Below are 144,179 nucleotides of genomic sequence, written 5' to 3'. Positions count from 1 at the left end.
TAAACTGCATTGACCTATTTTCCTTTTTGAAATTTTTAAAATGTAAAGTATGAATATAATATATATATATATATATACTAGCTGAAGAGCCCGGCGTTGCCTGGGCATAGTAAATATCTGTGGTTAGTTATAGCACCTCACTACTCTTATTTTCCCATCACGCCTCTCATTTTCCCCCTCACTCCTCTTATTTTCCCCCTCACTCCTCTCATTCCCCCCTAACACTTGTCATTTCGACCTCACATCTGTCATTTTCCGATCACTCCACTATTTTCCCTCACTCCTCTCATTTTGCACTCACACCTCTCATTTTCACCTCAGTATATACATGTTTGTCATCTCCCTTATATATAGTATACACCTGTATGTCATCTCCTGTATATAGTATATACCTGTATGTCATCTCCCCTGTATATAGCATATACCTGCTGTGTGTCATCTCCCCTGTATATAGTATATACCTGTATGTCATCTCCTCCTATATATAGTATATACCTGTATGTAATCTCCTCCTGTATATAGTATATACCTGTGTGTCATCTCACCTATATATAGTATATATCTGTGTGTCATCTCCTCCTGTATATAGTATATACCTGTATGTCATCTCCTCCTATACATAGCATATACGTGTATGTCATCTCCTCCTGTATATACTATATACCTGTAGGTAATCTGCTCCTGTATATAGTATATACCTGTGTGTCATCTCCTCCTATATATAGTATATACCTGTATGTCATCTCCTCCTGTATGTAGTATGTACCTGTATGTCATCTCCTCCTCTATATAGTATATACCTGTGTGTCATCTCCTCCTGTATATAGTATATATCTGTATGTCATCTCCTCCTGTATTAGACCTCGTTCACACGTTATTTGGTCAGTATTTTTACCTCAGTATTTGTAAGCTAAATTGGCAGCCTGATAAATCCCCAGCCAACAGTAAGCCCACCCCCTGGCAGTATATATTAGCTCACACATAATAGACTGGTCATGTGACTGACAGCTGCCGGATTCCTATATGGTACATTTGTGGCTCTTGTAGTTTGTCTGCTTATTAATCAGATTTTTATTTTTGAAGGATAATACCAGACTTGTGTGTGTTTTAGGGCGAGTTTCAGGGCGAGTTTCGTGTGTCAAGTTGTGTGTGTTGAGTTGCGTGTGGCGACATGCATGTAGCGACTTTTGTGAGATGAGTTTTGTGTGGCGACATGCGTGTAGCAACTTTTTGTGTGTCGAGTTGCATGTGACAGGTTAGTGTAGCAAGTTGTGTGCAGCAAGTTTTGCGCATGGCGAGTTTTGCGCGTGGCGAGTTTTATGTGTGGTGCCTTTTGAGTATGTGCAAGTTTTGTGTGAGGCAACTTTTGCATGTGTTGCAACTTTTGTGCATGTGGCAATTTTTCCGCGTGTGCAAGTTTTGCGTGTGGCGAGTTTTCCATGAGGTGAGTTTTGCACGTGTGGCGAGTTTTGCATGTGGAGAGTTTTGCGCGTGGCGAGTTTTGAGCGGCGACTTTTGTGTTTCGACTTTTATGTGGCGAGGTTGGTGTATGTGTGGTGAAATGTGTGCTGAGGGTGGTATATGTGTTCAAGCACGTGGTAGTGTGTGGCGCATTTTGTGTGTGTGTTCATATCCCCGTGGTGGTGTGGTGATTATCCCATGTCGGGGCCCCACCTTAGCAACTGTACAGTATATACTCTTTGGCGCCATCGCTCTCATTCTTTAAGTCCCCCTTGTTCACATCTGGCAGCTGTTAAATTGCCTCCAACACTTTTCCTTTCATTTTTTCCCCATTATGTAGATAGGGGCAAAATTGTTTGGTGAATTGGAAAGCGCGGGGTTAAAATTTCACCTCACAACATAGCTTTGACGCTCTCGGGGTCCAGACGTGTGACTGTGCAAAATTTTGTGCCTGTAGCTGCGACGGTTCAGAGGCCAATCCCGGACATACACACATACACACATTCAGCTTTATATATTAGATTATATATACAGGTCCTTCTCAAAAAATTAGCATATAGTGTTAAATTTCATTATTTACCATAATGTAATGATTACAATTAAACTTTCCTATATTATAGATTCATTATCCACCAACTGAAATTTGTCAGGTCTTTTATTGTTTTAATACTGATGATTTTGGCCTACAACTCCTGATAACCCAAAAAACCTGTCTCAATAAATTAGCATATTTCACCCGTCCAATCAAATAAAAGTGTTTTTTAATAACAAACAAAAAAAACCATCAAATAATAATGTTCAGTTATGCACTCAATACTTGGTCGGGAATCCTTTGGCAGAAATGACTGCTTCAATGCGGCGTGGCATGGAGGCAATCAGCCTGTGACACTGCTGAGATGTTATGGAGGCCCAGGATGCTTCAATAGCGGCCTTAAGCTCATCCAGAGTGTTGGGTCTTGCGTCTCTCAACTTTCTCTTCACAATATCCCACAGATTCTCTATGGGGTTCAGGTCAGGAGAGTTGGCAGGCCAATTGAGCACAGTAATACCATGGTCAGTAAACCATTTACCAGTGGTTTTGGCACTGTGAGCAGGTGCCAGGTCGTGCTGAAAAATGAAATCTTCATCTCCATAAAGCATTTCAGCCGATGGAAGCATGAAGTGCTCCAAAATCTCCTGATAGCTAGCTGCATTGACCCTGCCCTTGATGAAACACAGTGGACCAACACCAGCAGCTGACATGGCACCCCACACCATCACTGACTGTGGGTACTTGACACTGGACTTCAGGCATCTTGGCATTTCCTTCTCCCCAGTCTTCCTCCAGACTCTGGCACCTTGATTTCCGAATGACATGCAAAATTTGCTTTCATCAGAAAAAAGTACTTGGGACCACTTAGCAACAGCTTTTGCCGCTGTTTATGGTTCAAAAGTGGCTTTACCTGGGGAATGCGGCACCTGTAGCCCATTTCCTGCACACGCCTGTGCACGGTGGCTCTGGATGATTCCACACCAGACTCAGTCCACTGCTTCCTCAGGTTCCCCAAGGTCTGGAATCGGTCCTTCTCCACAATCTTCCTCAGGGTCCGGTCACCTCTTCTCGTTGTACAGCGTTTTCTGCCACATTGTTTCCTTCCAACAGACTTACCATTGAGGTGCCTTGATACAGCACTCTGGGAACAGCCTATTTGTTGAGAAATTTCTTTCTGGGTCTTACCCTCTTGCTTGAGGGTGTCAATGATGGCCTTCTTGACATCTGTCAGGTCGCTAGTCTTACCCATGATGGGGGTTTTGAGTAATGAACCAGGCAGGGAGTTTTTAAAAGCCTCAGGTATCTTTTGCATGTGTTTAGAGTTAATTAGTTGATTCAGAAGATTAGGGAAATAGGTCGTTTAGAGAACCTTTTCTTGATATGCTAATTTATTGAGACAGGTTTTTTGGGTTATCAGGAGTTGTAGGCCAAAATCATCAGTATTAAAACAATAAAAGACCTGACAAATTTCAGTTGGTGGATAATGAATCTATAATATATGAAAGTTTAATTGTAATCATTACATTACGGTAAATAATGAAATTTAACACTATATGCTAATTTTTTGAGAAGGACCTGTATATATATATATATATATATATATATATATATATATATATATATATATATATATATATATATATATATATATATATATACATACATACATACATACATACAGACACACACATACACACACACATTTACATACATACACACACACACTGGTATATACTGTGAGATATCGCTTACTGCATGTGTTGGGGGACACTTGTTTAGCAACGGGATTCAGTCACACAGGCACGTTTTTCTCACAAAAACAGTCCATGCGGTTTATCATAGACCGTACCGTAGGCCATGTTGCACGTCACAGACCTAACACATAGTACATTATATACATTTTAACTCTGATACTTCATAGCACAACATTAGGTTGCAGGCACACATGCTGGACCTTACTCCGTCCAGTTACCATGGGTCACCGCACAGTTCAATAACTGACCCCGTCATTGCACACAGTTCCCCAACTCTGGGTTTCCTTCCTGGAGCTCCTGCTCCACACGCTGACTCCTTGTCACTTCTCTCTTTCCCAGGTAAGCTGCCGAACTGGGATCACCATCCAGGACAATGCCTTGCTCACCAGGCCACCTGACAGTCCAGATCCTCAGACAGGCTGTAGCTCCCCCAATGCAGTGCCGTTGCAGACTCTGCAACTCTACTCCCAGGATCTTCCAACACAGGATGTACTATTCAGGAAATCCTACTCCCAGAAACTTCCAACACAGGTCATCAGATCCAAGGCCTCACCATGTTCTCTTCAGGGACTAGATCCTACTCCCAGGATCTCCTAACACATAGACCTTCCAGGTCCACAGCCTCTCAGTGCGCAATTCAGGGATCTGGTCCACACACAGGACCTCCTAACACACAAGCCTTCAGAACCTACAAACTCTTTACTACCGAGCCCACGTGACCACACCATGGTCCCATTATGTACCTGTAACCACTCCCATAGGTGGGAGGTGTGTGTGGTTAGCCAGACCCACAAAGCTCTCCAACTAACTCTGCAAGCCTCCCTTTACAACTATACAAACACTTATGGGACTACAGGTCCCAGAACAACAACATTAATTCAGGCTTACAGCGCAGACTCCCTCTGCGACACATACCGGCCATTTATAATCCTGCCGGTCACTGTTTCACCATCATAATCACAGATACACCTCCATGCAAATCCTGAGGAGCACATACAGTGCCCCCTAGCTGTAACAGGGGTCACAGCATCACAATATATATATTTATATATGTGTCATCTTTAACTTTAGACCTTACAGAGAACAATTAATCTTCAATTTGCTTAACTGTTCACAATAACAGTAATTTTGACCAGGGGTGACCAAATTTTTACATGCCACTGTATATGATGAACATGTTGCAGTCACTTCAGATTGCACATATTCACAATTGCTTTATTCTGTAAGGAGGTACTGATCCATTCTGTTTCTGTGCATCATGTTTGGGGGTAATTACTGCATCCATTTTTAGTTGAGAATTCTTCCCATTACTGTAAAGCCATGATCTCACAAAACGTAAACACTTTTTTTCACTGTTTTATTTTGTGTGTGTGTGTGTGTGTGTGTATGTGTGTGTGTGTGTGTGGGGGGGGGTTATGTTTAAGAAAAGTGGAAGTGATCTCATGAAAACTCAAGCCCATTGTAACTTAATAAACCCTGTTGAATTGTGCTGTTTTAGGTGTATTTTTTTCTACATGCTTCTGTGGATTTTGAAAAAATGTAAGTAAAATATGCTAATGCGTTTTTAAAGGGCATGGGTCAGTAGGATCAACTCTTAAGTCAACTAGATGTTCTGATCCCTGAGAGAGCCAGTGCGACACCACTGGAATGATGCTGGCACCGGAGGGGAGTATAGGTGTTATTATTTTACTAGGGGTAAATAGGGATTCAGAAGAAGATGTCTCAGTAGTGGACAACCCCATTAATTCTACAATCTAATGTGAGAGCATCAGATGCGATATGCTAATGACTCTCGGCTCCTGCTCTGCTGCGAGCGGGAGCAGAGTGTCAGTGCTCCGTTCCTCTAGCATGACAGGATCGGAGCACAGCTGTGGAGGAGACAGAAAACGTAATTTGGTGGCAGTGGGTCTCGCACTGCACTCAGATGCAAGCGCAGCATGCTGCGATTGTTTTTGCATGCCGAAACGGCATGCGAAAATAATCACAGATGTGAGCTGCACCATAGAGAAACATTGGGATGAGTGCAAACCGATTTTTTATGAATGGATCGCAAGTGGGAATGAGCTCAAACTCTTACTGTTGCTCTGATTCATTCTAGTCTGGACTACTGCAACTCTCTACTAATCTGGCTCCCCTTTACTAAACGCTCTCCTCTCCAAGACTATCCTGAATGCAACATCCAGGGTCAAATATCTTTTTAGCCACTACATGAATGCTGTGACCTTGTGCCAGCCATTGCACGAATTGCTCATCTGCTACAGAGTACAATAGAAAACGTATCACTCTCACCATCAGAGCTCTCAATTCTGCATCCCTACATCTCCTACCTCATTGCTCTCTACCTGTGCTTTCTGTTCCGCTAATGACCTAAGACTAACACCATTATAATCCAAAATTCCCACTCCTGTCTCCAAGAATTCTTGTGCAGGGCTAGTAATCTGGAATGCACTAGCTCAGAGAATCCAGTTAATTCACAGTATCTAGAATTTTAGAAGCGCACATTGAGTATTTGCTTGCAGACATTTTTGTAAGGTTTCTGCATCTCCTGGCAGCAAAAATGAATATTTTGCCAAATTTTTGTGTGTGGGTCTTTTGCATGCATTTTTTTGTACAGCAATGGAGGCTTTTTTGAGTTAGGCTATGTACACACGATGCAGATTTAGTGCAGTTGCGCAGCGTTTTTTTCTGCTGCAGAAACGCTGCAGAACTGCACTGTGATTTACAGTACAATGTAAATCAATGTGAAAAAAAAAAAGCTGTGCACATGGTGCAGAAAAATCCGTGCAGAAAAGCTGCAGATTTCAAAGAAGTGCATGTCACTTCTTTTGTGCAGAACTGCAGCGTTTCTGCTCCCATTTTGTGGGTCAAATCCGCATAAAAACTGCAGATGTAAAAACCATCTGCAGATTTTATGCGGATTTGGGTGTCAAAACCGCAGCAGAAGGAAGTGACGTCAGTGATGTGGAGGAAGTGTGTGGGCGGAGTCGTACTGTCGGATGGGGATCGATGTGAGGCGTATGGTAGAAATGGTATGCATAGTGTCTGTGTGTGTGTGTGTGTGTGTCTGTCTGTCAGTAGTGACTCATTGTAGTCATTCGTCGGGTGGGACTACTTCTCCCATCGAAATGTGATGATGGGAGAGTTGTCCCATCGTCAGGCGACTGACTACAATGGGTTAAAAACACAAACACACATAACATGTAGTACATACTCACCACATACGTCCCCGAAGGCCACCATCCACGATCGTCCTTGTCCCAAAATAAAAAAAAACAACTTTTCCGTCGTAATCCATAATATAGGTTGTCCCACGACGTCCTCCGGTGATACACTGCAGGAGTTAATCGCTCCTGCAGTGTATCGGAGCTGCCCGTTCATTTCCTGGAGTTAAATGAACTCCGGGAGCTCACTTTACGGCAATTGAACTGCCGTGAAATTTCTCACGCGGCAGTGTCGTAAAGCGAGAGTCCTGGAGTTCATTGAACTCCGGTAAACTTGTGCGCATGCGCAGGCACACTGCAGGAGCTTTAGCTCCTGTCATTGTGTTTGGGAAGCCGTGGAGAGCAGTCACATCTCCTGGTGTGGCTGTTCTCCATGGCAGATAGTCGTGGGACACTCGATATTAATGGACTACGTCGGAAAAGACTAGATCATCAAGGGATTTGTAAGTATGGTAAAATTTAGAATATTAAAATACTTTTTCCTGTGTCTTTTTTTTGTGTTCAGTAATTTGGGGTTAATAATGGATAGGTCTCTCCATTATTAACTGGGGTTAACGTCACCTTACAATGTCAAGGTGACGTTAACCCCTTATTACCCCATATCCCACCGCTACACGGGAGTGGGAAGAGAGGCTAAGCGCCTTAGAGATGCGCCATTTCTGGGGCGGCTGCGGGCTGGTAGTTGTAGCCGGAGGGGGCCCAATATCCATGGCCCCTCTCTAGGCTATGAATATCAGCCCGCAGCTGTCTGCGTAGCCTTTTCTGGCTATAAAATATACGGGGACCCCCATGTCATTTTTTTTCTGGGGTCCTCCTATTTTAACCCCTTCCTGACATCAGACGTACTATCCCGTCGAGGTGGGGTGGGCCCGTATGACCACCGACGGGATAGTACGTCATACGCGATCGGCCGCGCTCACGGGGGGAGCGCGGCCGATCGCGGCCGGGTGTCAGCTGCATATCGCAGCTGACATCCGGCACTATGTGCCAGGAGCGGTCACGGACCGCCCCCGGCACATTAACCCCCGGCACACCGCGATCAAACATGATCGCAGTGTACCGGCGGTATAGGGAAGCATCGCGCAGGGAGGGGGCTCCCTGCGGGCTTCCCTGAGACCCCCGGAGCAACGCGATGTGATCGCGTTGCTGCGAGGGTCTCCTACCTCCTTCCTGGCTGCAGGTCCCGGATCCAAGATGGCCGCGGCATCTGGGTCCTGCAGGGAAGGAGGTGGCTTACCGAGTGTCTGCTCAGAGCAGACACTTGGTAAGCCTGCAGCCCTGCACAGCAGATCGTCGATCTGGCAGAGTGCTGTGCACACTGCCAGATCAATGATCTGTGATGTCCCCCCCTGGGACAAAGTAAAAAAGTAAAAAAAAATTTTTTCCACATGTGTAAAAAAAAAAAAAAAAAAAAATCCTAAATAAATAATAAAAAAATATATATATATTATTCCCATAAATACATTTCTTTATCTAAATAAAAAAAACAAAACAATAAAAGTACACATATTTAGTATCGCCGCGTCCGTAACGACCCAACCTATAAAACTGCCCCACTAGTTAACCCCTTCAGTAAACACCGTAAGAAAAAAGAAAAAAAAACGAGGCAAAAAACAACGCTTTATTACCATACCGCCGAACAAAAAGTGGAATAACACGCGATCAAAAAGACTGATATAAATATCCATGGTACCGCTGAAAACGTCATCTTGTCCCGCAAAAAACAAGCCGCCATACAGCATCATCAGCAAAAAAATAAAAAAGTTATAGTCCTGAGAATAAAGCGATACCAAAATAATTATTTTTTCTATATTTTAGTTTTTATCGTATAAAAGCGCCAAAACATAAAAAAATGATATAAATGAGATATCGCTGTAATCGTACTGACCCGACGAATAAAACTGCTTTATCAATTTTACCAAACGCGGAACGGTATAAACGCCTCTCCCAAAAGAAATTCATGAATAGCAGGTTTTTGGTCATTCTGCCTCACAAAAATCGGAATAAAAAGCGATCAAAAACGGTCACGTGTCCAAAAATGTTACCAATAAAAACGTCAACTCGTCCCGCAAAAAACAAGACCTCACATGACTCTGTGGAGCAAAATGTGGAAAAATTATAGGTCTCAAAATGTGGAGACGCAAAAACTTTTTTGCTATAAAAAGCGTCGCTGGTTTCACACTTGCGTTTTTGTCTGCAGCGTTTTTTGCACAAAAAAACGCATGCGTTTTTTCCCTATATTTAACATTGAAAACGCATGTGTTTTTTTTGTACGCGTTTGGTCGCGTTTTCAAACGCATGCGGTTTTTTTCTGCATGCGTTCATTTTCAGAAATACAACCTGCAGTATTTTCTTGCGTTTTTAAGCACATGCGTTTGTTTGCGTTAAAAACGCATGCATTTTTATCGAAAAAAAACAGAAAACACACTGAAAAGCCACCCACCACCATCAAGGTGATAAAGGGATCCAAACCCTAACCCTACCCCTAACCTCACCCCTAACCGTTTAATGAACATTTTCTGACAGTCATAGTGCCACGTATTTCAGTGCCACGTATTTCAGTGCCACGTATTTCAGTGCCATGTATTTCAGTGCCACGTATCACGTATTTCAGTGCCACGTGTTTCAGTGCCACGTATTTCAGTGCCACATATCACGTATTTCAGTGCCACGTATCACGTATTTCAGTGCCACATATTTTAGTACCACGTATTTCAGTTGCACGTATTTCAGTGCCACGTATTTCAGTGCCACGTATTTCAGTGCCACGTATTTCAGTGCCACGTATCATGTATTTCAGTGCCACGTGTTTCAGTGCCACGTATCACATATTTCAGTGCCACGTATTTAAGTGCCACTTATTTAAGTGCCACGTATTTAAGTGCCACGTATTTAAGTGCCACGTATTTCAGTGCCACGTATTTTAGTGCCACGTATTTAAGTGCCACGTATTTAAGTGCCACGTATTTCAGTGCCACGTATCACATATTTCAGTGCCACGTATTTAAGTGCCACGTATTTCAGTGCCACGTATTTCAGTGCCACGTATTTCAGTGCCACATATTCGTATTTCAGTGCCACGTGTTTCAGTGCCACGTATTTAAGTGCCACGTATCACGTATTTAAGTGCCACGTATTTCAGTGCCACGTATTTCAGTGCCACGTATTTCAGTGCCACGTATTTCAGTCACGTTTAGGGTTAGGGTTAGGGTTAGGGCTAGGGTTGGAGGTAAAGTTAGGGTTGGGGCTAAAGTTAGGGTTGGGGCTAAAGTTAGGGTTAGGGTTTGGATTACATTTACGTTTGGATTAGGGTTGGGATTAGAATTATGGGTGTGTCAGGGCTAGGGGTGTGGTTAGGGTTACCGTTGGGATTAGGGTTAGGGGTGTGTTTGGGTTAGGGTTTCAGGTAGAATTGGGGAGTTTCCACTGTCCAGGCACATCAGGGGCTCTCCAAGCGCGACACGACATGGCGTCCAATCTCAATTCCAGCCAATTCTGCGTTGAAAAAGTAAAACAGTGCTCCTTCCCTTCCGAGCTCTCCCGTGCGCCCAAAAAGGGGTTTACCCCAACATATGTGTTATCAGCGTACTCGGGACAAATTGAACAACAACTTCTGGGGTCCAAGTTCTCTTGTTATCCTTAGGAAAATAAAAATTTGGGGGGCTAAAAATCATTTTTGTGGGAAAAAAAAGATGTTTTATTTTCACGGCTCTGCGTTATAAACTGTAGTGAAACACTTGGGGGTTCAAAGTTCTCACAACACATCTAGATAAGTTCCTTGGGAGGTCTAGTTTCCAATATGGGGACACTTGTGGGGGGTTTGTACTGTTTGGGTACATCAGGGGCTCTGCAAATGCAATGTGACGCCTGCAGACCAATCCATTTAAGTCTGCATTCCAAATGGCGCTCCTTCCCTTCCGAGCTCTGTCATGCGCCCAAACAGTGGTTCCCCCCCACATATGGGGTATCAGCGTACTCAGGACAAATTGGAAAACAAATTTTGGGGTCCAATTTATTCTGTTACCCTTGTAAAAATACAAAGGTGGGTGCTAAAAAATCATTTTTGAGAAAAAAAATAAAACTTATTTTCACGGCTCTGCGTTATAATCTGTAGTGAAACACTTGGGGGTTCAAAGCTCTCAAAACACATCTAGATAAGTTCCTTAGGGGGTCTACTTTCCAAAATGGTGTCACTTGTAGGGAGTTTCAATGTTTAGGCACATCAGGGGCTCTCCAAACGCAACATGGCGTCCCATCTCAATTCCAGTCAATTTTGCATTGAAAAGTCAAATGGCGCTCCTTCCCTTCCAAGCTCTGCCATGCGCCCAAACAATGGTTTACACCCACATATGGGGTATCATCGTACTCAGGACAAATTGCACAACATTTTTTGGGGTCCAATTTCTTCTCTTACCCTTGGGAAAATAAAAAATTTGGGGCAAAAAGATCATTTTTGTGAAAAAATATGATTTTTTATTTTTACGGCTCTGCATTATAAACTTCTGTGAAGCACTTGGTGGGTCAAAGTGCTCACCACACATCTAGATAAGTTCCTTAGGGGGTCTACTTTCCAAAATGGTGTCACTTGTAGGGAGTTTCAATGTTTAGGCACATCAGGGGCTCTCCAAACGCAACATGGCGTCCCATCTCAATTCCAGTCAATTTTGCATTGAAAAGTCAAATGGCGCTCCTTCCCTTCCAAGCTCTGCCATGCGCCCAAACAATGGTTTACACCCACATATGGGGTATCAGCGTACTCAGGACAAATTGCACAACATTTTTTGGTGTCCAATTTCTTCTCTTACCCTTGGGAAAATAAAAAATTGGGGGCGAAAAGATCATTTTTGTGAAAAAATATGATTTTTTATTTTTACGGCTCTGCATTATAAACTTCTGTGAAGCACTTGGTGGGTCAAAGTGCTCACCACACATCAAGATAAGTTCCTTAGGGGGTCTACTTTCCAAAATGGTGTCACTTGTAGGGGGTTTCAGTGTTTAGGCACATCAGGGGCTCTCCAAACGCAACATGGCGTCCCATCTCAATTCCAGTCAATTTTGCATTGAAAAGTCAAATGGCGCTCCTTTCCTTCCGAGCTCTGCCATACGCCCAAACAGTGGTTTACCCCCACATATGGGGTATCAGCGTACTCAGGACAAATTGTACAACAACTTTGGGGGTCCATTTTCTCCTGTTACCCTTGGTAAAATAAAACAAATTGGAGCTGAAATAAATTTTGTGTGAAAAAAAGTTAAATGTTCATTTTTATTTAAACATTCCAAAAATTCCTGTGAAACACCTGAAGGGTTAATAAACTTCTTGAATGTGGTTTTGAGCACCTTGAGGGGTGCAGTTTTTAGAATGGTGTCACACTTGAGTATTTTCTATCATATAGACCCCTCAAAATGACTTCAAATGAGATGTGGTCCCTTAAAAAAAATGGTGTTGTAAAAATGAGAAATTGCTGGTCAACTTTTAACCCTTATAACTCCGTCACAAAAAAAAATTTTGGTTCCAAAATTGTACTGATGTAAAGTAGACATGTGGGAAATGTTACTTATTAAGTATTTTGCGTGACATATGTCTGTGATTTAAGGGCATAAAAATTCAAAGTTGGAAAATTGCAAAAGTTTCAAAATTTTCGCCAAATTTCCATTATTTTCACAAATAAACGCAAGTTATATTGAATAAATTTTACCACTAACATGAAGTACAATATGTCACGAGAAAACAATGTCAGAATCGCCAAGATCCGTCAAAGCGTTCCAGAGTTATAGCCTCATAAAGGGACAGTGGTCAGAATTGTAAAAATTGGCCCGGTCATTAACGTGCAAACCACCCTTGGGGGTGAAGGGGTTGGTTAATAGCCAGTAAGGCCACGCAGACAGCTGTGGGCTGATATTCATAGCCTGGGAATATTAACCCCTTCCCTGGCTACAAATTAGCAGCCTGCAGGAGCTGGCTTTCCCTTTCTGGACATGAAAATTGGGCGGGAGCCTACGCCAATTTTTTTTGAGGGGTTAATAATGGATAGGCGTCTTTATAGACGCCTCTCCATTATTAACTGGGGTTAACGTCACCTTAGGCTACGTTCACATTTGCGTTGTTGGGCGCAGCGTCAGCGACGCATACCGACGTATACGTCATGCGCCCCTATCTTTAACATGGGGGGCGCATGGACATGCGCCGGTATGCGTTGTACTGCGTTTTACGACGCATGCGTCATATAGAAACACAAGACAGGGCGCAGGGGACACTACTTGTAGCGTTTTCCCTGCGCCGAAATTCCCGATCTGTAGGATCTTATGACAACGCATGCGTCGCAAAACGCTGCGTTGTGTACATGCGTTGTTGGTTGCGTCGCCGACGCTGCGCCCAACAACGCATATGTGAACGTAGCCTTACAATGTCAAAGTGACGTTAACCCCTTATCATGTAAATATTTATTTATTTATTTTAAACTTTATCTCTTTATTTAGCTTTAAAAAAAAGCTGACAAATCAGCATAAAAAAACGCATAAAAAAACGCACTAAAAAACTGCACTGCAAAAAAAGCATAAAAAACGCAGGAATTGTCAGCTGCGTTTTCTGCCAGAAGATGCAGCTTTTGTGAAGAACATTCTGCACCAAATCTGCATCGTGTGCACATACCCTTAAAGATATTTTTTAAAAGCTTTTGTGATGTAATTTCTTGGTTCAACACCACATTTTTTATTGTGATGGAGTAGAATCAGGGTAATGGGATTAGGGCTTTGAGACCAAGCCCTAGGTTTAGTAATGAAAAAGTGTCAGCCCAACACCATTGTTACTAAGTCGGTAAGTAAAAACAAACACACACAGTAACCAGACTTTGTAGGAGCGTTAACAGAATGAACCTACACAGGCTGTAACCAAACAGCAACTGTTAATTTTTGTAAAAAAATAAAATAAAATTGCATGAGCTCCAGTGTTATTTTTATAACCAACAGAGGGAAAGCCGACGGCTGATGTTCATATTCTGGGAAATATTAATAGCCTACGAACCTTTATGGCTATTTGCTATCAGCTCACAGCTATTTGCTTATCCTTTACTGGCTAGTTTACAGGAGGGGGGGGGGGGGTGAGCCAGAAAAAATTGGCATAGGAACCCCTATAAAATTTAACCAACAAAGGTTAGGTAGACAGCTGCAGGCTGGTATTAATAGCCTAGGGAGGGGCTATGGATATTGTCCGCCTCCCAGAATAAAAACATGAGTTCTCAGCTGCATCTACACTGTGTTCCAAATTATTATGCACAAAGACTTTAGGAGTGATAAGGTTAGAATTTTTTTGTTTGTCATTTAAACTCATTGATGGTGATGTGTGTCAGGGCTCTTTATATCACTGAAAGCTACTGCAGATACCTGTGCAAATTAGTTTGGCAGGTGTGTCCAAATAAAGGCAAGACTACTTAAGAAGGCTGTTCCACATTATTAAGCAGCCTACATATTTTGCCAAAATGGGAAAGAAAAAGGATGTGTCGGCTGCTGAGAAGAAACAAATTGTGGAGTATTTAGGTCAAGGCATGACTACAATCAACATTGCCTAGACACTTCATCGTGATCATCGCACAATCAAGAAGTATGTAGCTGATTCACAGCACACACGTGTGCGTGCTGATAAGGAAAAATTGAGGACTCTTTCCAACAGGCAATTGTGTAAGATTAAAAGAGCAGCTGCAAAAATGCCTTGTCATAGCAGCAGATAAGTTTTTGAAGCTGCTGGTGCCTCCAACGTCCCCAGAACAACAAGATGCAGGGTCCTTCAGAGGTTTGCAGCTGTGCGTAAGCCATCCTGTCGACCACATCTATCCACTGCACACAAGCAGAAACGGCTCCAGTGGGCCAAACGATACATGAAGACTGACTTCCAAACTGTTTTGTTCAGCGATGAGTGCCGTGCAATGCTCAATGGTCCAGATGGATGGAGTGGAGGATGGCTGGTTGATGGACACCCCATGAAAACACGGCTAAGGCGCCAACAAGGAGGAGGTGGAGTAATGTTTTGGGCTGGAATCATGGGGAGAGAGATTGCCGGCCCCTTTATGATCCCTGAAGGGGTAAAGATGAATTCCATAATTTATGTGGAGTTTCTAAAACAACACTTCCTGCCATGGTTCAAGAGGAAGAACCGTGCTTTCCGCAGCAAGATCATTTTCATGCATGATAATGCACCGTCTCATTCTGCAAAAAACACATCTGCATCTCTGGCAGCTATGGGCATAAAAGAGGACAAACTTATGGTGTGGCCACCATCTTCCCCTGACCTCAACCCCATTGAGAACCTCTGGAGCATCATCAAAAAGAGTGTCTATGATGGCAGGAGGCAGTTCACATCTAAGCAACAGCTCTGGGAGGGTATTCTGTCCACATGTAAAACAACTGAAGCAGAAACCACCCAAAAACTAACAAATTCAATGGACGAGAGAGTTCAGAAGTTTCTTTCGAACAAGGGGTCCTATATTTATATTATTTTGTAATAAGCTGATAATGCTTAAAACTTCACAAGTGACCATTTTTTTTGTTCAAAATAAAAAAAAAGGTTGAAAACTCTGCTGTGCATAATAATTTGGAACATGCATTTTGAGTTTTTATTTTTTTTAAAAAGATACTGCTTTCATAGGCAGTTTGTTCCAAAACATTGCAATTCTACTAGAATAGTAGATCACTGGAAAATAACAATGACTGCAATTCAGATAGGTAATTTAGAGAAAATATAAGGAAATATTATTTGCATAATAATTTGGAACACAGTGTATAAGACACCCCCCATTACTAACCTCATGGTGATATTATAAAAAAACCACACAGAATAAAGTCCTTTATTTGTAATAATGACTGTCCTTTATTGAATCTAAATTAAACCATACTCACCGAACGCCTAATCATCTAAAGCCAACGTCTCCTGTAACAAAAATAAAATAATGAACCACAATAAACTGGTGTGACTGCTCTCAAGAACAGCCGGCTACAGACAGTCACAGGGGGTAATCACTCCCGCAGTGTATAACGTTGAGCTGCGGTGAGAGTTCACCGGAATTCATCAGCTGATCAGCTTCGGTGATCTCTCTTACGGCATCACAGATGCGAGAAAGTTCTCACACAGCAGTGGTGCTGTAAGTGAGATCAGTGGAGCTCATCAGCTGATGAACTCCGGTGAACTCTCTCACTGCAGCTCAGAACTATACACTATGGGAGCGATGATGCTCCTTTCAGTGTGTAGTCGGCAGCTAGTTAGAGCAGTCACATCTCCCGATGTAACTGTTCTGCACGTAATATCATCGTGGGACACTCTGGTTTACGTGGACTACAGCAGACAGGAGAGTATATGGTTGTTTATTATTTTTGATTGTTTACAGGAGACATGGGCATTGGGGATTGAGCATTAAGGTGAGTATATGTTGTTTTTTTAATTTGGTGTTAGGTGAGTATAACTTATTTCTCATTTTTATTTGAATATGTATTTAATTATTTTACATGATTTTTTTGTAAGTTTGCTCACAGGTGCCGGCTGACAAGAGAGCACTTCTACCAACAGCAGCTCCTGCTATCACTGTTATCGGTGACAGCAGACGTAGACTGATGGAAGGAGTAATCTCTCATCAGCCGACACCTGCGCTAAGCTTTTTCCCGCGGGTCATAGTATTTCTGTGGGGTCACAGTCACGCCATCTGACAGCATGACCCTGCAGCACTCTGACTACGGTAGCGTTACTGCCGATCAGTACTGCCACGTCGGTGTTTCCCACGCTGTCAAAAAGGATGACGGAGTGGGAAGCACCATAGGAAGCCTGTAAAAATGCAAACAAAAACTCAGCAAATCCGCAAACATTTTGATACCTGTGTTTTTGCTACTGACTTGACTGAATCAATTGAAGTCAAATGGGTGCAAAATGCTAAAAATCAGCACAAAGAAACTCACTGCAAATACTCAAGGAAAATTACTGATCATGTGCACAGCACTTGAGGATTCTCATTGAATTAGCTGGCATAAAGATTCCATAGTGTTTTTGGCCCATTTCCTTGCGGAAAAAACTCAGCGAAAACGCAACAAAAATGCACCGAGTGTACATAGCCTAAAGCTTGCCCTAAAAACACATTTTTTAGACTGGCCAATCACCTCCCCAATCTAACTGTTCCATGCTCTCCCTTCCATGCACTCAATATCACTTTGCATCTATACACATACTGCCTAGTGATCTTACACGACAAGAAGTTTTTTATCTTTTGTGTGTCACCCCTATTTCTTCTTAGATTGTAGGCATGTATTTCTATGCAGCCGCACACTCCGGTCCCTAGTGCCTGTGGCAGTGCCGGGTATTGATGCACGAGTTTCTCACATCACACTCGCAAGTGTGACCCCGGCCTTAAGGCCCCGTCTCACACAGCGACGCTGCAGCGATACAGACAATGATGCTGATCGCTGCAGCGTCGCTGTTTTGTCGCTGTGTGGTCGCTGGGGAGCTGTCACACAGACAGCTCTCTCCAGCGACCAACGATCAGGGGAACGACTTCGGCATCGTTGAAACTGTCTTCAACGATGCCGAAGTCCCCCTGCAGCACCCGGGTAACCAGGGTAAACATCGGGTTACTAAGCGCAGGACCGCGCTTAGTAACCCGATGTTTACCCTGGTTACCAAAAAAAACAAACAGTACATACTCACCATCTGATGTCCGTCAGGTCCCTTGCCGTCTGCTTCCTGCTCTGACTGAGCAGCCGTACAGTGAGAGCAGAGCGCAGCGGTGACGTCACTGCTGTGATCTGCTCTCACTTTACGGCGGCAGTCAGAGCAGGAAGCAGACGCCAAGGGACCTGACGGGCAACAGATGGTGAGTATGTACTGTTTTTTTTTTTTTACATTTACGCTGGTAACCAGGGTAAACATCGGGTTACTAAGCGCGGCCCTGCGCTTAGTAACCCGATGTTTACCCTGGTTACCAGTGAAGACATCGCTGGATCGGTGTCACACACACCGATTCAGCTATGTCAGCGGGACCTCAACGACCAAAAAAAGGTCCAGGCCATTCCGACACGACCAGCGATCTCGCAGCAGGGGCCTGATCGCTGGTACGTGTCACACATAGCGAGATCGCTACTGAGGTCGCTGTTGCGTCACAAAACTTGTGACTCAGCAGCGATCTCGCTAGCGATCTCGCTAGCGATCTCGCTATGTGAGACGGGGCCTTAACTCTGTAATCTCTTTTTTGTTCTCAAATACACTCTGAATTATAATCTAAAAACAATAATAAATAGTATTATATAATTAAAAAAAATACAAATTCTTATGATTATTACTATGCTCTGTGTGCTCCTCTCTGCTGAGATTTGCACCACTGGGAGACATGGAATTTAAGAAAGTGTGAGGGTCAGGACCAACACCCCCAAAGATCTGCTTGTAATTAAAAGGACAATTTGCCTTTCATGTCAAATAAGCTCTGGGGGGCAGAGTTATCTCCAGGCAGCGTGGTCCTCAGAGCCAGGAAGAGGTAATTTAAACTCTACTGAAACTGCCCTCACTAAAGTCTCTAATAATCTACAAACAGCTAAATCTAATGGTCACTACTCCATGCTAATTCTCTTGGATCTCTCTGCAGCATTCAAAACTGGGGATCATCAGCTCCCTCTCACTATGCTACACTCCATTGGCCTCAAGGACACTGTTCTCTCCTGGTTCTCCTCCTATCTCTCTGACCGCTCTTTCACTGTATCTTTTGCTGGTTCCTCTTCCTCTCACCTTCCCCTTACTGTTGGGGTTCCTCAAGGATCAGTCCAAAGTCCCCTCCTCTTCTCTTTGTATACTGCCCCTATTGGACAAACAATCAGTAGATTTGGTTTCCAGTACCATCTCTATGCTGATGACACCCAATTATACACTTCTCCTGATATCACACCTGCCTTTTTAGAAAACACCAGTGATTGTCTTATCGCTGTCTCTAGCATGTCCTCCCTCTATCTGAAACTGAACCTGTCAAAAACTGAACTCCTCGTGTTCTCTCCCTCTACTAACCTACCTTTGCCTGACATTGCCATCTCCGTGTATGGTTCCACCTTTACTCCCAAGCAACATACCATGGCCTTGGGGTCATCCTTGATTCCGAGCTCTCATTCACCCCCCACATCCGATCATTGGCTCGCTCTTCTTACCTGCATCTCAAAACCATTTCTAGAATTCGCCCTTTTCTTACTTTCGACTCTGCAAAAACTCTTACTGTTTCACTTATTCATTCTCGTCTGGACTATTGTAACTCTCTACCAATCAGCCTCCCTCTTACCAAACTCTCCCCTCTCCAATCTGTCCTGAATGCTGCAGCCAGGATCATATTCCTCACCAATCGTTATACCGATGCCTCTACCTTGTGCCAGTCATTACACTGGTTACCCATCCACTCCAGAATCCAGTACAAAACTATTACCCTCATCCACAAAGCACTCCATGGCTCAGCACCGCCCTACATCTCCTCCCTGGTTTCAGTCTACCACCCTACCCGTGCTCTCCGTTCTGCTAATGACCTGAGGTTAACATCCTCAACAGAACCTCCCACTCCCGTCTCCAAAACTTTTCACGTGCTGCGCCAATTCTTTGGAATGCACTACCTAGGTTAATACGATTAATCCCCAGTTTTAAGCGTGCCCTAAAAACGCATTTGTTCAGACTGGCCTACCGCCTCAACGCATTAAAGGGCCACTGTCACCCCCTCCAGCCGTTATAAACTAAAAGAGCCACCTTGTGCAGCAGTAATGCTGCAGTCTAACAAGGTGGCTCTTTTCGTTTTTGATTCAGTTATTCCCTCAATAAAGCGTTTTAAAATTTGTACAAAATAACCTGTCCTTAGACCTGGAGGCGGTCCGAAGCTTCCTCGGTGAATCTCCCAACGGCCGTCACTCTTCTCTTCTGGGGATGTGGTCGCCGCCCCCTGAGCGCTGTTTCTTCTTAAATCCGGCGCCTGCGCTGTGCGTGCCTGCCTGGGGCAGGCGCAGTCTTCATTGTCCGTCATAGGTCAGATGCAGGGTGCCTGACTGCGCCTGTGCGGGCAGTGCGGCCACCCTGTTGCTGAATCCCCGACCCGCACTGCGTTATTCATTATGCACAGTGCAGGGCTGGGGTTCCTGGGCATGCGCACTGCGCTGAGCAGACGCTCCCCCGGTCCCCCGCCTTCCAGCGTTGCCGTAATATACAGGTTTCCTTGCCAGCGTTTGGAATGAAGCAGCCGCAAATAACAACGCTGGAAGGCGGGGGAGCTGGGGGAGCGTATGAGCTGGGGGAGCGTCTGAACAGCGCAGTGCGCATGCCCAGGAACCCCAGCCCCGCACTGTGCATAATGAATAACACAGTGCGGGGCGGGGATTCAGCAACAGGGTGGCCGCACTGCCCGCACAGGCACAGTCAGGCACCCTGCATCTGACCTATGACGGACAATGAAGACTGCGCCTGCCCCAGGCAGGCACGCACAGCGCAGGCGCCGGATTTAAGAAGAAACAGCGCTCAGGGGGCGGCGACCACATCCCCAGAAGAGAAGAGTGACGGCCGTTGGGAGATTCACCGAGGAAGCTTCGGACCGCCTCCAGGTCTAAGGACAGGTTATTTTGTACAAATTTTAAAACGCTTTATTGAGGGAATAACTGAATCAAAAACTAAAAGAGCCACCTTGTTAGACTGCAGCATTACTGCTGCACAAGGTGGCTCTTTTAGTTTATAACGGCTGGAGGGGGTGACAGTGGCCCTTTAACCTAACTATCCCTGTGTGGCCCATTCAAAAAACTTAAACCATAATCAGGTTCCTCGCATCATGTTCTCATACGCTTTATGCAGTTAATCTGTGTCTGTACTGTTACATATTTAGGCTGTTAACTGGTTCATGCAGCTTTACATGAACACCCGATCCTTACACTATGTCTGGTCCGAACAACGAAAGCAATTGTTACCATACACCTCTCGTGTCTCCCCTTTTTCCTCATAGTTTGTAAGCTTGCGAGCAGGGCCCTCATTCCTCTTGGTATCTGTTTTGAACTGTGATTTCTGTTATGCTGTAATGTCTATTGTCTGTACAAATCCCTTCTATAAAGTAAAGAGCTGAAGAATATGTTGGCGCTATATAAATAAAATTATTATAATTATTATTATTTAAAGTGATAAAAGATGATTTCTGAACAACAAGGCATCTGATATGAGGCATACAGGGATGACTTTTTCAGATGTATAACCTGTATGCCCATATTAATAGTTTAGATATGTCAAATATGGTGACAGATTCCTTTTAGCTGAGACTTCAGGGGTTTTTTTTCCTATTGGGCTAAAAATTTATAGGCAAGTAATTTCAACTACTTGCCTATTCTGCAATGATCTATTCCAGTTTAGAGCGGTCACACACTGTTCATGCTGGCGATTCTCCTTCCTCTGGTGACATCACCTTGATGACAGGGCAGCTCCTTCTCTTCCAGTCGGCACTGTCGACTGTGCGTCTCTGCTGACGTCATGATGATGGACAGTCATCTCCACTTCCACACACGAGGCACCACTCTGTGTAGTCGCACCACGCTAGTGCCTGCAAGCTCTGCCCCAAGGGTGGACAGACCAGCATTGTGCTCCTGCGCGTGCATACTTCTGCGCCACCTTTCCCGATGCCTGCACACTGCGTAACTTTACGCTTCCCTCAACAGGGCAGAGAAGTACGCCTGCGCAGGAGAACGATACCGGGGAGACTGTGTCAATGACGCATCATCCACACACGGCAAGAAGGAGGATGGCATCTCAAGAAGAATAGAGGCACTGGTATGCTGTATTTCAGGCCTGAAAGGTGTTGACCTTACCTTATATCGGCCAGACCTAGTGATAGGTTTGCTTTAAAGGTCACTCCTGTATGCCTCAAGTGCTGCCTTGTTCTTCAGAAATCATCTTTTAATCCTTTATGTTAATGCATTCTTCCAGGCTCCGGGGCATGTGGTGCCAGCACCTGTGCAGAAGAAAACAAGAAGCCAATGCCCATAGAAGGGAGGACTATCACAATTGCAGGAAGCAGGCGCGGGACAAACACTAGGTGTCTCAGGACCATGTGCCGCTGATGGGAGGAGACAGGCATGTAAATGAACACCGGAGGCAGAGTTTCCTTCCAAGCACCGCATGCCCCGGAGCCTGGAAGAATGCATTAACAAAAAGGATTATTATTATTTTTTTTTATATAGCACCATTAATTCCATGGTGCTGTACATGAGAAGGGGTAACATACAGAATTATAGATATCATTTACAGTAAACAAATTTACAATGACTGGTACAGAGGGGAGAGGACCCTGTCCTTGCGGACTTATATTCTATGATTAAAAGATGACTTCTGAAGAATAAGATTGCAGATATGAGGCATACAGGTGTGACTAGTTTAACCCCTTCACCACCGGAGCTTTTTTTTGTTTTGCGTTTTTCGCTCCGCTCCTTCCCAGAGCCATAACTTTTTTATTTTTCCATCAATATGGCCATGTGAGGGCTCGTTTCTTGCGGGACTAGTTGTACTTTTGAACGACACCATTGGTTTTACAATGTCGTGTACCAGAAAACGGGAAAAAAAATTCCAAGTGAGGTGAAACTGCAAAAAAAAGTGCAATCCCACACTTGTTTGTTTGGCTTTTTTGCTAGGTTCATTAAATGCTAAAACTGACCTGCCCTTATGATTCTCCAGTTCATTACGAGTTCATAGACACCAAACATATCTAGGTTCTTTTTTATCTAAGCGGTGAAAAAAATTCCAAACTTTGCAAAAAAAAAAGTGCCATTTTCAGATACCCGTAACGTCTCCATTTTTCGGGATATCGGGTTTGGTGAGGGCTTATTTTTTGCATACCGAGCTGATATTTATAATGATACCATTTAGGTGCAGAAACATTCCTTTGATCGCCCGTTATTGCATTTTAATGCAATGTTGCGGCGACCAAAAAAACGTAACTGTTTTTAATTTTTTTTATCGCTACGCCGTTTAGTGATTAGGTTAATCTTATTTATTTTTTTTTTTTTTAATAGATCAGGCGTTTCTGAATATGTGTATATTTGAAATTTTAATTTTTTCAAAAATTTTTTTTTACACTTTTGCCATGCTTCAATAGCCTCCATGGGAGGCTAGAAGCTGGCACAACTTGATCGGCTCAGCTACATTGAGGCGATGTTCAGATCGCCTCTATGTAGTTGAATTGCTGAGTTGCTATGAGCGCCGATCACAGGGTGGCGCTCACAGCAATCCGGCATCAACAACCATAGAGGTCTCAAGGAGACCTCTGGTTGTCATGCCGACGACCCCTTATCATGTGACTGGGGTCATCGATGCGCGCATTTCTGGCCGGATGTGCTTGTTAAATGCCGCTGTCATAGCCATTAAAAGGTATCAACCACTGAGGACTCTCAATTCTAAATATTTTTCATAGTTTGACAGCGGCATTTACCTAGTTAATAGGTGTGGGTGGATCACGATTCCACCCGCGCGTATTGCGGGCACGTCAGCTGTTCAAAACAGCTGACATGTCCCGGCTTTGATGCGGGCTCACCGCCGGAGCCCGCATCAAAGCAGGGGTTCTGCCATCGGACATACTATTCCGTCTGAGGTCAGAAAGGGGTCAATAGCTGCGGGTCGATCGCAATTCCACCTGCGGCTATTGCGGGCACATGTCAGCTGTTCAAAACAGCTGACATGTCCCTGTAAAGATGTGGACTCACCGCCGGAGCCCACATAAAGGGAGGGATACGGACATCGGCGTACTATTACACCCGATGTCAGTAAGGGGTTAAGTATTCTAGAACCTATATGCCCATAAAAATAGCTTAAGTACGTTCAAGGGGGTGACAGATTCCCTTAAAAAAAAAAAAAAGCTGGATGATTTCCTCAGTACACATAACATTGTGGGCTATAATTTAGTGATTAGGAACAAAGAAAGGTTGAACTCGATAGACGTAGCTCTTTTTTCAACCTATGCATATATCAGATACTGGAGAATAAAATCGTAGTTACTTACCGATAACGGTATTTCTCTGATCCCATGACAGCACCACGGAGAGGGATCCGCCCTCAGGGACAGGAAACCTACAGGTGAAAAAGGTGGTACCTCTCTTCCACATCAGTTGGTTTACAGAGCCTTAACAGAACTTCAGCTGTAATTTAAACGGTTAAACTAACAAAAATATTTTAATTTTAAGCTTATAAGAGGCACCGCATGACTAAATATTAATAGATAAATCTAGTGTGCACACCCACACGTGAAGGGAGGGAATGTACAGGTGCCGTCATGGGATCAGAGAAATACCGTTATCGGTAAGTAACTACGATTTTCTCTTTCCCCCATGACGGCACCACGTAGAGAATTTCATAGAATGTACATTAGGGGGGGACCACTGCCTCCAGAACCCTTCTGCCAAAGGTAAGGTCTGAAGTAGAGGTTAAATCTAGCTGGTAATGATTAAAGAACGTAGAGGGAGACGACCAAGTGGCTGCTCTACATATCTGTTCAATAGAAGCTCCAGCTCTCTCTGCCCATGAGGTCTCCACCGATCAGGTCAAATGAGCTCTAATCCCCTCTGGAATGGCTTCATTACACGAGGAATACGAAATGAGGATGGCGTCTCTTATCCATCTCGCTAGAGTGGCTTTTGATGCTTTATGTCCCTTCTTTGGACCCTGAAAGCAGACAAACAGAGCCCTATCCTTCCTACACTCCCTCGTGGCTGACAGGTATTGAGTGCTTCACTGCCTCTCCCCTACACACGGAGCCCGCCGACCTCGGAATTGTGGCCTTCGGAGAGGAGGAAAAGACCAAGTCCTAGGCAGGGCCACCCGCTGCCTATATTGGCCTGATGGACCCCCGGCATCCCACGACGCCTTTCCAGGTATGCTGCAGGTTCCCCGTCAGGGACAGGAAACCGAACTGATGTGGAAGAGAGGTCCCGCCTTTTTCACCTGTAGGTTTCCTGTCCCTGATCCCTCTCTCTCCGTGGTGCCGTCATGAGGGAAAGAGAAAAGACGTATTTTTTTCTAAAAGGTGGTGAAACCACGACAACGGAGCCATGTGTGATGTATTGTAAAACTTTTTTTTAGCGTTTTTACAAATGAAAAAAAAAACACCATGAATTTTAAGCCTTTTTTTGTTACTCAGGTTTTGGATTCACACTGCACAGAAAGGTTATACATATAAAGTGGCATTCACACATCCTAGTTCGTGTTACTTCTCTGATACATTGCCCCACAGGCCACATCACAATAGGATTTTTCAGACCACGTACTAAGAAAAAAAAAAACCAGAACTCAGACCAATGAATGTTATTCAATATGACTGCTCTGAGGACCGTTTTTGTTGTTTTTTTTACATGGTATGCATGAAAAGAATGGCAGCATGCACTAGTCTGTTCCGTATTTTGGGTGAGACAAATCAATTCCACTACTTTTTTCTCAGGCCACATTCACACGATAAGTATTTTACCTCAGTATCTGTAAGCGAAAACCAGCAGTGGGTGAGAACTACAGAAGTGGTGACGAGTTTCTATTATACTTTTCCTCTGATTGTTCCACTTCTTGTTTTGGCTTACAAATACTGAGGTAAAATACTGAACGTGTGAGCTGTGGCCTTATATCTCCAGTAAATGGAGATCCAGCATGAAAACCAATATGGCTGCCATCACAGTACCACAGTAATTGTCACCCAACTTTCCAACACTCCCTAGTTATGCAAGGTGTGAGAGGTAACACAAGGAATAAGGGAAGGCTGAGTGACAATTCACAAGAAATGTTAATCCTTTAACCTTCTATCTCAAGATAAAATTACAATCATTAACTATTTCCAAAGCTGAAGTAATAAACCCCTCAGAATCCGTCGTGTGTCCGCAGCACCTCATTTCTTAACTTTAAAAAAAAAATGAAATTCGGCATCAGCCTCAAGAAGGCAGCCTTCTACTTTCCCGCCGCGACTCGGGAAAGAGAAACTACAGCTCCCAAGAACCTTTGCGGCCTGCGGTGACGTCATTCTTCGGCGACTGGGCCAAGCTGTTGCGCAGAGCTGTCATGGCGGCTGCTATTTCACAGGCTTGATTGTGTTGTGATCGCTGGTAAGAGGGGATACGGCTGTGGACAATGGTGGGACTCAGCTGTGGACAATGGTGGGACTCAGCTGTGGACAATGGTGGGACTCAGCTGTGGTTAATGGTGGGACTCAGCTGTGGTTAATGGTGGGACTCAGCTGTGGTTAATGGTGGGACTCGGGGAGTTCTTGCTTGAGCTGCCTTAGTGTAGACAGTAGAGCTCTGCTTTATGTGTGCAATGCTTCATCTTCTGCAGGCTGGTGATAGAGCAGATCACTGTGAGATCTCACACATGCATTCTTTGTATTTACCCATGTGACCAGTTTATGGCTTTAATGAATCTAAAGAAAAACTGAATTCTCATTGTGACTAGTCTCCATTTGCGTCTACAGCTCCACTGCAGACCTATGTGTTTCCATGGTTATAGACTATAAACAGACCCTGTGTAGTCTGCAGCCCTATTTCTTCTCCTCTGTCTCTACTGCTTGTGGATCGCTTACATCAGTGTTTCTCAACCCCGGTCCTCAAGACCCACCAACAGGTCATGTTTTCAGGATCTCTTAGTATTGCACAGGTGATAATTTCATCATCTGCTCCAGCATTAACTCCATCACCTATGGAAATCCCGAAGACATGGCCTGTTGGTGGGTCTTGAGGACTGGAGTTGAGAAACACTGGCTTACATGTACATTAGTCAGGCTGTGTTCACATCTGCATTAGCGGCTCAGTCGCAGATGCCGCCACGGTGACGGAAATCTGAGGGAACCCAAGTTATTAATGTCCAATAGGCTGGGCACTGTCATCATTATCCTTGTTCTGACTTTGGTTCTATTTCCTACGAAAGGAGGCAAATGGGAACAGAGCTTAAAAAGTATCTTGCCTGTTAACCCATCACTACATCTGTCCTTAAAGGGGTTATCAAGGACTATTGAATCTTTTGGATTACATGCATAAGAACCAACATTCAGTTCGTTGCTACCCACCTGCCTGGTGCCGATCTCTGCCTGCAAAAAGCTGTCACAGACCGCTCCTGCCAACAATTCTGCGGGTTGCACTGAGCGCTGACGTCACATTGAAAGATCAGTTGCATCTCCTCTGCTCTGCTCTGTTGACTGGTGACGTCATGATGATTAACAGACGACTCCCTGCAGCCGAACTGCGGGGAGCCAGCTGTCAATCAGCATGATGTCACCAGTCGCACCCCATCAACAAAGCAGCCAGAAAGGGGAAGAGCTGTTCTGTTGACATGGAATTACTGAGTTGCTGACAGGAGCTGGTCTATAGTACAACAGGCAGATATTTACTTCTGTTAGCAACTACCTGGTTGTTAGTTTTTCTGGCACATAGTGGGAAAAAAAGAAAAATTGTCCCGTACGGCCCCTTTTTAAGATTCAAGTAAAATTGGCCTCTAGATAACCACATCTTTATGTGTATTTACTCTTTCTGGTTATCGTGAAGCAGTGTTCTGGAGATTCCTGATAATCAACCAGTGTAAACAGGCTGCTGACCGCACAACGCCCGTTCATCGGGTGGAATGATTTTTATGCTTGGACACAGAATAGTTTTTAATAGTGATGAGCGAATATACTCGTTATTCGAGATTTCTCGAGCACGCTCGGGTGTCCTCCGAGTATTTTTTAGTGCTCTGAGTTTTAGTTTTCATCGCCGCAGCTGAATGATATACATCTGTTAGCCAGCCTGAGTACATGTGGAGGTTGCCTGTTTGCTAGGGAATCCCCACATGTAATCAAGCAGGCTAGTAGCTGTAAATCATTCAGCTGAGGAGATGAAAACTAAATCTCCGAGCACTAAAAAATACTCGGAGGTCACCCGAGCGTGCTCAGGAAATCTCGAGTAACGAGTATATTCGCTCATCACTAGTCTTTAACCAATAGTTCTATGCTCATGGGAAGTGCGGTGGGCTTGTCTAAACGGCTATCATCAGACAGTGTAAATAGACCCTTAGAAATCTGGTACCAGTAAGTTAAAGCTAAAAAAAATTGTGAAAAACCATTAGATTAATTAAAGAGTTAGCCCAGGCTTGTAATCATAAGTCTTTATTGGATTGACTTTTTTCATTTCACTGATGTCTTGAGTTCCCTCGTTCCTGTCCTGCAGACAATCTGAGGTCTCCTGATGGATCCCCTGGATAGTGGAGACTTTTGCTGAAATGCTGTCACAGCTAACGCATACAATTCCAGTAAAATCATTAATGAATTATTATTTTTTGTTTCTAGGTTCTTTAAAGTAACCCTTTAGTCTTAGTTATCATTCAACAGTGCATTCATAAGTGTCATATGGAGGTATGTGGCGGATATGGATTAAGTGAGGGGTCTGCTCAGAGCGCTATAGCAGAGGTAGTTCTGACCTCCCAAATGTGTGTGTTACATTGCAGTTCAGCCATGTAGCAACTTTACTTTTTACGTCATAGATTTGTTATTGGCCTGAGGAAGGTAGTTTCCCCACTGTACCCATGGCCTGTCTTTGTGCACGAGTCCACTATAGAGTGAGAAGTTGAGCACTACTCGTATAGCAGCTCCCTATATGTTGAAGTTATTGTTTGCTATGTCCATGTCATCATATTTTTAAGAAAAATAAACTTTTTTTTCTAAGCAGATTAGTAAAATGAAGCTGGTAAACTTGAAACAGGCCATTCTGCAAGCCTGGAAGGAAAGATGGAGCGACTACCAGTGGGCTATCAACATGAAGAGATTCTTCCCTAAAGGAGTTACCTGGGACATCTTGAATTTAGCAGGTTAGTTAGATTCCTAAATTTTCCGACTTGAAAAGTTTGACCCACAACAACATTTACCACATTTCTACTGGATAAGTGAAAAATGCATGATCTGTGCTACATGGACCCCATCAGTCATTAGAACAAGGGCCCGAGTCTTCTGTTCCAGAGGAGTTTACACGGACCAACTGGCGGCACGATACGACCGCTGATTGTAAACCTTTACCCATTGGCAGTCATTTAAATGCCTGATTGCATAAATTAACGATGCACACTGCGTGATCTTTATCGCTCAGTATGAATAGGTTGCATTGTTCTCAGCGGTGAGAGTCCTGTTTACAGTCCTGTTTACAGAGAACAATGCGCTGCCAAAAACTATGATCTTTTGTACTGCACAAGGTCATTTCACCAAATGAATGAGTATTTTTCTTGCTCATCAGGTGATCAGCATCCTGTTTACACGGCAAGAGAATTGTGACAAGCGTTTTTAACTACATTCGTTCACTATTATCTTGCAGTGTAAAGCAGTGATCACACTTTTTCATTGTCCATGGGATTGACTGATTTCTGATTTAGTGGTATCTCAGCTCGTTCACTAGACATTGAATCTACTGATTGGTGGAACATCCTGCGATCATATATAGTCACTTAATCCAGTGGACAGATGACCATCTGATGAATGGCATCTTGTGCCCTGATAGGATTTTTTTTTCCAAGGAAATGTATCACCTGCACAGAATAGGTGATAAAACTAGGTTTCTGGGAGAGCTAAGAGTTGTTAGAATGAGGTCCTCCTCCTGACCTGAGGGGCTTGAGTACAGCGGCGGAGGAAGCCCCTGGTTTCTGTAACAGGGCCTGGTCTGTAATCTAACAGCCGCACATACATTATTCATGGCGCTAAGTGTTACAAAATAGCAATATACATGTTTATAATTTTAATTTAAAGGTGTGTGTATGTATGTGTGTGTGTGTATGTATGTATGTGTATGTGTATATATATATATATATATATATATATATATATATATATATATATATATATATATATATACACACAGTACAGAGCAAAAGTTTGGAGACACGTTCTCATTTAAAGATTTTTCTGTATTTTCATGACTCTGAAAATTGTACATTCACACTGAAGGCATCCAAACTATGAATTAACACATGTGGAATTATATACTTAACAAAAAAGTGTGAAACAACTGAAATTATGTCTTGTATTCTAGGTTCTTCAAAGTAGCCACCTTTTGCTTTGATGACTGCTTTTTTAATTCATAGTTTTGATGCCTTCAGTGTGAATGTACAATTTTCATAGTCATGAAAATACAGAAAAATCTTTAAATGAGAAGGTGTGTCCAAACTTTTGCTCCGTACTGTATATATATGTAATTTATTTTTTCCAATATCCAAAATGAAACCAGGAGGCAGCCCTGTAAGAGCAGCTCATTTATTCATGCATGTGACGTTACAGCTAACAAGTCTTTTTCAGGCATATCATAACACTGAATAATGTGACTTATTTACAGCCGCATTATTGTACAATTCATAGCTATGTTTCGATAATTGGACATTTCCAAATCGTCATTAGTTGGTGTCACTCCATAGACGTGCCAACGTGCAGAATTATAACCCCAGACCAAGCGATATGTGTAATTATACTGAATACTTGCTGCTCAAAACTTTTAACTTATTTACAGTGTAAGTGATCGCTCTGCCCACAAAGGGTTTTCCAGTGACCGCCGGGAGCATTCACGTATATTAAATATAAGTTAATACCTTGCCCTGAAGCCTCTACCATGTACTGGGCTCTAACTAGGTGTCGGACAATCCTTTATCTTCTGTGCGCACATCACAGTAGTTGGTGGAAGTCATCTGTTCACACTGGTCTCCTGTTTAAAGATGGCTGCGGCCGACTATTATCACCTTCCTCACTTACACAAGATGTGACGCCCGCTCACTAGACAGATAATGTCATTGTATAACATACCACGCAGCTCTTCAGACATGAGCACTAAAATGTGTAAATATATAGATTAGAGCAATAAAAGTTTTGTGCAACATCTAGAAGTATTGACAAAAAAACTCCCAAACACATGCAAAATTTGAAAAATGTGGAGCCAAAACTACTATACTACCAATATTTAGGTGTAATAATATGTAATAATATTAGCAAATATCTCCAATTAGAAATGTAGTGTAGTTCTTCTGATTCGCTATGTCATTTACCCATGTGCAGGGCTTTCCTGTAGCTTTGGGTACCCATGGTTAAAACCACTATCAACTAGCTTTCACTATGTGATCGTAACCATGGATATCTAAGCTCCTGCAATGCTCTGGTCATGGGGTAAGCGATGTAGCGAATCAAAAGAACTCTACTCCATTTCTAATTGGAGGCGTTTGCTAATATTATTATTACACTTACTACATATTGGGATAGGGTCTTGGAGATGGGAATACCCCTTTAAGTTTTGACTAGAAACTATTTAGTATAATTACACAAATGCCTGTTTGTGATTAGAACTATCCACATTGTATGTACATGGAGTGGCACCCAGTTATGTTTCAGATTTCAGAAAAGCCCTATTCCCTTGTCCAGTTTCTTTAACCCCTTTCTGACATCTGACGTACTATCCCGTCAAGGTGGGGTGGGCCCGTATGACCACCGACGGGATAGTACATCATATGCGATCGGCCGCGCTCACGGGGGGAGCGTGGCCAATGCCGGCCGGGTGTCAGCTGACTATCGCAGCTGACATCCGGCACTATGTGCCAGGAGCGGTCACGGACCGCCCCCGGCACATTAACCCCCGGCACACTGCGATCAAACATGATCGCAGTGTTCCAGCGGTATAGGGAAGCATCGCACAGGGAGGGGGCTCCCTGCGTGCTTCCCTGAGACCCCCGGAGCAACGTGATGTGATCGCGTTGCTCCGAGGTCTCTTACCTCCTCCTCCCTGCAGCAGGCCCGGGTCCAAGATGGCCGCGGCATCCGGGTCCTGCAGGGAGGTGGCTTCACTGCGCCTGCTCAGAGCAGGCTCCGGGAAGCCTGGATCTGTGCACGTCAGATCGCCGATCTGACACAGTGCACAGCAAATTGTCAGATCGGCGATCTTACACTATAACATGATGCCCCCCCCCCCCCCGGGGCAATGTTATAGTGTAAAAAAAAAATATTCACATGTAAAAAAAATTAAAAAAAAAAAAAATATATATTGTTCCTATAAATACATTTCTTTATCTAAATTAAAAAAAAACAATAAAAGTACACATATTTAGTATCGCCTCGTCCGTAACAACCCGACCTATAAAACTGTCCCACTGGTTAACCCCTTCAGTGAGCACCGCAAAAAAAAAAAAAATGCAAAAAACAACTCTTTATTATCATACCGCCAAACAAAAAGTGGAATAACACGCGATCAAAAAGACGGATATAAATAACCATGGTACCGCTGAAAACGTCATCTTGTCCCGCAAAAAACGAGCCGCCATACAGCATCATCAAAGAAAAAAGTTATAGTCCTCAGAATAAAGCGATGCAAAAATGATTTTTTCTATAAAATAGTTTTTATCGTATAAAAGCGCCAAAACATAAAAAAATGATATAAATGAGGTATCGCTGTAATCGTACTGACCCGAAGAATAAAACTGTTTTATCAATTTTACCAAATGCAGAACGGTATAAACGCCTCCCCCAAAAGAAATTCATGAATAGCTGGTTTTTGGTCATTCTGCCTCACAAAAATCGGAATAAAAAGCAATCAAAAAATGTCACGCGCCCGAAAATGTTACCAATAAAAACGTCAACTCGTCCCGCAAAAAACAAGACCTCACATGACCCTGTGGACCAAAATATGGAAAAATTATAGCTCTCAAAATGTGGTAACGCAAAAAATATTTTTTGCAATAAAAAGCGTCTTTCAGTGTGTGACGGCTGCCAATCATAAAAATCCGCTAAAAAACCCGCTATAAAAGTAAATCAAACCCCCCTTCATCACCCCCTTAGTTAGCGAAATTAAAAAATTAAAAAAATGTATTTATTTCTATTTTCCGGCTAGGGTTAGGGTTAGGGCAAGCGTTAGGGTTAGGGCTAGGGTTAGGGTTGGGGCTAGGGTTAAGGCTACAGTTAGGGTTGGGGCTAAAGTTAGGGTTAGGGTTGGGGCTAAATTTAGGGTTAGGGTTTGGATTACATTTACGGTTGGGAATAGGGTTGGGATTAGGGTTAGGGGTGTGTCAGGGTTAGGGGTGTGGTTAGGGTTACCGTTGGGATTCGGGTTAGGGATGTGTTTGGATTAGGGTTTCAATTATAATTGGGGGGTTTCCACTGTTTAGGCACATCAGGGGCTCTCCAAACGCGACATGGCGTCCGATCTCAATTCCAGCCAATTCTGCGTTGAAAAAGTAAAACAGTGTTCCTTCTATTCCAAGCTCTCCCGTGCGCCCAAACAGGGGATTACCCCAACATATGGGGTATCACCGTACTCAGGACACATTGGACAACAACTTTTGGGGTCCAATTTCTCCTGTTACCCTTGGGAAAATACAAAACTGGGGGCTAAAAAATAATTTTTGTGGGAAAAAAAAAAATAATAATTTTTATTTTCACGGCTCTGCGTTATAAACTGTAGTGAAACACTTGAGGGTTAAAAGCTCTCACAACACATCTAGATGAGTTCCTTAGGGGGTCTACTTTCCAAAATGGTGTCACTTGTGGGGGGTTTCAATGTTTAGGCACATCAGTGGCTCTCCAAACGCAACATGGCGTCCCATCTCAATTCCTGTCAATTTTGCATTGAAAAGTCAAATGGCGCTACTTCCCTTCCGAGCTCTGCCATGCGCCCAAACAGTGGTTTACCCCCACATATGGAGTATCAGCGTACTCAGGACAAATTGTACAACAAGTTTTGGGATCCATTTTCTCCTGTTACCCTTGGTAAAATAAAACAAATTGGAGCTGAAGTAAATTTTTTGTGAAAAAAAGTTAAATGTTCATTTTTATTTAAACATTCCAAAAATTCCTGTGAAACACCTGAAGGGTTAATACATTTCTAGAATGTGATTTTGAGAACCTTGAGGGGTGCAGTTTTTAGAATGGTGTCACACTTGGTTATTTTCTATCATATAGACCCCTCAAAATGAGTTCAAATGAGATGTGGTCCCTAAAAAAAAAAATGGTGTTGTTAAAATGAGAAATTGCTGGTCAACTTTTAACCCTTATAACTCCCTAACAAAAATTGTGCTGATGTAAAGTAGACATGTGGGAAATGTTACTTATTAAGTATTTTGCGTGACATATCTCTGTGATTTAATTGCATAAAAATTCAAAGTTGGAAAATTGCGAAATTTTCGCCAAATTTTGTTTTTTTCACAAATAAACGCAAGTAATATCAAAGAAATTTTACCACTGTCATGAAGTACAATATGTCACGAGAAAACAATGTCAGAATCACCGGGATCCGTTGAAGCGTTCCAGAGTTATAACCTCATAAAGGGACAGTGGTCAGAATTGTAAAAATTGGCCTGGTCATTAACGTGCAAACCACCCTTGGGGGTAAAGGGGTTAAAGAAGCTCTCCTCCCCTCTAAGGTTTTATCCTCTCAATATATTGCAGTCATCATATTATATAGCACTGTGCACTTACAATTGCTCATTTTGCCTTTCTACCCAGTTAATTCTTCTCTTTTCCTTTAGGTCTATGGCATCATATGATTAAAATCGGACTAGCTGAATCCTTCTAAGCTCTATGTAGAGACAGGAGGTCAATTTTCCCTGCATGAGTCATCCCCCTCTTCAACTCCTGACCCAGCTGATCAGCTCTACCCTCCCCCCTCCAGCGACTTTGCAGTGAGGTAGAATTGTAGTTCTAATGATGATTTTTAATAAAAACTGGAAAGATAATCCAATAGTCCAATAGTGTCTTATCTGGGTTAAAATGAGAAACAGGCCGAGAAAATGCTCACCTGCAAAGGTTGGGAAAGTCACAACCCCTGTGTTAGCTTGAAGAAACTTGGCTGTTACAGATCCACATAACGGTATACCATGTGAAAACTGGAGAAAGGTGGAGGAAAATCCTTGCAGCCAAAGGTATAAGATGCAGTAGCAGATTTTATTTGTCAATGCGTTTCGAAGCACACCTGCTTGTTTCTCAGGAGAAACTATATTATTGAGGTTCGTCCTGAGGAAGAAGCAGGTGTGCATTGATAAATAAAAACCGCATTTACATCTCTTCGGTCTCCTACTGCATCATACCTTTGGCAGTGACGATTTACCTCCACCTTTCTCCAGTTTTCACATGGTAGTTCTAATGATGATTCATGCTTGGAAAAGTGACCTCCTGTTTCTACATAGAGCTTAGAAGGATTCAGCTAGCCAGGTATTAATCATATGATGTCACTGACCTAATGGAAAAGAGAAGAATTAGCTGGGTAGAAGGACAAAATGAGCAATTGTAAGTGCACCGTGCTATATAATATGATGACTGCAATATATTAAGAGGATAAAAATTTGGAGGGGGTGCTTCTTTAAAAAAAAATTCAAACAACCTATTCTTAACTCATCTTCCCCAAGACCAGCATTCCAGCCACTGCTCTCGATTTCTGTTATTGTCTGCAGAGCTGACGTCGCATCGTTAGCGCTCCAACTAATAACTGAGCTCAGTGGTACTGCCCGAGGTGACGGCACAAGCTGCTGAGCTCACTGATTATTTGCCTTGCTGTCGACATGACAAGACACCAGGACCAGGGGAGGAAGAGTAAAGCAGGTTTTTAAAAAAAATCTGCTTGTAGTTAGGGGTTTCCTTTTTTAATATCACATCATTATGAATCATACACTGATAACAATGTCCGTGTATACATTTGAATAAACTGGTCACATTGTTCTTGCAGTGCTGCCTCCGTCTTTCATATAATATTCTACATGTGGGACCTACAGACCAAGGTCTTTGCCTCTTTTCCTGTACATACATGTGCCTTCCAGTGCTGCTTTTTGCTTTTACTGGTTGTTTCCTTTTGTCCCTACAGAAGCCCTTTTAGATCAGGCCATGATAGGCCCTGCACCCAACCCCCTCATCCTCTCCTACCTGAAGTATGCGATCAACTCTCAGGTACGTCATTCCGGTCCATGAGCCATTTATTCCACTCAAACGATTTCCAATACAACCAATCGTATGGCGGCGCTCCAGGGAATTGTCTTCTTTTGGGCTCCCCGATAAGCAATGACTGCACGCTCTGTCTAATTGTTCATTTCTTGCCTTAATTGATGTCTGCTTTATTTTATCAGAGAATTGCCATCTCTTTTAATCAATGCAGTCAGTGCAGGAGTCACATTGTACATGTGTAATTATATTAAACAGTTTTCCCGCCCATTGTTCAGCTATATGAATAGATGCATTGTATTTCTGTTAGTGAATGTGACGGGGAAGGGATTTGGTATCTGTGAAGTTTTCCTAGATTTTTCACTCCTTATATTATGTGTGATGAAGCTATAGCGCTCATATTTGTGCCCTCAAAATGAATAAAATCACTTTATAGTTTCTATATAAAATGTATTGTAACTATAAATACTTTGTTACCCATGGAGTGCAGTTTTGTATAGAGCTCCGTTCAGACTCTGAAGAAATGTAATGGACAGAAAAGTACTACTACGTCACTGCTTTGGGACTGAATGTCAGGACTGGAGTATAGGCCTTCATGCAGGATGGGTAGAAGATAAATTATATTAGGAAGAATTGTGGCATTTATTTATTTTACTCACTTATACAGCGCAATTAATTCCACAGCACTTTACACACATTATCGGCACTGTCCCCGATGGGGCTCACAATCTAAATTCCCTATCAGTATGTCTTTGGAGTGTGGGAGGAAACGGGAGACCCCGGAGGAAACCCACACAGACACAGGGAGAACATACAAACTCCTTGCAGATGTTGTCCTTACATTTGAACCCAGGACCCAGCACCCCAAATGTTAACCACTGAGCCACCGTGCTGTTCCTGCTGTGTATCATTATATACACTGATCAGCCAATTACATGTAATGCATACTTGCCAGTAATATTCTTTCTAATTTGTTTTATACAAGCTCCGTTACTTCCATATATTCCACCTCCTTTAATATGGAAATCACATGACACAACAGACCAATCTGACCAGCAGTCCTGTGTGAACAGGTGCCCAATTTCAACCTTCCTGTGAACTGTAGGCTGTCATCACCCATCTTGTCTTTCCTGGCAGTTCCATTGTCCACAAATCTACACCATTCTTTTTTTACCATGTGTCCTACCTGCAGCCGCAGATATCATTTCTACTTTACATTAGAAAGCAGTGATATTGCATATTAGTATATACAGTAATTAGCTGCAGAATTAAAGCGTATGTGAATCAGGGTAATTTTTTTTACAACTATAAGTGATGTGTGTAGAGTCTAGTGTCTGAGATGATTTAGCCTGTCCCCGCTGCCTCTGGTTTGTAAGCGCTGACAGGGAGAAAGTCATCACAAGTAGGAGGCAGAGAAAGCAGACTGAAGGAAAGGATGTGCTGTGAATCTGCAATCAAGGGGCATTAGTTTTATGTTGCTGCCCTAGTACTTCTGCTCTTCGATAGTACTTTCCACCCTTGCAGAGTCTGAGATATCATGGCAAATGTAATCTGCTTTAAGTGAGACATATTAGAGGTAAAAAATGAATCAAGATGGTAGCCAATGGAGAAATGGCCCATCAGCTAAACCAGCATACACCAGGGCCTCTACTTTATTCATTCAGAATAGCTTATGCTATTATATAGTCATAATAAGTAGCATCCACATGAATGTCGGGTGTCCCGGCCGATCACTACCAGAGCACACTGTCCTCACTGACTTGCCTTTTTACCTTGGTGCGTCCTGGTGTCCTCTCTTTCTCAGGTAAGAAACGGCACACGCCCCGGCCATGCTTATGATGTTATTGAGCCTGTTGCAGACCTGAGTGACCCAGTAGTTATCCTTAATAGGAACTACTTGAGTAGAAATGCCCCACAATGCTCCGACCCAGTCTAGCTTATCTAGATATCATATTTGCTCCTCATAATGGTCATTCAAATCCTTGCATTTGCTCATTTTTCATGCTTCTAGTATATCAAGATCCGGAACTGACGGTTCACTTGCTTCCTCTGTATCCTGCCACTTGATAGGCGCCATTGTAACAAGATAATCAGCGTTAATCAGTCAATCTTTTTGTGGTTTTAATGTTATGGTTGAAAAGTGTATATGCTATGAAAGCTGGACATGCCTCTTTTAGAGAATTGTAGAAGGACATAAACGAACAATAAATTTGACTGTCTTTTCTTTAGATGGTGTCGTACTCTACAGTCCTGACAGCCATCAGTAAGGTATGTAATACAGGTTGGATATATAAACATATGTGGTGAAAGGTATTGAAACACCTACACTTTACACCTACAGGAGCTTTTATATCATCCCTCTCTAAATCCATGGGCATTAATAGATTCATATGGAGTTGGTTTCCCCTTTGCAGCTATAACAGCATCCACTCTTCTTGGATGGCTTTCTACAAGATTTCGGAGGGGTCTGTGGGGGCTTTTACCCATTCATCCCGGAAAGCATTTTTGAGGTCAGGCACTGATGTTGGATGAGGATGATGAGGGCCTTGGTCTAAATTTCTGTTCCCACTTATGTTCATTGGGGTTGAGGTTAGGGCTCTGTGCAGCCAGGAAAGTTGTTTCATCCCTAACTCGCCCAATCATGCCTTTATGGACCTTTCTGCACTGGGGCACAGCCATGCGGAACAGGAAAAGGCCTTCACCAAACTGTTCCCGCGAAGTTGGAAGCTACAATTGTCCAAATTGCCTTGTATTCTGAAGCGTTAAGCTTTCTCTTCACTGGACCTAAGGGACCTAGGCTGACCACTGAAAACCCCATAGCATTATCCCTCCTCCACCAAACATGACGGTTGGCACAAAGTATTCAGTCAGGCAACGCTCCCCTGGAATTCTCCAAACCCAGACTTATCCAGCAGCCTAGATAAAAAACGAAGGACAGCATCCAATCCAGGTGACAGTGTTCACAAACGAGTTCCTTTATTTGCCAAAGTGCAACGTTTCGACCCACATGGGTCTTTGTCAAGCATACAACACATGGATAATGGTGGATTCTTATAGAGGATGGATTACCATACACCAATCCCCACAAGGTAACCACCCATATCAAAAATATCTCTTAAAATCACACAACAATAAAAATACATATATTACATCTTAAATACATAACAGATTTCAAAGTAGAATACAGAAAATCGTCATATACTTGGCAATAGATCACACATAACAGCCTATTTATGGATCTGTCCCTGTATCCTTAGTAACCACAAACCAATGGCTACATGTATATCATCTAGTCCATGACGTAATACATGTAGCCATTGGTTTGTGGTTACTAAGGATACAGGGACAGATCCATAAATAGGCTGTTATGTGTGATCTATTGCCAAGTATATGACGATTTTCTGTATTCTACTTTGAAATCTGTTATGTATTTAAGATGTAATATATGTATTTTTATTGTTGTGTGATTTTAAGAGATATTTTTGATATGGGTGGTTACCTTGTGGGGATTGGTGTATGGTAATCCATCCCCTATAAGAATCCACCATTATCCATGTGTTGTATGCTTGACAAAGACCCATGTGGGTCGAAACGTTGCACTTTGGCAAATAAAGGAACTCGTTTGTGAACACTGTCACCTGGATTGGATGCTGTCCTTCGTTTTTTATCTGGTATGTACACCTTCCATGGGGGTCCAGTGGAATTAGGACGTGCATCCGTTTATCCATGTGCTGCTGGCCAGCTACTCCGTTTATCCAGCAGCCTGCCAGATAAAGTGATTCGTCACTCCACAGAACACATTTCCACAGCTTCAGTGTCCTGGAGTGGCTTTTCACCACTGCGTCTGACCCTTGACATTGTGCTTGGTGATGTAAGACTGGCATGCAGTTGTTCAGTCGTAAAATACAATGACATGAAGCTATTGGTGCCCTGTTTTTGTGCTTGTGTTAATGCCAGTGGAAATTTTGGTCTGCATTTATTGAGCTAGCAGAGCGTTGGCAACTTTTTTGCACTATGACTCTGTACTCGTCAAACACGCTCGGATACGTCATGTTGTCTTAATTTCCTGGATAAGTTGATAAGGCTCCTTCCACTTTTCAATAATACCACTCACAGTCGATAGTGGAATATTTAGGAAGAGAGAAATATCTTCTTATGATTAGTTACACTGGTGACATCCTAATTCAGGACTACGCTGGTATTGGTGAGCTCTATAGAAGGAGCCATTATTTCCCCATTGCTAGTAAAGGTAGATGGCAGGTTGAGGGGCTGGATTTTACATACCTGTGTAGAGAAGAAGGGGGGGGGGGGAAAGGACCAAAGGAAGTGTCAATTGCCAACAAAGTACTAAATGCCTGTCATTAGGCAATCACATTTGTTTTGTTTGAGAAAGTAAGCACTAAAATTGCTGCCATCTTGTTACACTGACATATCACAGCAGATGCTCAGCATTCAGACAGACATGGCAGACAGCAGTGTGAGCAGCCTCTTCTTACCTCAGCCCCCTGCTATCTCCAGTATTAGATCTGATAGATGGTGGACAGCAGTGTGAGCAGCCTCTTCTTACCTTGGCACTCCTCGTGTCTCCAGTATTAGATCAGATAGATAGGGTGGACAGCAGTGTGAGATGTGTCTTATCTTGGCACCCCTGCTATCTTTAGTATTAGATAGGATAGATGTGGACAGCAGTGTGAGCAGCCTCTTCTTACCTCAGCACCCCTGCTATTTACAGTATTAGATATTATAGATGATGGACCATAGGGTGAGCAGTCTCTTCTTACCTCAGCCTTCCTTGTGTCTCCAGTATTAGATCAGATAGATGGTGGACAGCAGTGTGAGCAGCCTCTTCTTACCTAAGCACCCCTGGTATCTCCAGTATTAGATCAGTTAGGCAGGGCACACATCATGTGAGCTGCGTCTTCTTATCTCACTACCTCTGGTATCTCCAGTATTAGATCAAATAGACATGGTGGACAGCAATGTGAGCAGCCTCTTCTTACCTCAGCATCCCTGGTATCTCCAGTATTAGATCAGATAGATGGTGGACAGCAGTGTGAGCAGCCTCTTCTTACCTCAGCACCCCTGCTATCTACAGTATTAGATCTTATAGATGATGGACCGTAGGGTGAGCAGTCTCTTCTTACCTCAGCCTTCCTTGTGTCTCCAGTATTAGATCAGATAGATGGTGGACAGCAGTGTGAGATGCGTCTCCTTACCTCAGCACCCCTGCTATCTTTAGTATTAGGATAGATGTGGACAGCAGTGTGAGCAGCCTCTTCTTACCTCAGCACCCCTGCTATCTACAGTATTAGATCTTATAGATGATGGACCGTAGGGTGAGCAGTCTCTTCTTACCTCAGCCTTCCTTGTGTCTCCAGTATTAGATCAGATAGATGGTGGACAGCAGTGTGAGATGCGTCTCCTTACCTCAGCACCCCTGCTATCTTTAGTATTAGGATAGATGTGGACAGCAGTGTGAGCAGCCTCTTCTTACCTCAGCACCCCTGCTATCTACAGTATTAGATCTTATAGATGATGGACCTTGGGGTGAGCAGTCTCTTCTTACCTCAGCCTTCCTTGTGTCTCCAGTATTAGATCAGATTGACAGAGAGGACAGCAGTGTGAGCAGCCTCTTCTTACCTCAGCACCCCTGGTATCTCCAGTATTAGATCAGTTAGGCAGGGCACACATCATGTGAGCTGCGTCTTTTTATCTCACTACCTCTGGTATCTCCAGTATTAGATCAAATAGACATGGTGGACAGCAATGTGAGCAGCCTCTTCTTACCTCAGCACCCCTGGTATCTCCAGTATTAGGTACAATAGATGGTGGACAGCAGTGTGAGCAGCCTCTTCTTACCTCAGCATCCTTGGTATCTTCAATATTAGATCAAATAGACATGGTGGACAGCAGTGTGAGCAGCCTCTCCTTACCTCAGCACCCCTGGTATCTCCAGTATTAGGTACAATAGATGGTGGACAGCAGTGTGAGCAGCCTCTTCTTACCTCAGCATCCTTGGTATCTTCAATATTAGATCAAATAGACATGGTGGACAGCAGTGTGAGCAGCCTCTCCTTACCTCAGCATCCCTGGTATCTCCAGTATTCTATCAGAATTTTCATGCATGTGAAGTAAGAGCGTGGACTTCCTTCTGATCATGCTCGCAAACTGCAAGTGTAACCAGATGTCTGCCATTTTTATTCTCTAAGGATTTGCCCCCTGTACAAAATGATTGTGTTTTGCTAAGTGAAGGTATTTCTGAATTTATTCTCGATGACCTTTTCTTTTTTCTATATCTCCTTATATTACGCAGTATATATGTATATATCATTTTTTTTATCCCGAGGACTCAGACCGTTTCCCAACAGCCCAATGTTTGGAGTGCTGACTATAAATAGCCTGCGAGCGGCTGTACTTGGATAAATACCGTCGCTGGTTTCTGTTTGGGGTCTTTATTTTTCCATCTCAAGTAGCGCAGACATATTGAAGATGAAATGAGCAGCCGCAGTGAGGATATATGTCATAGAGCCGGGGCTGCAGAACGGAGACTGTTTTTTTCCGTTCGGAGGCAAATGAGGACTGCGTGTTTACACGTCCATGTATACATCTATGTATACAGAATATCGCGCTCTGGTCACCTCGCCTCCAGAGCGGAAAAAAAAAATCAAGTCTCTAGCTGAGAAACGCAAATATTTACATTAGCGGAAGAAATATGGTCAGCGGCGAGGGAGACGTATGTACCAGGAATTTAACCCCCGAGGGTCTGTGGCTGCCAGCGAACAGAAGGTTAGGTGGGGTTTCTCATATTCAAACGATATATGGGGAAATATACATTTTTGTGGCCGGGAGCGCACAACAGAAATGACATAAATATGCGGTAAACAGTGAGGATTGTGAGAGGGAACTTCTGTCTATTAAGGAAATGAGGCCTGCTAACTAGGCAGCATGGAGGAGCAGAAGAAGCCAAAAAGCATGGTTTTATTTTTACCCAAGTAGTGCTCTTTTGGACATATGGGTGGGGTATTCTTCTCTTTTTATTGGATAGTGGGTGAGTTGGGGTTTAGGTATGTTTTTGATAGCTGGAAATTTTTTTTTCATTCAAAAATTAGTGTGGATATCTTTTTGTAAAACTTTTTAGAATTTTAGAATTCTCGGCGCTGGACCGTGTTGTTGATCCAGGTCCTGGGACCCCCACCGATAGGCCAAAACACCGCTCTGAAGTGCTGTGCTCTCGCAAAAAAGAGCAAAAGCAATCCCACACCAACAAGGTGTACCCATCAGGATGGTCCTATCCTGTCCCTAGTATTAAAACCTCACCTATTGTCAGCTAACCTCAATCTAGATAAAGGCAGAGCAGGGCCCGAGCCTGACTGTTCAGACATTTGCCCATGGGAAGCTATATAGACCAAATGCCTAGCTCAAAAATGGAGGGCCATGCCCCTGTTTGTGCAAAGTACAAAAAACTGCAGCAAAACCAAAGAAAAGAGCCGTGTATGGACCCATAGGTTTACTGTTGAGACTATACACAACATGCAGCTCATGCAGGAGGCGCTGACTTTAGAGCTGTGTTTTGACTGACTGGTGGGGTGTGAGGACATTGTGTAGTGCCTATAATATATAAAACGATTTGCAAAATGATAGTTTCACTATAATTAAAAATAATAGTGCTCTGCTGTTGGGAAACCACAAGTCCCAGCATGCTGTGACAGAAGAAGGTTGGCAAAGCATACTGGGATTTTTGAAACAACTGGAAGGTTGCAGGTAGCAGACCCCTGAGCTAATGAAATGATTTACCTAAAATTTATTAATGAGGACAAGTAACTGGGTAAAAAGTGGCCAGTTTTGTATCTTATTTTATTCCTGCTCCTTTCTGGAGTATTCCATTTTCCTATTTATTTTTATTTTTTTAATTTTCCATGGCCCTTTTTTTATGTGCTAATTTTTACAAGTGGGTGTTCGTCTTGGGATTCTCTGGGGGTTGGGGTGGGGGGTGCTGTGTCTTTAGGCGGCTCTGCATTATTACCTTATAAGCTTCACCCAGCCATCAAGACTGTAAAAATAGCACTGAATAAAAATGCCTAAGTCTTCAACCATATGATGGATTTAACCCCTTTCTGACATCTGACGTAATAACTTGTCAGAGTGCCCTGGACCTATTTGACCAGGGATGGATTATTACATCATTGCGATCACTCAGGCACGCGGACTGTGCGCTGGCAATCGCCGCCGGGTGTTAGCTAATTCTGATTCCCGCACCGCTACCTGAAACTTTAAGCCCCGAAATACTGCCATCGAATGCGATCGCAGCATTCCGGAAGCCATCAGAGGACCCCATGGCATCCCGATGTCGCCAAGACGACATCCAGGTCACCAGAGCTAGGATAGTTGCTTGATTATGCTCAGTGCATAATCAGCAACTTTCTCTGGCAGTGCAGAGCTGACAGTTTGCACAGCATAGGGATGCTGCTGCATCCCCATGCTTTACAAGTGATCAGCCTGCAAAAAGCGATAGTCCTATATTGGGACAAAGTAAAAAAGTAAAAACATTTTTTTTACAATAATTGTAAAAATATATAAAAAAAACAATCAAAAGATATTGTATCTATAAATAAATATTTGTATGACAAAAAAAACAAACAATAAAAGTACACATATTTGGTATTGCCACGTCCGCAATGTCCCGACCTATAAAACTGTCGCACTGGTTAACCCCTTTAGTGAACATAAAATAAATAAAACAAGGTAAAAAACAATGATTTATCATCATACTGCCAAGCAAAAAGTGGAATAAAACGCGATCAAAAAGACGGATATAAATAAACATGGTACCGCTGAAAACGTCATCTTGTCCCGCAAAAAACAAGCTGCTATATAGCTCCATGAGTGGAAAAATAAAAAAAAGTTATAGCTCTCAAAATGAAGCGATGTAAAAATATTTAGTCCATAAAATAGTTTTTATTGTGTAAAAGCACCAAAACATAAAAAAAAGATAAAAATTAGTTACCGCTGTAATCATACTTACCACATAAGGAACCACATAAACCGCCCCCCAAAGGAAATAACTCAATTGCTGTTTACTCTGTCGCCTCATTGGGGGACACAGGACCATGGGTGTTATGCTGCTGTCCACTAGGAGGCAACACTATGCATAATGTGAAAAAGATTAACCGTGGCTCCTCCTCTGCAGTATACACCCCTGGACGGCATCAGCCTTCTCCAGTTTTTGCTTAGTGTCGCATAGGAGGCACACCTAAAAAATTTTTACTCCGTTTTTTCCGACGGGATTACAGATGAAGAAAAGTGGGTCTCCTGCGAGACTCCCGGCATGGCTTCTTCCTCGGCCCACTATTACGGGGTGCCCGGTTAAAGTCGAGATGTCTATTCCCCATGTTGCTCCTTCCCCAGTCCCTCGGGTGCTGGTTCGAAGTCGAGACCCCCCCCCCCCTTCTTCCCCAATTCCTTTTGGTTTCTGGGTTGAGTGTTGTGAATTCCGTTCTTGGGCTCCATCCTGTGGTTGCGAATGGTGTTTTTGGGAGTTCTGCTCTTGGGCTCCCTCTGGTGGTTTCAAGTGGAACTTAGCAGCTGCTTTCACTAATCGGTTCTCTGGCCTTGTTATTTAACTGGGCTTTTGGCTGTAGTGGATGCCAGCTGTCAATGTTTCTCCTGTGGATTCAGTCCTTTCCTGGAAGTTCTCTGTTGGCCAGTCCATTTTCAGCTTAAGATAAGTTCTGCTAGTTTTTGGGTGTTTCCCTGCTTATGACCTTCTGTTCAGTTTAAGTCATGTCTCTTTTGTCCAGCTTGTCATTATGAAATATTCCGGCTAGTTGGAAGCTCTGGGGTCGCAGATTTGCCCCTTCACACCGTGAGTCGGTGTGGAGGTTATTTTTGTTAACTCTGCGTGGACATTTAGTTTTTATACTGACCGCACAGTAGCCTTTTCTATCTCTGTCTATTTAGATAGTATTGGCCTCCTTTGCTAAAATCTAGTTTCATTTCTGAGTTTGTCATTTCCCTCTCCACTCACCGTCAATATTTGTGGGGGGGGGCTATCTTCCTTTGGGGGTTTCTCTGAGGCGAGATAGTTTTCCGTTTCCATCTTCAGGGGTAGCTAGTTCTTAGGCTGTGAAGAGGCGTCTAGGCAGAGTTAGGTACGCTCCACGGCTATTTCTAGTGTTGGTGTTAGGAGTAGGGATTGCGGTCAGTAAAGCTACCACCTCCTCAGAGCTAGTACATTATTTGTTTTACCCACCAGGTCATTTCAGTGCTGCTCCGTATTCACTAGGTCATTTCAGTGATTACTGTCTGTGGAGCTGCTACCTCCTCTGAGCTTGTCCATGATTGGTTTTACCCACCAGGTCATCTCAGTACCGCTCCGTAACCACCAGGTCATAACAGTTGAGGTCGAGGCGAGGATAAAGCCCCCTGATGGTGATAGCAGCACCCTCCCTAATCCCCCTCTGGGGGCATTAGATTGAGACGCCTCAGGTAGGGCCTGTACAGGCAGCCCTCTGCAGCTCCCAGCATGAGCCAGCACACTGCGGCTGCATCCAGGGACCCAGCCCAGCTGCAGGCTCCTGTCGGGGCCGGGGGGAGTGCAGGCAGGCATGGCACATACAGACACAGAGCTCCCTGCGCCCCTGTCTCTTCAGCAGCACCAGCTCTATAGTGCCTCAGGGGGGACCCCTCACAGCCCCGCCCCCCCCATTCGCTTGTAGCCCCACCGCTATCCTGCCTTTAAATCCAGATGGGTCCGGTTCAGATCCGACCCCCTCCCGGATTTCTGCGCCGGCCTGGAGCCTTTCTGGGCATCAGGCATCTAATTAAAGCCACGGCTTCAGCCTAGCTGAAGCCGCCGCCTCCTCTCCGCCCCCCGGCCTGCCCCCCAGATGACAAATATGACACTCTACAGTGTCATAGAGGGGGCGGATTGAGACAGAAAGGGCGCGTTTTTTACACAGCTCTGCCGCCCTTCTCCCCCTTCCTCTTCTTCTCGGCGGCCATTTTTGCTGCAGGACAAGAATTAACCCTGCATCTCCCGGTCAGCAGGACCAGGCCAGCCAGTCTCCGGGGGCACAGGACTGTGGATCTTCGGCGCTGGACCTAGGGGCAAACTGGTGGGATAAGATCACAGCTGGGTTTTTTACTCGGCTATGAATCCATATTCCTATAAGACAGGGGGTCCTCTGCACACCTGTAGGGTCCTCTGCATAGCCAGCCCTTCGGCACTCTGTGCACTATGCTGGGCTCAAGGTCCAAGAGAACCAGGCAGGACTGCTATTATGCATTCTGCACAGCCTGCAGGACCGCTCTCCCCAGTGGCAGCACGTACCCACACTGCCAAGACTGCATCCAAACTACTGTGTCAGAGCCTCAAGGAGCCCCTGCCAATGCTTCGGTGCCTAATGCCACGCCGGAATGGGTCACTCAGATGTCGCAATCTATGACGCAGTCTTTAGATAACCTAACCTCCACATTGCTTCAGGCTCTGCAGAGTCATGCCTCGGCTATGACCGCTACCCAGCAAAGGGAGAGCTTGACTCAGGGACAGGACGACCCTGGCACATCCACGTCTAGGTCAGGATGCAAGTGGACCCATAGGTCAAGTCAATCTGCATCATCCCATAGCACACGGCCTCCCCTTCTAGGGAGAGACACCGTAGTTCCAGGTCATCCAGACCGTCCCCTTCCAGGGGCAGACAATGCAGATCTCTGCAATCCCCGACCAGAGAAGGCCTCCGCCCCAGCTCACCCAGCAGGGGACGCCTCAGTGATACACAGGATTCGGAAGGCATCTGTGACTCCGACTCAGACAAGGAAACGGAGGGGTCCCTGATCCCAATCCCCCCTTTCAATACAGCGCTAGTTGAGGACATAATCTCTTCCATCCATCGGGTGCTGGACATTTCTGATCCGCCACCAGAGGCCCCAGAACACAAGATTTCCTTTGAAGGAGCTCTGAAGCCGCTTAAGGTTTTCTCCAACCACCCAGAGTTTAAGGCGATCCTTAAAAAGCAGCTCTCACAGCCTGAGAAAAAATTCGCTAATCGCAAATATCTGGAGACAAGGTACCCCTTCCCACAGAAGGACACCAAGGAATGGACAGATCCACCCGAAGTGGACCCCCCAGTCTCTAGGCTAGCAGCACAGACCCTCCTTTCATTGCCAGATAGCTCAACCCTCAGGGAAGCAGCAGACCGGCAGGTAGAACGCATGGCTCGTTCAATATTCGAGGCTGCAGGGGCATCCCTGGCTCCCGCGTTCGCTTCAGTTTGGGCTGGCAAGGCCATTCTGGCCTGGGCCAAAAATTTACAAGCTGGCCTCCAAGCATCCGCTCCTGAGCTGTCGGACCAAGTGGTTCAAATAGTAGTTGTAGCAGATTACATGCTTCATGCAGCTCTGGATTCAGCAAGGGGTGTAGCGGGGATAGCATCAAAAGCCATCACAATTCGGCGTATCCCCTGGCTGCGGGAATGGAAAGCGGACGCAGCCTCAAAGAAGTCCCTCACGCACCTCCCCTACCTCAGTGGGCGACTTTTCGGTGAACAGTTGGACACGATGATATCCAACGCCACCGGGGGTAAGAGTACCTCTCTTCCCTAACTGAAACCTAAACGCACTTACAAGAAGCGTAAACAAACTCGATTCCGATCCTTTCGGAACTCCTCGGGCTGGTCCGTCTCGCGTCCAGCACAAGATCGTAACTATTCCCCACGCAGGGACAACTCACGTTCAACGCAAAGGTCGGACAAGACCTGGCAGTCAAAAGCAGGCCAGTCTAAGCCCAGAGGAGGAAAATCTCAGACTTTCTCCTCATCATGACTCACGGACCCCGGAAGACACCACACCCGTAGGCAGACGACTTTTGCTCTTTCATCAAGTCTGGCTGCCTATTACAGAAGACAGGTGGGTCAGGGAACTAGTGTCTTCTGGATACAAGATAGAGTTCACCTCCAACCCACCGGACCGATTCTTCCTCTCTGTCCCCCCAAAACCATCAGCCAAGACTCGTGCCTTCCACCAAGCGGTCTCCTCGCTTTTTCAAGCAGGAGTCATAGTACCGGTCCCCACGGCCGAGCGCTTCCGAGGGTTCTACTCCAATCTATTCGTAGTTCCCAAGAAAGGAGGCAGCGTACGGCCCATACTGGACCTAAAACAGCTTAACAAATATGTACGGGCCCGTCAATTCCGCATGGAGTCCCTTCGGTCCATCATTGCATCCATGGAGAAGGGAGAATATCTCTCCTCCATAGACATACAAGACGCATACCTGCATATACCTATTGCACCCGCCCATCAGAGATTTCTCAGGTTCGCAATCGACCAGGACCACTACCAGTTCGTGGCTCTCCCGTTCGGAGTCGCCACGGCTCCAAAAGCGTTCACCAAAGTCAGGGCAGCCACCATGGACATCCTGCACTCCAGAGGCATAGTAGTCGTTCCATACCTGGACGATCTACTCATCAAGGCTCCCACCTTCAAGGACTGCGAGCTCAGCGTCTCGGTCACAATCGACACTGTGAGTCGCATGGGCTGGTTAGTCAACCTACAAAAGCCATCACCAACCCCGAGCCAGTCTCTGACCTTCCTGGGAATGCAATTCAACACCTCCAGGGGTCTAGTGCTCCTTTCCAAGGACAAGCCACTGGCTCTCCGCCTAGAAGTTCGCACCCTCCTCCGCAAACCCCCTCGATCTCTCTGGTTTGCCATGAGAGTCCTCGGCAGGATGGGGGCAGCAATAGAAGCGGTCCCATTTGCCCAGTTTCACCTCAGGCCTCTCCAACTAGCCATCCTCAAGTCCTGGGACAAGAACCCTTTCTCTCTCGACAGGGAGTTCCCGCTAACGTCGTCAACCAGGAGTTCCCTGCAATGGTGGCTCAAGCCAACCTCGCTAGCAAAGGGGAAATCCTTTCTCACAGGTCAATGGAAGGTTCTGACCACCGATGTGAGCCTGACGGGTTGGGGTTCGGGGCACCTACACCACAGGGCACAGGGCAAGTGGTCACCAGTGGAAGCGACCATGCCCATCAACATCCTGGAAATTGGTGCCATCCTCCTGGCATTGAGGGCCTTCCATCACTTACTGGCAGCCTCTCACATCAGAATACAGTTGGACAATGCCACGGCTGTGGCATATGTGAATCACCAAGGGGGGACCCGCAGTACCCAGGCGATGCGAGAAGTGTCACACATCCTCCACTGGGCGGGAGGACACAGGGTCGGTTCTCTCGGCGGTCTACATTCCGGGTGTGGACAACTGGGAAGCAGACTTCCTCAGCCGACAAGGAATAGACTCGGGAGAGTGGTCTCTCCATCCTGAAATTTTTCGCCAGATCTGCCATCGCTGGGGGACCCCGGATGTGGACCTAATGGCATCCCACTTCAATGCCAAGGTCTCCAACTTCATGGGCAGAACACACGATCCGCGGTCGCTCGGAGCAGACGCTCTGGTTCAGGACTGGACCCAGTTCCAGCTTCTGTACATTTTTCCACCTCTCCCCCCTGATATCCAGAGTGGTGAGGAAGATCAAGCAAGAGGGAGTTCCAACCATCCTAATCTCACCGGACTGGCCCAGACGTACATGGTATGCCGACATCGTACAACTTACAGCAGACGCCCCCTGGCACCTCCCCGACCGCCCGGATCTTCTATCACAAGGCCTGTACTACCACCAGAACTCATGGGCCCTCAATTTGACGGCGTGGCCCTTGAAACCTGGGTTCTAACCCAGGCAGGGCTCTCGCCGGATGTCATTAGGACCATGATCAGGGCACGGAAGCCAGCCACTGCCAAGATTTATTACCGTACCTGGAAAGCTTTCTTTACCTACCTGGTGCGAATCTCGTGGCCAGACCCCATTCCCTTATTCCCTCCCCAAACTACTTGGTTTTCTCCAATCGGGTCTGGAGGCCAGGCTGTCCCTGGGCTCGCATAAGAGCCAGGTGTCTGCCCTCTCAGTGCTTTTTGAAAGGCGCATTGCTACCAAGCCGCAAGTAAGGACATTTCTTCAGGGGGTTTCCCGATTGGTTCCCCCCTACAGATAACCACTAGAAACGTGGGACCTCAAACTGGTCCTGACAGCATTGCAGGAACCACCCTTCGAACCCCTTAAGGAGATCCCGCTCCATCTTCTATCCCAGAAGGTGGTTTTCCTGGTGGCAATCACCTCGCTACGCAGGGTGTCTGAATTGACGGCACTCTCCTGCAAACGGCCCTTTCTGGCTTTTCACCAGGACAAGGTAGTCCTCCGTTTGGTCCCATCCTTCCTTCCGAAGGTTGTGTCCAACTTCCACCTCAGTGAGGAGATTTCTCTGTCTTCCCTTTGTCCGGTTTCAGTTCATAGAGTGGAGAAGGCTCTGCATACGTTTGACCTTGTCATGGCATTGCGTATATATGTGTCTAGGACTGCGTCCTTCCGGAAGTCTGATTCTCTTTTCCTTCTTCCGGAAGGCGGCCGCAAGGGTCTGCCAGCTTCCAAAGCTACCCTTGCCAGGTGGATCAAATCCACCATACAAGAGGCCTACCGCCTTAAGAATTCTCCTCTTCCAGACTGTATTACGGCACACTCTACACGGGCGGTAGGGGCCTCCTGGGCCATTCGGCACAACAAGTGTGTAAGGCGGCCACTTGGACTAGCCTACACACGTTTACTAAACATTACAGAGTTCATACCCAGTCCTCAGCGGACGCGAGCCTGGGTAGATGGGTTCTGCAGGCGGTGGTGCCCCAAGTTTAGGGGCCTGTCTGCACAATATTCATCCATTGCTTCCCACCCAGGGACTGCTTTGGGACGTCCCATGGTCCTGTGTCCCCCAATGAGGCGACAGAGTAAAGGAGATTTTTGTGTACTCACCGTAAAATCTCTTTCTCTTAGCCTCTAATTGGAGGACACAGCTCCCACCCTGTTGCCCTTTACGGGCCGTTGTTACTGTTGAGTTCGCATATTGCTTTCTTGAGCTCGTACATAGTTGCCTTCTTATAGGCATGGTTATGTTATTCATGTTACTTTCCTCCTAATGCTTTTGCACAAAACTGGAGAAGGCTGACGCCGTCCAGGGGTGTATACTGCAGAGGAGGAGCCACGGTTAATCTTTTTCAGATTATGCATAGTGTCGCCTCCTAGTGGACAGCAGCATAACACCCATGGTCCTGTGTCCCCCAATTAGAGGCTAAGAGAAAGAGATTTTACGGTGAGTACACAAAAATCTCCTTTTTCTGTCATATACAACCCTCAAAGTGAGTTCAAATCAGGGTGGATAAAAATCAATGTTTTTTTAAAAAAATCAAAAAAATCGGATTTTTTTGATTTAAATCGGATTTTTTTGATTTAAATCGGATTTTTTTCAATAAACTGCTTTTTGAGGAAAATATTTTACCATCCAAAGGTTCTTCCATCATGAGATAAAGCTGAGTTGTTTAACTCAGTAGAATAAAGGCTGTATATGTGTAACATTCACAATGCCATGCTCTTCCAGAGGTTTCTGTAGGATGCTGACTATCCAACAAGTTTGGGCATGTCAACTGAATGGAAAAAGAAACTAAACCAAAAGTGAAACCAAGCTAGAAGTGTGGAATTAAAGGGGCAGTATGAACAAAATGTGGAGGCTATTAATAGTTTATACAATTAAGACATGCTGCTTTTAAACACCTACCTATTGCCATATAGTAAAACAAAAAAGATTTTTACTTACTTTGGGGTCCCCCCCTCACCCTGGCGTTAGATCGTTGCCCCTAGTTTCGTCCGTGTAACTATGGGCGCACATGCGCACTGCTCTCACTTCTCATTTTAATCGTGATTTATATTAAAAAAAACCTTTTGATTTAAATCAGTGATTTAAATCATGATTAAAATCATGATTTAAATCGATCCGATTTAAATAGAAAAAAATCTTTTGATTTAAATCGTGATTTAAATCATGATTTAAATCGGCGTGATTTAAATCAATCCACCCTGGTTCAAATGTGATGTGGTCCCTAAAAAAACAACAACTGGTTTTGTAAATTTTGCTGTAAAAATGAAAAATCGCTGGTCTACTTCTATAACTTCCTAACAAAGAAAAAAATTTTCAAAAATTGTGGTGATATAAAGTAGACATGTGGAAAATGTTACTTATGAACTATTTTGTGTGACATATCTCTGATTTTAAGGGCATGAAAATTCAAAGTTGGAAAATTGCGAAATTTTAAAAAATTTTGCCAATTTTCCGTTTTTTTTTGACAAACGCAAATCATACTGACGGAATTTTACCACTATCATGAAGTATAATATGTCACAAAAAAGTTTCTCAGAATCAGTGGGATCCGTAGAAGCGTACCAGAGTTATTACCTCGTAAAGTGACACTGGTCAGAATTGTAAAAATTTGCCTGGTTGTTAACGTGCAAACCACCTTCGGGGGTAAATGGTTTAAAGGGAATCTGTTAGAAGGTTTTTGCTATGTAATCTGACGGCAGCATGACATTGAGACAGAGACCCTGATTCCAGTGATGTATCATTTAATTTACTGTTTGCAGCAGTTGTGTAAGAATTCTAGTTTTCTCTGCTGCAGAGCTTGGAATCCTGAGCTGTGTATAACCCCACCCACACTACAGCTTTCTGTGTACATTGTATAGTGATGGAGAGCTGCTTATCTGTTCTGGGAGTGTTGTTGTCCTGTAGTGATACTCTCCTGCTATTACACTAATTGTATTGCAACAGCAAAACACAACCTAATAAGTGACACATCTCTGTAATCATGGTCTCTGCTCCTACATTATGGTGCTCTCAGGTTCCATAGAAAAAATCTGCTGAGAGTCCCTTTAAAAACAAAAATGCCCAGAAACCTTAAATTCAGAAGAGCAGCGGGAATAAAATAAGAGCAATAACTAAAAACTTCTGACTTTGTTACAGGTCCTCATTGAAAGGCTTGATTTTTGGTGTGTTATCAATTGGACCACCAATATAGGCAATCAGCAATGGTCTGACCATTGGGGCCCCGATGATCATTAGAGCACCATGAATGCCCAAAACCACTTCTGTCAACAGCTCCATCTTCTTTTACCAGACGACCACATGTTCAGCCATTGACTTTAATAGACCAATCACATGGCCTTTTAAAAATGTGAAGCAGTGCCGACGGCAAAAGTTGGTGGTCCGGTTGTCATGATATTGATGTCTATCCTGAGACATTCCCTTTCCAGAATTTTTCCACAGGAAATGTACTTGAGTTGACCATATCTTTTACGTGTAAATGTGACACCAGAAAATGGCCACCATTACTGACCCACAGTGGTTGTCGCTCAGCTTCCAGAACGGCGGACCTGCCTAGTTGTGCGGTTGTACACCAGTCTTCCCATATTACTCAATAGAGCAGACTTTTGGGATTATGGGCTATCGGGTGAAGGTTTACCACCACAATAACATCTCCTCAGGTGGGCTTACCTGACATCAAAGCGACAAATAAGCCTAAAAGTGCAGTAATATGGGACTAGAAGATGTCTTACTGCCACCTAACAATATTTGATGTTTGTGGACCCTGGAAAACAGGACAACTGCCTTTAAAAACCAAAAGGGGGGTCTTTTCTAATAGGAGATACACAGATGTGATGACTATTGTTTGTTATAATGTGGTAATTATTTAATCTTTCTATTTTGTCCTTAGTTTGATGACTTCTCAAGAGATCTCTGCATCCAGTCTCTGTTGGAGATCATGGACATGTTCTGTGATAATCTGGGGTAATGCTACTTTGTATTTTGCCTTAGACCTGGAGTTAGGGTGACCACTTGACCTGACCGACAGAGATTCCTTCCCTATTACACTTGTGCTTTGCTCTCAACTGAGCAGACGTGATCTGTAAGAAGAGAGAAGAGTAAATCTTTGTCCTTACTCCCTACAGCCATGACATGTTGTCAGTGCTAGCATCGCTGCTATAGGATCTCATTTGCTGTACATGCATCTCTTTTAATGCCATTTTTTTTGCTGTATCATTCACATGGTTACTGACAGCATGTTATCGCTGCTTTAAGTAATCAGAGACTGGTGGGAATTACCAACGTGGCAGAGCTTGAGTGTACTAAAACAGTCAGCAAAGTGTACTCTATTTTCTTCTTGTGACTTGTTTTCTTAAAATTCTTGAAAACCCTTTTAAAGAGAACCTTTTAGCACATTTTTCACGTTGAAATGGGCACCGGATGCAATTGTGGCTGTACAGCCAAATAAATGTATTTATTTTTTTTTTGGTTCAATTCTGTCACTGCAGAGATATTAGCAATGAAAGTATTTAGCCCTTAATGAGTTAAATTTGGTTAGATCCAAGTGGGTGTTATCAGAGAGTTTTCACTGGGGCGTGTTATTCATTCTGTATGATGCTGACCAATTACAAGCAGGCAGCAAGACAGCAGAAAAAGAACACTCCCCCACCATAGCTTAGAGCAGGTTTCTCAGTGTGTGTGAGATGTAATGATACAGCTCAGATCTCCTGGCCTAGCTTCCTGCATGAGTCAGTATGGGGGGAGAAGCAGGGCAGCTGAGTTTAGCTGTGTTACATTACAAACTCTATCAGCTCTCTTCCTTTCATAGCACCTTCCTCTACAGTGCCTGTCTGGAGCTGTGTAAGTAATCACACTTCTGTCTGCTGTGGTTAGGCAACTTGTACTCGTTCCAGTGAGATCAGGGCTGTCATTATGTCTCATATAGGAGTAATCTGCCTGTTCTAGACTACTCCATGTATTGACACCCTACTCTGATTTCACTGCTGAGTGATTGAAAGTTGAGCACAATAGATATGTTTAATTAAAGACATATCTCCGGACAGGCAGAGTGGGGGAGGGGCAGTACAGCAGAGGTGACATTGCTATAAAAAGAGAGCTGATAAGTTTGTAATATGACACAGCTATACTCTCCTGTGCTACCACTTTCCCACAGTGACTCCTGCAGGAGGTTAGAGCAGGAGCTCCAAACTGTATCATTACATATCACACACTGAGAAATCTTCTCTAAGCTATGGTGGGGCATGTTCTTCCTTTTGAGTGTTGCTACCTGTTTATCATTGGTTAGCATCATACAGGGAGAACAAGTTCACTCCCCCAGTGAAAACTCCCTGATAACACCCACTTGAACTCTAAAATTAACTCAATGGTGGCCAAATTAAGCTAGTAAAAAATAAATAAAAAGCAAACATAAAAACATTTTATTCCATTCTATAGCCTCGATTACATCGTGTGTCCAGTTTGACATTAAAAGCTTGGTAACTGGTCCTCCTTAAAGGAATAATTTTCAGAGGTGATTATTTTATGATTAGATAACATCTTGTTTGCAGCTAAACTTTGTAGTGCGTTTTTCTTTGAGTATTTTTCTATATAAGTTTGTCCAGCATTAAGAGTTATAAAACTTAGAAAATCATTTTATTAGGGAATTTATTATTATAAAAATGCATACAAGTTGCTTCCATACCCGGCTTTGCCTCAGCTTGCCCTTCAGCTGCATTGATATCAGTCTGTAATCATTTGGAGTACAGGTGATGGCAGTGAAGGGGTCAGCACCTATATCTCAATAACTCTGGGTATAAGCTGCTACAGGAGCTTGTTCTGATAAGTACAACACACAGAGGAGGAGGCAAGAGCTGACCTTTCACTGCCATCATCTGTACTCCAAATGAGTGTGTGCTGCTATCAGTGCAGATAAAGGCAGGAAAATAGACTGGGGAAAGGCAGGGGGTTGGAAGCCGCTTACATGCTATTTATTTAAAGGGATGAAGATAAATCCGCAAATAAAATGATTTGCTAAGTTTCATAACTTTCCATGCTGGATAAAATCAATTAAATTAATTACAAGTTTATTACCTGTTTATTGCTATTTCTCACAGATGTGATGTTTCCTTTCCCAGCTGTCATGGTAAAGCAGAAGAATGTCTAAGCCTATGCCGGGCCTTAATGAATGTTGTAAACTGGCTTTTGCGAGGGTCAGCTTTCTATATGGACAAGTTGAAGGACGTTTTGGATCCTGTATCTGAAGAAAGTCACCTATCAATGTGTCTGAAGAGGCTCGAGGCCATACTTGGTAGCACCAAGAACAGGGCTCTCATCCATATCGCCAAGCTGGAGGAACCGGGTGCGTATGCCTGTTTTGATGCCATTGCTTAACAAAATTTTAAATAGTTTGTGAGGGTGTAGAGGGCTTTTTAGGCTTATTAATCGCTAGATCTAGTTTTAAATACAGTGGCGGTGGTGCTCCTGCAAATCTCTATGGGACTGCCAGAGATAGAGGAGTGTAGCACTGGGCTGGCTCTCGCATGAATGGATTGGTAGTATGCAGGCATGTCTGAGCTGCTTAATCAGGAGTGGGGGTCTTGGCAGCAAACGCCGGGGTGCAGCGACCGCGGTCGGGACCGTGCCCATGCTGGTGAAAAACCCACTGAAGCCAGCACAAACTTCATCTGGATGTGCGTCCTCAGATGCACATTTAGCTTAAGTGTATTGTGGCACAGAGACCCGTTGAGTCTGTGCATGGCAATACACACTGCTAACCAATCAGAGGCCCAGCAGGTGACGTCAGTGTGCACGTGACTAGGTGGGCATGGCAGTGACGTCAAGCGCTCCCGTCGCTTGCACGCTTAAGTCAGCTCTCTGCTACAGAAGAGAACGGTGAAAGGGTGGGGGGAAGATGAGTATAATTGTTTATTTTTCTCTATGCATTAAAGAACAGCGCTAGAATGGGTGATATATATACCAGAATAGGGGATATACAAACTTTGAGGGGGAAATGGGGTTGCGTCTTACACTCTGAATGTACCTTACCGACTGCGGTGGAGTGGAGTCACAGTGTTGTTGCTGCAGGAAGCTAGCGGAGGCGGCGCATGTGCAGATTGAGATCTCAAGAGACGAGATTTCAGTACCAAGTACTCATGTGCGCCGCCTCTGGCAGCCATTTTTCCGAAGTCCCACCGCATTGAAAACCATGGAAACTGTGGGAGCTTCGGGCTTTCACAAAATGGCGGCGTGGGGGCTCCTACCAGCCTGGGGCCCGGAGCATCGCCTCACTCCTGCCTCCATCGAACATCTCCTCCTACCAGCCTGGGCCCGCAGCATTGCCTCACTCCTGCCTCCGCCAGCTTCCTGCAACAGCGACCCTTCCTCCTGGGACCCCACTCTGCTGCCGCTGTTCCCCCTGTGTAAGCTACCTTAAAAGCAAACTATAAGACGCACTACTATTTTATTAAAATCATTTTTTTCTTCTAATCTGGTGCATCTTCTATCCGCAAAATACGGAATATACCAGAAAGGGGCCCAGGATAAGATAAGAGACATGTATTCCAGAATGGGGGATATATATATATATATCTATATATCTATCTATCATGAAGGGGTATAAGCAGGGGAACATATATACCAGGATGGGGCCCAGGATAAGGACATATACAAGGATGGGGGATATATATACCAAGAAGCGGCAATGCAGGGGAACATATACACCACGATAGAGGATGTGTGTGTATATAGGGCCCCCCATCCTGATATGTTTATATAGATCTGAATAGGGGACCCTGGTCCGAATCTTGCATCGGAGCCCATCGTACTCTAGTTGCGCCAAACGTCAACCAATTTAGTAGTTATCACCTGCCCTGGTGGTAAATCAAATGCACCCTACCCTTCTTTAATATAAGGCCTGACTTCCCCCAAAAGTTATAGCTTATCGCTGGGGGTCACAATAGGAGGACACTTTGCAATCAGCAAGTAAAGATTGTGGAGGCCCCCTTTAAAGAGTTTTAAAATGGTTGTAACAAGTTTAAAAGTTGTCTCCTATTGATAGGAGAGGGGAGATGCGTTGTCTAACTGCTGAGACCCCCGCCAGTTGTAGGAACGGGGCTCTGCACAGCCCTGTTCTTAGGATCGGTGGAGGTCACAGCATTTGGACCTCGGGCGAGTTGGTAAATTATCCCTTATTCTAATAACAGGGATGACTTGTATACTTGGTGCAACCCCTTTTAATGGTCTTCTTACTAATGTGATCCCCTGCACATAGGGGGACGCTTCTCATGCCACGTCATCTTAGCTGAAGCCTGATCCTTGCCGTCCCTCATCTCTGTATCCGATCGGGAATGTCTTCTAGATCACGGTACTTGCGGGGCTATCCACTCTAGCTGGCAGATATGTCAGACCTCGTTTTCATGTCTTCTTTTACATGTAGCCTCCTGGGCATCCGTGGAAGAATCGCTGCTTCAACTTGCCGAGTGCGTAAATCTCCTTCCCAGTGTTCAGCTGCGGAGCAATGCCGAAGATTGTATCTCGCTAATCAGGAGGTATGGCCTTGTCTGCCCTGATTATTGTGCTGGGTGGATGGTTGCTTCATATGGGGACTCTGTACATTAGTCCATTAAACCAGAAGCGGTGACCATCCCCTATATGTACTCTACTCTACTCCTATTATGTACGTTTTGCTGCCGACTGACATTTGTATAGAAATATTAAAAAATTTATTTTTTTCCTGTTTTCATTTCTCCCATTTTGGGCATGAGCAACTTTATAATCCGGTGAAGATGTCCGTCCGTGGGAATAAGATTTCTCATAGTTTTGTTAATGAATGAGCTTGTTACTCTTGTGTATTTATCAGGCAGAACATACCCCTATCTAAAAGCCTGCTTTTAAATAAGACACATTGCTTGGCGCTGCTTTGGCAGCCAGTGTCAGGGAAGAGCAGAGCCTCTGCTGTAGCACGGCAGTATACCTGGCAAGAATTTCAGCAGGGAAGTAAGAATAGATTGGCCTTGTTTGCTGCCAGAGGGGGAAGAAGTCTGATTTTGTCCAGAGCTGTTCCCTAGCAACTCCAAAGGGAGCACTAAGAAGGAAAAAATGATGAAAAATATCACAGCTCAGCCTGCTACCCCATACCCGTCAGATAATGCCTGTGACACAGGGAGAAACCGTGAATGAGGGATAGAATTAGCATGTGGCTGGATCCATGTGAATGAGGTTTGGAAAGGACACGTAAGGTGCCACCTCACATATTTGGATCCTTGGACCACAGCGCCTTTATGAAGCGACCTTCACTTTGGGTGAGATTGTTCTGATTACATACAGCAATCAAAATATTCCCCTTTTGATTTTTTTTTTATTTATTTATTTATTTTTTTTTTCTATGACGTGTATTAGTTAGGGGCTCTGTGAGAGAGGATGCCTCCTATACGGTGTCAGTTTGTATAATAAGATGGTGGTATATTTACACCGTGCTGGTTTTTTGGAGCATCATATGAAGCTCAGTGGTGTTAGTTGCCAGCATATACATATGTATGTTGTGTTTCATGTTGTCTTATGAGCCTTAGTGACTCTTTTTAGTAATATTTATTAAAAGTTATATTTTATTATTTAACTACAGTCCTACCTTGCTGTAAATATATATAGTTATTGATTGGGGGCATTGCATATTGAAATTTCCAGTCCAGTAATACCACATATAAGGAACAAACACTGCCACACCATGACCAGACCACATATTACCACCACATAGTGACCGAATAATACTACAGTAATGATCATGAATAAAAACCACAATACTAATAGCACTAATATTAACACTGATGACATTATAGACATGAGCTCAGTATATAGTGTCAGTGTAAGGATAATTCAAAGATTACCAGTGATATTATACACAGGAGCTCTGTATATGGTGTCCGTGTACAGGTAATATGGTGATCATCAGTGCCATTATACGCAGGAGCTCTGTATAAAGTGTCAGTGTACAGGTAATACAGTGATCACCAGTGACCTTGTATACAAGAGCTGTATATATAGTGTCAGTGTACAGGTAATACAGAGATCACCGGTGACATTATACACGAGCTCTGTAAATAGTGCCAGTGTACAGGTAATACAGTGATCATCAGTGACAATATACACAGGAGCTCTGTATATGGTATCAGTGTACAGATAATACCGTGATCACCAGTGCCATTATACACAAGAGCTCTATATATAGTGTCAGTGTACAGGTAATACAGAGATCACCAGTGACATTATACATGGGAGTTCTGTATATGATGTGTAGTGTACAGGTAATGCAATGAACACTATTGACATTACACTATGTAAAGAGCTCCTGTGTATATAGTATAGAGGTAATATAGTGATTACCAATGACATTAAATCGATAGTACTTGTGATCACCTGTGACGTTAAATAGATTGGACTTTTGTGGATGTGGAATGGAGCTTGTCTGCTGTTTTGTTAGGGGCTGAGCATGACTTGTAAGAATAACAAAGATAGTTTCATGCTCCGCCCCTCGGACTACTATTCATGCATGATACATTGTATCGTATTATCGTTTAATCAAGACATTTTACTTGTCAGCTCTAATGTAACCAGAGCTGAGAGCTGATAAAATAATCCATTTTCTACATAGCACTTAGTAATATGATTTTCCCACTGTGTATATGAAAATTAATATTAATAAATTACAAATTTGATGTTCAGTTTCAATTTAGTTTTAGGTCACCTGCAATCCCAGAACTAATTTGGTTTGATGCAACTTTTAAGTGTGTGAAATATATCTGTTAGAAAACAGTTTGACTTGTTTGTGTGCGCGATGTGACACTGTGCATGTGTTGCGTGTTGGCTGATCGCTGACCACGAATGTGTTTACTTGGTACTGTATATTTGTATAGAGGAAGTCTGCAGATCTGTATACATTCTATAGGATGCGCTGAAGAATTAAATACTGCTAGTGGCTGCCCCCTCATCCACATGACATTAAAGAACGCACATCTACAGTGGAGAAATAAATGGGAAAATAAGTACTTGATACACTGCCGATTTTGAAAGTTTTACAGAGGTCGATATTTTTTATTGTCGACAGTACACTTCAACTGTTAAAATACGAATTAATTATGTAAAAATGATTTTCTGGATTATTTTTATTGCATGAAATAAGTATTTGATACAATAGAAAAACCGCTTAATATTTGGTGCAGAGGTCAGACGTTTCCTGTAACTCTTGACCAAGTTTGCACACACTGCACAGGGATTTTGGCCCACTTCTTCAGATCTTTCAGATTTCGGGGCTGTTGCTGGGCAGCATTGAGTTTCAGCCTCCTCCAAAGATTTTCTATTGGGTTCAGGTCTGGAGACTGGCTAGGCCACTCCAGGACCCTAAAATGCTTCTCAGAGACACTCCTTAGTTGCCCTGGCTGTGTGTTTCGAGTCATTGTCATACTGGAAGACCCAGCCATCAACCATCTTCAATGCTCTTACTGAGTGAAGGAGGTTGTTGGCCAAAATCTCGCGATGCATGACCCTATCCATCCTCTCTTCAATATGGTGCAGCCGTTCTGTCCACAGTTATAAGTTGAAAGGCTCCATATTGCTATATTAAAGGGAATCCAATTATTTACCAAAACGGACAACAGGACAGGTAGTGGGTCCTCTTCACATACCACAAGGCTCTGTCCTGGCCCCAGTGTTCAACATTTTTATAAATGATATAGATATGGGAACTGAAGGAAAACTATTCAAGTTTGCAGACAATGCAATGCTTGGAGGGATAGCTAACACTAGAGAAGACAGAGAAAGGATCAAGATAAGCTTGAACAATAGGCAGGAATTAATAGAATGGTATATAACATGGAGAAATGCAAGATTCTACAGCTTGGCAAGAAAAACGAAACTGACATTTACAGAATGGGAGGAATAGAACTAAGCAACAGCACTTGTGAAAAAGACTTGGGTATACGGACAGATCAAAGACTGCACGTGAGTCAACAGTGTGATGCAGCAGCAAAAAAGGCAAACACAGTTCTAAGATGTATTAAGAGAAACATGATCACGTGATGTAATTATCCCCTCTACTCCTCCTTGGTCAAACCTCATCTTAAATACTGTGTGCAGTTTTGGTCACCACATTTAAAAAAAAAAGACCTAGATAGACTGGAGTAAGTTCAGAAAAGAGCCACCAGGATGGTGATCAGACTGCAACTCATGTCATATGAGGAACAATTTAAGGATCTGGGAATGTTTAGCTTGCAAAAAAGAAGGCTAAGAGGAGACCTTAATAGCTCTACAAATACCTGAAGGGATGTCAAAGTGTAGAGGGATCATCCTTATTCTCATTTGAACATGGAAACATGAGAAACAATGGAATGAAGCTGAACGGGAGGAGATAGATTACCATAGATATTAGAAAAAACTTTTTGACAGTGAGGGTGCTCTGAGTGGAACAGGCTGCCACGAGAGGTGGTGAGTTCTCCTTCAATGGAAGTCTTCAAACAGAGTCTGGACAGACATCTGTCTGAGTTGGTTTAGTGAATCCTGCATTGAGCAGGGGGTTGGACACGATGACCCTGGAGGTCCATTCCAACTCCAACATTCTATGATTCTACAAATTATAAGACAAAACTTTTTTTATTTTTTATTTTAATACTAGAAGCTTTGTGACCCTCCAGAGCCGTGGACCATTGTAGATTCCCGGTGCCTGGGATTTACGGTGGTGCTTGATTTTATAGATGAAGTACCAGTCTTGCATGTTCCTAAGGTTGCATCTTTCTTCTCTCCAGCATCCCGTCAATGCTGTGTGCACATTCTGACCAGCTGCACCGGACAGGATTCCCGACAGTCCATGCCGTGGTTATGTTAGAAGGCGCAATGAACCTGACAGGAGAGGCACAGCCATTGGTGGAGCAGCTGAACACGGTGAAGAGGATGCAGGTAAGAGTGGGCACAGATCTGCCCTGCAGGGCACTAACCATCACTGTGCACTGGCCACCTGTAAGAGGGAAAAGTATTCCAAATCTCCAGGGCAAAGATCTCCAACTTCTGCACCACCTGCTGTAAAACTACCACCCCTATTATCCACCCACTGGAGACTCCTGTCCTAGGTCATCTGTAGTGACTGATCATTATTGGGCACTCTTCTCTAACTGTAAGTGCAATGTCTGATCACTGACCTTGTCTTTCCATTCACAGAGGATCCCATCTCACCTCTTTCTCCTAGAAGTCTGGAAAGCTTGTATTGTTGGGTTAATAGAGTCTCCTGCGGGGACTGATGAGTTGAAATGGACTGCGTTCACCTTCCTTAAGGTAGGTTCTGGTGAGATGATGAATGGGGTTCTCCATTCATATTCTGAAGGCTTGTTCTCAGAAGCGTAGCACTCTCCTGTCTCCTTACTTGCTAGTTGCCGGTGGGCAGGGAGATGACTGCACTTTTGATTGATTGATAGTTCAGGCCAGGAACACGATTGCGCTGCTCGACTAAACTGTGCGCGCACTGATGGTGCAAGTATTGTATTGCTTTGCTTTCGCAGTATCCGAGGAGCAGTGTGGCACTAAATTTGTGGCTATCTGGCCAGCTTCAGAACAGAGCTTGCAAGCTCTATAGCAAAGATCTTGTAAGTGCTGCTCTCCTTGCTTAACATGCCACCTGCCTCTGAACACTGCAGTGGTGGTCGGTAACCAAGCAATGAGCAGTATGCCATAGATGGATTACAAAGGTGCTTGTTTTTACAGTTATGTGCAATTTTACTTGTTTCTGAACTTGAAACAGCCCCTTTAAATGTGAGCAAATATATTCTGAACTCTCTTACCAGACCAGCGCCGTTTCTTTGTACTGATGCCCCCCCTAGTTCTCTCCACTGCTAATCAGGCATGGGACATCTCATGACTTCTGGCTGCAGCAGTGACAAACGTGCCACATTGGTGGCCTATGATTGTCTTTCCTGGCTCGGTCAGTAGTGATGCGTTGGTCATGGCTGCAGATCATGGTCATTTTCCCTGAAAATGGAAATGAGGACACTGGTGGGGCACTACTGACTAACAGCACTACTGACTAACGGTGGGAGTTTGGTAGGTGAGTATATGTTTTTCTTTGTTTAAATCGCTTTTTTATGTAAAAACCTTGGTGGACAACCCTCTGACTCTCAGACAGGCTCTTAATGGCCCCCGGCTCTGAGAACAGGCTTGATCACCAATACACCAGCATTGTTACAGTTTGCACTGGATCTCTGTATTGTCAGCGGAATACTAACCTGAGAGGACAGTAGCTGCCACGATGGCGGTCCTTCACATGAAGGATGTTGGAATTCGTCACTTTTCCTTCCCTTTATACATCAATCCTCAGGGAAAAGCTGAGCATTCAGTTCTGCATGCTGCAGAAGACAAGATGTCGGCCCTTTATGGGCCAGTCTGGCCCTGATACCATCACCTTCTCACCTGATCTGAGATTGGGGAACTAAAGGAACATTAAACCTAAAGTGACTAGATTGTGAAAAAAAAACCTTGTAATGTTTCTCACATATCTTCTTCCGCAGATTCCACAGGTTCTCTCAAAACTGAAGAAATTCTGGCAAGTAGAGCAGGTAGGAATCCGTAAGAAGAATAGAAGTGATGCACACACGTATAATTGTCATTTGGCGATTGTGATCTGTATTGTTACCGTTCCGTCTCCTGTAGGATTTCAGTGAGGACATGAACACTGCTTTCGAGTATCTCCTCAATCTTACCCCGTTATTGGACAAAGCTGACCAGAGATGCAAGTAAGTGGTTCGATGCCCTTTTAAGCTTTTTATTACCTTTCATTATAAGATTATTTCATGCGACAACTAAACAAGGGTGCCCGTCCCTAAAATAATGTGTACAGGGAGCACAGAGCAGCCCTCCTGGTCCTTTCTTACAGAAAAGCTAATGTGGCCATGATGTGCATGTATGTATGAAAGCGAGTCAAGTAGTAGTGGAAAGCCCCTTTAAAGAATCTGCTGCTGGTGTCTTGGATCCGGGACACCTTCAGGGATCTTGTGGAGTCCTTGCCTGGGTGGGTCAGAACTGTTCTGCTGGTATGTGCAGGACCTAAATGATAGGGAAATAAGATGGTGAGCCGCTGTCTCACACATGGCCACATTTCCTGGGAAATCAGTTATTCTGGCAGTATGTTTTTGGAGTGTTTAGGAAAGTCACTTTATTAGGTTCATGGTCAATATTTGGGCCGCATGGTGGCTCAGTGGTTAGCATTGCAGCCTTGCAGCGCTGGGGTCCTGGGTTCAAACCCCACCAAGGACGACATCTGCAAATAGTTTGTATGTTCTCTCCGTGTTTGCGTGGGTTTCCTCTGGGGTCTCCGGTTTCCTCCCACATTCCAAAGACATACTGATAGGGAATTTAGATTGTGAGCCCCATCGGGGACAGCGATGATAATGTGTGCAAACTGTAAAGCGCTGCGGAATATGTTAGCGCTTTATAAAAATAAAGATTATTATTACTATTCATCCTGGTATTGTATTGTACCTGTCTCCTCAGCTGTGACTGCGTCAGTCTGTTACTCCAGGAGTGTAATAAGCTCGGCCTGCTCTCTAATGATCACCTGAATCACCTCGTGGCTAAAAGGTACTGTCCTCCTCGCACTCACAGCTTTATTTCCAGCCATTTTATCATGATGATCATCACATTTATTTTTCCTTAGATCTGCTGATCGAGAACAGGCTCCTCGCTCATCGGAAAGCTCTGCCATTCAACCCAATCCAGGCCTGATTCTCCGGGCAGAACCCACAGTCACCAACATTCTCAAGGTAGGTGCGGGATCGTTGCTATAGAGCGGTTCCTCTCGTCCCCTTGGCTTATGGTTACACACCATGGCTCCTGGTTATATGCTCTTTCTGTATTCCAGACAATGGACGCCGATCATTCCAAGTCTCCGGAAGGTCTTCTGGGCGTCTTGGGACATATGTTGACCGGGAAGAGTCTGGACCTCCTATTGGCTGCTGCAGCTGCCACCGGAAAACTGAAATCTTTTGCTCGTAAATTTATCCAGTGAGTAATAATACATGGTGGAGAAACGCTTCGCGGTAATGTGGCTCTAGACTGACTTATAGATAATATTTTTACTGTTCCTCCAGGCTGAATGAATTTACCCGGCATATAAGTGCTGAAAGCAGTAAGTTTTGAAGATTCATCAATGATTTGACTCTATGCAGTCAATGTTTTCAGTTTGGATTAGATTATTAGGTGACTCCAATGTGTATTTTTATTTCCTTTTTCAGCAAAAGCCGCTGCTACCCGTGCTCTTCTGTTTGATATCTCCTTTCTAATGCTGTGTCATGTGGCACAGACCTATGGCTCTGAGGTACTACATTCACCAGCAACTTCTATCCGCTATGGTTTCTAAATGTACATGGAATTGCAGTGAGGTTATAAAGAGTAATTTGATATTCTGGCCACCAGGGGGAGCTGTTGATCCATAAATTTCCTGCAGTCAGCCTGATGTTGGTGACAATGGGGATAATGGGTTTGCAGAGCGCCTACATCCTATTCGCTAAATGCACAGATAGAGCAAGTCATAAAAAGGTTTATAGGTTTATTGGGTGAGGAATGGGTCTGCACGCACTAAATGCACAGATGGGGAGAGTCATATATATATATATATATACTATACATACAGTGTAAATGTGTGTGTATGTGTATATATATATATATATAGATAGATAGATAGTGTGTGTATGTATGTATGTATGTATGTATGTATATATATATATATATATATATATATATATATATATATGTATATATATATATGTATATGTATATATATATATATGTATATGTATATATATATATTTATGTATATATGTATATATATGTATTTATATATAATATATATACTATCACCGTCTGTAACCTTATAGATATATTAAAAGAAAGCCTCTACCTAAACTGTTCCATTTTCTCAGTGAGAATGTAGGGCTGGGGGAAGAGAGATGGGGTTTTCATGCCTTACAAAAACAATCCTTGTATTACAGATGATCCTGTCGGATGGGAATGCTGGTGGAGAGACGCCATTCTTCGAAAGCTGGATGCAGACATGTATGCCCGGAGAGGGCAAAGTGCTAAACCCAGAGCACCCCTGCTTCCGCCATCCTGATATCCCCAAAGTGGAGGCCTTGGTAGCTCTGCTCAATACAGCTTCCGAGATGAAGTTGGTGTATGTATTGTTATGATTGTCAGTAAAGAAATTGAATGTCGAGTGTCGTCTAGCTTTACACGTACCAGTACATGCCAGGCTCTGTACAGATGGCCTTTATTTTCTGCCCACATAGGACAAGCAGACACTTTTACATTCTATCTGGATATTAACGTTTTTATTTTTTCTTGCAGTCAGACAAAGTGGCATGAGGTCTGTCTTAGTATTCCTGCAGCTATTCTGGAGGTGCATAATGCCTGGGAGAACGGAGTCCTGTCCTTTGAGGCCATACAGGTAGAAATCTGTTGGTAGATATCCGGGCATCTGCCATCTACTTATATTAACACATCAATGTTAGTCCTTGCTTTTATTTTTTTATAACATGCAAGCTTTGGAATGCATGTGTTTTTCCATAGTTTCCTTAAGTTTTTGGACTATAGGTTGCGCTTTATTATAAGACTCACCCCAGGTTTAGACATCAGAACATAGGAAAACTTCTCTGGTGGTGTAAATGCTCAATTTCACCAGGGGTCGATAAAGTGCTCCATAAGGAGGTAAGAGGTTAACAACCAGCTCCTGTTAGTGGATCCTTGCTGCAGTCATATTAGCACATAAGTTTTCAATGCACACAACCCTGCTGCATGGACGGTAGATGCACACAGCTCTGCCACATCAACCGTGTTTGTAATTTGTTTGTGTGCTGTATATACAGTACAGAGCAAAAGTTTGGACACACCTTCTTATTTAAAGATTTTTCTGTATTTTCATGACTATGAAAATTGTACATTCACACTGAAGGCATCAAAACTATGAATTAACACGTGGAATTATATACTTAACAAAGTGTGAAACAACTGAAATTATATTTTATATTTTAGGTTCTTCAAAGTAGCCACCTTTTGCTTTGATGACTGCTTTGCACACTCTTGGCATTCTCTTGATGAGCTTCAAGAGGTAGTCACCAGGAATGGTCTTCCAACAATCTTGAAGGAGTTCCCAGAGATGATTAGCTCTTGTTGGCCCTTTTGCCTTCACTCTGCGGTCCAGCTCACCCCAAACCATCTCGATTGGGTTCAGGTCTGGTGACTGTGGAGGCCAGGTCATCTGGCGTAGCACCCCATCACTCTCCTTCTTGGTCAAATAGCCCTTACACAGCCTGGAGGTGTGTTTGGGGTCATTGTCCTGTTGAAAAATAAATGATGGTCCAACTAAACGCAAACCGGATGGAATAGCATGCCGCTGCAAGATGCTGTGGTAGCCATGCTGGTTCAGTATGCCTTCAATTTTGAATAAATTCCCAACAGTGTCACCAGCAAAGCACCCCCACACCATCACACCTCCTCCACCATGCTTCACAGTGGGAACCAGACATGTAAAGTCCATCCGTTCACCTTTTCTGCGCTGTACTAAGACACGGTGGTTGGAACCAAAGATCTCAAATTTGGACTCATCAGACCAAAGCACAGATTTCCATTGGTCTAATGTCCATTCCTTGTGTTCTTTAGCCCAAACAGGTCTCTTCTGCTTGTTGCCTGTCCTTAGCAGTGGTTTCCTAGCAGCTATTTTACCATGAAGGCCTGCTTCACAAAGTCTCCTCTTAACAGTTGTTGTAGAAATGTGTCTGCTGCTAGAACGCTGTGTGGCATTGACCCGGTCTCTAATCTGAGCTGCTGTTAACCTGCAATTTCTGAGGCTGGTGACTCGGATAAACTTATCCTCAGAAGCAGAGGTGACTCTTGGTCTTCCTTTCCTGGGGCGGTCCTCATGTGAGCCAGTTTCTTTGTAGCGCTTGGTGGTTTTTGCAACTGCACTTGGGGACACTTTCAAAGTTTTCCCAATTTTTCGGACTGACTGACCTTCATTTCTTAAAGTAATGATAGCCACTCGTTTTTCTTTACTTAGCTGCTTTTTTCTTGCCATAAAACAAATTCTAATAGTCTATTCAGTAGGACTGTCAGCTGTGTATCCACCAGACTTCTGCACAACACAACTGATGGTCCCAACCCCATTTATAAGGCAAGAAATCTCACTTATTAAACCTGACAGAGCACACCTGTGAAGTGAAAACCATTCCCGGTGACTGCCTCTTGAAGCTCATCAAGAGAATGCCAAGAGTGGGCAAAGCAGTCATCAAAGCAAAAAGGTGGCTACTTTGAAGAACCTAGAATATAAGACATAATTTCAGCCGTTTCACACTTTTTTGTTAACTATATGATTCCATATGTGTTAATTCATAGTTTTGATGCCTTCAGTGTGAATGTACAATTTTCATAGTCATGAAAATACAGAAAAATCTTTAAGTGAGAAGGTGTGTCTAAACTTTTGGTCTGCACTATATATATATATATATATATATATATATATATATATATATATATATATATATATATATATATATATATATATATATATATATATATATATATATATATATATATATATATATATATATATGTGTATATGTATATATATATATGTGTATATGTATATATATGTATATGTATATATGTGTGTGTGTGTGCATATAACAACTATGCCGCAGACAATAGTAATAGTATTTCTTACAACAACTAAAACTCTGCTGCCTACAGGCACAAGTATGTATATATATATATATATATATATATATATATATATATATATATATATATATATATATATATATATATATATATATATATATATATATATAGCTCTGCTGCATACGCGCATACTTACATACAGTTCTGCTACATCCACTGTATCCTATACTGATTTTAGTGATTAGTGTAGTACCAGGTATTCGTCTTGCTCCAGTGTTGAGTTGTGCAGCATGGTACAGGTCCCATTCAGTTGTAGTGATGTGCAGGTCCTGATAGCTTTCTCTCCTGCCCTGCACCAATCAGACTGATCTGTGTTGGGCAGGAAGGGAGAGCTGTGCAGCTGCATAGTTCTCTCAGTGATGGGTAAGGACGCCATATGAGCGCTCCTCTTTATCGTGCTGCCTCCAGTCTATAAGATGCTCTCACTTTTTAACAAGATTTTTTTTCATCTTAAAAAGTCTGTATTTATAGTAAAAAAAAATATGGTATATAGTGTACATGTGTTCTCAGTGGGGAGAGGGGAGTAACCCGCAGCTAGACACTTCTGCCGGCAGCTTTTCTCCTGTGAGAACAATGCTTCGGGGATGAAATTCAACGTGTCCAATCCTTGTCATCTGTCAGAGAGAGAGTTGGGCCCGTACACATAAGGTGATCAGTCGTCCCTTGTATGTGCTCTTTCGCCTTAGACCAGTTTCGCACTTCTTTGTGACATGCTCGGAGTACAGATCGGGGTGTCCAGATTGGCCAGGGGTCTACTGACCCGAGCTCGGTAGCCTTATAGACTACCACTCTGTAGTCAGACTGAAAAACACTTGCGTAAAACTAGAAAGAAGCCGGTATTTTTAGATGGAAAAGAATAAATAACGACTGCTGCCTATATCGGCCGGGATACATGTATACCCTCTTCTTTTACCTTTCTACCTTTTGATGCAGAGATATCAGTTTTTGCCCTTTATGTTTTGTATTACAGAAAATCACAGACAACATTAAAGGGAAAGTCTGTAGCCTGGCCGTGTGTGCGGTTGCCTGGCTGGTGGCTCACGTTCGCATGTTGGGTCTGGACGAGAGGGATAAGTCTCTGCAGATGATCCGGCAGCTGGGGACCCCTTTGTATGGTGACAACATGCTGCAGTTTTATAGTGAGCGGTGAGTGGCGCACTCCTTATAATATCACTTTATTACACTCTGTTGGTCTTGCACACAGGTGCTCCTCCATCTTTTTACATCTTGAATGATTGTGTCGTGTTTGACCACTTGCGTTTTCTCCCCAGAGTGATCATCATGAGTTCCATCCTGGAGAACATGTGTTCTGAAGTTCTACAACAAACAGCCACTCAGATCAAATTTTCGGTGATTGGAAGTGAGCCGGTGCCTTACGTCCACCGCCTGCCATCCAAAAAGCCAATCAAAGAGGTCTTACATGGAGCCTTCAGCACCACTTTGGAGAAGGGCTGGGTGGACATCAGATCTCTTCACATCTTTGACACCTTGCTCCACATGGGAGGTGTCTACTGGTTCTGCAACAATTTAGTAAAGGTGCGAAAAACGTATTTTATGATGCTGATTGCAGAAGACTCAGGCTTTGTGTTCATCGTATTTGTTAACTGAATAATGCCAAAATGTCCCTAGCGATGTTCACCTTCACTTTTCCAATTAGAAAATGCAGCTCATTGAACAATCACATAGCCTTTCACTGACCTTCGCAATGTGTCTGTAAAAATATGCATCAAGGTTCAGATGCTGTTCACGATTGCTTCATTAGTTTAATTGGGTTTATCATTCCTCCAATATTTTATTATTCATGGGTGGGCTAAATGAAGGCGGAAAGAAAATAAAAAAAAAGTGAAAGCCAGAGGCATAGCCACACACTGAACCCAGTTGCTGCTTTCTAGTAATTGTTTTATCTCACCTCCAAGCTGGATCCATAGTTACACTGCTCAGTACTGATGTATATTGCCTGTTCCTTTAATTTTATCTGTACAAGGGTGGACTAGTGAAATCCAATAATGTAGCATTATCTCTATTTTCTTCAGTTTTAATACATTTGAGAATATATATTTTTCACGTAATAGAATATTTTTGGCCAATCCTTGACAACAAAATGGTTGTCCACTACTGGATAACACTTTATTAATGTACACCTACCTCTCACTGAGTGGCTGCAGTGGTCACTTCACATAGATGAGAGCGGAGGAGCAGCACTGGTCTGGGAGGAAAGTGTAGATTTTTTTTTCTTAGTTTATGCCAATTCAGACTGCTGCATTTAAGGCATGCAATGCTGGTATCGCATCATTTAGGGTCCCCACCCCGGCACCCCTTCCTTTTGGAGTAAGGGTGACGATGGGCAGCCTGCTGAAGGAGTCCTTGGCTGCCATCTTGATACCACTTACTGCAGGTTCAAGTCTCCAAAGGGGACTAAAAAAAATAAAATAAAAAATATATCTTTTTTATTAATATAAAATTTTAAATCTATCTCGCCACTCCATTTCCAGTTTAAAAAAATGCAGAAATAAAAAAAAAAATGAACGTGTGATATTGCCATGTCCGTAAAAGTCTGACCTATCAGATTAAAAAGTGAGAAAAATTGAACCTCCAAAATTTTAATTGCTGTTTTTCCTCCCAAAAGTGAAATAAAAAGCAACCAAAACTTTGTCTCTACCCCAAAATGGCATCAATGAAAACATCATCTTTCCTCTTAACACCAAACCACATCGCGCAGCTTCTTTGATGGACAAATAAACTAAAAATAATAAAATGACAAGCACAGAAAATGGCGACACAAGCCAGTTCATTTTTCTTTTACAAAGCTCGGAATTCTTTACCACCAAAAAATTAAAACAAAAAAAAACTATACATGTTTGGAATCACTAATAACATTATGATTTATGTTATCAAGTCATTTTTACCGCTTAATGAACGTTATAAAATCAATGTCGGAAATGTTTGTTTTTTTTCTTAGCTCCATTTTTATTTTTGTTTTGTATTACATTATATGGTAAAATGAATGTTGTCATTCAAGAATTAAAAAAAAAAGTTATGACTTTTAGAGGACAAAAACAATGAAGCGTACCAAAAATCTTCCAATCGCCCAGTTATAAAGGGTCTGATAAGGGGTTGTCCAGTAGTAGAAGAGCCATTTAACATGAATGAGCTAAGAAACGTAAACCTGTTACATTTCTGATCGCTTTATGATGATTATCTGCTGCGTCGTGTAGCTCGCTGTTACTGGAACCGTTCCTAAAATAAGTGTTTTGTGATAAATCCCATTACACAGCGGGTTCAGTCCTCCATGCATTTACCGGCCCTTTAATAAAGCACTTTCCATTCCTACATAGGAAAGATTTCAATCAGGACTTACACAATGTTGCAAGGTATTGTGGCAAAGCTGGCCAAGATGAGAACAGTATTTGTAACTATTGATATGAGTTACCACTCTACAAAATTGGGCAATAATTAACCCTATAGTTTTATCATGGACTTTGGCAAATAAAGTAGAATGTGAATATTTCCATGAGGATTCATCATCTGCGGCAGAAGAAGAAACTGCATTGCGGGTCCTCTGCCAAAATGATACAGTCATGACAATCTGCCCTGAATGGTTTTTCATTTCCTTTTTTTATTTCTGGAGGGCACAGAAGCCCACCCAGTGCAGGTTGAAGACCCTCCCAGACTAGCAGATCAGGAGGACTTGGCAGCCCAACAAAGGGATGGCACAATGTAGATTTCTTTTTAAAAGATGTTTTTGAATATTTTTAATAAAATATCAATTCTTGGAAGTTTTGTGCAAAGGAGAAAGGTTCAAGGGTCATGTTCAAAATAAAAAAAAAAAAGTGGATTAGGCTACGTTCACATTTGCGGTCAGCGCCGCAGCGTCGGGCGCCGCATGCGTCATGCGCCCCTATATTTAACATGGGGGCGCATGGACATGCGTTGTGCTGCGTTTAGCGCCGCATGGCCGCAAGTGTTGGACGCAAGAAACGCATCAAGTTGCATTTTTTTTGCGTCCAACTTGCGGCCAAAAACGACGCATGCGGCGCAAAACGCAGCGTTTTAGCGTGCGTTTTGCCGCGTTTTTGTTTGCGTTGTGCGCTGCGGCGCACAACGCAAATGTGAACGTAGCCTTAATATTTGTCACCCTGTCCTTTCCTTGGCTAGGGCCTGCTGTAGTTTTCTGGTGGGCATTCCCCTGCTTCTCACTGGCAGATATGGTTGTGTATATTAAAGGGAACCTGTCACCACGTTTTTGGAAGATGGGATAAAAATAGCGTTAAATAGGGGCAGAGGTGGGCGTTACATTAGTGTGTGTGTTATGCGTTTATTACCCACCTAAGTTGCCGAAATAACTTTGCAAAGTCTCCGTTTTCGCCTGTCAATCAGGCTGGTCAGGTCACATGGGCGTGGTGTCTTCACCCAGATTTGGCGTAGTTTTCCGTTGGTGGCGTAGTGGTGTGCGCATGCCCAAAGTCCGGAATCCTCTTCCAGGGGATTTAAAATAGCGCGGTGTTCGTTATTGCATTGGTGATCGGTGGGCGCGGCCATCTTCCTTTGGCCGCGCGTGCGCAGAAGCGGCGCTCTGCTGGCCGCGGCTTCAGGAAAATGGCCGCGGGATGCCGCGCGTGCGCAGATGGATATCGCGGCGGCCATTTTCCTGAAGCCGCGGCCAGCAGAGCGCCGCTTCTGCGCACGCGCGGCCAAAGGAAGATGGCCGCGCCCACCGATCACCAATGCAATAACGAACACCGCGCTATTTTAAATCCCCTGGAAGAGGATTCCGGACTTTGGGCATGCGCACACCACTACGCCACCAACGGAAAACTACGCCAAATCTGGGGGAAGACAACGCCCATGCGACCTGACCAGCCTGATTGACAGGCGAAAACGGAGACTTTGCAAAGTTATTTCGGCAACTTAGGTGGGTAATAAACGCATAACACACACACTAATGTAACGCCCACCTCTGCCACTATTTAACGCTATTTTTATCCCATCTTCCAAAAACGTGGTGACAGGTTCCCTTTAAGTGTTAGGATATTGATGAGCCAAGAGGAATGGTCAAGAAGTGTGCCGTCACCATAGGGGCCGGTGATTCCAGACTTTTCCTTTTAAGCAGTTGTGTTCTTCTCTGCAGGAGCTGCTTAAAGAAACTCGGATGGAGTTTGCTGTGCGGGCGGTGGAGCTGCTGTATGCCATCTTCTGTCTGGACATGCAGCAGCTGACACTGACCCTCTTAGGCCATGTATTACCTTCTCTGTTAACCGACTCTTCCAAGTGGCACACACTAATGGACCCGCCGGGACGGGCATTGGCAAAGTGAGTACACCTACCCTTTAAGCATGCCGTCATGAATGTGTGCCACCCTCCTCCTCTTCTAAACTTTTCTTACAGATTGTCTGTCTGGTGTGCAATGACCTCATACTCCACCCATAATAAAGGACAACCATCCCCCCGACAGAGGAAAAGGCATAGAGAAGACATTGAGGTGCGTAACAAGCAATCGTTAGCTCCTAAGTCATCATCCCTGTGGAGGAGGAAGTCAGCGGTGCAAGAGCTTGACAGCTACGGGGTCCCTGCATACGCACCATCTTATAGGACGTTTGCATATAGAAAGGCTTTGAATAATACAATTAACAGTCACATCAAGTGGTTGTCCGATATAGAAGTATCATTAATTTAAAGGGAATCTGTCACCAGGTTTTTGTCACTTAATCTGAGAGTTAGAGACCCTGATTCCAACAGTAAATCACTTACTGGACTGCTGGCTGTAGTTTTTGTAAAATCACTGTTTTATTAGCGGGAGAATATCATTAGAGGACTAGTAAATCTACCGTCAGGTAGTCCTCCATATTCATGAGCTTTGTATAACTCAACTCCCAACACTGAAGATTTTTGTGTACACTGTGCATAGGCAGAAGGCTGCCAATCAGTGGTGTAGGCGGAGTTATGCAGAGCTCAGCATTCAGAGAACATGTAGATTTGCAGCAGAGAAATTTGATTTTATCAAAACTGCAGCAAACCGCCCAGTAAGTAATACATCGCTGGAATCCGGATTTCTGCACCTACATCATACTGCTGTCAGATGGGGTAGCAAAAACCCCGTGAAAAATTCCATTTAAGGTGTTGATGGACTTAATCTAAAAAATGGTGGCACCTACAGTGCAGGCTGCTCTAGAGTTCTGCCCCACCTTGGGATGCGATGCTTGCTCCATTTGGAAGTAACTCTTGTGATTGGCTGCAGCAGTTAGGCGCTTAGAAGAGCACATCCTCAGATGATCATCCCATGGCACACTCTTCGGTTCCTTCTGAACTGAGCAGCCATGGCTTCCGGGCTTGCCTCTTCATCCAAAGCTGTGGTCACGATTTCAATGGTTGCTATTGAAGACAGACAGCAGCGTAAATTAGATGCAAAATTGTGTGCAAGGTTGGACATATGGTTTAACGGTGTTTTGTAAGATTAGAAAAATATGGCTGCCTTCTGGAAACCACTCCATTCTTGTAAGGGGCAGTGTCTGGTAATATAGCTTTGTTGCTTTCCCATAAAAAGATACTGAGCTGCAATTTCAGACTTATATCAATTTTAAACGGTGACTGTACGTTCCGACAACTTAATCTTATTTTATAGAAAATGTAATAAATGGACAATTTTCAAATAACTTTGTTTAGAAATGACGTCTCCTTGCTACGTTGTCAGGTGTAATCAGGGCCGTATTTAGAGTTTCTGCTGCCCTAGGCACTTTTAGTGCTGCCTCCCCCTTTGGTGAGTATGACACTATCGGCAGTGACTTTGGCATAAATCGCTGATGTGAAAGTCGCCTTTTGCAGCAGATCCGGCAGTTTTTCTGCATGTGCCGCGTAACGGATCACTTACGGCAGCACTGCGTTCAGCCTCATTCATTTTCTATGGGATTTGTGGACATTTGTGGCACTTGCCGCGATCCGGCAAATGCGGTATCATACTTCCCAACTTTTGAAGAAGGGAAAGAGGGATAAAGTTTGCGGTGCGCTACTGCAAATTTTAGGCCACGCCTCTGACCACACCCATTTCACAACTAGTCACACCCATATCCATGCCCCAACCACACCCATTTAGTACTGCTGATCACACTATTTCATAAACAATAATTATAAACAAAAAAAAATATGGCCACACTGTGCTCCATACTGTATAACGACCCCACATGATACTCCATACTGTATAACGACCCCACATGATACTCCATACTGTATAATGGCCCCACATGATGCTCCATACTGTATAATGGCCCCACATGATGCTCCATACTGTATAATAGCCCCACATGATGCTCCATACTGTATAATGGCCACACATGATGCTCCCTACTGTATAATGGCCACACAGTGCTCTATACTGTATAATGGCCACACATGATGCTCCATACTGTATAATGGCCACACAGTGCTCTATACTGTATAATGGCCACACATGATGCTCCATACTGTATAATGACCACACATAATGCTCCATACTGTATAATGGCCACAGATGATGCTCAATACTGTATAATGGCCACACATGATGCTCCATACTGTATAATGGCCACACATGATGCTTCATACTGTATAATGGCCACACAGTGCTCTATACTGTATAATGGCCACACATGATGCTCCATACTGTATAATGGCCACACAGTGCTCCATACTGTATAATTGCCCCACATGATGCTCAGTACTGTATAATGGCCACAGTGCTCCATACTGTATAATGACCCCACATGATGCTCCATACTGTATAATGACCCCACATGATGCTCCATACTGTATAATGGCCACACATGATGCTCCATACTGTATAATGACCCCACATGATGCTCCATACTGTATAATGGCCACACATAATGCTCCACGCTGTATAATGGCCACACATGATGCTCAATACTGTATAATGGCCACACATGATGCTCCATACTGTATAATGGCCACACATGATGCTCCATACTGTATAATGGCCACACATGATGCTCCATACTGCATAATGGCCCCTCCCTTCCATCTTGTATGCATGGCTCATCTCCCCCCTCCCATCCTGTATGCATGGCTCATCTCCCCCCCCCCCCTCCCATCCTGTATGCATGGCTCATCTCCCCCCCCCTCCCATCCTGTATACATGGCTCATCTCCCCCTCCCATCCTGTATGCATGGCTCATCTCCCCCTCCCATCCTGTATGCATGGCTCATCTCCCCCTCCCATCCTGTATGCTTGGCTCATCTCCCCCTCCCATCCTGTATGCATGGCTCATCTCCCCCTCCCATCCTGTGTGCATGGCACATCTCACCCCCTCCCATCCTGTATGCATGGCTCATCTCCCCCTCCCATCCTGTATGCATGGCTCATCTCCCCCTCCCATCCTGCATGCATGGCTCATCTCTACCCCCCCCGATCCTGTATGCATGGCTCGGCTCCCCGTTCTCCTTCAGCTCCTTGGGCTGGCGGTTGGGAGGTGACCCCGGACCTTAATTTAAAAAGAAAAAAAACTTGCTCAGGTGCCGCCCCCCGCGTCGTCCCGCTTTAGGCACGTGCCCTCAAGTGCCTAGTGGCAAATACGGCCCTGGGTGAAATCTGTCTCTATCAGCAGAAACACCAGGACGGGTTAAGGAACTGGCGGCGGGGCTTTGTCTGTGCTCTTGCTCTCCTGTCTGTCATATTGTGTTCACCTACTCAGAAATAGGAAACTTGCACTTTTCATACATAAATGTAATTATTTATGGTTTATGTTGAATCCAGTGTATGGAATGTACAGTGGAGAAATTTGATAACTGCCGATTTAGCAAGTTTTCCCTCCTGGTCTGTAATTTTTATCGTAGGTACACTTCAACTGCGAGTGACAGACTCTAAAAATCAAAACCAGAAAATCACATTATGTGATTTTTAATAAACTGCATTTTATTTCATGAAATAAGTATTTGATACAATAGAAAAGCAGAACTTAATATTTGGTACAGAAACCTTTTGTTTGTAATTACAGAGCTCAGACACTTCCTGTAGTTCTTCACCAAGTTTGTATACACTGCAGCAGGGATTTTGGCCCACTCCTCCATACAGATCTTCTCCAGATCTTTCAGGTTTCAGGGCTGTCGAAGGGCAACATTGACTTTCAGTTCCCTCCAAAGATTTTCTGTTGGGTTCAGGTCTGGAGACTTGCTAGGCCACTCCAGGACCTTGAAATGCTTCTTACAGAGACACTCCTTAGTTTCCATGACTGTGTATTTTCGGTCATTGTCATGCTGGAAGACCCAGCCACGACCCCTCTTCATTGCTCTTACTGAAAGAAGGATGTTGCTGGCCAAAATCTTGCGTTACATGATCCCCATCCATATTCCCTTGACTACAATGCAGTTGTCCTGTCCCCTTGACAGAAAAGCACCAAAATATGATGTTTCCCCCACCATGCTTCACGGTTGGGACGGTGTTTATGGGGATGTACTCATCATCCTTCTTCCTCAAAACACAGCGAGTGAAGTTGATACCAAACAGCTCTATTTAGGTCTCATCTGACCACATGACCTTCTCCAAGTAATTTTAACTTGTCCCAAAATAACGGCAGCAGGACTGTGCTTTGACATTGGTTTTGGGAAAAATGACAGGTGCACCTTAAGTAGTTTTTCTATGCTTTCTATTAGTTTTTTCTATGCTTTCAAGGTGTTTCTGAAGACCATGCTGAGGTGTGTAATCAATCATTGAACACTGTAGGTGAGATACCAAATGCAAAAGGCGAAAAGTGGGAGTCGTGTCGTCGAAAGGAGTGGGGCCTAATATTTGACACCATGCACCAAAATTTTCAAGCACAATTTTAGCCAACTAATAAAGGATGTAAACTAAGATTAGACTGTCTAATGGGGCACCAGATTTATCAAACATCATGAACCACAATGATAAATGTGCCGCGTTTTACGACTGTCTAGTCTTAGTTGGTACTGTTTTAGAAATAGACAGTTTTGGTATTTCTGCCCCTGTATCTTGCTCTTGCATCGTACTTTACACTACTTGTAAAAATATTAATTTATTTCACAATGAGAAATGGTTTCCTGGATTATGATGATGACAACCGTCATAGAATGATGTAAATTGTCAGAATGCCAAAGAAGAATGTCAATTTAACTAATATGTTCTTCCTTGTAGGATTACAGCAGCCTCTTCCCATTGGATGATAACCAGCAGTCCAAACTAATGCGACTTCTCAGCTCCAATGACGAGGAGCACTCCGTGCAAGCCAACCCCAGTAAGTAGCGTCTTCCTGGCACATACAGGGATTTCTTCACCACCATGGTTCTTGTCAATAGATGAAAGTAACATAGACACATCCTTTCTGTGTAACGTGTGGGGCCTCCGGCTAATTATCACTTGAATGGACGTTTGTGTAGCTTTTCATCTGGAATTACTAAACTCATCTGGTTCCCTTATGTTGCTTTACGGCTCTCTAGAATTAGAAATTTGATGGTTGGATTGAGTTACTATATTACCAGGAATACCATTGAGGTAAAGCTGAAACCTGGATTTGATTTAGATGCTTAAGGGTATGTGCACACGTCCGGATTTCTTGCAGAAATTTCCTGAAGAAAACCGGAAATTTTCTGCAAGAAATCCGCATTTTTTTTTTGCGTTTTTTTTCCGTTTTTTTCGCGTTTTTTTTAGCATTCTGCAAGCGTAATTAGCTTGCAGAATGCTAAAGTTTTCCAAGCGATCTGTAGCATTGCTTGGAAAGCTGACTGACAGGTTGGTCACACTTGTGTGACCATCTTTTTACTATAGATGCAGCTTATGCAGCATCTATAGTAAAAGATAGAATGTTTAAAAAAAAATAAAAAAAATAAAAAAAATGGTTATACTCACCCAGACATCTCCTCAGCGGCGTCCGTTCCTCTTCCTATAGCTGCTGTGCGTGCAGGACCTTCCATGACGTCGCCGTCATGTGAGCGGTCACGTGAGCGGTCACATGACCGCTCACGACCAATCACAAGACAGTGACGTCATCACAGGTCCTTCACCGCACAGCAGCTATAGGAACCGAAGCGGCAGCATGCAGCGGTGAGGCGGGAAGACATCGAGGGTGAGTATAGGACTATTTTTTATTTTAATTCTTTTATTTTTTACCAATTATATGGTGCCCAGTGCGTGGAGGAGAGTCTCCTCTCCTCCACCCTGGGTACCAACCGCACATAATCTGCTTACTTCCCGCATGGTGTGCACAGCCCCGTGCGGGAAGTAAGCAGATCAATGGACTCCTAGGTGTGCGGAATCCCCGCAATTTCGCATTTTTAATGAACATGTTGCTTTTTTTTCCGCGATGCGATTTTTTCGCGGAAAAAATCGCAACATTTGCACAAAAAATGCGGAATACTCTGAAAATAATGGGAGGCATATGTTAGCGTTTTTTTCGCGTTTTTATCACGTTTTTATAGCGAAAAAAACACGAAAAAAACGTGAAAGATCCTGAACGTGTGCACATGGCCTAAAGGGTAGTCTGAGATAGCAAAAATCTTTAACAACCTCACCCACACCCTTCATGAACAACATCACTCTTGACCTTGGTGTTTTTTATTGCAACCCAATTAATGAATAGTAAGTAGGGTAACAACACTGTCCCCAGAAAATATTAAAGTTGTATTTTCATGTGTCTTAGTGATGACATATCACTAGCATATCAGTTATCGCCATCCTGAAATGCAACATACATGTATGTCACAAGTCGGATGCAGGTGTATGGATCGTAAGAGGAGCGCGTATGAAAAAAGGTCTACTCTAGTACATTATAGTGCTGGCAGAAGGCTAATCAAGGGGAGTCACTCACTGAAAGAAATAGATGGCACATCACAGAGCATGAGAATCGGACAGATTAGACTGGTATGAATCACAAAAGTAGTTTTATCTCCTTATGGGGGATTAGGGCAGGAATTAGGAACCATTCTTTTACTCTTGGTTTTGGTAAAATGCTAAAAAATGAAAAGTTCCAGCTCCTATAGTGCTGGCAGAATGCTGATGAAGAGAAGCCACTGAAGGACGTAGGTGGCATGTTACAGAGCATGAGAATTAGGACAGATTACTAACGTTGTACATACCAGTCTAGTTTTATCATGTTATGAGGATGAGCGCAGGAGGAACCACTGTTTGATTTTGGGTAAAATGATAGAAAAAAAATGTTCCAGCCCCTGTAGTTCTGGCTGAATGCTAATGAAGAGGAGACACCTACTGAAAAAAGTAGATGCTGGCAAGTCACAGAGCATGAGAATCAGGACAGTTCCTGCACAGAGTAGACTGTTAGGTAGCTTAATACTTTTTTTTACATGTGGGTCAGTTAGGGCTAGAGGAACCATGCTTTTACTCTGGTTTTGGGTAAAATGGTAACAAAAAAAGTTCCAGCCTCTATAGTGCTGACAGAATGCTAATAAAGGAGAGCCAACTACTGGAAGAAGTAGGTGCCAGCTGTGTTATATGGCCAGCACCTACCTCTAACAGCCGGGCTTGACCCAACCTGCAGTGTATGGTGTTTTATTTCCTGGACCCCAAGAGAAAACGTTTGGGGACTTTGTCTCTATGATGTATTCTATAAAATGGATCATCTTCTCTGTGCATAAACAGAAATGAGATTTCTGGACGATCCTTTTGTAATTGAGCTCATGTTACACGTGCAGCCCAAGGTTTTCCACCTTGTTATCCAGCTGCCAATCCTTTGATTCTTTCACATCATATCCTGGTGGCAGTGGAGACGCACCCATCCGCGGCATCTTGAGAATTCCCCTCTGGGAAGACAATAGTCCTGGCTCATGGTCTTGGCACCGTGACATGACAGGTTCTCATGAATAAATAAAGCCGATATTTCCCCACTATTTCATGTCGGTAGCTTCCTCTTTCTTACTTATTGTGCGATTCTTCTCACCTGTCAGGATTTCTGTATAGTATTGTTCTGTGGCCATACTACTGGCTGGCACATGTACCGGCGGGCTGTCTCGGGAATTTTGGGATTTGCCACTTTTCTTTGTAACAAAGCATTATTATTCTGAAGTCACTGTCGGCACAGTCTGCTCCTGTTATATCTTGTCACAATTTGACCTTTGCATTTAGGGGTTAATGTACGACAAGTGCTACTACACATAAATCATCATGCATCAGGGGGTGCACGTCTACCCGAAAAAGAAAATGGGAAACCCGCTCCAGTCCTCCATCTACCCTATTACAGGGCTACTCTGATTGCCATGGAGCTCCAGAGAAATGTAACAAGCCACATCGTTCTTGGCAAACCAAATAAAGGAGTAAAAGGGGCTGTCCAGTGTCCTGTCATTAATCAATTCCCGTCATAACAATTTTTTGTTGTTTTTTTCAACCAGAATTTTTTTAATTTTCATATCAACATAGCTGTATGAGGGTTTGTTTTTGCACAGGATGAGCTGCAATTTTTGGAAGGGATTATGTAATCAGAAAATGGCAGGTTGTTTAATTCAGATTTCAGTGTTAAATGTAAAAAATGGCAGTTTTTCTTTTTTTCGTATCAGAATCTATATTAAAAAAATTTAAACAAATCTTCCATGTTTCACAGTGACCAGAAGGGTTCATATACACTCTTACTTCCTGTCCTTGCAGAAAATTCACATGTACATTAGCAGCGATAGACTGAGTTGGACCCTATCTTTTGGATTGTAGCATCTAGTGAGCGTGTGCAATGATCTTTGTGAAGAGAGAGGGAGCAGGGTCAGCTGTGGCATCATCTACTGTGATTGGTGGATGCTGTGTTATCGGCTGTGTATAGGGTTTACCTGTCATTGCAATCCTGCCTCTGCTGATAAGGAAACTGCTGTTTTTTTTCCGGAAGGGATACAGGGTGAACAGTCACACCTGTATTCCCACAAGGCGGACTATGAGTACGGCGTGTACTGCCACCCCATATCCTCATAGATCCCTCTCCAGGAGCAAGAGTCTAGCACACAAGCATGCTCAGAAGTCCAGTCCTGGCTCCGTCCCCCACCCACTCGCCCACCAGAGCCTGTCGGTTGGAGGAGACGAGGACGTCCATCATCAGCTTCCATGGACGTCTGATGCCTGTCCCAAGTTTGAGGTTAGTAACGGACGACGTGGGATGTTTGTAGGTGAGTATTCTAGTCCCGGGGGTCCCTTGGGTTCCCTTTTTTCTTGCCATGTTTCCAGGCCACCTTTTGGCCTGGTCGGCGTTCCTAAAGGGGTCCCGGGAATCGGCAGGGGTCATCGCTGCATTTGCAGCACTTTCTTTGTGCCCTGCGCGGCGGTCCTGTCTAGCGCGGCGGCCTTACAGGCAGCCGCGTTACCTTTCCTATGACCACACTGAGCACCGCCGCGGCCCTCTCCAACGGTCGCCGCTTTCCTAATTTAGGCCCCGGCTTCCCCCGGGGCCTACTTCCGGCGACAGCCAGCCTGCGGCAGCGCTCCCCCCCCCCATTCTAGGCGGCGACGTCACAGGCTGCCACGTCACAGGCTGCCGTGCCGCTCCAGAGGCCGCACCTTCCAGCCACGCAGCGCCGGCACCGCAGTTTCTCCTACTCCCGGCGGCACGATCCTGCGGCAGCACTCCCCCTTTTTTATGCGGCGGCCTTGCAGGCTGCCGCGCCGCTCTCCAGAAGCCGCATCTCCAGCCGGGCAGCGCCGGCGCCGCGGCCCTCTCAAGCGGTCACCGATTTCTAATTTAGGTCCCTGTTTCTCCCGGGGCCTACTTCCGGCAACACCTCCCCGCCCACTTCCTCCTTACTCGGCGGGCTTTTCTTCTGCCCGACCATCAGCCCTCGGCGTTGCTCCGCCCACCGGCACCATCTTAGTGCACCCACGTACGCCTCTTCTCTCCTCGGTGCTCGGCAGTGGACGACTACGGGCCCCAGATCCCTTTGGCTGCACTGCTGCAGGATCCGCATTCCCTTCCACGAAGGCTTTCTTCCCTGAGGGACCATCTTCAAGCTGGGCCGCGTTTTCCGTCTGGAACCGCTTCGTCTGCGTGAGTAGCTGCACTGCAGACTGACACCTCCCTCTGCCCCCTTGTCCCCTAACCCTCTGGCATTTTCTTTAGGGACCTTTTCAAAATGTCTACCTCTAAAGGGGGCTGCTCTGGTCCTCCTACTTCTTCCTCTCATTCCTCTGCCTTAGTCAAATACTTTGCATGTTCGTCTTGTAACTGCAAACTTCCCTCAGGTCAGTCCTCTCCACTCTGTCAGGCCTGCAGCAACCCGATTGTTCCCACCGCCCAGGATCCCCCAGCCGCTCCGCTTGAGAGCAATACCCCCACCCCAGGCTGGGTTTCCTCTCTGTCCCAATCGGTGGCGGATCTAACACGACTGTCTCAAACTCTGGTGTCAGTGCTGGACCGATTACCCCTGCAGACTCCCGCTGTAGCCAGCGGGTCGCAGGAAGCTCCGTCCGAGCCCTCCATTGCAAGCCGCAAAAGGTCCAGACAGGAACGCCGGTCTGAGTCCTCTTCTCGCTCCATCTCACCACATGGTCCTTCTCTGCGGTCGACTTCCCTCCAGTCCTCCGTCAGGCGAGGCAATCTCAGATGCGCCTCCAGAGGATGTTTCGGAGCTGGATTCGAACCAAATCGCTACCATGAGGGATATGGTTCAGAATTTCAATGGAGCGATAAATCAAACCTGTGGCATCAAGGAGTCCTCTACGGAACCCGCAGATCAGGCGGTTTCGTTTAGACGGGCTAAACCACCTTCCAAGTTTTTCGCTCCTCACCCTGAATTCGAGGAGATTATGACTAGAGAAAGAGAGAACCTGACCAGACGCTTTCAGAGAGGAAAGCGACTTGGCGTTTTATATCCTTTTTCTCCGGAGCTCACCGCTAATTGGACTGCTTCTCCTTCAGTGGACCCTCCAGTTTCCAGACTGTCCACCAACACGGTCCTCCCACTGTCCGGCGGAGCATCTCTGAAGGATTCTAACGATAGAGTCATAGAATCTTTCGCGAAGTCAGCTTTTGAAGCGGCCTCAGCCAGTCTTTGCCCGGCATTTGCTTCCACTTGGGTTTCAAAATCCATATCCAAATGGGCCAAACAGCTCCGTCAGGGCATCCTGGACGGGGCTCCACCCGGACAGCTGGCGGAACTTGCTAACCAGATTTCTCACGCCAGCGAATACCTGTTCTCCGCCTCCCTGGATGCCGCGTCTTGTGTGGCTCAGGCGTCCAGCAATGCGGTCGCCATCCGCCGGACCGTTTGGCTTAAGGCCTGGCAGGCGGATTTGTCTTCCAAAAAGTCCCTTACCAGCCTGCCCTTCCAGGGGTCTCGTCTCTTTGGTTCTAAGCTGGACCAAATCATTAAGGATGCCACCGGGGGCACAAGTTCTCTTCTTCCCCAGGCCAAGCCTCGTCGTCCTCCTCCTAGACGTCAATTTCGGTCTTTTCGGCCTATTCGCCGCTTCGTGGCGTCAAACTCCTTTTCCCAGCAGCAACAGAGGCCACAGGCACGTCAAGAGAAGAAGACGGTATCCTTTAGGCCCACTCCTTCCTGGCATCCTCGCTACTCCCAGGGTAGATCCTCCAGGTCCAGGACTGGAAGAACCACCTCGGCATGACTCTCAGCAAGAACCCATCCCACCTCCCAGGCTGGGCGGCCGTCTCCTCTTCTTCAGGGATGTCTGGATCTCCTCAGTAGAGGACGCATTGGTCAGGGAAGTTGTATCCTCGGGATACAAGATAGAGTTTGTTTCACGACCCCGGGATCGTTTCTTCGAATCCCGGCCTCCAAGAGACCCCGCTCTAGTTCCGGGTTTCTTCGCAGCCATCTCTTCTCTCCTCAAAGCCGGGGTAATCGTTCCCGTCCCAGAAAAAGAACGGTTCACAGGTTTCTATTCAAACCTTTTTGTGATACCGAAAAAGACGGCAAGGTGCGTCCCATTCTGGATCTAAAATTGCTGAACAAGAGAGTTCGTCTGAAGCACTTCAGGATGGAATCCCTTCGTTCAGTAATTGCTTCCATGGAGGCTCAGGAATTTCTGTGTTCCATAGATATTCAGGAAGCCTATCTCCATGTCCCGATATTCCCGGGACATCACCGATATCTGCGCTTTGCGGTGCTCCAGGAACATTTTCAGTTCGTCGCCCTGCCGTTCGGTCTTGCAACCACCCCAAGAGTCTTCACGAAGATCATGGCGGCGCTTATGGCCATCTTGAGGGTCAGAGGCCTAGTTCTTTTTCCATACCTCGATGACATCCTCATCAAGGCTCCGTCCTTTTCTCAGGCTCACAAAAGCCTGTCCATCGTTCTCGACACCCTAGCCCGTTTCGGGTGGCTGGTCAACCAGAAGAAGTCCTACCTTATTCCTTCTCAGCGCATCATCTTTCTGGGCATGCTCTTCTACACTCGCCAGACCAAAGTCTTTCTTCCCGAAGACAAGAGATCCATCCTTCGTCGGGACATACGCTTGCTCCAGGGTTCTCGGCCTCCCTCCTTCCGATCGGCCATGAGGGTTCTGGGGAGGATGGTAGCAACATTGGAAGCGATTCCCTTCGCCCAATTTCATTCACGACCCCTTCAGCAAGCCATTCTGCATCAGTGGGACAGGCCTGTCTTCTCTCTGGATCGTCCGATCCGACTCCCTCCCTGGGTCAAACGGTCTCTCAACTGGTGGCTGACGTCACCTCTCATCTCCCAGGGCAGGTCCTTCCTTAAGTGCACTGGCAAGTGGTGACGATGGATGCCAGCCTGCTCGGCTGGGGTGCGGTGTTTCGCCACCTGACGGTCCAGGGCCGTTGGTCGGCGCAGGAGTCAGCTCTGCCGATCAATGTCCTCGAGATTCGGGCCATTTTTCTGTCCCTGTCACTGGGAAAGGATTCTCAAGGGCCTACCTATCCGAATCCAGACGGACAACGCCACGGCTGTGGCTTGTGTGAACCATCAGGGGGTGACTCGGAGCTCCCTGGCCCTTGCTGAGGTATCCAAGATTCTCCTCTGGGCAGAGGCAACGGTTCCGGTGATATCCGCGGTTCATATCCCCCGGCTTGGACAATTGGGCCGCCGACTTCCTCAGCCGCGAGGGTCTCACGGCAGGAGAATGGTCCTTGCACCAGGAAGTCTTCCACCAGATTTGTCTTCGATGGGGGACTCCGGATGTGGACCTCACGGCGTCTCGTACAAACAGGAAGGTTCCTCAGTTCGTCTCCAGGTCTCGCGATCCTTTTGCAGTGGGCGTCGACGCTCTGGCCATTCCTTGGTCACGGTTTGAGCTGCCCTACCTGTTCCCACCCCTTCCCTTGCTTCCCAAACTGTTGAAAAAGATCAAAGCGGAAGGGGTGCCGGTCATTCTGATAGCCTCGGATTGGCCCAGGAGAGCTTGGTTCGCGGAGATCGTCAACCTTCTCGCGGACGCCCCCTGGCGCCTTCCAGACAGGTCCGCTCTGCCACCCAAATTCTCGGTCGCTCAATTTAATGGCGTGGATGTTGAGACCGCAGTTCTAAGAGCGTCCAGGCTCGGAAGCCTTCGACTTCCAGGATCTACTATCGCAGAGGTCCCCAACAGCCTGACAGCTACTTTAGCGGCTAAACACGCCGGTTGTGCGGCCTCCATTTTGTCACACTCCAGCGCCGCAGCGTTCGTCATTCCCCCTTTGGTGGGCGGCCGTGGAGTTCGGGCGGAAGTCTCCTCCCCCTCATCCGCCACTCCCTCCTTCCATCTCCCGCTGTACGAGCAGGGCGGGCGGCTTCCACAGCCGCAGCTCCTCCCAATCCGTGACGTCACCATGTATTTCCGGAGTCACCATGGGTGAGATATCCGGCCTGTGCGGGAACAGCGGGCTGGGCCCCTCTGAATGAAGGTATTACCGGCGGCTGTGCAGGGTCCATGTGTGGGGAGCTGGGGTATAGATGTACAGTGCTGAATATTTTTTTGTTGATAGGATTTCATGAAGTGGCCATGAAACTTAATAAATAACAAACTCAGCTCTGCTACATCAGTAAAAAACCAATTGATTAATCATTAATCAGGTTTTTTACTGATGTAGCAGAGCTGAGTTTATTTACTGTTTGTTACTCATGTGCTCTCAAGAGAAGTTATCGGTCCACACTGCACTGATAAAAGTACCACAAAGCTTTAGCATATGATAAGTATGCACTAAGCTCCATCCCTCCATAACCCCACCCCCATATGACCAAAGCCCCGCCCCTGCCCCACCCCCACCGGGCCATGGAAAACTGGTCTTGCTTAAAGCCGGTCCCTGGTGCAAAAAAGGTTGGGGACCTCTGTACTATCGTACCTGGAAGGCTTACTTCCGTTGGTGCGAGACCAACCGCGTTTCATCTATGTCCTTTTCCCTGCCTTCCATCTTGGCCTTCCTTCAGGCAGGACTGGATTCGGGCCTTGCCCTTAGTTCCCTAAAGGGCCAGGTTTCTGCGCTCTCCATCCTTTTTCAGAAGACTTTATCTTCTCGGCCACAGGTTAAGACCTTCCTTCAAGGAGCAGCCCATGCTGTCCCTCCGTATAGGGCCCCGGTGGATTCATGGGATCTAAATCTGGTACTGGACGTTCTGAGGGTCTCCCCCTTTGAGCCTCTCAGGGAGATTCCCCTGTCAGTCCTATCGTGGAAGGTGGCCTTTCTTGTGGCCATCACTTCTATCCGCCGCGTTTCCGAGTTGGCGGCCCTCTCTTGCTGACCTCCGTTCTTGGTCATTCACCAGGGCAAGGTAGTCCTCAGGCTTTCGCCTTCCTTCCTAAGGGTGGTTTCCACTTTCCACCTCAACGAGGACATCGTTCTACCTTCTTTTTGTCCAGCTCCGACTCATCCTCTGGAGCGATCGTTGAACAAGCTGGACCTCGTCAGGGCAGTGAGGATTTACCTGACTAGAACGGCTGTTTTCCGGAAGACGGATTCTCTTTTCATCATTCCTGATGGCACGCGTAGAGGCCTGCCGGCTTCCAAGGCGACCATTGCTCGCTGGATCAGAACGGCAATTTTGGAGGCTTACCGGGTCAAGAACAGAGTGCCCCCTCCTGGGATAAAGGCTCACTCTACCCGGGCAGTCGGTGCCTCCTGGGCTGCGCACCACAGGGCTTCCGCCCTACAGCTTCGCAAAGCGCCAACCTGGTCTTCCATCCACACGTTCGACAAATTTTACAAGGTCCATACCTACGCTTCGGCGGACTCCAGCCTAGGCAGAAGGATCTTGCAGGCGGCGGTGGTGAGTCCTCTGACCTGATGGAAGTCTGTTTTTCCCACACCAGGGACTGCTTTGGGACATCCCATGGTTCCTGTGTCCCCCAATGAGAGGCGATAGAGAAAACAGGATTTTTGGTTGCTTACCGTAAAATCTGTTTCTCTGAACCTTCATTGGGGGACACAGCACCCTCCCATGTTATTCAGTTTTCTGTTCTGTGTTCTATGACTGTTCTCATGTTTACAGTTCTCATGTTTGTGTTTATGTTATTTCAACCTTATTGTTTTCTCCTACTGCTTTCTCACTAACTGGAGTGCATAATGCCAGTCGGTGGGGTGTGCACTGCAGAGGAGGAGCTAACCTTTTTTGTGCATAGTGTCAGCCTCCTAGTGGCAGCAGCATACACCCCCATGGTTCCTGTGTCCCCCAATGAAGGCTCCGAGAAACAGATTTTACGGTAAGCAACCAAAAATCCTGTTTTTCTTGTGCACTAATTAAAGAGGTCCCGTACTTTATAAACCCATCGAACAGCTGTTTTAAGTGGCTGATAGATGTTGTCAGATGCAGAGCAGAACAGTACGAGTATGTGCCCATGATCAGTAAACGCTGCTGGTTGGACGCTGCATACTTGATCAGAGTCCGACCCGCAGCATCCAGCTATTACAGCATAGTGGATGGGATTTCAAGAAATCCCATGCCTACTATGCATCCAGAGACACCCGCGGATCACCGTGGAGACGGACATGCGGCATGTCTCTCCAGACCGCAGCATGTCTATTTTATCTTGCAGGGACGCAAGAGAAATTTCAACAGTCAAATGTATTGGTTGTGGTGAATCTGCACAGTTAAGTGAACACATGCGGATTCACCTGCGTTCGATAAAGGGCAACACTTTGGACGCAGCGAACATGCGCTGGATCCAAAGTGCTGCCACTTCTCGATCGTGAGCACACAGTCTACATCTCCATTAACTGTTTAGTGGATGCAGCGGACTACTGTACACCCACCCCTTTTCAAATGAATTTAAGGTTGGACTTCAGAAAGGCAGATTTTAATGGACTCAGAAAGAGGATAGGAAAGGTCCAATGGCTGGATGTTCTAAAGGACAGAAATGTCCAAGAAGGATGGGAGATTTTGCTAAATGAAATTCTCACTGCACTTAGTAACTATCTGGAAAAGAGGGAAGAATTGGAAGCATTTAAAGAGACCAGGATGGATGAACACAGAACTTAATCACTTGTTAAAAAGGAAAAACAAAATGTATATTAAATGAAAAGAGGGGGGGATATAAAAAGAACAATATAATGTCTGCAGGGAATGCAGGGCAAGCATTAGAAGAGGTAAAGCCAGTAATTAAATGAGGCATGCAAGGGAGACCAAAAGCAATAAAAAAGGATTTTGGGGGTATGTCAAAAGCAAAGAAAAGTAAAAGATGCTATTATTCTTACAGAATGAAAAGTAAAAGATGCTATTATTCTTACAGAATGAAAAGGGTGAAGTGGTCAAAAATGATGTTGAGAAGGGAAAACTTTTAAATTCCTATTTTGCATCTGTATTTTCTAAGAAAGCGTTTGTAACATCAACTGATCTTCACAGTGCTATCAAATCGAACAAAATAATCCACACTATCTATACGCAGAGAGATGGTGAGGGAACAGCTCATTTAAGCGAATTGAATTTAAATCGCCTAGTCCAGATGAATGACATCCTAGGGTACTGAAAGAGTTTGCAGAACCACTAGCCAGAATCTTTGAAAAATTCTGGAGAACAGGAGAAGTCCCAGAAGATTATGTAAGTACTTGGATAAGAATACAGTAATTAACCAGAGCCAGCATAGGTTTGTATCAAACAAGTCATGCCAGACTGATCTAATTTGCTCCTGTGATGGAATCACTGACTGGATGGATCAGGGAAATGCAGTAGATATAGTATATCTCAACTTCAGCAAAGCATTTGCTAAAGTATCTCATACTATCCCTATTGAAAAAATGACCTAGTCTGGGATTGAAAAGGCTACGATTAGGTGGATTCATGACTGTCTCAGTGTTCAAAATCAATGAGTGGTAATAAATGGTTGCACATGCAATTGGAAGAGTGTTTCAAGTGGGGTACCACAAGGCTCTGTCCTGGTCCCAGTGTTGTTCAACTTTTTTTTTAGAAATAATCTAGATAGGGGAACTGAACTTATCAAATTTGCAGATGATGCAAAGCAAGGATGGATAGCGAACACTAGAGAAGACAGAGAAAGGATTCAGAAGGATCTAGATAAGCTTGAACAATGGTCAGTGACTAATAGAATGGTATTTAACACGGATAAATGCAAGATTCTACATCTGGACAAGAAAAACGAAAAATTACATCTACACAATGGGAGGAATAGAATGAAGCAACAGCACGTGTGAAAAAGACTTGGGTATACTAATAGACCACAGACTGCACATGAGTAAACAGTGTGATGCAGCAGCAAAAAATGGCAAACAGCGTTTTGGGATGTATTAACAGAAGCATAGAGTCTAGAGCAGAGATCCCCAACCTTTTTTGCACCAGGGACCGGCTTTAAGCAAGACCAGTTTTCCATGGCCCGGTGGGGGTGGGGCAGGGGCGGGGCTTTGGTCATATGGGGGTGGGGTTATGGAGGGATGGAGCTTAGTGCATACTTATCATATAATTATGACATTTATAATGAGAATGTGATTCAACTTACCATAGGTTCAGAATGAGTGGGAGCACCATGCTTGTTTCCCTGGTGCTCTGCACCATTATTGCCCCATAGCTGTGCCATATAGTGCTCTGCACCATTATTGCCCCATAGCTGTGCCATACAGTGCTCTGCACCGTTTATTATTGCCCCATAGCTGTGCCATACAGTGCTCTGCACCGTTCATAATTGCCCCATAGCTGTGCCATATAGTGCTCTGCACCGTTCATAATTGCCCCATAGCTGTGCCATATAGTGCTCTGCACCGTTCATAATTGCCCCATAGCTGTGCCATATAGTGCTCTGCACCATTGCCCCATAGCTGTGCCATACAGTGCTCTGCACCATTATTGCCCCATAGCTGTGCCATACAGTGCTCTGCACCATTATTGCCCCATAGCTGTGCCATACAGTGCTCTGCACCGTTATTGCCCCATAGCTGTGCCATATAGTGCTCTGCACCGTTATTGCCCCATAGCTGTGCCATATAGTGCTCTGCACCGTCCATTATTGCCCCATAGCTGTGCTGCTGCTGCTGCAATAAAAATAATAAAACACATACTCACCTGTCTTGCTTGCAGCTCCTCGGCGCCATCTTCCCGGCGTCTCTCCGCACTGACTGATCAGGCAGAGGGCGGCGCGCACACTATATGCGTCATCGCGCCCTCTGCCTGCAGTCAGTGCGGAGAGACGCCGGGAAGATGGAGACAGCGCCCGGCGTGTGGAACGCGGACAGGTGAATATGCGATACTTACCTGCTCCCGGCGTCCCGCTCCTTCCCCCGGACAGCTGGTCTTCGGTGCCGCAGCCTCTTCCTCTGTCAGCGGTCACCGGCACCGCTGATTAGAGAAATGAATTATGCGGCTCCGCCCCTATGGGAGGTGGAGCCGCCTATTCATTTCTCTAATGAGCGGTCCCACGTGACCGCTGAACAGGGGCGCCGCGGACCGGCTGAAAAACCCCAACGGCCCGGTCCTGGTCCGCGGACCGGCGGTTGGGGACCTCTGGTCTAGAGCATGTGAAGTACTACTTCTCCTTGGTCAGACCTCATCTGGAACTCTGTGTCCAGTTCGGAGAACCACATTTTAAAAAAAAATTGGAAACTTCAGCAAATTCAGAGAAGAGCTACCACGACGGTGAGCGGACTGCCATGTCCTACGAGGAATGGTTAAAGGATCTGGGAATGTTTAGCTTGCAAAAAAGAAGGCTAAGAGGAGACTTAATAGCTGTCTACAAATATCTGAAGGGATGTCATAGTGCAGAGGGATCATCCTTATTCTTATTTGCACATGGAAACACAAGAAGAAATGGAATGAAACTGAAAGGGAGAAGATACGGATTAGATATTAGAAAAAACTTTTTGACAGTTAGGGTGATCAATGAGTGGAACAGGCTGCCACGAGGAGGTGGCGAGTTCTCGTTCAGTGGAAGTCTTCAAGCAGAGGCTGGACAGACATCTGTCTGAGATGGTTTAGTGAATCCTACATTAAGCAAGGGGTTGGACACGATGATCCGGGAGGTCCCTTCCAACTTTAATATTCCAGGATTCTATGAATAATGGTGCATAATATCTGCAGTACCCTGCTTTGGCTACTGTATAGTTGATAGAATTGTGCTTTTCCGTTCGGGCAGGCACTAGGGTCAGTTGACCAGTGGGGGGTGCTGGATTGTTGCACCCCCACTGATTTTTGTATTGATAACCTATCCTTAGCATATGGCCAGGAATACAAAAGTACCAGACAACCCCCATAATACAAAATAAGAAATAAACCTTTCATGTTCATCCTTTTTTCCCTTTTCTCTGTACACTCATGCCTTCGTCATGTCACTGTACACATTATTACCAATTTTCCAATACCATTATACATTCAGGGTAAGAATTGGGAAACCTGGAAACAATACAGTGATGTTCTTTACAACCACGGACATGACTTGCTGAAACAGTAGGAATAAAATAGTATTCTAACAACTTCCTTTCCGTCACTTGTAAAACTCTTCCTTCTCCTTTCTCTGTTATTCATGGTCAGCAGGTTACTCTGCGGCCAAGTGAATGTTGCTATGTCAGAACTCACGATGACTCTCTCCTTTTGCATCCGGTGGCCAAGTAATTTAGTGCAGGCCAGATGACCTCAGTGTTTTGGATGCCGGGCGCTGTAATTTGGGAATCTTGACGTTGAAAACTTCCTGTGTTCTGAGATGCTCACGTTTTCCCTGCGCATGTTTTGTATCAGATGAGGAACATAATCCGAGCATTTCTGATAAAACTTGTGTGCAAGTCTATTAGTAGTACTGTGATGTTAGTACATTTTTGTCAGAACGGTCCCCTGGAAATAAGCAGATGATCTGGTGTTCTACAATTCAGACCAGTAGGTTCCAGTAAGTGTTCCAATTCCCTGCAGCGCCTCCGAAGGACAAATTAAACATTACATGATTTTTAGTGAAATAATTGTGGATGTCCATATAATGCAAAAATACATCAGGTCCTCCAAAGTGAAAGAGACCGTTATTGTAGCCTCTATCCGTTCTGATAGCATGATGTTCCTGGAAGGGAACTTCCTCATATTGATTCAGATTTTGCTAATATTTTGTACAGACAGTTCACTTTTGCCACCTATGCGCCTGTCAGTAGTCATTGTGCTCAAGTGCCTGGTAGTTCTTCCAGTTGGCAACTAAGTTTTTGGTTTATATACTACTGATCTAGACTGTTTGACTCCTTGATTTCTCTGGTTGGCTCCTAAATCCTACTGATCTAATTCAGATTCACAACTTGAATGACCGTCTGTGGTCTGTCCTGACTCCCCCAAAAACTAGCATGCTCCGCCATATGTATTTCAATGTTGAGAAAAGTAAAAGGTATAAACTCTTACCATCTATGCACATCTGACTGAGGACCATCTCCCGGCAGTCCAAAGTATTGGGCATGAAAGCCAACATGTCTGATATTTCTTTCCGCGCAAGATCAGATGTTAAAGGGGTATTCTGGGTCGTCGTCTTCTACTTTAAGAGCTGGGGATCACCTGCCATTGTGCGCATTTTGCAGATATACAGGTCCTTCTCAAAAAATTAGCATATAGTGTTAAATTTCATTATTTACCATAATGTAATGATTACAATTAAACTTTCATATATTATAGATTCATTATCCACCAACTGAAATTTGTCAGGTCTTTTATTGTTTTAATACTGATGATTTTGGCATACAACTCCTGATAACCCAAAAAACCTGTCTCAATAAATTAGCATATCAAGAAAAGGTTCTCTAAACGACCTATTACCCTAATCTTCTGAATCAACTAATTAACTCTAAACACATGCAAAAGATACCTGAGGCTTTTAAAAACTCCCTGCCTGGTTCATTACTCAAAACCCCCATCATGGGTAAGACTAGCGACCTGACAGATGTCAAGAAGGCCATCATTGACACCCTCAAGCAAGAGGGTAAGACCCAGAAAGAAATTTCTCAACAAATAGGCTGTTCCCAGAGTGCTGTATCAAGGCACCTCAATGGTAAGTCTGTTGGAAGGAAACAATGTGGCAGAAAACGCTGTACAACGAGAAGAGGTGACCGGACCCTGAGGAAGATTGTGGAGAAGGACCGATTCCAGACCTTGGGGAACCTGAGGAAGCAGTGGACTGAGTCTGGTGTGGAAACATCCAGAGCCACCGTGCACAGGCGTGTGCAGGAAATGGGCTACAGGTGCCGCATTCCCCAGGTAAAGCCACTTTTGAACCATAAACAGCGGCAGAAGCGCCTGACCTGGGCTACAGAGAAGCAGCACTGGACTGTTGCTAAGTGGTCCCAAGTACTTTTTTCTGATGAAAGCAAATTTTGCATGTCATTCGGAAATCAAGGTGCCAGAGTCTGGAGGAAGACTGGGGAGAAGGAAATGCCAAAATGCCTGAAGTCCAGTGTCAAGTACCCACAGTCAGTGATGGTGTGGGGTGCCATGTCAGCTGCTGGTGTTGGTCCACTGTGTTTCATCAAGGGCAGGGTCAATGCAGCTAGCTATCAGGAGATTTTGGAGCACTTCATGCTTCCATCGGCTGAAATGCTTTATGGAGCTGAAGATTTCATTTTTCAGCACGACCTGGCACCTGCTCACAGTGCCAAAACCACTGGTAAATGGTTTACTGACCATGGTATTACTGTGCTCAATTGGCCTGCCAACTCTCCTGACCTGAACCCCATAGAGAATCTGTGGGATATTGTGAAGAGAAAGTTGAGAGACGCAAGACCCAACACTCTGGATGAGCTTAAGGCCGCTATTGAAGCATCCTGGGCCTCCATAACATCTCAGCAGTGTCACAGGCTGATTGCCTCCATGCCACGCCGCATTGAAGCAGTCATTTCTGCCAAAGGATTCCCGACCAAGTATTGAGTGCATAACTGAACATTATTATTTGATTGTTTTTTTGTTTGTTATTAAAAAACACTTTTATTTGATTGGACGGGTGAAATATGCTAATTTATTGAGACAGGTTTTTTGGGTTATCAGGAGTTGTATGCCAAAATCATCAGTATTAAAACAATAAAAGACCTGACAAATTTCAGTTGGTGGATAATGAATCTATAATATATGAAAGTTTAATTGTAATCATTACATTATGGTAAATAATGAAATTTAAAACTATATGCTAATTTTTTGAGAAGGACCTGTAGTGTACCTGAACAAGTACATAATACCTACCAATTTTGCACACCTCCTGGCAGGTATCAGTAGACATGACTTTACCACCCTCACCGTCCAGTGCGGAAGTAAACTAGGCCGGTATACCTCTTTTAAGGTGAACGAGGGGGTTAAAGGACCAGGTATATTGGTTCCAACACATCTTGTCCTTTGGCTGCTGCCATTCACATAGGAGTTCGTCCAATTTCAATTGGACAACCAGCCTTTTACCTATATGGAGGCTGCTACATCTGAGTAAGTAGATTTGCCATAAGCGCTGCCATACTAAAGGCATACAGCTAAATGATAGAATAAAACCTTTTTTTCTTCATCCAACAGTAGATCGTCCCATGAACAGCTCTCTTTCTGCCTCACAGATCCATAACATCAGCTCTAAAGAGCCACTAAACAGGGTACTAGGTAAGTTCTGCCATATTAATATGTGGACTCTATGCAAACTGTGAGTGACAATGTTACCCTTTACGTCTGTACAAATATTTGCTTTCACTTGAAGCAAGCAGAGATCTTAAAAATGTTGTGATATTTAAAGCGGTTGTCCCATGATCTTTCATCAGGAGGTCACTGCTTTCCGCGGACTAGTGTGCTCCTGAATGATTGACAGTTCAGACCGGTAGCATTGCTGTACCGCGTTCCCCCAATGCTGCTATGGGGCAGCGCTCCAATGATCCAGCCGGCTGCAGTGCAGTGCCTACAGAGTCTATTAGAAGGAGGTGGTCGGTAACCTAGGCAACAAACCATCAGCAATACAATTAAAAGATCTCTCTTCTTGAGAATTTAGAGAATTGGGAATTTTTAATACCAAATAAATTGTAAATTTGCGTATTTTTGTAATTTTATACATGTTACAAATCTTTCCACTATGCCATGGTTAGGCTTTATTTACATGAGCTGGATACCTCCTTTACCTTATACAGATCAGTCTGATTGTCAGCCCCTTAGGAAGCGGAGCTATGTAATCCGTGACTGCAGACACAGTCGAAATAAATTAACGTGTTAGTCAGTTATACTCTTTAATTTCTTAGGGTTGCTGTGACTCCATCCATATAGATGATGTTCCACTGTAAACCACAGTCCATGTTGCCATCTCTTGTATGGGGAAATACATTCTCCATAATCCTACTGACATGGGATTTCCTAATTTGCAAGTGAACAATTACTCATGCAGTTTTCAGGCCAAAAACTACTACATAACACAAACCTATCAAACATATAAATTGTAAACTTTTTTTATGAAGAAAAAGAGATATATTTATTTTCTTTCATAAAAAATACTTTACAATTTATATGTTTGATGGATTTGTGTTACGTAGTGTCTGTGTGTATATGTATATACTAGTACGTTGAAAAAGTATTCATACCCTGTGAACATTTCCACATATTCCATTTTACGTTATATTTACAAACTTAAATGTATTTTATTGAGATTTTATGTGATCTACCAACACAAAGTAGCAAGTATTAGTGAAGTGAAAAGGAAATGATGCATGTTTTTTTACATTTTAAAAATTGTGCCATCCATGTATATTTAACCCCTGTAGTCTGGTAGCTCTGAGTAAAATCCTGAATACCAATTGCTTCCAGAAGTCAGATAATTAGTAAATTGAGTCCACCTGTGTGTAATGAATTCTTAGTATAACGGCAGCTGATCTGTGAAGGCCTCAGAGGTTGGTTTGAAAACTTAAGGGATCAAACAGTATTATGAAAACCAAGGAACACACCAGACAAGTCAGGGATAACATTGTGGAGAAGAGTAAAGCAGACTTAAATTATATAAAAAATAACCCGAGCTCTAAACATCTCACAGAGCACTGTTCACTTCATCATCCAAAAATGGAAGGAATATGTCTCAACCGAAAATCTCTCAAGATCTAGCCGTCCACCTAAACTGTCATCCCAAACTAAGGAGAGCATTAATTAGAGAAGCACAGCCAAGAGGCCCATGGTCACTGTGGAGGAGCTGCTGAGATTCACACCTCAGGTGGGAGAATCTGTCATCAGGACAACTATTAGGGCGCAATCAGAATACCGTATAACACAGATGACTTATCACATCGCAATGCTTGGATTGGTTGGCAGCTCTCCTGAGCCGCGCATGACATATTTATGTATTTCTATGAAATTGTCACGTTGTGATTAGGAGAGCCAACGAACAGTTCGAACATTGCAATGCAATCAATGTCCGTGTTATAACGCCATCTGACTGCGCCCTTGGACGTATATTCCACAAATCTGCTCTTATGGAAGAGTGACAAGCAGAAAGCTATTTTTTAAAGCAAGCCATAAGAAGTCACATTTGCTGTTTGCAAAAAGCCATGAAGGGGACACAGCTAGCTTGGGGAGGAAGGTTCTCTGGTCAGATGAGATCAAAGTTTATTTTTTGGGCTAAATGCAAAATTCTGGGCGGCAGAAAACTAACATTGCACATAAACTTGAAAACACCATACCCATCGTCAAATGTGGTGGTAGCAGCATCATGTTGTGGGGAAGCTTTTCTTCTGACACTGGCATAAGTTCACCTTGCCGAAAGACAACAACCATACACATAGTGCCAGAGCTGTAATTGCGAAGCAAACAATGAGAAAATAAAAAAATGTGGACGCTGTCACAATGAAGACAAGGATGAGCTGTAGAAAACAGTGAACATTTATTACACGTTTCAGTATCGATCTGACTCCTTCCTCAGTCTATCATTAACATGATGATATTGGAATGGTCTACATCAAAGCATGTTCATGTGTGTGAATGGCCCAGTCAAAACCATGTATCATTTCCTTTACACTTCGCAAATACTTGCTACTCTCTGTTGGTATGTCACATAAAATCCCCAAAAATATATTTAGTGAAAAAATGTGGAAAAGTCCACTTGGTATGAATATTCTTTCAAGGCACTATGTATATGATATATATTAATATACACTGCTCAAAAAATAAAGAGAACACTTAAACAACACAATGTAACTCCAAGTCAATCACACTTCTGTGAAATGAACCTGTCCAGTTATGAAGCAATGCCGATTGTGCATCTATTTCTCCTGTACAAATTTAACAGACAGCAGGTAGAAATGATAGGCAATTAGCAAGACAACCCCTATAAAGGAGTGGTTCTGCAAGAGATGACCACATGTCATTTCTCTGTTTTCATCCTTTTTGGCTGTTTCGATCACTATTGCATTTTGTCATTGCTCTCACCTCTAGAAGTACTGTACAGTAGCACGAGGCAGTGTCTATAACCCACAGAAGTTGCTCAGGTGGTGCAGCTCATCCAGGATGGCACATTAATGCGAGCTGTGGCAAGAAGGGTATCTGTGTCTGTCATTACAGTGTCCAGAGCAATGAGCAGACACCAGGAGACAGGCAGTACACTTGGAGTCATGGGGGGGGCTGTAGGAGGGCAAAGACAGCAGCAAAACCGTTACCTCCTCTATTGTGCAAGGAGGAAGAGGAGGGGTGGTGCCACAGCTCTGCAAACTGACCTCCATCAGGCCACTAACATCCATGTGTCTGCTCACAGTGTCAGAAACCGACTCCATGAAAGTGGTATGAGGGCCCGACGTCCACAAGTGGGTGTTGTGCTTACAGCTCAACACCATGAAGGGTGATTGGCATTTGCCCGAGAATGCCAAGATTGGCAGATTCAGCATTGGCACCATTAGCTCTTCATGGATGAGAGAAGGTTCACACTAAGCACATGTGACAGAGGCTGGAGACGCCATGGAGGACGTTCTGCTTCCTGTAACATCCTCCAGCATGACCGGTTTGGCAGTGGGTCAGTAATGGTGTGGGGAGGCATTTCTTCCTTCCATGTGCTAGCCAGAGGTAGCCTGACTGCCAATAGGTACCGGGATGAGATCCTCAGACCCATTGTGCTGGTGCACTGGACCCTGGGTTCCTTCTGTTACATGACAGTGGTAGGCCTCATGCGGCTGAAGTGTGTCAGCAGTTCCTGCAAGATGAAGACATTTATGCTATGGCCTGAATCCAGACCTGAATCCAATCGAGCACATCTGGGACATCGCATCTCGTTCCATCCACTACAGACTGTCCAGGAGTTGACTAATGCTTTCATCCAGGTCTGGGATGAGATACCGCAAGATAACATCAGGAGCATGCCCAGGCGTTGTAGGGGGGTCATACAGGCACGTGAAGGGCACACACTACTAAGCATCATTTCCTTGTCTTTAATTTGCATTGATCATTTTTAGGTTTTATTATTCTCAACACATTTCACAATGTAATGAATAAAGATTTGCAACTGGAATATTTAATTCAGTGATATCTAGGTTGTGGTACTTTAGTGTTCCCTTTTATTTCTGATATGAACACACACTTATATATTAAGTATGACTGATAAATTAGAAGGAAAACAATTAAATTAGTAGGTAACCATGTAAGGCCAGGTTCACATTGCGTTAAAGCAGCCCATTCCACGCATGCGTTTAACGGACTGCGTTAGCGCAAGTGCCGAAATGTGATGGCGCTAGCGCAGATAGAGCTAGCAGATGCTCTATCTGTGCTAGCAGTGACGGACCCGGAAACGCAGCAGTCTGCGTCGGAGGGTCCGTCACAGAATGACTACACATCGCTAGCGCATGCCCATTATGGCATGCGTTCGCGATGCGCCCGATAATGGGGTTAATGGCAGCATTAATGGACTGCATTACACCGTGTTATGCTATGTTATGTTATATGTGCCATATAAACGCAATGTGAACCCAGCCTAACATGTTTTGCACAGTGGACCCCTCTCTATGATGCAGATAAGTGTATGAACAGAGTTATATTTCTGTGAAAGCCCCATTAACACTGCCTATAATGACATGTACACAAAATATTCTGATGACCATGCTGCTAGTATATTTCTTACTGCGATGGATAAGAGCCAAATGATTTCCATTTCTGCCTAAAATTTGCAGAAATTAGACTTGAACAAATTCTTTAATGCCCCCCTCTTCCCTAGTACCTGTCTCTTGTCAGATATGCTGTGCGGACCTATAGGACATATTTCCTGACTCGTTTTATTGCACACAGCCAACCTCTTCCTATTGATCTCGTCCATCCTCGGAGCCCGGACGGCTGGAGCCCACACACAGTTTGTGCAGTGGTTTATGGAGGAATGTGTGGAGAGCCTGGAGCAGGGAGGGAAAGGTGGGATCCTTCAGTTCATGCCTTTCAGCATGGTGAGTAAGGATTGTGTTTTTATTTGTGACGGTCAGTGATTAGGTTAGATCTCCTTGTGCTCTGTTCATTATAGAGTTGAGCAGAAGTTTCCTCGCACATAGTGGCCGGAGTACCACCATGCAGGAACACTCCTGGTTTATTATTTGTACTTCATTTTAAATATATATATATTTTTTTTTTCTTCAGGTCTCTGAATTGGTTAAAGTGTCCACGCTCTCAAGTCCTAAGATTGTGCTGGCCATCACTGACTTGACTCTTCCTCTTGGGAGGAGAGTAGCTGCCAAAGCATTGACAGCCCTCTGAGCATCTATGAACCATTTTCCTCCCTTTCTTTCTGCCAGCTAGCCAAATTCTTCAAGATATCTGCCTTGTCTATACAATATGCAACAGTTTTTATGAAGCCCATAGATCCACTCTCATCTTGTGAGATACCACCACGTTCAGTTGCAGTGGACCCTGGTTGAGCCATTTTATACACTTTACCTTGATTACAGAAGACCCATTGGGAGAGTCTTTATTTGCACTTAGTAGAAGGGACATGGCTTTATTATGGGATTTGGAAATATTTTACCAACTTACTCGTCAAAGGGGCTTGGCCTGTAAGAAATGGGTGTGGCTAATGACAGGGGTGTGGTCAGAAGTACCGCACGGTGCTCCAGAGTCTTGGCACGAATTCTAAGCGCCAACCTATAGATGGTGTACAGTTACATTAGACAGTCTGAAGATGCTTCCGATTTATTTTCCAGCATTAGCCACATCGATAGGTTTACTGCCTATTTAGACTGCGTAGTCTACATTTACACTGCCTGAAAATTAGACAGGTTTAGTAAATGTGCCCTGCTTTGTTGGATTACTTACTGTTCCATACTGTAGTCTCCTATTAAAATGCTAAACACCTTTCTGGAGCACATGAAATGAGTTTATACCTGTGGCAGATGAACGTGTAATACAGATCATTTTGATGACTTGGTGAAGGATTTTCCATTTCTGGGGAAGAAAACTTTCCATCAAAATGGGGTAACACAATCTATAGAAAAATACAAAACCAGCATCTGCCAATATCTGCAGTGACCGGAGCTGGCTCCAATATTTGCAGTTTAACCATTTAAATGCCACTCTCAATCTTAGACAGCCGTATAAATGATGTCATTGCTGGTGCGCTTTGCACCGCCTCTCATCTCCCCCTTCTTAAACACTATCCCGGGGAACCAATGGGTCACCATGGTAGCCAGGGGCGTGCTGAAGGCCCCCCGTATCTGCTATGTTAGTCCTCTTGTGAAGCTCAGCCACCAGATGGGCTTCATTGGAGAACCTCGATTTCTCTATATACTGTGGTACTGTATTATTATAATATAAACAAGGCCAGACATATGACTGGTACAGGGGCCCAAGAAGCATGGGGGCCTCTTCCACCTCTAAGTGGTAAACACATACACCTTATTAGACTGTAAAGGACTCATATTCTGTTTTTGTACGGTGGCCTTTTTGTGTCAGTCGGCACCAAAAGGCCTAAAGTTATCTAAAAAATAAAAGTTAAAAATATTAAAAGAAGATATAAATATTAAATTCCCACCCTTAAAACATAAAGAAGTTATAAAAAAATAAATCTATTTGGGGTGGCCAAGTCTGGAAAAGTCTGTTCTATCAAAATATAAAATTATTTTAATGGAACATTAAATTCTGAAAAATCAAAATGCCAAAATAGCCATTATTCAGTTGCCACACTTCACTCCACAGAATTACAATGAAAAGTGATGAAAGCGTCATATGTACTCCAAAATGGTATTAATAAAAACCCTCAGCTAAGCGTGCAAAACAATCAAGCACTAAGCCAGCTGCATGGAGGGAGAATAAAAAGGTGTCTCTCATAAAATGACCACATAAAAACACATTTTTAAAAAAAAAATTTTTAGAAAGTTATTGTATTTTTTTTCCAATAAAATCTATAAAAAACAACATTAAGTTTAGCATTGCCGTAATTGTAATGACCAGGATAATCATATTTACAGGTAATTTTTAATGCAGAGTGAATGCCATAAAAACAATCTCCCAACGCCAAAAGATAAAAAAAATTTGGAATAATTTCTTTTTTTTTAACCATTTTATTCCCACATTTTTCATTGCATTTTATGGTAAAATGTATGTACTCATCCAAAACTGTTAACAGAAAGATAATTTATGACTCTTGGAATAATGCGTTAACTGAGTTGTTTACGCATCTACGTTTTTTTTTCTCCTTCTTCCAAGAGCCATAACTTTAATTTTTCCATAAACAACTGGATGAGGTCTTGTTTTTTTTTGCGGTATGAGTTGTTTTAAATTACACTATTCATTTTACCACACAACACACTGGAAAATGGTAAAGAAAAATCCAAGTGAGATGAAATGGAGAAAAAAAAACCTAGATTTGTGTTTTTTTCGTAGTTTTTCAGGTCATTATGATTATGGTGATACCAAACTTGCATACATGTATTTTTTGTTGTTTTTTTTTTTTTTGAATAGTAAAAAAATGACTAACTTTAAAAAAATAAATAAATAAATAAGTTTGTGTGGTCATCCTCCGAGACCTGTAACATGTTTATTTTTCCGTCAGTTGAGCTGTTTGAGGGCTTGTTTTTAAGTGGTTAGTAGTGATTAGTGAGCGTGCTCAGATAAGATGTTATCCGAGCACGCTTGAGTGCTGATAGCTTCTTCGGCGTGCTCTAATACTATCTTAGATTCACCATGGCTGCATGTCAATTTTGGATGTATACAACATTATCACTTTTCATTGCTTTTTTTTCAGAGAGGAGTGGTTGCTGAAAAACAGTAATTTTGCCTTTTTGATTCTTGTTTTCTTTGCGACTCTTACCGTATGGGTTAATTAATCTTGGGGTTTGATGGATCATGCTTTTACGGACACAGCAATTCCAAATGTGAACCAACAATCATTGCATTGCCACTGTATTGTGACTGAGCATTACAGCAGTACCATGGTGGTGGTAATGGAGGCCTTCAGCATGCTCAAGCAGCCAATGTAACTCATCCTTGCCCCACAATCATGTCGAGGGTGGCTGATAAAAGTCAGTGCGTGTGTACATTCGTAAGTGTTTAATTTAAACGCCACTCTGAGATTGACGGCATTTTACGGCAGTGATCAGAGCTCAGCTCTGGCTGCTTCTGTTAGAGGCAGATACCAGCTATGTAACAAAGCCAGCATCTACCGTGAGTGGAGGGAGCTTGGCTCCCGGGCCCTCTCCATGCGTGGTCACTCCTAAAATGATGTACATATACACGTCATATTGTGTTAACTGGGTTAGAAAGAAAAAATGAGGTAGAGTGATCTTCTAATGAAAAAAATATTGCACTCTGTAATCATGAAAACTACTACTGTATTTCCAGAATGGAAGGTCTTAAATGAATTGTATACTACTCAGACAACCACTTCTCAATTCCTATGTTGCCCCTTTGTAAAATAAAACTTATACTCCCCTCCGGTGCCGTTCCAGCAGTGTCAGCACTGGCTCTCCCGGGGATCACATAACATTATGTCACGCAATCCTTGTGACCAGTCTCTCTGGCTTCAATCTCCTTGCTGTCAGATGGATTGCATACATCCGGAGGAAGTGCGAGAGCAGCAGCTCTCTGGGAGAGTGGAGCCATGTCAACAGGGATCACGTGACCCCAGGAGAGCCAGCGCTGGCACCCCTGGAATGGCTTCGGCCCTGAAAGTGCATATAAGTGTTGCTATTTTACAAGGGTGCAATCTAGGGATTAAGAAGGGGTTATTCGAGTAGTGGACAACCCACTTAAAGAGAACTTGTGACTTCTGACATGCCTGTTTTAGTACATTTTTTAATCTATTCTAAAACGACTATTTTGGCAAAAAAAAATGTTGCCAAATTTGCACTAACAAAGAAACAACTGCTTTTCTTTAGGAATATTGCTAAAACCCTTTTACACTACTCAGAATATTTTAAGAATAAAAAAAAACTCTAAGCAAAGAGCTTTTCAAGAAGTTGGATAGAATTTCTTCCTTTTTCTGAGCAGCACTAAAGGGTTAAGTGCTTTTTCATTGTGGAGATCCGTGATGGTCCAAAGTTATAGACCGGTGTGATGCATGTCCTTTTTAATAACAGAATATCACTTTGGCTGACCTTTTTAGAAGGTTACAGCATAATTAAAAACCCAGACGTCAGTGTAAATATGTCGGTAAGTGGTCCACTACCTACAGCTATGTGTCCAGATATCATCTGGTGCTGGGATCCAGGTCAGCTGTGGTCTACAGGATTCTATAGAATTAGGGTTTTTCAAATCATGTTGAAGGTTTACAAGGAATGCTGAATCATATATTTGCAGGAATGTGAGATTCTTTCCATTATACCATTGTTGCAATATATATTTTGTTTTTGATTAAAATTTGTAATTTTTTAAAATTTTTTTCGTTTTCTATTCATTTATACTGCACAACATTTATATTGCCCCACCGGTCTTGATGAATCAGGAGCCTCTGACAAGTGGCTTGTGCCTCACCACAGATCTTAACATAGCTAGTGTAAGAAATGCCACAACACATGAATTAGATGAACTGTGACGTGAACCAAGATGTCATGCCGCTGCCGCTCCTCGCGCCCTGTCATACTCACCTGTCCTCGGCGTCCCGGCGCGTCTCCTCTCCTGCAGCGTCTTCTCAGCGCTCGCTCCCGCCCTCTGCTGTCCGTCGGGCGCGCGTGCACGCCAGGTTCAGCACTGTGCGCACGCACTTCTAAACTTTCTTGCTGGCGCTTCTTCCCATCCTCTCTATCGTCTTGGAGGACCTTCACCCGGAAGTGCTGCGCCGCGCTAGTATGTAAACTGCTTCCGTCCGCCCCTCTGTGCCTGATGATCATTTGTGTTTGCAAATGCTCTTGGCCGCTCGCTTGTTCTGTGTAATCCTTGTTTTCCTGATCCTGGTTTTCTCCTTGTTTCTTCCATACCTGTATCTCTGCAGTCCTGTGTCTCTGCATTCCCTGTCTCGCCAGTCCTGTATCCCTGCAGTCCTGCTCCTCTGCAGTCCTCTCGCCGTTCCTGTGTCCCTGCATTCCTGTGTCTCTGCAGCCCCTGTCTCTACAGTCCTGTATCTCTGCAGTCCTCTCATCAGTCCTGTGTCTCTACCGCTCTCGTCAGTCTGGTGCCTCTTTTTGTTTCCCCTGGTCCCACGTCTTCATTGGTCTCTTTTCCGTCTTGTTCCCCCAGCTTCCGAGGCGATAGTCCCTCACGGGCCTACCCCTAACTCTCCCTGTATATGGGGCGGTCCACCTTGTCAGCTCATCTGTGAGGGGATCGTCATCACGGTCCAGAGGGTCCACTTTTGTTTTCTTCTATAGAATCGTCACACAAGAGACAATTCAAATCTATTGGTCTATGAAAAAAATCAGACAACTCGTGGGTTGTCCGATACCACTCGTGGCTATGCGATGCCACTCGTGGGCTTGCCATCCATGGGCTGTCCAGCGCCATCTGTGGGCAGTCTGATTTTCATGTTTGATAGAAGCTTGAGATTTAATGGGTAATGTTTCTCCTTGTGGAGAGTGACAAGCCAGGTCTGATATGTCAGAGTGAGGAGACGTATATGCCATGCAATGCTCCTCTGGGAAACTAAATGTGCAAATTGTATCTTCAGAGAGGAAGAGGACTTGAACTCTAGTGCCACCTATTGGAAATAGAAATCCTAAAAGTCAATATCGACACTTTAACAAGCCTTGCCACATGACTTGGGATGAAAGCCAAACCAGAATCTCCTTAGTTTATGTTGTATCCAATAAACCAAGTGCATCCTTAAAAACGCAGTGTTCCCGTGACTATCTCCGTGTGCAGCCGGGTGAGCCGATATACCACACTCTTTTAACCATTCTATTACCTGTTTGCCCATATTAATAGGTCAAAATGACCCAGGGGGTTTCAGATTCGCTTTAAGAAACCCTCATACTCTACATTCATAACCTGTATTAATTGCACATAGTTCAACTTGTTACATGTATAAAAGACACCTGTCCACACAATCACACTCCACCCTCTCCACCATGGCCATAAACCAAAGAGGTCTAAGGACACCAGGGACAAAATTGTAGACATGCACTAGGCTGGGATGGGCTACAGGACCGTAGGCAAACAGCTTGATGAGAAGGCAACAACTGTTGGCGCAATTATTAAAAAATGGCAGAAACAAAAGATGACTGCCAATCTTCCTCGGTTCAAGATCTCGCCACGTGGGGTAAGGATGATTCTGAGAGGTCAGGAATCATTACAGAACTACACGGAAGGACCTGGTCAATGACCTGAAGAGAGCTAGGACCACATTCTCAAACATTATCGTTGGTAACATAGTACGCCATAATGGATTAAAATTTTGCGCGGTACTCAATGTCCACCTGCTCATGCCAGCACATGTCCAGGCCCGTTTGAAGTTCACCAATGACAAAGGAAGCATGTGAGAAGGTCATGTGGTCCGATGAGACCAAAATAGAACTTTTTGATATCAACTCCACTCGCCATGTTTGGAGGAAGAAGGCTGAGTAAAACCCAAAGAATACCATCCCAACTGTGCAGCATGGTGGGGGAAACGTCATACTTTGGGGATTCTTTTCAACAAAGGGGACAGGACGACTGCACCGTATTGAAGGGAGGATGGATGGGACCATGTATCGCAAGATTTTGGCTAACATCCTCCTCCCCTCAGTAAGAGCACTGAAGATGGGTCGTGGTTGGATCTTCCAGCTTGACAATGATCCGAAAAACACAGCCACGGCAACTAAGTAGTAGTTCAGTAAGAAGTATTTCAAGGTCCTGGAGTGGCCTAGCCAGTGTCCAGACCTGAACCCAATAGAAGATCTTTGAAGGTAGCTGAAACAATATTGCCCAGCGACAGCCCCGAAACCTAAAAGATCTGGAGAAGATCTGTATGGAGGAGTGGGCCAAAATCCCTCTGCAGTGTGTGCAAACTCGGTCGAGAACTATAGGAAATTTCTGACCTCTGTAATTGCAAACAAAGGTTTCTGTACCAAATACTAAGTTCTGTTTATTGTATCAAATACTTATTTTATGCAATAAAATGCAAATTATGTAAAAATCACACAATGCGATTTTCTGTTGTTTTTTTTTTTTTTTGTTTGTTTTTAGATTTTCCCTTGCAAAAGCGGCAGTGTAGCAAATACTTACTTATTTTCCCTGATGTATGTAGGGATCCTACTCCCAAAGGATGTCTCCAGCCTATATGCTACGATTCTTTGTCACTTCCACATATTAACATTTTTTTGAATTTTTCTCAACCAACAGGATGTCACAGGAAGAGGTTGTGGATATTCTGAAAGATCTTCCTTTGGGACCGGATGCGTTGACTTATTAATGCTACAAGACCTTTGCAGAGGAGCTTTCTCCCCGCATGGTCAGAATCTTTAATTCCTTTTTAGAAGGCTCTTCCATCCCAGACACATTGTCACATTCCTATCTAACTAAGTGCACACGTTGCAGAATTGCCGTGGAAATTTCCGCGGCAATTCCGCAACTCCTGCTACGGGTATATCGAACGCGGAATTGGCATGCGTATTCCCGCTAAACACTAGCGTTTTGCAAGCATTTTTAGCTTGCAGAATGCTAGCATTTTCCAAGCGATCTGTAGCATCTCTTGGAAAACTGATTGACAGGTTGGTCACACTTGTCAAACATAGTGTTTGACAAGTGTGACCAACTTTTTACTATTGATGCTGCCTATGCACCATCAATAGTAAAAAGATAGAATGTTAAAAAAAAAAAATAATCATGATATTCTCACCTTCCGGCGTCCCACGAAGCTTTCACGCTCCTCGCGATGCTCCGGTCCCGGTTCCCTAGATGACATAGCAGTCTCGCGAGACCGCACGGTATCACAGGTCATTTTCGCAAAGCATCCTTGGGAACAGGAGCGTCGTGAGGAGCGGGAAAGCTGAGCAGGACGCCCCATGCGGGAAGTAAGTGGATCAATGCATTCCTATGTGTGCGGAATCGCTGCGATTCCGCACTTTAATGAACATGCGTTTTTTTTCCGGAATGCGATTCCACCGCGGAAAAAGACGCAGCATGTGCACAAAAAATGCGGAATGCATTCTAAAAATAGGATCCTTAATGTATGCGTTTTTTTTGCGGTTTTATAGCAAAAAAAGCGAAAATTCCTAAACGTGTGCACAGAGCCTAATTCTCATCCCAAAACCAGGGAAGGATCCCTTAGATTGTTCAAACTATTGTGCAATTGCATTGCTAAACTCGGATGTGAAAATTTTCACTCGCATACGGAACCTGTCACCCCCCCCCCCCCCCAGTCGTTTGAAACTAAAAGAGCCACCTTGTGCAGCAGTAATGCTGCATTCTGACAAGGTGGCTCTTTTAGTTCTGGGTGCTGTAACTAGAGAAATAATCCGTTTTATAATTTGTCCTAAATACCTTGTCTTCAGTCAAGGAGACAGGTGTTTCCCCCCTGCTTCAGACGCCACACAGGCGTCACTCAAGTCTTCTTTGCGCCGCCTCCTCACCGCTGTGAGCGCTGCCCATCTTTCCTCATATGCAGTCTCCGTGACTGCGCCTGTGCAGCCGCCCTGCTTGTGAATCCCAGCCCCGCAATGTGAATAAATCATAAGTCACTGCGGGGCTGGGATTTAAAAGCAGGGCGGCCGCACAGGTGCAGTCAGCTGGACTGCATATGAGGAAAGACGGGCAGCGCTCACTGTGCCTGCACCAGGCAGGAAAAAAGAGCGCAGGTGCCGGCTATTTTCAAAACAGCGCTGAGGAGGCGGCGCCAGGCGCCACCAAGAAGGTTTGAGTGACGTCTGTGTGGTGTCTGAAGCAGGGGGGAAACGCCTGCCTCCTTGACTGAAGACAAGGTATTTAGGACAAATTATAAAACGGATTATTTCGGCAGTTACAGCACCCAGAACTAAAAGAGCCACCTTGTCAGAATGCAGCATTACTGCTGCACAAGGTGGCTCTTTTAGTTTGAAACGACTGGGGGGGTGACAGGTTCCCTTTAACCGTTGGCTTCCTCAGCTTATTAGTAAGGATCAAGTAGGTTTTGTCCTTAATCACCAAGGAGGGGATAATACCAGACGGGCAATAGACTTGATAAAAGTTGCCAATAGTAATAATCTTCAGTCCCTTATGTTAAGTTTAGATACGGAGAAAGCATGCGACCGCCTAAATTGGTCCTTTCTGTTTGAGACCCTAAAGATTTTTGGCATTTCGGGTCCTTTCTTGACAGCCATAGGGGCACTTTACAGTTCCCCTTCGGCCTCAGTTAAGCTTTCCTTCCACTTCACTCCCTCGTTAAGATATCAAATGGCACCCGACAGGGATTCCCCCTTGGGGATTTAAAAGAGGTATGGGGAATTATCGGGGTATAACCTGAACACCTCAAAAGCAGAACCCTTGCCATTGAATATCCCCCTGAGGTATTAGACCATTTAAAACTAAACTTTAAATTTAGATGAAAGACTGAGACTATTAAATATCTGGGAGTTAATCTGTCTTCTTCCTATGGTAACCTATGTAACACCAATTTTCCACCACTTCTGACTGATTTGAGAAGAATGATGGAAGAATGATGGATAAGTGGAAACCGCTCTCGCTCTCATTAATAGGGCAAATTACTTTTATTAAAATGTCACTCCTTCCTAAGCTACTCTACTTTTTTGAGACCTTACCAGTCAAGGTACTCATGAAGGAACTTAAGTCCCTCCAAGCAGCAGTGATGAGGTTCATTTGGAATGATAAGCATCATCGGGTCTCCAAGCATGTCCTTGTCTCCCATAAATCACAAGGGGGCCTTTCGGTCCCTGACATTCTTAAATACTACTGGGCCACGCATTTACAAAGGATCCCCTCGTGGGCTTTGTTATGGGCATATAGCAAATGGACAGAGATAGAAAAGTTGTGGCTACCCCCAATTCATCCAAATTCACTACTATGGTTTATTAGGACCTCTAGAATAACTTCCTATGCTGGGTCCCACGAGGTTCACGAGGGAGATATGGATTTCATGCATGAAGAGGTTCGGCTTGGCCTCCCCTAATTCACCAATCATCTCATTTATATTTCAGCCCCTGCTATCAAACAGTTTGGATCATGCAACGGTTCATCCTTGGAGCTCTGCAGGTCTATTTACCGCATATACTCGAGTATAAGCCGAGAATTTCAGCCCATTTTTTTAGGCTGAAATTGCCCCTCTTGGCTTATACTCGAGTCATACCCAGGAGTCGGCAGGGGAGGTGGAGCAGCAGCTGTGTAATCATACCTGCTTCTGGCGCAGTCCCTGGTTCCCTGGCACTGGCAGCTTCTTCCTGTAGTGAGCGGTCACATGGTACCGCTCATTACAGTAATGAATATGGACCCCACTCCCAGCATGCTGCTTGGGAGTTATGGTTGAACCCTCCAGGGTAATTTCGATGTTAGGTAGAGTGAGGTTAGTGGAGGGGAGAAACACAAGAAGTTCCATTTTGGAGAGATTTAGTTTCAGGTAGAGGGAGGACATGATGTTAGAGACAGCAGTCAGACAATCCTTGGTATTTTGAATTAGGGCAGGGGTGATGTCAGGGGAAGAAGTGTATAATTGGGTGTCGTCAGCATAGAGATAATACTGGAACCCAAATCTGCTGATTGTTTGTCCAATAGGGGCCGTGTATAGAGATAAGAGGAGGGGGCCTAGGACTGAGCCCTGCGGAACCCCGATAGTAAGGGGACATGGAGAGGAAGAGGAGCCGGCAAAAGATACAGTGAAGGAGCGGTCAGAGAGGTAGGAGGAGAACCAGGAGAACAATAAACAAAAATACTTTCTTATGTCTTTTTTTCTATATATTGCTGACTGATTCTGGCTAAAGTTTAAGGGTATATGGGTACCTAGATTAACGTGGAAAAAATGGCAGTCACTGCTTCATTTTACAATTGGTTATTCTAAATACTAGAGGGAGTATTTCTCCATGTTCTATCTCACATGGCTTGTTTTTTTGTAACCGTTCTTCTTTTCTCTCTTTATATATACTGTGTGTGTGTATATATATATATATATATATATATATATATATATATATATATATATATATATATATAATGTCTTTCGAATGTCATTGTATGTTGGGTCTCATGTCCTTTTGTTAAAACTTGAAAACTTTAATAAAAATTTACAGTTATAAAAAAATATATATATATTTTGAATCCTGGGTAAATTATCCTTTAGTGTGGATTAGAAAACACTCAACATCCTTCCTAGCAGTCTCATTTTTTTTTCTCAGTCATTACCTATTACCATTCTTTAAAAATGATACTTGTCATGCTTATGAAAACTGTTTGGACCAGGATATCAGCTTGGACAGCACATCAGTTTTTGTTTGCCATAAATACAATGGGGTTACAAGCTTCACAGACTTTGTCCTCTAATTCTGCTTCTCGGTTATTAGGCTGTGGTCAGACGGCGATTCTCTCACATGCGAGAATCATATCACAGTTGCGAAAAGTGGAGAACTTAATTTCTCCATCTTCTCCATTGACTGAGTCTGCGAATGTCTGACTGCACTTGGTATCATCCGAGTGCAGTCCGATGTGTCACACGCATCCATAGACTTTAATGGGTGTGCGATATCCGAATTCCAGGGCCACGTGTAGCATTCTGTGATTTTTTTTTTTCCCATGCCGATCAGCAGTGCCCCATATAACACTGGTCTGAGTGCTATCCAATAAAACATTGTATAGCACTTGGTCGTGTTATATGCCCCTTGTAAGAGAGCTCTTATAGCTCATAGACTGCTGTAAATGAAATAAAAACTGGAAAGACAAAAAGCGCAATAGGGTCTTATCCGGTAAAGAAAAGATAAAAGTACAATATGTTCACCTGGCTGGGTTGTGACAGTCACAACTCTTATGTAAAAGGCTGCAGCACCACTAGGTAGATAGAAAGCAAATTCTGGAAGATGAGGTGGGTGAAATTAACAATGGCTATTATGACTACATGCCAAAAAGTAGACATTTCCTGTCCTCACTGGGTGACACGACAAACTATACACACTTTTAGTCATATACTGTCACACCTGTATGAAACTTTGATCTCCCCAGTTTCTTCCACGACTCCGGTTATTTGCATACTGTCTTATTCATCCAACTTTTTTTTTTTTACAAAATCTGGAGTGGAGAGCGGAACGATTAGTGAACGTGCTTCAGAGCCACTCCTCATTGTCTGTGTGAAAAAAACCAATAGTTTCTGGTATTGGCTCAGCTAATGAGCATCTTTGCGAATGGGTGGATTCCCTGTTGCAGCCTCTTGTGAGTTTAATTCCTGGTTACATCAAGGATTCAAGGGAAATCCTTGGAATTTTTTCCAGTAAAAAGTGGTCAGCAAAATTTACTTGGCTCTGCTGCGATGTAGTTTCGCTATATTCATGTATTCCACACCATTTAGCTATGCAGGCACTTCATTTTCATTTAGACAATTTTAGTAATTATTCCTTAGACCTTAAACAATATATTTTACAGGTTACTTTTTTTCTTATGACCCACAATTTCTTTACATTTGATTCTCGTTATTATTTACAGAAAACAGGTGTGGCCATGGGTGCGAAATTTTCACCTTCATTAGCCAACCTGGTTATGGCATATTGGGAATATAATTTTATTTTTTCTGTTTCCAATCCTTTTTTGTCTTGCATACAATGGTATGGCAGATACATCGACGATCTACTCATTATTTGGTCTGCCGATGTATCTGCCATACCGGATTTTATTAATTATTTGGATTCTAATGATTATAATTTGCAGTTTACACATAAATTTGATAAAAAGGAAATTAATTTTTTGGATCTTAATTTGGTTGGAGTGGCCAATCATTTGATTGAAACAAAAACTCATCATAAGATTATAATTTGCGGTTTACACATAAATTTGATAAAAAGGAAATTAATTTTTTGGATCTTAATTTGGTTGGAGTGGCCAATCATTTGATTGAAACAAAAACTCATCATAAGCCATTAGTGGTAACTCCATTTTACATGCGCATAGTGAACATCCTATGCACACCATTCAGTCCATACCAGTCGGTGAATTTACTAGGGTTAAAAGGAACTGCAGTAATAATTTAGTATTGAAAAGTGAAATTGACCTGGTATCCAACAAATTGAAACGCCGTAGCTATCCACATTGGATGTTAAATAGAGCACATAAAATTGTTGAAGGTAAGGACCGTAATAAGTTAATTCCATCGATTGCCATGAATGAGCCTGTTCCAAAATTGACAGAAAGAACCAGCAATAAAAAACCTTTTATTTGTTTCCAACATAGTCCTCAATTCAATAACATAAAAAATCTTATCAATAAATTTCTGCCTATCCTCTATGAGGACCCGGGTTTAGCTAAAATTCTCGACACAGGGATTAATATAGTATCTAGACGGGCTGTTACTATAGGTAACAGAATCTCTCCCAGCATGTTTTATCCAGAGAAAAGTACAAATAAAACGTGGTTGAATTGTAATGGGTCTTATAAGTGTGGCAGCACCAGATGTAAAATGTGTGCTCATACGATCATTAATAAGTCATTTATGAACTCAGACAAAACGAAAAACTTTATAATTAAGCAATATATTAATTGCAATACCGCTTTTGTGGTATATAAAATCGACTGTACCATTTGTCAATTGTCTTATGTTGGATGCACTATGCGTAAGCTTAAGATACGGATTAATGAACATTTATATGATATTGAAAATGCGGGTAATTCGTCCCGATCAGTTTCAGCTGCATCCAAACATTTTATTACTCAGCATGCATGCAGCACAAAATCTTTTTTGGCATATGGCATTGAACGTGTTAACCAGTGGCGTAACTACAAAGTTATGGGCCCCGGTGCGAACTTCCAAATGGGGCCCCCCCCCCTACCTCCGTGACGCCCCCCCACCCCCTTCCCCTAGATACGCCTCGGACTGTTGCAGGAATCTCCTGCACTGCAACATGGTGTTGGGTGCCAGCACAGCCCGCACAGTGGTATATCCAGCACAGCCCGCACAGTGGTATATCCAGCACAGCCCGCACAGTGGTATATCCAGCACAGCCCGCACAGTGGTATATCCAGCACAGCCCGCACAGTGGTATATCCAGCACAGCCCGCACAGTGGTATATCCAGCACAGCCCGCACAGTGGTATATCCAGCACAGCCCGCACAGTGGTATATCCAGCACAGCCCGCACAGGGGTATATACAGCACAGCCCGCACAGGGGTATATACAGCACAGCCCGCACAGGGGTATATACAGCACAGCCCGCACAGGGGTATATACAGCACAGCCCGCACAGGGGTATATACAGCACAGCCCGCACAGGGGTATATACAGCACAGCCCGCACAGGGGTATATACAGCACAGCCCGCACAGGGGTATATACAGCACAGCCCGCACAGGGCTATATACAGCACAGCCCGCACAGGGGTATATACAGCAGAGCCCGCACAGGGATATATACAGCACAGCCCGCACAGGGGTATATAGAGCACAGCCCGCACAGGGGTATATAGAGCACAGCCCGCACAGGGGTATATAGAGCACAGCCCGCACAGGGGTATATACAGCACAGCCCGCACAGGGGTATATACAGCACAGCCCGCACAGGGGTATATACAGCACAGCCCGCACAGGGGTATATACAGCACAGCCCGCACAGGGGTATATACAGCAGAGCCCGCACAGTGGTATATACAGCACAGCCCGCACAGTGGTATATACAGCAGAGCCCGCACAGGGGTATATACAGCACAGCCCGCACAGGGGTATATACAGCACAGCCCGCACAGGGGTATATACAGCACAGCCCGCACAGTGGTATATACAGCAGAGCCAGCACAGGGGTATATAGAGCACAGCCCGCACAGGGGTATATACAGCACAGCCCGCACAGGGGTATATACAGCACAGCCCGCACAGTGGTATATACAGCACAGCCCGCACAGGGGTATATACAGCACAGCCCGCACAGGGGTATATACAGCACAGCCCGCACAGGGGTATATACAGCACAGCCCGCACAGGGGTATATACAGCACAGCCCGCACAGGGGTATATACAGCACAGCCCGCACAGGGGTATATACAGCAGAGCCCGCACAGGGGTATATACAGCACAGCCCGCACAGGGGTATATACAGCACAGCCCGCACAGGGGTATATACAGCAGAGCCCGCACAGGGATATATACAGCACAGCCCGCACAGGGGTATATAGAGCACAGCCCGCACAGGGGTATATACAGCAGAGCCCACACAGGGGTATATACAGCAGAGCCCGCACAGGGGTATATACAGCACAGCCCGCACAGGGGTATATGCAGCACAGCCAGCACAGGGGTATATAGAGCACAGCCAGCACAGGGGTATATAGAGCACAGCCAGCACAGGGGTATATAGAGCACAGCCAGCACAGGGGTATATAGAGCACAGCCAGCACAGGGGTATATAGAGCACAGCCCGCATCTCATCCCCCCCCCCCCCCGATAATGGCCCCACAGTCCGGTGAAAAAGAAAAAAAAAACTCTCCTCACCTTTCCTTTTGCCCGCGCTGCTCCTGGTGGCTGCAGTCTGCCCAGGACACTGCAGGTGCGCGATGATATGACATCATCGCGCACCCGCAGTGTACTGTCAGAGGCAGAGCGGGGAATGATGGGAGAGGGAGCGTCAGGTGACGCTCTCCTCCATCATTGCATTGAACTATACCGGTGTCATAGACGCCGGTATAGTTAAATGCGGCGGCGGCGGCGGGGGGGGAGGAACAGTGCAGCGGCCCACTACTGGCATCGGCTCTTCTGGCATTTGCCAGAAGTGCCCGATGTCCAGCCCGGCCCTGCCCTGACCTGCCGGCCCGGGGCCCCTGACCTGCGGGGCCCGGTCGCAATGGCGACCGCTGCGACCGCGGTCGTTACGCCCCTGGTGTTAACAAACCTCAGCGAGGTGGGAATTTCAAACGCTGCCTTCTCACACGTGAAGCCTTTTGGATTTACTACTTGAATACCCGGTTTCCAGCCGGTCTTAATAAACGCAACGAGTTAATGTATCATTATTAACATCATATTCATGAGCTTTTTTCATATATTTTCTTATGTTTCCCTTTTTTGTATATATATATATTTATAATTGATATTTTTCATAGTAATTTTGTTTTTAATGATTGCGCTTTGTATCAGGAGGACCTTAGTCACATGGTTTCTGTATCCTATGCTTATTGGTTGGTGGTAGTTTTATAATGTTAGTATGTTTGTGTCTGTGTAGCTCTGACAAAGATCTGTATAGATCGAAACGCGTAGCTCGTTTCCCGTCGTCATGGAGAGCATTGCAGCCTATGTTTTAAAGATTTACCAATAAAGGATTGAATTTTATTCAAACATCTTGGAGCTGGAATCAATTTTCGTTTCTACTGTGTGAAAAAAAGCCCATGTGCATTAGCAAATAGCCTAATATTGGTCTACTGTATTGTGCAGTCTGTTTTCCACAGACTGATATCGTGAAAGTACCCAAATACTGTTGAAACCTAACCAAAAAAAACGTGTGTAAGGAGATGGACCTATTGCCCACATTCCCTCTTGAGGAACAAGTGTAATGTTATATTGTGTAATGTGAATTTTGATGTGTTAATGATGTTGGGACTAACCCAGAGTGCGAAGGGCTAAGGTGAAGAGACAGACCGTCCTGTCAGAATGTCGGATAGGGTCCAGTTTGCATAGAAAGCAGACTTCAGGTCTGATCAGTGCCGCATAATTTGGGTGTCCCGAACGTGAGAGGAGACAGAAGATGGTGAGATCCTAGTGGAGAGAAGTGACCAATAGGCAGAGTGATCTATCGGAGACAGGTCCAAGGGATGGATGCCTAGCAGTACGGCCCAGAGTTTATAACTCCGAGAGGTAAAGGGGCAGAGACAAAGAGTACCCTGGGTGGGAGTTCCAAAGTGTCAGTGACAGAGAAGTTAAGTAACGGCCATACTGTCAACATAGTTCCCTTGAGGGGGAACCATGCGTTGAGACTAGGACATATGCTAACTATACAATAGTAATGAGCTGGGTGGTGGTGAAGTAAAATAAAACAGTGAAGATAGAGAACGAACGAGTAAAGAGAAAGGGAATAGACTGAGTGAAGGAAATATTCATAAATCTGAGTACCCGCTACCTAGTGTATGCAGTCCCCACCAAGTTAATTTTTAGTAAGCGGTCTCCCTCGTTGAACTGTCAAACATTTGGTCCTGGCCAACCAAAGTCATTGATAACATGCAGCCTGCAAGGGTGTAGCGCCCTCAATGCAAAGGCCACACAATCAGCCAGGACACCCACCTTCAAGTAACGTCCCGGGGCGTAAGAGACGAGTACCTCACCCACTGCTACTGCCCTGCACCACATTACAAGTGAATAAAGCCAAATTGGATAACATTTAAGCAAGGTGGTCTGGGGTGGTAGTCCCAGCCGAGACAGTTACGTTACAGTCAGTGACACCCCAGTACCTTGTACAGAAATACACAGGACGAACAAGGGACACAGCTTTCCCCCACTAGTTACCTCCTTTTCCAGTCACTGCAGTTCAGTCAATCACAGTCTGAGGCTACAGGAGTAATCCAACAGGGATGACTTTTAATGAACAGAGATGAGAAAAAAAAGAAAATGAAGTACAACACTGGGTTCCTGCTCTCTCCCTAGCAATGTCCACAGCCGTACCCACAACAGCCTTGGTAGCAAAAAAAAAACGAAGCAGTAGTCCATACGCCGGGATCTGGATGCTTAAAATCCCTTTGGTGGGGCCTTGACAACTCCTGGGGCCTGTGTTGCGATGCTTAAGTCCTGGGCAACAGATTCTTCCCCTCCTAGGGTCTGCCAATGCTTGTGTTACTGTCCTGGGGCAACAGATTCTCTCCCCTCCTGGGATCTGACAATTCCCCTGTTAGTGTCCTTCAGCCAGGGCAAAAGATTCTTCCCCTTCTGGGGTCTGGCTTCCTGCCGCCTTTTCTGCTACTGACCCAGCCCACTCATTAACTCCTTGCTTTCCCTAATTCTACAACAGTGATACATATAGGAACATGGCAAAACAGGGTAAACACAGCACAGCATATTACAATCAATGGAAACACAGAACCGGCACATTAAATCTCCATGACATATGCAGTGCAATATATATATATATATATATATATATATATATATATATATATATATATATATATATATATATATATATATATATATATATATATATATACACTCACCGGCCACTTTATTAGGTACACCATGCTAGTAACGGGTTGGACCCCCTTTTGCCTTCAGAACTGCCTCAATTCTTCGTGGCATAGATTCAACAAGGTGCTGGAAGCATTCCTCAGAGATTTTGGTCCATATTGACATGATGGCATCACACAGTTGCCGCAGATTTGTCGGCTGCACATCCCAAAGATGCTCCATACAAGGCAGGATGGATCCATGCTTTCATGTTGTTTACGCCAAATTCTGACCCTACCATCCGAATGTCGCAGCAGAAATCGAGACTCATCAGACCAAGCAACGTTTTTCCAATCTTCTACTGTCCAATTTCGATGAGCTTGTACAAATTGTAGCCTCAGTTTCCTGTTCTTAGCTGAAAGGAGTGGTACCCGGTGTGGTCTTCTGCTGCTGTAGCCCATCTGCCTCAAAGTTCGACGCACTGTGCGTTCAGAGATGCTCTTAGGCCTACCTTGGTTGTAACGGGTGGCGATTTGAGTCACTGTTGCCTTTCTATCAGCTCGAACCAGTCTGCCCATTCTCCTCTGACCTCTGGCATCAACAAGGCATTTCTGCCCACAGAACTGCCGCTCACTGGATTTTTTTTCTTTTTCGGACCATTCTCTGTAAACCCTAGAGATGGTTGTGCGTGAAAATCCCAGTAGATCAGCAGTTTCTGAAATACTCAGACCAGCCCTTCTGGCACCAACAACCATGCCACGTTCAAAGGCACTCAAATCACCTTTCTTCCCCATACTGATGCTCGGTTTGAACTGCAGGAGATTGTCTTGACCATGTCTACATGCCTAAATGCAGTGAGTTGCCGCCATGTGATTGGCTGATTAGAAATTAAGTGTTAACAAGAAGTTGGACAGGTGTACCTAATAAAGTGGCCGGTGAGTGTGTATGTATATATATATATATATATATATATATATATATATATATATATATATAGACAATTTAAAGGAGAACCTCCCACATTGGAATAATATGACCATAGTTGCAGGGTAATACTCAGTAGTACATAGTAGGATAACATTTACCTATGACTGCACATAATGAACACATGAGGTATAACATAAAATGTGCAAACAGGGCCACATGAGCTTCGCGTGGGGGAGGGACAAACGAGGTTCTCTGCCACCTCTTTTCAAACATTTAAACCCTTTTTTTTCAGGGGAACAGACTGATAGTCTTTACACCCAAACCCACAAAATCAGGTTTTCAGGTGTTAATACAACTGAAAAGGGGCAGCACCGTTTACCTGCCCAGGACTCTGAACAAATGCACTACAGGATGCAGTCAACCCATGTAGCAAAGATGTCGGCAACACAGGTGTTCAGGTGCCATCCAAGATACATACCCTCATGCCCACTATCTCTCTTCTGTGTTGAAAATGTGAAAGGGAACCGTGCACCTTACTCCATATATTATGGGATTACTTCAAGTTTACTAAGTCTACTTTGACCAGAGCTAATCCGTCTAACTTTACTGATTATTCTTCATCAAAATGTCCTCTCTTGTTTCATTCTCAGACCTATTGACTTGCATGACTGAGTGTGAACCAATTTACGGATGCAAATCGTGCATTGTTATTTTTTTTATTTTTTCTCAGACTGGCTCAGTCCAAGTAAAAAATAGAACATGTGCACGGCCCCATAGAATAACATTGGTCCAAGTGCAATCCAATGTTTTGTCGGATCACACTCCAACCGGATGTACTGTCCTCTGCATGAGCCCTTAAAGGGGGACTCTTCTGTTCCTAAATATACGGATCTACTGGATGAACTTTCAGGACACTGCAGAATTTCACTATGTTCTCACAAAGTAGAAATTGCTCCTTCCTTCTTAGGAAGCCAGCCCTTCCCCCTCCCATCTATGAGGGTCCCTTAATATTTATCCTATTATTGATATTAGGAATAGAGTTGAGTGAATTTGCTTGGGTTCCCTCTTATTCGGCAATCTATAGCACTTACCGAATAAGCTGCAGAGGGAACCCGGATACCTGGAGCGCCGGCTGATCAGCTGATTGGCGCCGCAGCTGCATGTGTTGCAACTGTGTCACAGTCAGCGCATGCATGGAGAGCCCAACACACAGGCAATCTATGCATGTGTTGTGACTGACACAGCCACGACACACGCAGCTGCGGAGATGGTCATCAGGAATGATCCAGGTAGCAGGGTTCCCTCTGCAGCTTCTTCGCTAAGTGCTGTAGTTTGCCGAATAAGGAGGGAGCCGATCATATTCGCTCACCTATAATTAGGAATTTGTACACGTGAGACAGACTTTATAATTAATGGGAAAGAACCGGTGTCTGTAATGTAGATCTTTACCTTTTGGTTACCATGATTTAGCAATGGCATGTTTGGTCATAACGTACGGTTTGTAATAACATGCTTTATCTTGGAAAAAGTTTAAAAATAAATATATTGTTTTTGTTTTGTTTTTTTAAAGAAACATTTTTCAATATTATGAAGCTTTTTCCTTCAAGAAACAGCAACTATTTTATCCTGCAGGATATCTGTCCTCTGTTCCCAAGAAAATGACTTTCTCAGCATTATCTTAAATTGCTTATCGGGTAGATAAGTAATGGCTTCTTGAGAAGGCTAGCCTGTGGGAGGATTATTGTGTAAAGTTGGGAATTCCACAGATCAACTAACAATGGGTTAATGGCAGGCTTATAATGTCAATCAGTGAACTGCTAAATCTTGGGAATTTTCAAGCACACAAATACCCATCACATATGTTTCTAATATGTAATATATTCTAATATCAACATTTGAAGTGTAGCTATGAAATTACGATTATATGCATCTTATTGGTATTTTGGTATCCGGGCCTGCCTGAGCAAAAGATGATACAGCCCAATTTATATCTAGTAGTGATGTTGGTTCCACTAAGGAATTATTTTATTGTGCCACCCTATCTGAAAAAAGTTCTGAGATTAAGAACCCTACCGTAATGTAGGGTCAGTTCAATACAAACACAGGGACTCCGGATTTTTTTTTTCACTAAAGGCTCTTATAGACATTGCCTAAACGTCAGTCCAATTTCAGTAGGAGCGGCCATTTCTCCTGCAGCAGATTTTCAGGGGAGATAGGAGAACCCATCAATCTATTGAAAACTTGTGATTGTTTTGCTAGTTAGTGAAATTCTCTATAACAGGATGAACATCCGAATACGCTACCCATTATGCACATTACCATGGTTTTTCATCTATAAGATTGCCTAACTCCTTCAGGACCTTGGGGTTCTCCATTTTTGAGTTTTCGTCTTCTGCTCCCCTTCTTCCCAGAGACATAACTTTTTTTAATCTTTGTTCAATATGGCTGTATGAGGGCTTGTTTTTTGCGAAAAGAGTTGTACTTTTGAACTACACCATTGGTTTGTACTGGAAAACGTGAAAAAAAAATTCAAAGTGCAGTGAAATTGCAAAAACGGTGCAATTCCACAATTGGTTTTTTTTGGGGGGGAGGTTTTACCATGTTCGCTAAATGCTAAAACTGACCTGCCATTATGATTCTTCCGGTCATTATGAGTTCACAGATACCAAACATGTATAGGTTCTTTTTTATTTGTGGCAAAAAAAATTCAAATTTTGCACACAAAAAAAATGGCTCCATGTTTCGACGTGTGTCTATTTTTCAGGATCTGGGGCTGGGTGAGGGTTTATTTTTTGCGTGCTGAGCCGACTTTTTTATTGATACCATTTTGCTGTAGATTTGATTTTGCAATCACCTGTTATTGTATTTTATTGCAATATTGTGGCAACCAAAAAAAGTAATTCTGCCATTTAGATTTTTTTTTCGTTACGCCGTTTACCGATCGGATTCATTATTTTTATATTTTGATAGATCGGGCGTTTCTGAACTCGGCGATACCAAATATGTGTGTGTTTTATTTTTTTATTGTTTTATTTTGGATGGGGCAAATAGTTTGTGCTTCGATCTTTTATATTTTTAAAAACATTTCTTTTTACTTTTCAGTGGCTTCAAAAGTCTCCATGGGAGACAAGATGCTGCGTTCATCCTATTGCATGTGCTACACACAGCAGGGCTTCAGCCCTGCTCTATGTAGCTAAAATGATCATCTGCTATGAGTACCAGTGACTGAGCGATGCTCATAGCAATCCGGCAGTGACAACCACAGCGGTCTCCTGCAGACCCTGGGTTGTCATGCCAACCCATCGGCGACCCGCAGGCATGTGACACAGGCGCTGATGGGCAGGATTTGTGACACGCTTCCGGCGTGAGCATGTTAAATGCCGCTGTCAGAAATTGGCAGCGGCATTTAACATGCTAACCGTCATGGGCGGATTGCGATTCCACCTGCGGCTTTTAGGGCCATATGGCAGCTGATGAAATGGGGAATTGTGAACTAATATTTTTGGCATCAAAATAATTTTAATTAGATTTAATATTTGAACCGACTACTCCACCAAGATATTTAAACTGTTCCACCAAGCTGGTGCAATTGTTTCCAGATGTGGGAGAGGGTTCAGTGGTAACATAGATGACTTATCCCAATTGATTTTTAGGCCTGATCTCTCATCAAACTCCTTTATGTCTGTCATTATTGGGGCTGTTCACATTTTTACATCATGAGACCAAGACGACACCTAACAATTGATCAACATTACCTCACCATTGCAAGGCTTCAAGCAGGATGTTCTTAGATGGAAGTGGTCACTGAGCTTAGTGTCACAGTGTCATCATCAGCAGGTAGCAACAGAGATACAGAGAGGTTGGAAGGGTCACAAAAAGTCATAGAAGTGGACGTCCTTTGGCCACATCCCACACTGATGACCGCTTTATTGTGAACAATGCCCTTCAGAAACAGATGATGAGAGCCTCACACCTCCCTTAAATGTGCCTGAAGTTGTGTGGCATTCAAGTGTCACATCAGACCATTCCAAACCGTTTATATCTGAATGGGTAACCAACGGCACTACCAGGCACAGGCTGTGCATTAATGAAAGTTGATTCACGCTGAGCAGAAATGTTGGCCGCCAACGATGTTGGAGATGTCAAGGAGACAGCTATGCATCAGCCACTGTTGTCACCAGACAATTCTTTGATGGTGGTAATATTACAGTGTGGGCAAGTGTGTCTAGTTAATACAAAACTGCCCTATACATTTGTGAATGGTACAGAGACAAGCCCCTACTACTTGATCATTAATCCAGTGATTGTGCCTCTGCATGAGCAACTCAGGCCTAATTTCTTCTTCATGGATGACAATGCTCCAGCTCATCGAGGTTGCATCATTAGACAATGGCTGCTGGAGCATGGGGTACCTCAGACGGAGTGGCTTGCACTTTCTCCAGACTTAAATCCCATAGGAAGCCTATGGGATCAGCTGAGTGGCTGTGTAGAGGCTCATAACGCTGTACCCCAGAACGTCAATGACTTGAGGGTCACCCTTCAAGAAGTGTGATATGCCACGCCTCAGCAAACAATAACTCAACTTGTGAAAAGCAGGAGATGTCGTTGTCAAGCTGTAAGTGTTGCTCATTACCACATTACAAGTTATTGATACATTTTATTTTATATAAATGCTGCAGAATAAAAATGAAAAAAAACATAGTATTAATAGTTTATTGTTATAATTTAATAAAATGCAAAGTAAATGTGTAAGGAGGAAGACCGGGCCGCGGGTACTTGTACTGAGCCGGTTCTGGAACAGTTGAGGCTGCCTCCCTTGTTGCCTGGGGGAAGGAATGAGGAGCTGGACCGACCTCATGACCCGTGTAGGAGGGGCAACTTAAAAAGCAAAGCGCGCACAGCTTTTTGGTGGTTTGGTGCTAATCAGCAGCGCACAGCCGAGTGAGCAGCGTGCTCTGTCCTCTGAGCACCGGTCCCCGTCACCTCCAGGGGGACCGCTGCAGAGAGAAGTGCTGTGCGCTCAGTAGCTGCCAGAGACAGAAGGGGCATGAACTCAGTGACTGTGAGTACCGCGCACGTGCAGAGGAGGGCAGGTCAAGTACCAGGTAGACTTTTGCGGTCTAACCTGCCACTTGCTTCCTGCCCATTTACATTTGACTCTTGAGAGTGCCGCGGCCTTGTTTGTTTTGGCCGCACATGCTTATGGACTAGGGCCTCAGCGGAAGGTACCAGAGACCGACCGCTGCTGCCAGAAGACGGACCATCTCTTAAAGGACCCCATGTGAGGACATCGCCCAGCCGCTGCCGGTTCTGCAACCCCTCTTCGGGATCATCTGCTGCAGAGAACCATACAGGACACCATAAGTTCTTGCATTGGACTGCTATTGTTTTACAGTTGCTACGCCTATTATCTCTCCTTTAACCATTAACCTCCCTGCGAGGAGTGTATACGTTGTTTTATTAAATTGTTACAACTTGATAACCCTTGCTCTGCCTCCTGTTTGTCACTGCATCCCGCAACCTGCTTACAAATGAACAAAATAAATATCTAAATCAAATGAGGTGCACTTGCACAAAGTCAGTAATTTTGTATGGTTATAGCCAGGTGTATGAGTAACCAGTATTACTAACATGGTGATAATGATCATTTTCATATGTAAGTGGAAACATGATCTGAAACAGCTGTATAGGAAGCTTAAAATTGCTCAAGAACACCTAAACTCTACAAAAGTGAGGTTGTGGAAGAAAGTTTCATGTCATGAACACAGCAACAAGACATGAGATATTTACACTGAATTAGCAAGGTCTCTCCCAGGGAAAGAGTTCAAAGACTGAGGTTTCAGGATGTGCTGTTCAAGCTCTGATGAAGAAGCACTAAGAAATTGGCAATGCTGAGGACTGTAGACTCAGTGGTTGTTAAAGAAAACTTAGTGCAGCAGATGAAATACACATCATTCTAATTTCTTAGATCTCAGAAGAAGTCCAGGAGTTCTGTCAACTCAGAACTGTCTGCAACCAATGGGATTCAGCTACACCCACCTACTTGAAAAGTCTGGCCAGAAGTGGTGTTCATAGAAGAATTGCGGCTTAAAAAAACCCAGAAACATGCATTCAAAAAGGAAACAAGGCCATGTCACTCAACTATGCATGAAAGCATAAAAACTGAGGTATAAGAAAATGGCAACAGGTGCTCTGGACTAATGAGACAAAATGTGAAATATTTGGCTCTAACAGAAGGTAGTTTGCTGCTGGAGGACTTGAGAGCAGTACAATAAGTGCCAGCAGACAACAGTGAAGCATGGTGGAGGTTCCCTGAACGTTTGGGGAAGTGCAGTGCCCCAGAGTCCTGGTCGTTGCAGTAATGTCGCTCTTCCACCAGGGGGAGTGATATTACGTCTGATGGTACTAAAGGAGTTCACCTTGCCAGGTATCACAAGTCACACACTACACTTCACACTCCAGTCCACCAGGGGGAGCCTTGCTACTATCTTCTAGGGCACTCCTCACACACGGGTAAAACTGGTGGGTTGGATAGGAAGTCAGTCAGAAGCTGCCTGGGTTTGACCCAGAGAGGACCTGTCAGGCAGACAGGGGGAGAAGGACGAACATCTGAGCTGCAGACAGAGGGTCCCTGTCAGGGGTGGGATCCTGGCAGAGGCCTAGCAGGAGATAGAATGCTATGGAGCTGCGCCTGCACCCCATGCGGCAGCATCCTAAGAAAGGACACGAAGCGAAGTGTATTGTGGAGAGTGAGAAACGAAGTCACAGCACAAGGAGATAACACCGGGAGGAGTTCTGCCCCGAGATCGGCAGCCTCCTGAGGCGTGTAGCCGGTGGCCGGAACACCGAGGGAGTAATTGACTCTACGCATTACTTCAGAGACCGGCAGGACAGTCAATTCCAAGTTGGCTACCCGACGTTAATACCTAAGAAGACACGGAGGCAAAATTGTGGGAGCGGGGCGTCTCTAGGGTCCCTATATATAAGCTCCAGGCCTACCCAGTCATACGGTTTGTCCTATCCATACCATCTGGGGGACAGAGAGAGAGAGAACATCAGAAACATCCACGAAAGTTGTGAGGACTATCCCGTGGTGCTCAGCAGGGAGGTACTACAACACACAGGCGCTAGTAGGAAGGCTACTGATTTCCACCTGGTTAAGAGAACTCTGGATGTGCCTTCGGACCGGCCGGACTCTGCCTGCCCTGTGAACAGTACTCTGGACTGTGGATGCTGAAGTCTTCAGTAAAAGGTAAAGAGACTGCAACCTTTGTGTCCTCGTTATTCATTGCGCCTTACAACGTCAACCATCACCACCTACACATCAGGGAAGCCCTGGGGACATACTTCACCTGTGGGAAGGTATACCATCTAGCTGCCATTCCATCACCCCAGCGGACCCCTAAGCAGCGTTGGTCACCCTGACCGAATACCACAGGTGGCGTCACGAACACCAGACTAACTTCACCTTTAATTGGACGCCCCTCAGAAGGGCCACGGACCAGGTCGGGCCACTGTGACATCCCCAGAACCGAGACAGAGGGACCCGGTACCGAGTACCCCATTGCCCTTAACGTGGGGGCGATCCATCATTTTGGCGTCACGAACAGGATCTACTTAAGCCTGAAAATCAGGTCATGTGTGCCTAAGAACTGTATTGGAACTGTGATTTATTGCAAGGACTGTGTATTGCCAAATTCCCACCAAAATCACCGCCATTACAGCACCATATGGTGTGCAGGAGGAGTGGGGCGTGTCGTCGTGGGAGTAGCTTGGAAGACTGGCGCGAAGGTAGAGCCAGCCCCTTACAGATACTACTATGTCCGAGAGATATGCCCATCAACAAGAAAGGTCCGCCTTCTAGTCTGGGATGGTGGAGGAAGAAGGAACCGCCCTCCGGACGGGGAGGAGCAGGAATCATTGAACGCCACGAGGCAGAATCTGGTTGGCAACATGGCGAGTGGAGGTCGCCCGGAAGAGGGGGAGAAAACCCGCACCAGTCCCAGCCAATGGGAGCCGAGTGGCCCCTTACCAGGCCGCATGGACCAGGAGGTTCTCGGAGCAGAAGTGGAGGAGTTATGTCGTCAGCTCCGGGACCTGTGTCAGCACGTGACCGCCGCTAGTGAGAAGCAGCCATGCTACCAGCTGCCCAAGCCCCAGCCTGCAGCAGAGGAAGCCGGCACTGGGTAGATGTGGACTTGCCCCCGCCACGACCACCCGGACGGGTATGTAGCCGCATTGAATGCGAGAGGCCCTGGGAGACTCTAAAGACTGCTGACGTCCCACTGCAGCCCATCAAGCAGCCTGTAAACGTCCAGGGGGAGTGGATGACATTTAAGTGGACCCGTGCTACCACCAACCTGATCGGGTTCCCTGGAGAGGCCCAGTCGGAAGGAGAGAGCATTGAGGTCATCCACCAGCAGGACAATCGACAACAAGTACGCCGACAGGAGGAGGAGTGGGCTAGAAAGAAGGAACTCCGACGTCAGGCTGAACGGGAAAAAAACCTCCAGGCTAAAGCCCGGGTCAGACAGACGGCTGAGGAGGACTGGGGCCCGCAGCACTACGGAGTCATCAGTACCTTCCCGCTTACAGGGGGGTTGGGGCTTCATAAAGGAGCCCGGCCTTGCTCTGGAAGTGTTTGTGAACAGACGGGACGTGGAGGCGCATCTCATTGAGGGACACCCAGGTTGGGATCTATACCCCGGTGACCGCGTTCGGTACACGCGCCATTGGGGAGACAAGGATGGTATGCCCTTCTCGTTCGCAAATACAAACCGGAAGTGACCGTACCACCATCTTACTGCTCCCTACCAGAACAGGTGGCCCTTTCACCAATCTCTCTGTGCTCCAAGTGCCTTCGGACCATTACCCCAAGGAGAACTGTGAGTACGCAGACCCCTATCCGGGGTGCAGATGCACTCTATGTGGTAGCAGGTGGTGGTCAGCACCCAAAGGGACCACCCCCTGAATCGCCAGTGTAAACCTCGGAGAACCAAAAACTAGTTCTTTCAACTGTTTGTTCTTCCTTTGCTGCTTAAACCCGTCTAGGGTTAACTCTTAAAGGGATCCCTTTGTTTACCCGGGATCCCTATTGTTTCAAGTTTTTCTATTTTTCTTCTAAAAGAACTGCGGAATCATGAACTGTGCATGGTCGCAAACTGTCGCTGTATATAGTTTGCACCTTCTTAAAGGTGCTCTCTGCTGGTTTTACATAGGAGGCTTTTACAGAGACTGCCTCTTAACAGAAACTGCTATTAATTATGCTGTAAAATAACTGCTTTGCTTCACAGACCTGAAGAAAAACCCGTTGGTGTGGCAGAATTCCGGGTCAGTTTTACATGTCTTGTAGCCCACCCAAACCAACGTTCGGGGGTTCGTAACAGGTCCCTCATATTACATCACGTCATTTAAAAAGACTTGGGAATTAATGATGTGATTATTGCACTACCTCTGAAAAGACTTGGAGTTTCCTCTTAAAGGGAATGTTCACTTTTTGCACTTAGTTAAAACATGATAGTGTTGCCTTAAGAAGTTAGATAGTAATAATGTTTATACATAACAGTAGTATGTAGTTAGCAAGCTAGTAATAAGAAATGTTTGAAAATGTTTAATAATGTACTTTAAATAAAATGGAGGACAAGAGAAAGTTGAAAGAAAGATACAGTCTAGCCTGTAGTGGAGGTGAAACTTGTCCTGAATTTCAATAAAGTGAGCCCGTAGGGGTTAGTGAGTCCTCTAGAGAGCCATAGATAGATGGTTAATAGACTTTGCACTTAAGGAAAATGTTAAATTATTGTTATAAGATAGCACTTAGTATTTAATAGATAGAATACCTGTATGGGTAATTGGTTCTATAGATAGATAGTAACTGTTTTCAATCTGCCTTTTGCACAATGTAAATATGTTCTTGTTTGTAACGCTCAAGTGTCCTCACCTCCTATAAAGGGAAGCACTGTTAAATTAATTTGTTTACATTCCAAAAAGTTTGTATGTCTTTTGCTAACATGTATTGTTGTTCTTCTTTTCCCAGTCCCGGAGTACTGGATTTAACGGGGGGGAGTGCAGCGCCGCAGAGTCCTGGTCGTTGCAGTAATGTCGCTCTTCCACCAGGGGGAGTGATATTACGTCTGATGGTACTAAAGGAGTTCACCTTGCCAGGTATCACAAGTCACACACTACACTTCACACTCCAGTCCACCAGGGGGAGCCTTGCTACTATCTACTAGGGCACTCCTCACACACGGGTAAAACTGGTGGGTTGGATAGGAAGTCAGTCAGAAGCTGCCTGGGTTTGACCCAGAGAGGACCTGTCAGGCAGACAGGGGGAGAAGGACGAACATCTGAGCTGCAGACAGAGGGTCCCTGTCAGGGGTGGGATCCTGGCAGAGACCTAGCAGGAGATAGAATGCTACGGAGCTGCACCTGCACCCCATGCGGCAGCATCCTAAGAAAGGACACGAAGCGAAGTGTATTGTGGAGAGTGAGAAACGAAGTCACAGCACAAGGAGATAACACCGGGAGGAGTTCTGCCCCAAGATCAGCAGCCTTCTTCTGAGGCGCGTAGCCGGTGGCCGGAACACCGAGGGAGTAATTGACTCTATGCATTACTTCAGAGACCGGCAGGACAGTCAATTCCAAGTTGGCTGCCCGACCTTGATACCTAAGAAGACACGGAGGCAAAATTGTGGGAGAGGGGCGTCTCTAGGGTCCCTATAAATAAGCTCCAGGCCTACCCAGTCATATGGGTTGTCCTATCCATACCATACCATCTAGCTGCCATTCCATCACCCCAGCGGACCCCTAAGCAGTGTCGGTCACCCTGACCGAATACCACAGGTGGCGTCACGAACACCAGACTAACTTCACCTTTAATTAGACGCCCCTCAGAAGGGCCACAGACCGGGTCGGGCCACCGTGACATCCCCAGAACCGAGACAGAGGGACCCGGTACCGAGTACCCCATTGCCCTTAACGTGGGGGCGATCCAGAAGCATCTCAGCTAATGGGGGATTTGCACAGCTCAAAACTCTGATTCAGCTGGACTGTCCCATCACATTACAGCATTTCTCCCGGCTTCTATTCTCACCTCTCTGACACGTCTTCATTGCTTCCTCTGTAGCTCCCCCCTCAGGGGTGGGGCCTCTCTCTGCTCAGTGCATAAATTAAATAATTCACTTCCTTCTCCCTCCTTTGATCTGGTCTCCCCAGGACTCAAACTCACAGCGCCGTGTTTGCAGGCTGTTGCGCTACCAATGAGTCAGCCCATGATGATGTAGATAGGAGAATTAAGTAATTTTGACCTCTTTTCCAGGCAATGAACCCAGAAGCAGGTTATAGATGTCCATAGAAATACATTATGTATAACAATAACAATGTATTTTTATGGTGCCTGTATACGGAGGGAGATGTCCTGGGGAGAATTTTGTGTATTTGATCTGTACTGCAGGCTCTGATTAAAGGTAGATTGTACTGCTAGAAATATACTGCTATGTACACAATATATGTATTTGTATTTTAGAGATAGAATAAGAAATTTCTTCATCCTATAAAACTGGTAAAAAAAATAATAATGAAAAACACTTGATAGTGAAAAAAAATTAATTTTTAATGTTTTTTTTTTTAAATAATAAACATCACAAATCAGGACATATTTGGTGTCCTTCTACACCTCCAAACAAAACAGCGATCAGATTATTTATGGTGATCGGTAAATTTCGTGATTGATATTTGTTCTCTATTAAACCCATAAAAAATTTAATAAAACTGTAATGCTGAGGCTGTGTTCACGTGTAGCATAAATGCTGTGTTCTTTCTGCTTTTTTTTTTATTATGCAAGTGTCTTCACCACACAACACAATAACAATCTTCTCTGATTATTACGTGTTTGCTGTAATTCTCTTATGGATTTTCCCACTTATTTGATGCGATTTTGGTGCAGATATGAAGCAGAACAGCGCTATTTTCATATGTTTTTTTTTTTCAGAAGAAGAGAAAAAATGCAACAAAACTGCAAAGCTCAGCAGCAGCATCATCAGACCACAGAGGGCGGAGATTTAGGCTATGTGCACACGCATAATGATCCACTGCGGATTTTTCCGCAGCGGATTTGATAAATCTGCAGGGCAAAAACGCTGCGTTTTTGCTGCAGATTTATCGCGGATTTACCACGGTTTTTTTGCGGATTTCACTGCGGTTTTACAACTGCGGCTTTCTATAGGAGCAGCTGTAAAACCGCTGCGGAATCCGCAGAAAGAAGTGACATGCTGCGGAATGTAAACCGCACGTTTTTTTCCCCAGCATGTGCACAGCGTTTTTTGTTTCCCATAGGTTTATATTGTAATGTAAACTCATGGGAAACTGCTGCGGACACGCTGCGGATCCGCAGCATTTTCCGCATCGTGTGCACATACCCTTAGAAATGCATCAAATATGGAGGAGAAGATTGTTATTGTGTAGTTTGGTGGGGTCATCTACAGAAAACAAAAAACAATATTTCTGCAATGTGTGAACACGGCCTTACAGACACAAAAATAAGGCAGATGTCATATAGTGAAGATGCATAAAGATGAGAAAGTTCTGGCGGCTCAAACTGTGAATGAATTAACAAAAAATAATCCACAGGTCCCATCTAGAGATGAACAGGACGCACAGAGGATGTCCCGCCAGCTCTGGCTAATCAAAAGCAGTGCTGGGGACACCGGAAGGTAAGAGATTCGCAGCCTCCCATCAAGCTGCCAGGTAGCACTGATTGGGACGCTGGACCAGATCCATCCCCACATCTTTTGTCCAAAGTGTCCCAGATACAGTGGACAGTCCTGAGTTTAGGTTTGCGCTCTGCAGTCTGGAGTGTCTGCTGAATGTCCCTTACTGCCACCGCCCCTCTGACAACTCCTCCTGCCAGGAGAAGGAATTGGTAAATGAGTGTGGATTAGGGCGTGGCCAACCTTTGCCGCATGATCTGTCCCATTTTTCTGATCTTCAAAAGTTGTGCGGTATGGATTTGGTCAGGATTAATAATTTCCTCAATGCTGAGAAATAGGGCTCATACTCACTTGCTAGAAAAAAAACGGTCGGTAATCTGGACCGAAAAAATTGGATGCAAACTATGCGATTGTCATGCGATTGTCATGCAAGTTCAATGCGATTTTAATCGCACCATCCGTTTTACATCCGTATGCAATGCGTTTTTTTCTCTGCAACAATTTTTATACAATCATTTACAGGACCATTTACAGTGTTCTATGCCACAGAATGGTAAGGTATCTGTAAAAAAACGGACGGAAAACGGATGGTCCATATTCCGTTTGCTTTTTTTATCGCACCCATTTTTCGGCTGAAAAAAAAAATCGCAAATGAGAAGTCACCTATTGAATAACATTGGTCAGAGTGCAATCCAATTTTTTATTGGATTGCACTCGTCCGTTTTGCTCGCAAGTGAGTATGAGCCCATACAGGCAGATACTTATCCATCATGCAGTACAATAAGGGAGGCGCCTGATTGGCTGTAAATGTATTTTGCAGCAGGACAACGACCTCAAACATGCAGCCAATGTCATTAGCGTAAAGAAGAACAAGGATTCCTGGAAGTGATGATACGTCCCCCACAGAGCCCTGATCAGCATCCTTGAGTCTGTCTGCGATTTCATGCAGAGACAGAAAGATTTGTGCATTTCTACATTCACAGAAGATCTGTGGTTAGTTCTCCAAGATGTTTGGAACAACTTCCCTGCCGAGCTCCATCAAATATTGTGTGCAAGTGTATGTAGAAGAATTGATGTTTTAAAGTCAAAGGGCGGGCCCAACAAATATTAATTTGATTTTAGATTTTTCTTTAGTTCATTTACGTTGCATTTTTTGCATTCTTACTTTGCCCTATTTTTTTCACATCTATCTAAAATGTTTGCAATGTACTGTGTATATATAATATACGGATATACACCCAGTGCTCTGTGATCCTGTCCTGATAAGCTGCAGACCTCAGTTTGTAGTGAACATAAATATATTATTTCCTGTATTTAGAAACAACTACTGTAACAACACTGAACCTGTAGAAATAATTATTCTTTTGTTTAAGAAGTGCAGTGAAACCAGGAAGTTTATATAGTGAGCAATAATCCCAGAGCAAACAGTGGAAGGCAAACAAAGCTTCAAGTACTATGGGGTTTTCCAAAGTGCTAATGGATCATCATTAGGACAGACTATCAGTATCTGTTCAATGGAGGTCTGACACCTGCCGCAATCATCTGAATGAAGGCATATAGTGCAGATAATACCGTAACTTGGCATCAGTCCATCATATATTTCAGTGGTGGCCAACATGAGATAACCATATTGACACATCTAGCATGTTCTCTTGTCAGATGGAACCAAAGTAAAACTTTTTGGGGTAAATACAAAACACTATGTGTGGTAGAAAACTAAACGCACATCACCCTGAAAACACAGTCCCTGCCGTCACACATGGTCGTGGCAGCATAATGCTGTGGGGATGCTTTTCTTCAGCAGGGACAGGGAAACTGGTCAGAGTTGATGGGAAGATGGATGGAGCTGAGTACTGGGCAATCCTGGAGGAACACCTGATTGAGGCTGGCAAAGATTTGTGACTAGGGTGTAGGTTCACCTTTCAGCAGGACAACGACCCTAGACATACTGCCAGAGCTACAATAGAATGATTTATAACAAAGCATATTCATGCATGTGAATTGCCCAGTCTAGATCTAAACCCCATTGATAATTTGTGGAAAGACCTGAAAATTGCTGTTCAAAGTTGCACTCCACCCAATCCTACTGCGGTAGAGCTAGTAAGGAAGAAAGGGCAAAAATTTCAGCCTCTAGATGTGAAAAGCTGTTAGAGAGGTACCCCAAAAGACTTGCAGCAGTAATTGGGGCAAAAGGTGGTTCTACAAAGTTTTGACTCAAGGGGGCTGAATACAAATGCAGGTCACAATTTTCCGATTTATATTTTTAAAATAGTTAGAAAACCATCTATCATTTATTCTTCACAAACATTTGTTGATGTGTTGCTTTGTGTGGGTATATCTCATAAAATACCAATAAAATACATTTATATTTGTGGTTGTAACATGAAAAATTGTGCAAAAGTTCACAGTATATGAATACTTTCTCAAGGCACTGTATATAAAATAATCTACAGTTTTGTGTACTCCCACTTTCCTGTGCTCCCATAAATTATAGGGAACATACCATGCTGACCACTGAACAATACACTTACTGTGGACCATCGAATAGTCCTGAACAGCTTTTGAAGCCTCCACAATGTGGAAAATGAACTATGTTCTGCTCATACATGGCCATCTTGTCTGCTTACATGTTTTAGTCGGTCAGTATTTAAAAATCTTCATAATAACAAATGCCATACAACATTGCACTCTTAAAAATTTATTAAAATAAATTAAAATAATTTTTACATTATTTCTAGAGTTCTCTGTCCCAGTTGGGGCACACAATCTCAATTAGCGGGTTTTCACAATCTCATCATAAAACAACCAATATAAAGCAATAATTAAATATTATATAAATAAATAAAACAACTGCATAAAGACCATGTAAAAATAAATAATTACCATAAATAATATAAAAATATTACAAAAATATATAAATAAGTGGCATTTAGTCACACTTTTTCAATATACTGATGTGAAGGACAACTAAGGAATATATTAGGGATTTTTTTTTTTTTTTGAATGATTACGGCAAATTCTTGTCTTCAATTCCTGTACAAAATTCAGTAATAGAAGGTGAAGAACGTTGTTTGCTTGGGATTATTGAAAAGACCAGGCAATGTGGTCCTTCCAACTAAAAGAGTAGAAGACTACAATGACCGAGGGTAATTTGCTTAGTTGGGCCCCTTCTAACATGAGTCTTTAAATAGTTTTGGTCTTCCTATATGAGGTAAAAAGATTTTAGGGCTCCAGGGCGTGGGAGTGACCCACAATAGTTAAGCCCTTGACTATATCCATGTACCGTACATTAAAGATAAAGTCTTTGTCTCTATACCACCTAGAGGAGCACCGAGGGGTTTTGGTGTCTGTGTCCGACCATTTCCTTGGCACCCACTTTTGTTATGTTCCAGGTCATGATACCACCAACAATTATCAATATAAAGATGGTCATTAGAAAGGTCAGAGGACAAGGCTTAGTTAGGCCAGACTTGCTCAGAAAGTCCACCATCCTAAAATAATATCCAATACGAGAGCTGAACAGACATTAAAAGAAGTTGCAATAAAAAAAGTGAAATATTCACTACGCATGTTTCTTTGACTGCAAACACGCAATCTTGGGTTTCAATCTCGACTTTTGGTGAGCAGGAGGATGTTTAAATATTAAACAGAAGATCCCCTTGAAGCAATTCACATTATTAGACCTCCTGGAACACTCTTAAGGCATTGCAGAGGTCCTGGAGGATGAGGTAAATCCCGGCTTTTTCTTGGAATTCGGTGATGTCTTCAGGCAGCTCCTGAGACACGTGGGTAGGAATAGGAATACTTTTCTCTCTCATCTGTCAGAGGGAAAGAAATATTGATCAGGACCAAACATGCTTATACCATGCTCCTCACCATCTTCCCATACATCTCACTCCAGATGGCTAGAAACCCATAAATGTATGCCGCTTACCATTTCTTTCAAGTTAGAAATAAATTCTTTCAGGTCATACTGCAAATCCGTCAGATCAGCATCAGTATATAGACGTGTGGATCTAAGGAGGGAGTACATGGTCTTCAATCCCTTTAACATCTGGGGGTAGCAGTCCACCTATATAAGAGAGAAGATCAGGAGGTTTATAATCTGTATTTCACACCATATCTGACCGCTACATGCGTCTTTATCTTTGCAATAATACACGTTATACGGTGCGTGGTCAGTGAGGCAAGAGACCCCCCTCTACTAACTAAACAACGCCTTATGTATCAGTGGTTAGGGTCTGGTATAGAGACCCTGGCATCATCACTATGTAGTGCCATATTGCAAAATATGACCAAGTACGATTGAGTAACTATAAGTTCCAGCATGCCCTCTAGAGTTGACAGGTAATGCAAATACATATTACAGAGATGTAAGCTTATATTTATTAATGCAGATCACTGTAAATTGCAGCATGCCATGCCGGGTGCCAGGTAATGTAGATGGCATGGAATATAAATGCATATGATGCAGTTGATACGTAGGAAAATGTAGGCAGCTCTCATTATTCTGCACACCACAATCTACTGTTTAGTGCAGCCATGGGGTCATAAAGCCCCAATATACAGAAGGTGTAGAGACTGGGGCCACTCACCTGGCTGGAGCTGCCACTTCTGCACTGGTCCAATGGAATTGGAGAGATTCCGAGTCTGGTTCCTAACAGTTCTAACTTCTCCTGATTAAGCCCCTATGGAAGTAAATATTAAGTATTAGTATTAAAATAGACTCCATTATGTAGAAGTATTATAGCTGAGAATGTAGCTGGTGAAAGGAGAGCTGGGCATTGTGTTCTACATTGGCATGAGGTTAGTAGGGCCGAATGGCGTTGTGCCAGCGAGGGTATTGGGAGACAATGGACTATTAAGGAGGCAGAATAGGAGCACAGAGCCCCAACAAGTCCATATCATGGACCGTACCAATATGGCATTTTCATGGTCACTGTATCCTCTTCTACATACCAGGCTTCTGGCAGAGAATGCTTAAAAAATATGGCTAGTGGTGGAGGTAAATTTGGAGGCTCATAGGGGTACATTATATATGACTAGCCTGCATGTCATGAAAGTGATCACACTGTTGTATCATTGGCGGAACTAGAAGCTCATGGGCCCCAATGCAACAGCTCTAATGGGGCCCCAATTAATGCAAGTCGTTAGTAGCATTTGTCTTTTCATATTGGTCAAAGGGACGTTTTGGGTCTCGTAGGACTTCAGGGCCTCGGTGCGATCGTAACCCCTGCACCTAATGCAGTTACTAATCACTATAGAAAAGCCACACACTAATGTGAGAACACTAAGAAATATAAATTATGGAAAATACTGATGAGGAAAGGTGACCGTAAAGACAAATTATAAGGGACAGATACAGTAACATCCCAGATTGGGGAGAAGCACCATTATACATATGGGATTAGTAAGGACTATGGCAGTGAGGACGTTGGGATGGACACCACTGTATAATTATCGGCAGTGCAGAATGGACACAATTGGAATATTTGGCAGCGATCGGTACTCACCATTTTGTTTGTAATCTCCGTTGCTTCCAGTCTGATTTTTTCGATGAGTTCCTCCATCCTGTCCATTGGTAGCGGAGCGGTCAGGACCGTGGAGATGAGGGTGAGAGCTACGGTCAGCGCTGGAAATAGAAAAAACAGTGCCAGTCAGAACATGGTGTTATCACGCACTGCCACCTCTGCTGTAAGCCTTGCAACAGCTCGGATCCTTCCTGTGCCTCCTCCCTTCCCTCATTCTTTCACTTTACTAGTTTCCCTTTTAATTTTACCCGGAGGGCACGATCATGCCTTACATTCCTGGCTCCGATAAAGTGTTAACCCCTTCCACTCATGACTTATATTATGCATGACACATCTGGATCTCGGTCTCCACGATGCATTAATAAAGTGAAACGTTACGGCAGACGGTGCTCTCGCATATGTAGCAGAGCTGATTTTATCATACAGCATAAATTATTGCGATATCATAAGGAGTTTGCAACAGACTATCTAAATCCGCTGCATTATTAGGATCCACAAGTGCAACCCCTAAAAGTCACAATGTCAATGGAGTGATGGAGTGGACGCAGATGTTTTACAGAATGTTACATTTCTCATATTTAGCAGTAAGTCCCCTAACCCCATCCCCCACCTGCCTAAATATCTCACTCCTGTTCTAGAAAAAACCTAACTCATCAGAATCCCAAAAACATTGCAATACATGGGAAATAGCAGAACATAATGCACAACACACAGTGCCCAATGTTTCACCCACCTCTAATTGAAAGGGACCCTGGAAGGATAACCATGGTATAAAGAGCAGAGGAAATTATTGTTTTCTGTAGAATTGCTTGGTAGTTAATGCTCCATTCTTACCTACCCCATGTGCTTTTTATACTTACCTACCCCATGATGCTTCTGGTTGGAATTGCCCTCATGACATAATCTTACAGTCTACACAGCGCTGTGAGTAATTGCCGGTAATGACATACTTTGGAAAAAGAAGAAGAAAAAAAAATTGAAGAACTCAAACTGCTGCCTCCTAGTGGATGTGACTCAGAAAGGAATGAAACATTCCATACAGTATTGTTCTCCATCCTCAATTGTACAACTAGTCGTAAAGTCTTATGCAACTACTCACTGACATCAGACAAAATGATGCAGCTTGTTTTTGACGGTCAAAATTACTTGAATAATATTTTCTATTAAATGGTTTAAAGCGCTGGAAGAAAACAAATGATGACAAATTAATATTAAAATCTTGGAGGACATCATCCCTGACCCCATATATCCAGTATTGAGAACATCCAGAATCATTCACTTCAGGGTTTCAATTTTTGTATTCCATCATTACACATTATTATAATGTGTGATCCGGCTCATGAAATTTCTCAATTTGCAAATTTCAGCAGAAATTACAATATAAAATTCATTCATTATTATATAGATTTCTTAGAACTGATGAGGATGGTGTATTTATCTTGGAAACCCATGTCAGAAGAAAGCTTATCGCAATGCACTGGTTGGATGAAAAACCGCCAGGGAAAAAGGAATTTATCAACAAGATAAATTTTATTGTCCTTATGGAAAGAAATATATACAGTAAGAGAGGTCAGAATACAAAATTTGAAAATGTGTGGGGTGGATGGATGGATTACCCAGGTGTGGCGTCTGCTGAGTTACTGCAAAGTAGAATGGGTGTCGTGTAGTTGATTCTGCGGGGACTCCTACATGTACAGGCGAGTTTTTGTAAAGCTTGTTATCTTTTTTTAAGAGGTGATGCGGTCAGATGGTTGTATTGGATAATGGGCAAGAGATTGGGGGGAGGGAGAGGGGGGTTGGTTAGGTGGTAAGGGTGTTGTTTAGTAAAATGAAAATATATTATCAGGTCATGTATCTAATGTACGGTATTTGTCTGGAAATTGTATCGGACTGTGTTAATGGCGTGTCATATGCTTTAATAAAAAATACATGATTTAAAAAAAAGAATGGCTCTATGATCCTTTTTATGTCAGTTTTTGAGCCTAAGGCCGGAGTCACACTAGAGCATAGTACGGACGAGTGCTATGCGTAAAAAAACCGCATAGCACTTGGACCACTGTTAATCTATGGGGCAGCTCCCATCATCCGTTGTTTTCTTGGCCGTATTATACGTGCGAGAGAAATCACAGCATGCTGCGATTGTCACCGTATTACGCCCGAAATACGCCAATGCACGTCTATGGGTGCGAGAAAAATACCGATTACACACGGACCATACGTGTGACTTGCGAGAAATACAGAAGACTTCTCCAGGTGACATTATCAGGAAGCTTTGACATGCTAATTGGCTTAGGCTACGTTCACAATTGCGTTGTGCACCGCAGCATCGGCGCCGCAACGCACAACGCAAACAAAAACGCAGCAAAACGCATGCACAACGCTGCGTTTTGTGCCGCATGCGTCCTTTTTTTGATTGATTTTGGACGCAGCAAAAATGCAACTTGCTGCGTCCAATGCGCCCGGACGCGGGCGCCGCAGGGACGCATGCGGCGCAAAACGCAAGTGCGACGCATGTCCATGCGCCCCCATGTTAAATATAGGGGCGCATGACGCATGCGGCGACGCTGCGGCACCCGACGCTGCGGCGCTGACCGCAAATGTGAACGTAGCCTTAGAAAGCTCTCCAAACATCCCAGAAGAACACCTCCACGGAGTACAGTATAGGTACCTTCACACGAAGCGATGCTGCAGCGATAGCGACAACGATGCCGATCGCTGCAGCATCGCTGTTTGGTCGCTGGAGAGCTGTCACACAGACCGCTCTCCAGCGACCAACGATGCCGAGGTCCCCGGGTAACCAGGGTAAACATCGGGTTGCTAAGCGCAGGGCCGCGCTTAGTAACCCGATGTTTACCCTGGCTACCGGCGTAAAAGTAAAAATAACAAACAGTACATACTCACCTTCGCGTCCCCCGGCGTCCGCTTCCTGTACTGTGTGAGCGCCGGCCCTAACAGCAGAGCGGTGACGTCACCGCTGTGCTTTTACTTTCACTTTAGGGCCGGCGCTCAGTCAGAGCAGGAAGCGGACTCCGGGGGACGCGAAGGTGAGTATGTACTGTTTGTTATTTTTACTTTTACGCTGGTAACCAGGGTAAACATCGGGTTACTAAGCGCGGCCCTGCGCTTAGTAACCCGATATTTACCCTGGTTACCAGCGTAAAACATCGCTGGTATCGTTGCTTTTGGTGTCAAACATGACGATACACGCCGGTCTGACGACCAAATAAAGTTCTGAACTTTATTCAACGACCAGCGATATCACAGCAGGATCCTGATCGCTGCTGCGTGTCAAACACAACGATATCGCTATCCAGGACACTGCAACGTCACGGATCGTTGTCGTTCTCGTTGTAAAGTCGTTTCGTGTGAAGGTACCTTATGTCTACATACATAAATGTGGAGTTGCAGCTAGTTCTTGTCCAAGAGAGACCAGAACTGTGGGATCAGAAGGACGCCCTTTATGCTGACCGTGCCCGAACAGAGGCGGCATGGAGGAGGATATGTGTCCAGATGTTCCATGACTTTGAGGACAGACCACGCGAGGGCCAGCAACAAATTAGTAAGTACTATCCTTTATTAACATTATTGAGCAAACTAACACGTGTTACCATTAGACCATAAAATCATAATATGTTAATTCTTACCAATATGTATAATATTTCTTATGTGAACATTTAACATTATCGGGCCACATGAGAGTGTAAAATATATGTTACATCTTTAAAAAATAAATTTGAATGTAATAATGAATTATTATGTTACGTTGCAGTGGATGATGTCATGAAATGG

The 144,179-nt window shown here is 44.2% G+C and overlaps 2 protein-coding genes across 5 annotated transcripts; one reads left to right on the top strand and one right to left on the bottom strand.

Annotated features, from left to right (window-relative positions):
* The first annotated feature begins 25,918 nt into the window (after window positions 1-25,918).
* On the top strand, window positions 25,919-103,721 carry MED24 (mediator complex subunit 24). 3 transcript variants are annotated; one of them, XM_077252373.1, is made up of 26 exons: window positions 25,919-26,054; window positions 28,644-28,782; window positions 35,781-35,863; window positions 38,084-38,122; window positions 54,492-54,565; window positions 56,716-56,939; window positions 59,016-59,127; window positions 63,373-63,523; window positions 63,782-63,895; window positions 65,122-65,169; window positions 65,264-65,346; window positions 66,104-66,190; window positions 66,267-66,372; window positions 66,471-66,613; window positions 66,700-66,737; window positions 66,844-66,926; window positions 67,600-67,781; window positions 67,955-68,054; window positions 71,313-71,488; window positions 71,614-71,878; window positions 75,471-75,652; window positions 75,728-75,821; window positions 80,481-80,580; window positions 98,168-98,248; window positions 102,878-103,026; window positions 103,214-103,721. In XM_077252373.1, exons 2-26 carry the CDS (start codon window positions 28,653-28,655, stop codon window positions 103,328-103,330), a joined length of 2,961 nt encoding a protein of 986 aa, XP_077108488.1. In that variant the 5' UTR covers window positions 25,919-26,054; window positions 28,644-28,652; the 3' UTR covers window positions 103,331-103,721. The 3 variants fall into 3 exon arrangements, with proteins under 3 accessions (XP_077108488.1, XP_077108489.1, XP_077108487.1); XM_077252374.1 differs by having other exon boundaries at window positions 25,978-26,054; window positions 28,641-28,782; XM_077252372.1 differs by lacking the exon at window positions 25,919-26,054 and adding an exon at window positions 26,157-26,197.
* Window positions 103,722-137,525: 33,804 nt separating this feature from the next.
* Window positions 137,526-141,645, bottom strand: LOC143769119 (uncharacterized). 2 transcript variants are annotated; one of them, XM_077257697.1, is made up of 5 exons: window positions 141,124-141,175; window positions 140,373-140,491; window positions 139,455-139,547; window positions 138,794-138,931; window positions 137,526-138,677 (listed from the first exon to the last, which is right to left on the bottom strand). In XM_077257697.1, the coding sequence occupies exons 1-5, from the start codon at window positions 141,155-141,157 to the stop codon at window positions 138,537-138,539; spliced, it is 525 nt and encodes a 174-aa protein (XP_077113812.1). In that variant the 5' UTR covers window positions 141,158-141,175; the 3' UTR covers window positions 137,526-138,536. The 2 variants fall into 2 exon arrangements, with proteins under 2 accessions (XP_077113812.1, XP_077113813.1); XM_077257698.1 differs by lacking the exon at window positions 141,124-141,175 and adding an exon at window positions 141,251-141,645 and having other exon boundaries at window positions 137,528-138,677.
* Window positions 141,646-144,179: the final 2,534 nt, after the last annotated feature.

The sequence above is a fragment of the Ranitomeya variabilis genome, chromosome 4 (genome assembly GCF_051348905.1).
Source record: "Ranitomeya variabilis isolate aRanVar5 chromosome 4, aRanVar5.hap1, whole genome shotgun sequence".
Taxonomy (NCBI): domain Eukaryota; kingdom Metazoa; phylum Chordata; class Amphibia; order Anura; family Dendrobatidae; genus Ranitomeya; species Ranitomeya variabilis.
The sequence above is the reverse complement of the archived record's forward strand: the minus strand, read 5'-3'. Positions and strand labels throughout refer to the sequence as shown.

Excerpts from the sequence above, each read along its gene's own strand:
- MED24 (XM_077252372.1), top strand. Across the intron at positions 66,738-66,843 it reads GCATATAAGTGCTGAAAGCA|CAAAAGCCGCTGCTACCCGT; the intron begins GTAAGTTTTGAA and ends TTCCTTTTTCAG. Across the intron at positions 75,822-80,480 it reads GGCATAGAGAAGACATTGAG|GATTACAGCAGCCTCTTCCC; the intron begins GTGCGTAACAAG and ends TCTTCCTTGTAG.
- LOC143769119 (XM_077257697.1), bottom strand. The coding sequence starts at position 141,157 with ATGGTTATCCTTCCAGGGTCCCTTTCAATTAGAG. Across the intron at positions 138,932-139,454 it reads GAAGTGGCAGCTCCAGCCAG|GTGGACTGCTACCCCCAGAT; the intron begins GTGAGTGGCCCC and ends TCTCTTATATAG. Across the intron at positions 138,678-138,793 it reads TTTCTAACTTGAAAGAAATG|ATGAGAGAGAAAAGTATTCC; the intron begins GTAAGCGGCATA and ends TCCCTCTGACAG.